This window comes from Marmota flaviventris, chromosome 8, assembly GCF_047511675.1.
Source record: "Marmota flaviventris isolate mMarFla1 chromosome 8, mMarFla1.hap1, whole genome shotgun sequence".
In the NCBI taxonomy this organism is placed as follows: domain Eukaryota; kingdom Metazoa; phylum Chordata; class Mammalia; order Rodentia; family Sciuridae; genus Marmota; species Marmota flaviventris.
The window spans coordinates 96059985-96180677 of NC_092505.1; the positions used below are offsets into that span (position 1 = coordinate 96059985).

General features: G+C 38.4%; 2 protein-coding genes and 2 pseudogenes across 4 annotated transcripts; 1 reads left to right on the forward strand and 3 right to left on the reverse strand.

Annotated features, from left to right (window-relative positions):
- Positions 1 to 8084: 8084 nt before the first annotated feature.
- LOC114098095 (large ribosomal subunit protein uL11-like) lies at positions 8085 to 8570 on the reverse strand (annotated as a pseudogene).
- A 22146-nt stretch (positions 8571 to 30716) lies between these two features.
- Positions 30717 to 45394, reverse strand: Cldn11 (claudin 11). The gene is made up of 3 exons (XM_027942235.2): positions 45000 to 45394; positions 41410 to 41574; positions 30717 to 31090 (listed from the first exon to the last, which is right to left on the reverse strand). The coding sequence occupies exons 1-3, from the start codon at positions 45223 to 45225 to the stop codon at positions 30858 to 30860; spliced, it is 624 nt and encodes a 207-aa protein (XP_027798036.1). The 5' UTR covers positions 45226 to 45394; the 3' UTR covers positions 30717 to 30857.
- A 16924-nt stretch (positions 45395 to 62318) lies between these two features.
- Positions 62319 to 87004, reverse strand: Skil (SKI like proto-oncogene). Of its 3 annotated transcripts, none has more exons than XM_071615479.1 (7): positions 86840 to 87004; positions 83480 to 85244; positions 73180 to 73274; positions 71338 to 71570; positions 68156 to 68376; positions 67490 to 67645; positions 62319 to 66625 (listed from the first exon to the last, which is right to left on the reverse strand). In XM_071615479.1, the coding sequence occupies exons 2-7, from the start codon at positions 84575 to 84577 to the stop codon at positions 66467 to 66469; spliced, it is 1962 nt and encodes a 653-aa protein (XP_071471580.1). In that variant the 5' UTR covers positions 84578 to 85244; positions 86840 to 87004; the 3' UTR covers positions 62319 to 66466. The 3 variants fall into 3 exon arrangements, with proteins under 3 accessions (XP_071471580.1, XP_071471578.1, XP_071471579.1); XM_071615477.1 differs by having other exon boundaries at positions 67421 to 67645; XM_071615478.1 differs by lacking the exon at positions 86840 to 87004 and adding an exon at positions 85350 to 85797 and having other exon boundaries at positions 67421 to 67645.
- A 17081-nt stretch (positions 87005 to 104085) lies between these two features.
- On the forward strand, positions 104086 to 104433 carry LOC114098057 (neuronal regeneration-related protein pseudogene; annotated as a pseudogene).
- Positions 104434 to 120693: the final 16260 nt, after the last annotated feature.

The following is a 120693-nucleotide window of genomic DNA, read 5'->3' on the forward strand; positions in this document are numbered from 1 at the left end:
TCCAAAGATTTTAGATTCACTGTAAAGCATCATGCAGACCCAATAATATAGTAAGAAGCACCATCAAAGCTCGACTTACAGGCCCAGAGAAAATGAAATAGCCTTCTCTTGAAGTGAAGGCCAGAAACGCATTGGCAGAAATGAACTGTCTGTCATACCTTCCCTAAGCTCCTGCTGACATGAAAGGGGGCAAAGGTGGAACATGATTTCATAGCATTAATATGCCTTGAAGAAGTAGCCCATTTGTTTTAGAATCAGATAAAAATCCTTGCAAAGATAAGTGACCCAGCCACTGAGATCACATTGCAAGTTCTATTTCATATTTCCAAAATTATAAATTATGTAGTTTTTTGAGACATACAACCACTTGATTAGTGAAGGCCACTCTGGAAACAAAGAAATGTGGAAGCACATCCACTTAGGTAATTGCATTCCATGAGATCACATTGCACTTCAGAAGCTTATTTCTCTGGGGTAACCCACTTTTATTTTTCCTATTATTTCCCAAAGCAGTTTCATCAAAGTCCAGCAAAATATCTACCAGAATAGATGTGAATTGGGGCCACAGAGGGTTTCTTAAAAGAATTATCTCAGAAATAGGATAGATGAGAGAATTTGCAACAAGGAAAACAACAACAACAACAAAGGCTGTAAATTCTACTCTAACCCTGCAAGGATTCCAATGGCAGAGTTGAGATGTATAATGTTAAAATCTTCATGAGAATTTTCTGAAAGGGGGGAAAAAATCTTTGCCCTCTGTCTCCTCAATTTATCATCTTGCCGAAAGTTTACCAAAACACATCAACTAACATTTAAGTCTTTTTTTTTTTTTAATATATAACCAGCAATTGAACCCAGGGGCAAGGGAGCTCAACCAATGAACTGCATGCCCAGCCCTTTTTATTTATTATCTTTTTATTTTTTAATTTTGAGACAGGGTCTCACTAAGTTGTTGAGGCTGGCTTCGAACTTGTAATCCCCCTGCCTCAACCTTCCAAGCTGTTGGGAGTACATGCATACACCACTGCACCCAGCAAATCTATTGAAATTTGAGGCTCATGACTTTTTGGCAATACTTTAGGGTTGTGGAAAGAAGGCCAAAGTCCAATTTTTTTCTTCAATCAACTAACAGTGATTGATAATATACCAAGTGCTAACCATGGGCATGACAATTACAACAGCTGCCCTTGGAAGATTACAATCCAGGGAGGAGCAGCTCTGGAGCCTGACAAATGTAGATGAAACAAACAAACATAAGTCTTCATGACTGGTGAACTGGGCTTTAACATAACCAAGATCAATTGAAACCAGGTTTTTTAAAAATATGCCTTTAGATAAATTGCATTTCATTTCCCTAGCCAAAGTATACCATTAAATTCAAACACAACAATCTGTTAGATCTTCTTTTTTTATTTCTCCATATTAATTGTTTAGAATGCCAGCTGTCTCTGTTCATTTTGTATTTTAATGTAGACTTGACAGTGCTGTTTTCTCCTCCCTAAGCTGAACCATAAAGAGAGGATCTGGTTTGTGACAATATATCCTTGGGGATTTACTGTAAACTAACTATCGGGTAGTCTTCATGAAAACAAAGTTTTAAATCAGTTTTACAGATCAAGGAATCTTCTCAGTTTAAATAGAATCTGTTAAGCTTGATATATATCTAGATAATCATCAAATACACTCAAGAGAAATATGAATGCAAAATAACCAATTTACCCATGTGAGGATGTGGGTAAATAATTTCCTTTTACTGGTGACATTTAGGTATTAAAGTAGCATTAGCCAGATGACAAGTATATGAAATTTCTGTAGCACAAGAAGAGAAAACACAAGCTTTAATTAACACGATTGGTCTTGGTTTTGTACAGATCCTAGGAGCCACTCACATTTCAGAAGCCATTTTTCCAAAACAGTATCTTTATGTATTTTAAGCCTTGCTCTCCTTTTTTTAAAAGGTGATAGGAAACCTTCTTGTAGCTACAAGCATCCTAATGGATGCAAGGATATTAGAAGGGTTCTCAGAATGACTACCTGGGAAGATCCCTAGGTTGATGGCAAAAAAATTTTGTATCCTGGTAACCTTGGCTCAAAAATAAAAATTAAAATGGTAGGGAAAGTTTTCAAGGCATGTAGACGTGTTTTTCTCATGTTTCCCAGCTTGGGAAATGGTCCAAGATTTCACAATGCAATTGTCATATACCATCAACCACTAGAATTAATATATCAGGGTTTTCTAATCAGATTTCTGAACACCATGTTTGTGGGACACATTAGAAGTAAGATCATATAATAATTAACTTAGAAACTCATTTCCCTTGAAAAAGGTTCATGGAAGATCTACATTTTATTGAATTTTTCTCTACAGCAAGAGTTCTTCCAGTGAAGTTTCAGTGTGTGGATTTGTGGTTTGGAGCTAGTTACTTGATTTTTAAAAGTTCTTTATTTGTTTATTGGTACTGTGTTGTTTCTAAAGGGTGTGAGGCTGCTATTAAAATACACAAAAGTGAGCAACTCAATAAATATAGAAACAGAAGGCTATGGCAAAGTATTGAAATAACAAGACTTGAATGTCACAGATCGTAGATACTCTTTAAACCTGGATTTCACTAAGTATGTGCCTGGTGTATAGTAGGTATTCAATAAATGTCTGATGGATGGATGGATGAGCAAACTGAAGGAAAACAAAATTTTATTCAGCAATTATTCATAGAGTCCCTATGACATGGCATATGTTGATACAATAATCAGTAAGATAGAAATCCAGACTTTAAGAAATAGGGGACTGGGATATACAAGTAAAGAACCACAGTGAATGTGACCAGATGAGATGAAGATGAGAATATGCTGTGGGGGTTCGAATATGGAAAAGAACTCCTTCCATTGGAAAGATCATAAAGAAGGCAGCCCTGTGTTGAGCCTGTGGAGTGAGCAGAATCTTGCCAGGTAGAAATGGGAGGAAGGCCTGCCAAGCAGGGGGTGAGTAAAACATAGACTGTGGCTGATGGCTGTCCTCTGACTAATAATTTGTACTGTGCCTCCTTCAAGGGAAAGCAAGGAGCTAGTCTGACTGGAGCTTACAATTTTTGCATGATTTAAACATGGAACAATACAAAATGATGCTGGGAAGGCAGATTAAAATACTAACACAGCAAGCTCACAATCTAAAGTTATTTACAGCTACTTTAAAGTTTACAATAATAAATTTCAACAACAAATCTAACAATTTTTATGTTTATCTAAACACTAAAACTTCAGCTCCTGGTTTTATTCAATTTGAAGCCACTTTGAAATAGAGAAGAAGCTGAATAATAGAATTAGGTGAAGAATCCAGTTCTACTTCTTAGTAAAAAATAACTAGTAAAATACCTATATGGTGGTCATGATGAACCTGTTTAAATAAATGGGGGGAAAGTGGGTGAATTTAATAATTCATCCTTCTCTAGAACCTATGGATCAGTCAGGATACAAACCCAGGAATTATTAGGAAACAAAACTCAAAGAAATGTCTTTACTCTCTACTGCTGAAAAGGTTGACAAACTTATCCTTTAAGTCATGCTTGTTGGAAGCCTGCTTTCAAGAGACTACCTCTTCTCTGCATCATAAATAGAAGCTACAGGAGATTGAGAATCCACAGACAGGGCTACAAGAAATTGCTGTCCCCTTTACCACCAGGTTTTACCAGGGACCTGAGATGTCAGTAGAAAATCCCCTGCAAGTCAATCACAGGTTGGCCTAATTTTGAATCTCAGATTACACTGTTTTGTTGTGTGAAGACAGATAGGAAACTATCTGAAGCCAGAGCTGGGATCTGCTCATGTGGAGTTCTGGTGGCAGTGAGTGGTCGGTCCACTCTTGGATTGAAACCTCAGATTAGTGAGCTTTCCAGAGATGGCTTTAATTTCCTATGGAACAGAGAGAGGAAGGAGAGCAAGGAAACTCACCCCAAAGCTGGCCATTCAGGCTGTGTCTCAGTGTTCCATTTTCATGCCCTTTGCAACAAGATTTGTTCAGATAAGTGTTTCCATTACAATTTTCGTGGACCCTCTGCTTCCCCATTCACACATACCCCTCTGATGCTGTAGATCCATTTGTCTACAGAGTTCCTTTGGAGACCCTAATAAAGACACCCCAGCAGGGAACCAGTGGTGGCCTGGCCATGAACAAGCCAATATCTGTAATTAAACAATCTGCAAGCACAGAAACAGCATCCCAGGCCATGAGCAAGAGCCGGAATGTTGTTCATGAGGTGTTTCCTTTGCATTTCTCCATTCAATAGTGATGGGTAGCAAAAAGCCCCTTTTGTGCAAATAATAATTAGTTCTGTGTCCTACTTTGATTTTCTCTAAGACTTTTGAGAGGAGGCTATTTAGATTTTTATTTTCCTCCTCAAGAGCAGCTTCCTTTCTGAAATGCTTTTCTCTCACGTGCTGGAGGAGCGTGTGCATCATTCTGAAATACCCAGGCAGTTGCCTTTTGCCAAAATTAATTCTCTAAGAAAAATAGAATGGTCTTTTTGTTTTTCTTTTTAGGATTTAAAGCCTGAAAGGGATCAGTGGAATTTTGAAAGCCCATCAAAAGTGAACATGTATTCTGTAGTATCAACTAAAATAGTGTTATAAGTCACTAACCAGTACACTACATGCATGGAATTCCACAACCCATACAGAACTTTCCCAGAATCAGCTTGGGCCTGACAGCAGGTAGCTCTGCTTTCTTAACTCTTTGAGACATGCAGTGCATGTCCGTGGCATATGAGGAAAGAAAATGGCTCTTTATTACTAATAGGAAACAAGGGCAGCCTGGATTTTCATGCTAGGGACTTCCTCTGTGCTTATTTATTTATTTATTTATTTCTATTATGCTTTCTTGACATTGACATGGGTGACATTGTCTAAAGGAAATTGTGGGTCATGTGAATTTTTCCCAACGTTACAGACTTTGAAGGATTGTGTTCATTCCAATATTGGGATGGGGAAACTGTTTGTTCCATGCACACCTATTGCTTGGTCTTGGCAGTTGCTGATACACTTGTCTCACTCACGGTCCCAAAGTTGAGAATTTACACTGGAAACCATGAACCCTCACTTTCCCAAGCAGAGACACTGTTAATGTTACGATGGCGCATAAATACCTCAACTGTCTGGGCTGAGAGAAGGGGCTGCAGGTTTATAAGAGAGCAGCTACAGTCCTCATTCCGTGTGGTTCCAACCATCTGACAACAGGACTTGACATTCTAGTCTCTCTCACTGTGGTAAAGAAATGTTACTGTTTAATTCATATCCAAAGTCATAAATACAGCTTGTAAATTCTACTAACTTGTTTCATTTTTTGTTTGGTCCTTGAGAAATTCAACTTGCATTTTGCAGATGGTGATTTCTGGTGTCGTTTTCTGCTACTTTTTTTTTCTGTATAGAATTGCTGTACTTGTTAAAGTTTGTTTGTTGTGTGGTTTTTAATTCCCATTGGTGCACTGTACAATGGGGTGTTGTAACGTACCATGAAGAAAGAAATAATATGCAGATGTATTATGGAGTGTATTTTATTTTTAAATGACTGTGATGTTGACAATATATTGATTTGTCAAAATTCTAAGGGAAAATTCTAAATTTACCAAAATGTGTATATTTTAATAAATGCATAAAGCTTTTTGGTGTGCCTTTAAATTTAAAAATGAGTTTATAAAGAAAGTTGGAAACAAAAGTGTCTTACTTTAAAAATATCCATAGTAATGGAAAGCTCTTACATAGGAGACAATGAGAGAAAGAAAGAGGGAAAAAAATCAAAGAAGCTTCCCGTATTATACTAACCTTAACAAGTATCTGAAGTCTGTTACTTTTTTTTACATCCTAAAATGGAGATGAATGAGTGAGTTTTGCCTTAAGTGTTTTAATTTTCCTTGTAGAAGAGACAGATAAATATCTCATTTTGAAACTTATTGCATTATTGTGGAAAATTCATTTTCAGAATAAAAATATTTTAAAAATGACAGCTGATCGACTAATAAAATTTAAACTTGAAGAAAGTCAGTACCATCCAACCTTTTTAAATTTACTTGACTTTTGAAAGAAGAGCAGAGAAGTTCCACATTAGTGAACTTGGGATAACCCAAAGTGAAGTTCAATCTCCCTCTAATAAAGATACAAGGTCTATATCTGGACCCTGCTCACTATACTGCCTCCTTGATTACGCCATCCCCAGTACCAGCTGCTACTCAAGCCATAGCAGCTCACTACCCTCAGCATGGTTAATACAGAACATTCCATCGCTGTTCCTATTCATTTTAAAGCCAAGTTTTTTAAAAAATATATTATCTGCCTTCAGCCCCAAACCCAATTACCATAGCATAATGGTGGCTTAATTTATTTTTCTTTTTGATTGTACAGGTTGACACCTGAAGAAAAGGTAGAGGATGTAACAGACTCACATAATTTCCACAAAACATGAAATGCAAAGAACCTACAACTTTTTCATTTCCTACAACTCATTGATCTCCCTTGCACAGTTCCACCTTCCTGGGTAGCAGAGGAAAAAAAACATATGTTAAATGTGTTAATTTACAGAATCACAGTTACCTTCCAGCTTAGTGTCTTTTAGATGGGTGAATCTCTTTGGGATAAATGCTCAATCTTTTGGATCTCCTCCTACCACTCTCTACCCAAAACCTTGCTTCTCTCTAAAATGGCATCTGGGAACAGAGCTTATATGATCTCCTAAGGAGGAGGAGATTGGGGTTGCAGATGAGAAATAGGATGCTCTGGACCTTAAATGGAGGCTGCTGCACAGTGTCTACCTGGACTCTTCCTGGACAGGTGATCACCGGTCCATCCAGTCATGTAGACTTCATGAGGATGTTTATTTTCAAAGTCCACTAGTCCAGCATTGAATTCAATCAATCGTGAAGTTCTTGCACATTGATGCCTCTTTGTTCAGACTCCAGACTTTGCTGGTCCACTTTAGGATCCATTGCAATATTGCCTTGAGACTTGAGGAAGGAACCAGGAGCAGCACTTCAGGCCATTTCCTCCATCAGTAAACACTATCATCTCTGGGCTCTGTCCATGCAGGCTTAGAGCCAGTGGTGTGCTGCAATCTGATCATGAGAATGATGGCTAATTTTTCATGACTTTTCAGTTGCTAAACACAACCATTATTAAAACTTAAAATTAAATATTCAAAAAAGGTAATAAATACTCAAAGCTAATTATTTTTATTACATTTTACTATTTATGTTCTTGAAGTTAATTACAACTGCTTTGTCTGGGGAAAGGGATGCTCCCTAATGATGAGCTGTTGCACATCTCTCCCCAGTTGCACTGTGGAGAGTTCACCTTGGTAACTTGAAATTGGCCATGGTGGGATTAGACCATGGAAACTGGCACACGATACAAAAGTGAGAATTTGAGTTTCTACAAAGAGCTGGCTGCAAATATTTACCAGCACACTACAGCTTATATCCCTTTCAACCAAGTACGCCACTAACTCATTCACAGTTTTTAAATTTCCTCACTCCTGCCACACCTCTACCCATAGAGGAGGGAAAAGTCTGAATCAGTATTTTTCCCTCCCCTTCCTACCTCGATTTCCCTTCCCCAGATCACCATCCAGCAGGACCAGGAGGGGCTAGATTTCCATTCTTCCTTTTGTCTGACAAGGACTCTACACCTCATTCTTCTTCTTAGGGACAATAAGTCTCATGACTCATGGAAGAGTTGTCCATATTTTATCATGAAAGAAACCATAGAGTATCCAAGAGGAGTCACTGGCCAACCTGGCACTACTATGTTATCAATATAAAAAATAATTATTTAATATTTCAAAATATAACTTCATTACATGGATCTTGCAATTCAAAGTTTACTGAAAACAAGTGTTAGAATGTGGAGAACTGGAACCCTTTTACATTGATGGGAATGTAAAATAGTACAGCTGCGATGGAAAACAATATAGTTCCTCAAAAAATTCAAAATATAATTACCATATGATCTAGCAATTCTTTTATTTTATATCAGATGATCCTTTATTAAAATATTCTCCCATGTATTTCTTAACTCTGTGGGAAAGAAATTCTCCCATGTACTTCTTAACTAGCTGGGCACTCCATTGCACCATTAATGATGTCATCTATGATGTCATGAGGATGGCGGCCATCAACACTACAACCCACAGACTGGGCAGTCCCCAGAATCTCCTTAATCATTCCAGAAAGTTCTCTAGCTAAAGATTGGTGACACATCTGTCAGGAAATGTTGACAATTTCATCGAAAGTGATATTGCCACTGTGTTTAATGTTTTCTGTTTCTTGGTGGCTCCTTGAGGGCTTTTATGATCGGGGCAGAAGCAGAAGGTATCACTTCAATCTGGGCCTGTCTGTTCTGAATAGTCAGTTTCACTGTAATCCTCAGACACTTCCAATCACTAGTTGCTTTGGCAATGTCATCACCAACCTTCTTGGGAGCCAGACCCAGGGGGCCAATCTTGGGGGCCAGAGAGACATGGCACCAACCTCACCAACAGTGCACCTCAGGTACGTGACTTTGATTTCATTGGGATCAAACTTGGGTGGCATGGTAGAGATGGCTGGTGTCAAATGAAGCCGGATTCAGGATGACCAAAGAGACTTGCACCTTGACCTCCTCCAAGCAAATTTTTACATGTATCCAAAAGAACTGAAAACAGGATCTCAAAGAGACATTTGTATACCCAGCTTGTAGCAGCATTATTCACATTAGCCAAAATATGGATGCTACTACACAAGTGGTAAAATTCATACAATTGAAAAGGAAAGAAATCCTGACACGGGCTATGACATGATGAACTTTGACGACATTGTGCTAACTGGATAAGCCAGTCCCAAAAAAAAGAAAAATACTGTATGGTTCCATTTACATAAGGTACTTTGACTAGTCAAAATCTAGACACAGAAACTAGAATGTGGTTGCCAGTGGGAATGAGGAGTTATTATTTAGGAGATACAGAGTTTCCATTTTGCAAGATGAAGAGTTCAGGAGATGATGGTGATGACAATCACAAAACAATGGAAATATACTTAGTGCCACTGAACTTTACCCTTAAAAATAGTTAACATGCATATTTTACATTATGTGTATTTCATCACAGTTGTTTCAAGTTGGGGAAGGTTAAAAGTTTATTCAGAGTATCAAAGCTGGTTTAGAGGCATCTTCTCCTGAGGTTATAACTCAAAACTCTTTTAAAAATTAAATATTCTAATAGAAATTTAAGGGGTCCTCATAATTCAAACATTATTACATTGACAGAGCTTCCACATTTGATTTCCAGCTGTCAATAGCCCACTGGCTGGCTATTATGCTCTGTTCACTTCCTCTCCTTTGTCCACACACACTGTGTCCCCTACCAGTGGGTAGGTTCATCCATTCTCAACTTCGTCTCAATCAAATCCAGGACATCAGAATGCTTCGCTGTGTGGCTCAGAGAAAGAAATCACATACCCCGATTTCTAAAACCTAGAAATTCCAATTCTCTAAGCTTTTATTACATGGATGATCAAGCCTGGTGTTTACCCATCGGTGCCATTTAGAGTGTTTTCAGGAAAGAACGAGCCTTCTGTTAGTCAATTAACTCGATGAGATAAGTACCATGGCAGGCTTTCTTTCATAGAAGGGAAATACAAATGATTTGTGACTCTAATTAACTTCAAACACAGAAACAGGAATGCAATTTGGAACCGAATCCAAAGAGGAAACAGTCCATCCAAATTCAGTTCTGGTGGCTGGGCGACCATGATTGAATTTCCTTCCGAGCAGAGACCCTCCTCATTGGGAGGGGTGGGGAAAAGGAAAGGGGCTTCCTGGCAATGGGGTTCCCTGTTCCATAAAGCTCCAAAGCGGCCTCTAGAAAAGACTGGGATTAAGTTTGTTCAAGGTTTGATACAACGTCCTTGACTTTCTCTCCCAGCTTTGTCTGTCTTGTACAAGAAGATGGAAACTGGGCTAAGCAAACTTGGTGGAAAGGGCAGAGAAGCAGAAGCAGATTTTTTGTTTGTTTGTTTGTTTCTATTTTTGTTTGTTTGGTACCAGGGATTGAACCCAGGGACACTTAACTCCTGAGACACATCTCCAGCCCTTTTTAATTTTTCTTTTGAAACAGGGTCTCGTTAAGTTTCTCAAGGACCTCGCTAAGTTGCTGAGACTGGCTTTGAACTTGCAATACTCCTACCTCAGCCTCCTGAGTCACTGGGATTACAGGTGTGCCCCATTGCACCCAGCTAGAAGCAGATTTGTTGTTGTTGTTATTAATTTTTTAGTTGTAGATGGACACAATACCTTTATTTTGTTTATTTTTATGGTGTACTAAGGATCAAACCCAGGGCCTCACACAAGCCAGGCAAGTGCTCTACCACTAAGCCACAACCCCAGCCCTAGAAGCAGATGTTTTGCCAAGGATCCTTCCATAGCAAGCTGGGAACTTTGAAGCCCAGCAGAGAAAAGCACCTCTGCCCTATCTGTTGCCTGATGCTTAGAATTCTCCCACTGGAAACAAAGTCTGGTGTTTCTCAATAAGAAGGGAATCTTTAAATACCTTCACTGCTAACTCCCCCCAGAAGAAGGAACACAGTGTCTTAACTTGTCCACCATGAAATATAAATGACTGATACCATAGGCTCCTTCATAGAAAGCAGATTTTCATAAATCATGAAAAAAAAAGATTATGAGGTCCCTGCATGCCTGGGAAGAGTTGGGGGGAACCCAAAGTGGGGAAAGGGCACAGAAGGGAGAGACCAGGGTACCAAAGACACACTTACAACCTTGCCCAGAGCTAAATGTAAATATGATAGGCTAGAAGACACCAAAAATCTACCCTGAAATGAAGCCTTGGGTACCACTGAGGGGAAAGATGTACACAGAGCCCTGACTGTGAGTGGCTTGCACTCAGCTCTCCATCATTGGCTTCATAAGCATGGGCAAGCCACCTCCCCTCTTTCTTTATGTGTAAACAAGAAGTTGACCCAGTAAACAAGAAGTTGACCCACGATTTCTAACTTCCCAGGTCACTGCCAAGAGGACAGTGAACACATCCCTTTAGCTTCCTGCCGTACCCCAGCAGCCAGTGCCTAGCCTGGGATACGAAAGGTATTCAATAAATATCTGTTGGGCTGGGGTTGTGGCTCAGTAGTAGAGCACTTGCCTAGCATGTGTGAGGCACTGGGTTCAATTCTCAGCACCACATTAAGTAAATAAATAAATTAAATAAAGATACTGTGTCCAACTACAACTGAAAATATTTTTTAAAAATATGATAGCACTGAGCAAGACACAAAGAAATGAATAAATAGAAATTAAATTTAAATATTTCTCCATCATCCAGAGGCCCTCGCTGTCATACTGCACTTTCGCCGACGTGGAGAATATTTTCCATCACTCTGTAAAATAACAGTTCACCTCTGACAGATTTTATATACTTTGAATCACTTTTAGAAATAGATCCCAAGAAAATAAATAATCAGAGATATGGCCAAGAGTTTATGCTAAATAATATATTTATTATTACAGGGGGGAAATAACCAAAAATATTGAAATCAACCTAATATCCCAAAATGGAAATTGTTTGAATTAATTACAACACAACAAAAGAACTCAATACAGTCACTCCTCAGGGGTGACTGATAGCCCCAGGGGATTGGTTTCAGGACACCTCCTGAGGATACCAAAATCCACAGATTCTCAAGTTCCCTATAAAATGGTATACTAATTGCATATAACCAACCTACACATCTTTCCATGTACCTTAAATCATCTTGAGATCATTTACAATACCTAATACAATGTAAATGGTATGTAAATAGTGTCACACTGTATTGTTTGGGATAAGGACAAAAAACAAATCCGTGCACTTTCAGTACAAATGCATTTTTCCTGAATATTTTCAATCTGTGGTTATTTAAATCCAAGATGCAGAACACCTCCAAAATCAAGAACCAACTGAACTATGCAGCCATCTAAAAACACGTGTTCAAAAAAATGTTTAACAGCATGGGAAATCTTCATTAGTCATGTTAAATTCTAAAAGCAGTATGCAAAAATTATATATAATGAGTCTTTTACTTTGAAAATATATGAATTTTATATAGCATAGAAAAATGCTTAGAAGAAATTTATATAAAATATCAATTACTGTTACCTCTGAGGGTTTTATTTTTTTATTTGTTCTTTTTAGATACATATGACAATAGAGTGTATTTTGACATATTATACATACATAGAGTATAACTTATTCTAATTAGGATCCCATTCTTGTGGTTGTACATGATGTGGAATTTCACTGGTAATGTATTCCTGTATGAACATAGGAAAATTATGTCTAATTCATTCTACTGTCTTTCCTATTCTCATTCCCTCTCCTTTCCCTCATTCCCCTTTGTCTGAGGAGTTTGATTTGGGATGGTTTTGCATTTTCCTCTTTTTACTTTTCACATTTTATAGATTTTCTTCAAAGCACATTTTTACTGTTATAATCAGAAATAAATGAATTCATCTTTATTTCCTGTGACATAAGAGTCTTTTCAGATATTTAACGTGTCCTAAGTGGCAAACCACAAGGGCATCTGGGCACCTCTCATCAAGCAATGAGGAAAACACCAGAAGCTGCACCTTCAAGGTCACCCCATATGCGGCCACTCTCTCTAAACTGGCGCGTATCAGATTAGGATTCTTCTACTCCTTCAGGAGTCCACACTTGAATAGATTTCTTTAGCATGGAAGCTTGGCTCACATGTATATGGGGGAGTGGGGTTCAGGATATAAGCATCATTTTACATAAATGTGTATAAATTCTCAATTGGGGAAAAAAAGTGTATTTGGGGTTTCTGAAAATATGGTCATCAGTGTGATAACACAGAATCCTCTAGCTCTAGGTCAGCCTTGGACATTTAGGGACTCAGTCTCTGAAGAATGTCATGGTAATACTGCCTCATTCATAATGTAGTACCACAGTGTAAACCCCAAACATAACACCGTCACGCATCACATAATGAGCCATGCATCTCTAGGTGATTCATCCCTGTGCAGACGTCACAGAGTACAGTCGCACAAACTGAGATGGCTATGATAGCACTGAGCAAGACACAGACCAGAGTCATATACACCATCTGTCACTAACTGAAACATCATTACAGGGCACATAATTGTGTATTTTTAAGAGCTAGTGTTAATGTGTTCTGGATGTCAAGGATAACCCCCAAAAAAAGTCACAAGTTAGAGGACAATTTTATGTATTTGTATATTTCATTTGTAAATATTCAGCTTAAATCTTCCACCAGGTAAAATATGCACAAATATACTTTTGTTTTGCAATGACTGCCACATAGAATATATTCAATAGTTATTCATTAAATTAGATTGAACAGAGTTTTCTCTAGAACTGCCAAAAATGTAGTTATTTTCAAAATTTACCTATCTCCAGTGGCTCCCTGTTGCCCTTCACAGTCTATATCCCGTCCAGGGTCCAGGATCTAACCCTCCTCCAGGCGTACCATATTTTGACTCTTCAATGGGTAAGTCACTCTGTGTCATGCACAACCTTCACTGGCTCTTCCATTCAGCAAACTCCCACTTCAAGTTGCTCTCAAATATATCTCCTCTCTTTGAATTTCTAGGATTTACTCTCTACCCGCCTCCTCCAATCATAGGTTCCCATCGCATTCTTTATTTATGTATATGGCAATTTACATGTTCAAAGTTATATTGTATTGTCTGTTTTCACTAAACACATTACACACACACACACACACACACACACACAAACAAACAAACAATTGTTTAGAAAGATCCTGACAACAGCATTATAAACATAATCATTGTAGCAAAAATCACAAAAGTTTGCCACCTAACAACAGTTTAAAAATAAAAGGAACACTACTAATCCGTGGTAGTATAACAACTCATGAAAAAGCAATTGCTTTTCTAAGGAAATTAATGCTAAAAAGAAGCCAGGTTGAAAAGAGATATATGGACATGCATGAGATCTTATTACTAAAAATGATTATTAAAATGGTCATGCTATATAGTTATAAATACAGAAAACATAGAATTTTTAAGCCTTTTTCAACAATCTTACTAATCAAGGGTCTCTGTGAGTGTTCAAACCATTTGTTAGAAATATAAAAATGCAACATGTTCTGATTAGTTTTCAAGAACTGAAAGGCATCAAGGAAAATAGAGAAATACTGCCAAATTTTAATGCAAGGCTTTGCAAAACTGGAGGAGGAAGTTGACACAAGAATGTAATGATTTAATGATGTATTTCTCCAATATAATTCTATCTATTAATAAGAGATCATTTATATCTCAAAGAAGCCATTACAGAGCTGGGGGTTGTAGCTCACTGATAGAGGGCATGCTTAGCAAGGTCTTAGGTTCAATCCCCAACACTGCAGCAAACCAGAAAAACAAAAACAAAAGAAGCCAATAAAACCAAGTAATAAAATTTTAAATGCTTTTAATTCCAAGTATTAAAGAATGAAGTAAGTTCAAACTCAGTGCTCTTGCTAAAATATTACAAGTATTAAATGAAGAAAAAGAATTAGCATCAATAATTCAGATGCTATGCTATCTTTTTCCCATTCTTTTAATATTTGATGTACATTTTATACCATATATAACATATCAGTACAGTTGAACATTTATAAATAATTAAATAACTATACATAGGTACATGTGTAGCCATAGAACATAGTTAATAAAAGGTCACAGAATGAAAATCTTCTTTTAAGGTTTTTATTTTATTTTATTTCCAGTGCTCAGGATTGAACCCAGGGCCTTGCACATGCTAGGCAAATGCTCTATCACTGAGCTACATCTCAGTCCTCTTATAAGGTCTACTAGTACGCATATAAAAAGTACCATGAGTCCTATACAGAGAGTGTGAAGGAAAACATAAAATCCCTCTAAAATTTTTGGCACCCTAGAACTTAAAATATAATTATGTCAAATTATAGATATATCCATATAAGAAAGCATAATAGAGAGGAATTATATAAAGTTTAGTGGTATTTTCTGGCAAATTCTGAAGATCTAATCCTTAAATAAATTCCCTTGACCAAACAAAGGCACATTCTGGTATCTTTCCTAAGAACACTCTAATTTGAATTCATGAATATGATGATATTCTATGTAGCCAGAAAATGTCCAGCCAGTTAGGGAAAAGAACAGAGAGGAAAATTGGAGGCATTTTTATCACTTATCATTATGTAGCAATTTAGTGCTTTGAAAATGAGATTGAAACATACTTGTTTTGCTTTTGTTTCCACTTAACAGATCAGAATATGGATGCCTTTTTTTTTTTTTTTTTTTTTTTTTTTGAGGATATTGTGAATGGAGTGGTTGTCCTCATTTCCATTTCAGAGGATTTGTCGCTGATATACAGGAATGCCTTTGATTTATGTGTGTTGATTTTATATCCTGCCACTTTGCTGAATTCATTTATTAGCTCTAATAGTTTCTTTGTAGACCCTTTTGGGTCTGCTAGGTATAGAATCATGTCATCTGCAAATAGTGATAATTTAAGTTCTTCTTTTCCTATTTTTATGCCTTTAATTTCTTTTGTCTGTCTAATTGCTCTGGCCAGTGTTTCGAGAACTATGTTGAACAGAAGTGGTGAGAGAGGGCATCCCTGTCTTGTTCCAGATTTTAGAGGGAATGCCTTCAATTTTTCTCCATTCAGAATGATGCTAGCCTGAGGCTTAGCATAGATTGTTTTTACAATATTGAGGTATGTTCCTGTTATCCCTAGTTTTTCTAGAGTTTATACAATGAAAACTACAGAACCCTAAAGAGAGAAATAGAAGATCTTAGAAGATGGAAAAATATACCCTGTTCATGGATAGGCAGAATTAACATCATCAAAATGGCGATATTACCAAAAGTTCTCTATAGGTTTAATGCAATGCCAATCAAAATCCCAACAGCATTTCTTGTAGAAATAGAGAAAGCAATCATGAAATTCATGTGGGAAAATAAAAGACCCAGAATAGCAAAAACAATGCTAAGCAGGAAGTGTGAATCAGGCGGTATAGCAATACCAGACTTCAAACTATACTACAGAGCAATAGTAACAAAAACAGCATGGTACTGGTACCAAAACAGGCGGGTGGACCAATGGTACAGAATAGAGGACACAGAAACCAATCCACAAAACTACAACTATCTTATATTTGATAAAGGGGCTAAAAGCATGCAATGGAGGAAGGATAGCATCTTCAACAAATGGTGCTGGGAAAACTGGAAATCCATATGCAACAAAATGAAACTGAATCCCTTTCTCTCACCATGCACAAAAGTTAATTCAAAATGGATCAAGGAGCTTGATATCAAATCAGAGACACGCCGTCTGATAGAAGAAAAAGTTGGCTATGATCTACATACTGTGGGGTCGGGCTCCAAATTCCTCAATAGGACACCCATAGCACAAAAGTTAATAACTAGAATCAACCAATGGGACTTACTCAAACTAAAAAGTTTTTTCTCAGCTAAAGAAACAATAAGAGAGGTAAATAGGGAGCCTACATCCTGGGAACAAATCTTTACTCCTCACACTTCAGATAGAGCCCTAATATCCAGAGTATACAAAGAACTCAAAAAATTAAACAATAAGAGAACAAACAACCCAATCAACAAATGGGCCAAGGACCTGAACAGACACTTCTCAGAGGAGAACATACAATCAATCAACAAGTACATGAAAAAATGCTCACCATCTCTAGCAGTCAGAGAAATGCAAATCAAAACCACCCTAAGATACCATCTCACTCCAGTAAGATTGGCAGCCATTATGAAGTCAAACAACAACAAGTGCTGGCGAGGATGTGGGGAAAAGGGTACACTTGTACATTGCTGGTGGGACTGCAAATTGGTGCAGCCAATTTGGAAAGCAGTATGGAGATTTCTTGGAAAGCTGGGAATGGAACCACCATTTGACCCAGCTATTCCCCTTCTCGGTCTATTCCCTAAAGACCTAAAAAGAACATGCTACAGGGACACTGGTACATCGATGTTCATAGCAGCACAATCCACAATAGCAAGACTGTGGAACCAACCTAGATGCCCTTCAATAGACGAATGGATAAAAAAAATGTGGCATTTATACACAATGGAGTATTACTCTGCATTAAAAAATGACAAAATCATAGAATTTGCAGGGAAATGGATGGCATTAGAGCAGATTATGCTAAGTGAAGCTAGCCAATCCCTAAAAAACAAATGCCAAATGTCTTCTTTGATGTAAGGAGAGTAACTAAGAACAGAGTAGGGACAAAGAGCATGAGAAGAAGATTAACATTAAACAGGGATGAGAGGTGGGAGGGAAAGGGAGAGAGAAGGGAAATTGCATGGAAATGGAAGGAGACCCTCAGGGTTATACAAAATTACATACAAGAGGAAGTGAGGGGAAAGGGAAAAATAATGCAAGGGGGAGAAATGAATGACAGTAGAGGGGGTAGAGAGAGAAGAGGGGAGGGGAGGGGAGGGGAGGGGTGATAGTAGAGGATAGGAAAGGCAGCAGAACACAACAGACACTATTATGGCAATATGTAAATCAATGGATGTGTAACTGATGTGATTCTGCAATCTGTATATGGGGTAAAAATGGGAGTTCATAACCCACTTGAATCAAAGTGTGAAATATGATATATCAAGAACTATGTAATGTTTTGAACAGCCAACAATAAAAAATTTTTTAAAAAAAAAAATATGGATGCCTTTAAAGCTAACTCACTGTTGCCATGCCCAGACCTCCCATAGCCTGCAAAAGAGTTCACCAATCTTCTTTCCCCAAACTTGGCATCCCAAAGGCTACTGTTCTCAGATGCTGAGTTCAATGTCATGACCTTATGAGATGAGGCAAGCCACCTTGACAGGCAATCAAATGACCAAGTGATAGAGCGAAGCAACCACCCTACAGGAGACAACTGGAGGACTGATGAAAGAAAAAGCTCATTTTGCCATGGGTGGTAAACATATGGAACTTGTTAACTCCAAGTTTGACAGTGCTAGCTGGAATATTCCAAGGGTCAAGGAGGGTTCAGATGCATTCATGGAGAATGATTCTCCGACAGGCTATGAAGTGAAAGTTGGGTTTGTTCTGGGAAAACTCCAGGCTTTGGACATGGCCCTCTAGGGGGCCCACCCTTCTCCCCACCAGGAGCACAGCAGCCACCCTGGCCTGACACAGCGTGAGATTCTTTTGTTCTTATCACGACATCAGAAACAAATTCCAAATCCTAAAACACAGAAGGAGTCTTTGATAGCCTCCCAGGTCTTGGCACGGCCCTTTCTCCTTGGGCTAGGAGAGAGGACGTGGCTAGAAAATCAGAACCCTGGCTCTCTTTCTTTTCCATCTTGAAGCCAGTTTTGTCTTGGGGCGGTGGTGGGGGGGGGGGGTCTGTCTTTTTTTCTTCTTTCTTCCTTTCTTCTTCCATTTTAACAAAGCCAAGACTCCATGTCCCTTCCAGGGGTCTTCCCGGATTGAAAGTAATTCAGAAGACCTCACAATCTAGTATGCTGTCTTATTTTAGAAATGTAAGCCCAAACTGATTAACTTCAAAAGGGCTCTGTGTAAAAATCATAACATTGTTTTCCTAAGGAGGCCTTATTGAACGATTGATGTGTTCAGGGTTTTCCAGCCCAGTGATTTCTTTGCTAAAAACAGAGTGTACTCTCTCGTTTTGGCATTTTTGTTTGCAAGTCAAATCCACAGTTTGAACCTTGTCCATCCCTTCACCTAACAATACTGAGAATCACCAACAGGTGGTCGGTGGGCACCTGAACCACGTCTCTCAGGCAATCGGAATCTCTTACATACAGATTATGAGCTCTGTCATTGACTAGGACCCCAAAGCCTATAACAAGAGATTACACTTCAGTAGCTGATTCCCCTGTTTCCTGTTGTGGAGAATGGAGACTATGAGCTCCTTTCTTCTTTCCAGAGACTCAGTATTTCCTTGCCCTTATGCTGTGGAGAAGTTGGGTTCCCCTAATTTTCAATGGGCTACAGATAAATAATTCCTTTCTAAGAATATCTGTTCTGAAGATGAGCAGACCCAAAATTTAATCCTAACCCTAAAACTGATATTTATAATTTGGACATATTTATATTAAAGCATCTAACATTATGTTTGAGTCTGTTCTTTCACTGAATGGCTTTCTACTACAATTCATTTCACTTTCATAGGGAATAAATTCCACTTGAAGGCAAGGGCAGTGGTTAGTACCTCAGGTTTTCTAGTCATACACCTAGGGTTCTCTTCCTCTCTATGGAACCTTAAACAATTTACTTAACCCCTCTGTGTCTCTACTGCCTCATCTGTAAAATGGGTACACTGATAAGCCCTAACTCATGGGACTCTCAAAAGAATTAAATGAATGAATACATGTAGAGTGTATTGTGTCATTATTTTAAATAAAATTATTTCTCTTTAATATCCTTTGAGAAAGATCCACATTTTTTTACATTCTTATTCTACTGTGCTATGGTTTGAATATGAAGTGTCCCTCAAAGCCTCGTGTGTTGAAGGCTTGGTCCCCAATACAGCAAAGTTCAGAGATAGGCTTTTGGAAAGTGATTGGATCGTGAGGGTTCTGACCTCATCAATGGTGTTGTAATTTGATGGCATTATTGGGAGGTGGTGGAAACTGTAGGAGATAGAAGTTACCTGAAGGAATGGGTCCTTGGGAGCATGCCCTCAGGAGCTATATCTTATCCCTGGCCCCATCCTCTCTCCCTCTCTCTGTTTCCCAGTTGCCATGATGAGCAGCTCTGGTCCAACACACCCTTTCTGCACGTTGCTCTGCCTCACCACAGGCCCATAGCAATGGAGCCAGCTAAGCATGGGCTGAAACCTCTAACTCTGAGCCAAAATAAATCTTTCCTCTTCTAAGTTGTTGTTGTTTTTTTTTTTTTTTCAGGTATTTTGTCACAGAGACACAAAGCTAACTAACACACCCTGTATTTTGTTAAACATAATTTAGTTTTATTTTATAAGCTCCAAATATGCCATAGCAGCATGAAGACTGATCCGAACATTAGAAGACCTGGGTTCAGATCTTGCCCTTGATACTGGCTCATGCATGAGCTCCCTGAGTCCCTGTTTCTTCATATGGCACAAAGAGAAAATATCTTTCTTAGAGAAGTGTTAGACGTATGACTTAGCATACAAGTTTCCCTCAAGATCCATTCTTTACTTCTTACAGACTTAATCAAATTTTAGCTGGGCTCCCAGCCAATTAAAAAAAAAAAAGAAAGAAAAGAAAAGGAAGTCTGTGACCAGCTTCACAGACACGTGACTTGCATAATCTCACAGGCCCCAGGACAGAAGGAGCCAGCACTTGGTTTAATGCTCTGCTGTTGACATCTTGACGTTACTAATAATCTGGCTACTGACCTTGTGTTCTGTAAGTGAATCCTGATGGGACAATGGCACATGCATGGGAGCAAAGATTCACAATGAGCACCCTATATTGTTGCCACCCTATATCATGGGGCATCACAGTGTCCCATGAGCACAGACTCCAGCTGGACCCATGATATATGGGAGGTCAGCAAGATTCAAAGCTAAGCGTGTGTCTAGGACTGAGCAGATGCACTGATGGTCCCCAGGGGCCACACTTACCATTGAAACCAGGATTTGCTTTAAATACAGAAAGAAGGAATGGAATTCTAAGAACAAAAATAAACAAGGAACCCTACTGTATCCTTTCTCACTTCTTCATTGTCTTATCACCACTTTACACTGAAAATGAAGATCTAGAAGGAAATGGAAAGATAGGACAACCCATCATTCCCTTTCATGCCAATTCTTCCTTACTCGCCAGGAAGATGAAAGTAGAGAGTGTTTGCAGAATATGTGCACTTAAAAAATAAAATGAAAGTTGGGCACAGTGGCACATGCCTGTTATCCCAGAAACTCCGGAGGCTGAGGCAGGAAGATCACAATTTTGAGGCCAGTTTCAGCAGTTTAGTGAGGCCCTAAGCGACTTAGTGAGACCCTGTCCCACAATAAAAACTAATAAGGGCTGAAGATATAGTTCAGTAGTAAAATTGCCTCTGATTCAATCTCCAGTACCAAAAGAAAAAAAGAGTAAAATAAAAAACAGTTGAGTTAGTTTTATGCAGTGTTGCCCCTGTTCTAGTAAGAGCATGTTATGAGTTACCAGATACAAATTGTGAAACTTCAATGTTTCTGCATAAAAGTGCAATGCTCCTATGTTAGCACCTAAAATTAACATTACACGATATAAAAATCAGATGGCAAAATTCATGATAGTAATTTGCATTTTTAATTTTTCTTTACTGAGAATATCATTAAATAGCAAAAACAACACACCGAGATAGAAAACACAGGAAAAGAAAATGTTTTTTTATTTTAGTATCTAACAACATCTTTTTTTTTAGAAAGAGTTCCATATTTTTATTTTGCACTGAAAACCTCAGCCTGCCCTGATACCAACCTCAGCTGGCTCTGATACCAACGCTATTTCTGAGCCTCTCTTGCAGCAAAGTGGTACCTACAGGAGAGTCCTGGGGCAGCATCAGGAATCTTCCTTCCCAGGAGAGAGGCATGAGGGACGCTCCTCTTTTCTTTGACCATTTCTTCCTGCAGTGTAGATGCTGCCATATGAGCCATGAGTTCAAGAGTCACCTCCTAGGGTTGGTGAAGTAGCAAGCTTGAAAGAGCATCACCACAGAACTTGGGAATCACCACCACACTAGGCCTGGACTGTGGATCACTGGACTTACACATTTTGTAACACAGATTTCATTGAATGGCTCACTTGATGGTGTGTTGCCTTAATTAGTCAGTAAATGACCATATGCGTGCTGTTACTGTTCGATGTTTGGTTGGTTTTTGTATTACTGTGAAAAGCAAGATTATTCTTCCTATTTTTCTTTGGGACGGTTCAGCCTCCTGACACCATCTGCAGTCCCCACCCTGGGGATCATTGCTTCTATTCACTCCTTCACTCTAATGGCTGTACCTGGCCAGGCATCTTGTCGTGTGCCTGTGCCAGCAGAGTTACCCATGTTTTTGTTGCACCTGTCCCAACAGAAGCTGAAATCTGACACCTGGAGAGTGAGTTTTTACATCATTCGGACAGGTAAAAGCTTGACACCCTCCCTAAGTTATAGCCCGAAGAAGAAACAGAATGTTCCTCTGCAAAAGGTCTTGGCAGGACGTGCCACAGAAGCCTAAAGAAGGTGCTCCACGGCTTTGCTCACAATCCGATCATTAGCTCTCCTGCTCTGCGCCCTTGGTTTTAAATTAAACCCAGAGGACTAAACCACTGAGCACATCCCCAGCCCTTTTTATTTTGAGACAAGTTCTCACTAATTTGCCTGTGACTGGCCTTATGATCCTCCTGCCTCAGCCTCCCTAGTTACTGGGATTATAGGCTTGCACCACCACTCCCAGCAAATCCTTAGACTTTAGGAAGTTTAGGGATTGGCTGACTTTCCACACCCATCAAGAAAAGTGCAAGGTTGAGGAAAATGTAAAGTGAAGATGTCTTCACCCATCAAATATCTTGAAGCCTCTTATCTTTAATCTGGGCCATCATATGCTTCTGTTGGTACTTTATTCTCCCTTTCAATCGGTGTGTAACTTTCCAACCCAGGTTAAAGACCACAATGATAAGAAACTCATAGTATTGTTATTCATGATGCAATTGACCACACTAAACTGTGAGTTATTTGAGGGCTGGGACTGTCTTTGGGCTTTCCTTTTCCAGCTAGTGGCTAATGTATGGCTGGCACCTAGCAAGTGCTCATTAAACACTTGTTGAATTAATGAACTAATTAACTAATTAATAATTAATAAACAATATAATCAGCAGATGCTCAGAAAACCCACTTTAAGAGGACCAAGTTTTAAGAGTTCATGAATTTTTAAATAAGTGAGATTTCAGATATTAATAAAATATCAGTAGGTTCTAAGGAGGCCTAGATCTGAAAACAGCGCCATGAATTATGTGGCTGGCATCGGGCCCTGAAGTCCTCCTTATTCAGAATTTGGTTCCATTCTGAGCAGAAGGGACAATGAGGGAGATATTTTAATTAATAAAGCTTTTTCCATTTCCTGAAAATACAAATAGCCTTAGGAAAGAGTATAAATTTTATAATAATTAATTCTCCAGGATACTGTTTCTATAAAGTATCCCTTATTTAATGATGATTGATTCTTTCTTGATGAGACAGACCATAATATGCTAGAGCAGCAGAGGGCCAATGTAATAAAAGTTCAATCTTGAATCAACCCTAGTGGATCTTGGTAAGCAGCATGGACATCAGTGTTATTTTGAACCCTTTTAGCATCCATGTCCTCTTTTTTGGGGTAAAAGCACTTTACTTCCTTTGGGAAAGTTTTCCTCTTTCCCATCCCTCCCACCCAGAAAAGAACTACAGAAAAGAACTATATCCGGAATGTTTCACCCCAGCCTGAGGAGCGGCCTGAGGAGTAGCAGTGAGCAGGAGGTGAACTGAGTTTCAGTGAGAATGAGCACTAGTGATGAAGGCCCTTTCTCTGCCCTGAGTGAATTCACACACAGCAGCCCAAATACAAAATCTCAGGTCCGAGAGTGAGCCCAGTGGTTCAGAAAGCCCTCCACCAGTGGACTTTTTGATTGAAAGTGACAGTGACTCTCCTCCCACTAGCTTTGACCAAAATATGTTGGCGCTGGCCCCAGGGTCACCAAGAACTAGAGATCTTGGTTCTCATTGCTGCTTCCTGTCCCTCCCTACACACAGGCTTCCTCCCCAGGTTGGCTGACACCATGGATACTGGAGCAGGTCTCCTCTTTAAACCACAGCAGGAGGAATTCCAGGACAGAATTTGATTTTCCTGACTTGAGTCACACATCTACCTTCTAGACCTCACGTGGCAATGGGGCAGGGGCAGGGTCCCAATCAGACCTAGTGGAAGAAAAGGTGCAATGTCCCAAAGGAAGGGGAGAAAACAGACAAGGGCCTGGTGGCACTGTGTCTTAGCTGGAATCTGCAGAATCACAAAGTTTTCATGTTGTCATTACAGAGTAGGAAACATGAGGAGTACTGGTTTGTGTAACCAAAGGGCACCTGTGAAACTGACCTCAGAAACAAAAATGGAACTCGGCCTCTGTGTTTTGTGTACCACCAAACTCTCTGTTCTTAGGTCTCTACTTCTCTCTGCACTTGGCTTCATTTTACAAGGCTCACTTTTTTCCACATTCCGGAAACAGGGGAGCTGAGAGCATCCAGGCTCATATCTACACAGTTTTACTACCAAGGAGAAAAGTGCTCAGACCCACAACTCCAATAAACAATGGAGCTATATGGATGAAATGCTGGTCTCCTGAGCCAATCCTGGGCCAATCTCAGGGAAGTAAAGTATCATGAATGGCCCAGCCTGAGGTAGGTGGTCACCCCTCAAGACCAGTAGTAAAGATCAAACTGGACAAGTCAGCTCTCACACTGATGGAACAGATCCTTCAAAGAATGAGGGGGTCCCCGCAAATCCCAAAACTTTATACAGTAATATAAATAGGTAACGGGAAAGGACTCTCTAGTCATATGGCCTTGGTCAAATCACTTTTGACCTCCATTCACTCACTGAAACTTTATGGTACATCAGAATCACCTGGTAAGACATTTAGAATGCAAATTCCCAGGCTTTCCCCCAGATACCCCTCTGTAGGTTCTTGGGTAGGACCTGGGGATCTCTGTTTTACTCAGTGAGTTGTACCCTTATGATTCCCATTCCATACTTTAGAAATACTGGATGTAATGGCCCGAGATCCTTGCTTAGACACTCCATGGCTGAGGCCATCTGAACTCTGTTTGGGGAAAGACCAAGGTGGGGGAGGAGGGGTTCTGTACAATCTGGAATATAAGGGAAGAGTGAACTGGGAGGACAGTGAGAAGGTTCTGCTTAGCTCCAGGAGGCCAGAGCAGACCCAAGAGAAACACCCGAGAGGCCTCAGCTACCCAAATGCCCTCATTCCCAACAGTCCTGGGCCTTCTCACTCCTCTAGATGTACATTTTCCTTGACATTTTGTCAAAACAATAAACAAAAACCAGGCAGCACAGGAATCCAGATAAATTTTCTAGCATAAGCATAAGATTCAACATCTAAAAAGGCCTGGGGAAAAGGCAAATGACTCCTTTTTGGGTTTTGTCTTAATAGATTATGTTTAGTACAATATGGTGGAAGTAATTTAGAAAAGAACAATGGTTTAGCTAAAGAAACTCCCAGAGCTTTCCACTGTAGCCTTGGGCTATCAGATCAGAGTGTCCCTCACAGATTCTCCTAGAGACACCCATGCTCCTTTCTCTGCGGACCAGAGCCCCACTGAAGCAGAACTGTAATGCCAGGTTGGCCTCCACCTTTCCTTGGCCCCTAGCCTCTCCCATCATGAATACCTTCGAATTTTTTGGTATCAGCCATTTATTACGAATATTCTCTTATATCATTTCACACCAACTGAAAAAAATTAAATATTTCAAATAATTTTAAAAGAACAGCATATTAAATTTATTTACTGTATCCTATTATAAGTATTAGGGGAAGCTGGGCACCCCCACCACTACACACAAAAAATAAGCTATTCTTAGGACACCACCTAGAATAGATGATCCAGCAACTCCTTCCCAGGAAATTCTCCTAAAGAGATCATCATTGGCATGCACGAAGATTTACCTGTAAAGATGGTCATGGCAAAATTATTCAGAAAAAAAATTAGAAAGGAACCCAAATAGGTAAGATTTCTTGGATATTCATTGAATAAATTATGGTGCAGCCAAACAACAGAAAATTATGCAGATATTATAAACCTTATACAGAAAAACAATGGGATGAGAAAATGTTTTCCATATACCATTTTTTAAAAGCAGGTTATAGAATTACATATAGAATATGTTGGAGTTTTTATATTAAAGTAAGATGATGACCAAGAACACATACAAAAGAAAGGACTCTAATGCAAAGGTAATAGGTGATATTTTTATTTTCTTATTTGTATTTTTCCACAGTGTTTGAATTCTTTATAAGAATAGACATTATACAATAGCTGTGTGATGTAGGCAAGCTAACTCGTGTCTTAATTTCATTATCTATAAAATAGGAACACAGTTTTAATAACCCCGAACTCATAAAAGAGTTGTTATGAAAATTAAATGTGTTTGCATTTGTAAAGTACTAGAGTTGTGCCTTCTAAGGAACAAGTTCTCAATAAATGTTAGCTGTTAGATTATTATTACTTTTACAATCAGGAAAAAAATGTGACTTTTAAAAACTAAATCTGGGGGCTGGGGTTGTGGCTCAGTGGTAGAGTGCTTGCCTCACATGTGTGAAGCACTGGGTTCAATTCTCAGCACTGCATATAAATAAATGAATAAAATAAAGGTCCGCCAACACTAAAAAATATTTGTTAAAAAAAAAAACTAAATCTGCCAGGAAATTTTCAAAAGCCAGATTGGTGGGACCAATAAGTACAGTACACAAGCTCAAAGGGCACTGGGACGACCTCAAACACCAAGCTGGTACCAAGGTATTTAATACTTAGGTGAGTTTTGCTGCCTGCTCTCCAAACCTTGAGCATCAGAGCTAACAGATAGAGAAGTCACCCTCCTCTGCCCAGGTCACCAGGTCCCTCAGACTCAGGCAAAGGAATCAGGGCACACATGGTTACAAGAGTCTGCAGCTGGTGTGTCTGCTTTCCCTCAGTTACCCTATATACTCCCACCTTCCCTTATGAGAAATTCCCAGGAAAAGGAAGAATGCAGTCCTTCACAATGAAGGCATTGAAGGTTGGTGTCGCTTCATGTATGGCTCCCCAAGAACAGAGCTTGGTGGACCAGCTGGAAAGTGGGAGTCAGCGGAGGAGAAGTACCCGATCTGTAAGGTTGGGTGGTTTCTATGGTATAAGTATCCCACCAAGACTGTTATCAAGCTACCTATGTGTCATCCACTGGCTCACAAAATTCCTAAAACTGTAATAGTCTGCTTTCATGAACCAGTACTCAATGACTAGTCAGTAACAGTTGGTCCCAGCATTCCACTGGATGCTTATATTTTAATGAGGAACAAAACCTTGAAGTCAAATGAAGGATTTTGCACCAGAGTTAACTGGCCAGCGGAGCATCAGAATTATTTTAAAAAGCAAAAAACCATTCCCAGGACCTTCCACAGAAGAGGCCCCCATTGATACGCAGATGCCTAAGGACAGTGTGTGTTTCAGCAGGAGGAAGCCCCCAGAGGCTAGTTATTCAAGGTGTGAGACTAGGATCAGGAACAGCACCGTCCTCAGAGGGCTTGCTAAGAAATGCAGAATCTCAGGCCCTCTCCACACCTGCTGAGTCAAAATCTGTATTTTTAACAAGATCCTCGAGTGATCAGTATGCACGTTCCAGTTTGAAAATCACAGCAGTATATAACTCAATATAAGAGAAACAGAGACATAACTATCTTAAATTAAAGAAAGCCTCCAACTGTGACCATCGGGTGCTCTTTGCTATTTGGAAAGTAACCTGGAAGTTAAGAATGAAGCAATCTTGCCTGACCCAATCCTCGAGGAATGGCTTAACATTTCCACATTTTTCCATTTCAACAATGGGGCATGGATCAGTGACAAGTTCCCCCATCTCCACTCCCTCCCCCGGCCACCACAGGGCCACAAAGCCCGAGCTCTGAGATTTCTGCGTGAGGTAGAGAAATATAGATTCCTCAAGAGCTGCTATTCAAGCCATCAGCAGCATGTGCCAATGTTCCACTCACAATCCTGGTTCAGTCTCCATTAAGCAGCACATCTGGCTGTCACACACTCTTTTGTGGGGCCATCTCAATGGTAGCACTGATGCTGCTTCTCCTGGGGGCCAGGCCCACAGTGGCCTCCCTGTCCTCCCAGCATGTGATGTCATGAGCATGAATGTCCTGCCAAACATTTAAGATGTTGCAGTTCACATTGTGTATATTGTATAGAGAAACACTGACGTGTAGATTAAAATTGTTTAAAAAAAGGACAAGATACAACCAAACCTTGTTCTATTGTTACACCAAACCACCAATTCAGCACAAATATGTATCTTGTATTCTTTAAGCATACAATCTTCCCTTTTTTGTTGTTGTCATTGTAACTAACATTCCTAGATTCGGAGATTCCCTGGAAACATTCTTTTCTTTAATTTGGTTTCTATCAAATTCTTGGAAAGCATGAATAGGACCGGCTCAGTTTCAATCCAAAGGTCCTCTGCATGTTGTCTCTTTAGAATAGGCTAAAGAGAGAGGGGCAGAAATCCCGGGATAACTCTCAAAATCATGTAACTTCTGATGAGTTAAGTGTAAGACACACATTGGAATCCAAAAACTTAATTTAAAAAGAATTAATTATATACTGAAATGGCAATATTTTTATATACTACATCAAGTAAAATAAATTAAAGTTAATTTTATTTGTTTATTTTTAGTTTTTCCATATTGTTTTATTGGTGCATTATAATTGTACATAATGGTAGAATTCATTGCTAGATATTCATACATGCACACAATATAACAATATAATTTGGACCAATATCTTTCCCCAGCATTTCTTCTTTTATTTTTAGCTTTCTTTTTTTAATGTGGCTACTAGAAGATTTTAAAATACATATATGACTCATTGGACAGTGCTATTCTAGAGGAAAATCTATCCTCCTTCCTCAAACTGATCTTAAATCCTAACACTATGGTTATGACCTACAAAATAGGATTCCTTAATTAGTCCAGACAATGTTAGCTAGGAGAAATGTGAGGTCTCTCCCCTCATGCTTCAGGGGAAAGTGGGACTGAGGCAACTCACCTCTCCTACAGCAAAGCAAGCAGCAGCCTCATATGGGAGAAACCAGCATGTCCCTAAGATAACTACTACATTTATGATGCTTCTAACTGGCAGTGAGAAGAGGGAGCAAGAGGACCTAACATCTTACATCTCCCTCCACATGCCTCTGCTCCATTCATGTTCACAATCCACTGTATCCTGACATGTTTTAATGAGGTAGGGAGGGTCCTCCAATATAGTCACGTGAGTCACATCCTATCAAAAACCGTCCTATAGCAAAGCAAATATTTTTGTCAACATGAATGTTATCTTTTCTCCACAGGTAATTTGAAATAGTTTCTCCCAGGTTACAATATCCTAATGTACATAAATTTCTGCAAATGTCTGACACAAGTGGATATTTCCAAAGAGGAAATGTTTGCCAGTTATTCTACTATCAACTAATGAGATTAGTATTTTATTTGGAAAATGTCTGCCAAAACAGATAATAATCTATTTTCTTAGAACAGGCCCATAATTTGACAGTTTCTGGAATAGAAAACAAAATAAAATCAACTCTATGTGTCTTTGTCCAAAATTTCCAAACATTTACTTATATGTGTTTCAACAAAATGCATCTAGGTATTATAATATTTTTGATCCAGTAAAATGGGTTTCTTTTTTTAATTCTCCCTTGTACTTAGTCAATTCTTTACTAAATGTTCAAAGCAAATAAAGGAATTTAATCACCTAATGCTTAGCACTGATTGCAGCCCATTTACCTATGATTTAAACAGGCCATAAAGTCACTCTACTACAAAAACCTAGAGAACATCAAGGTACATTTTTATGATCATACATTACCACCACAATATTGGTGAATAAAGTATAATTTTTAATTACTCAGGGCAATGCAGAATAACTTATTCCTGACTCACTGATCAGGTCCCCTATAAATTACCAGTAGATCATTATGAATGAGACTTTTTTAAATCAGTAGACGATACCTCTGGATATATCAGGAGATTGAAGGCCAATTTTGCAGACAGTTTGTTATTTTATTGCACAGATTTCACTTAAGGAACCAATTGCACCATCCGTGTTTGGAGAGTCTGGGGTCTCAGATGCTGATAACACCGTCAGCATTAACACCCGTAAAGCCAAATTCAACAGTACAGTTTACATTAAACATCGATTCATGATAGATAATAGAACAAAAACAAAGAAAGGGAAAAGGGCTTTTAAAAATGGGTTAATTTGAAGCATATGCAAATGTAGGATTAAAAACTATATCACACAAATCTGGAAATCAAAAATGTTTTGTGGAATGTCAGTAAAAGTTATACTCACTTGTACTGTTATTTATTGCATGATTAAAGTCTATTTGGTTCATTTCCTTCATACTGATGAACTGAGAATTTCAGGAAAACCATGGTTATAAAAATGATCCATCTTGAAAAAAGTATGTACAGATAAATGTAAACTCACAAACTAAAAAATATTCCCCACCCCTTGCCCTCAACTTATAAAAGGGAAAACTTTCCCTTGGAGAAAAAGTTCCACAATTCCCCTCCCTCCCCACCCCACGACCCCGATTCTATCTTTCTATCTCTTAGAAGTAAATGACCTTGGAATTGAAGAGGAGGGAGCAAACAAGAGAGGCATCTTTATGAGACTCCCATTGTCATCTGTAACAGTTTGAAAAGTGTCTTTTTTATTTCGCTCCCCTACCCGCACCCAACTCAGCCATGTTTGCAAGACATTTAAAATTTAGAGAGAAACAAAATTATTACTTTTTATTAAACAACAAAGGGATGCCCGAGAAAGCAGATAATAGTGGGCAACACCATGGACACTATGTGGGCATAATCTGAGCCAGAGATTTCTTTTAAGGCAACCAAAACGTGATGGGGGTGGAGGTGGGGGGGGGGGGGCGTGTTAAGACTACAAAACGCCAGGCAGGATGTTTTCTAGACCTTTGGCTTTGGTGCCTGGCAGAGAAGTGAACCTAGGGCCACGGGCCCAGCATCTACAGCACCTCCACGGGGCCGTGGCGGCTCTCTTATACATGTGCACTCTTGGCATGAGTCGGGGAGCTGGAGCCCGAAGAGTAGTAGAAACGGTTTTCACCAAATGCCTGGGCATCTCCAGCGCAGCAGACGATGACGCTGCCACCCACCAAGCACAGCACCGCACCAATCCAGCCCGCGTACAGGGAGTAGCCAAAGCTCACGATGGTGGTCTCACGGTGGGCGCACACAGGGAACCAGATGGTGGCGACGATGGCGCAGAGAGCTGCGGAGAAGGAAGAAAGCGGTGACTGGGCGCGTTCGCTCCACCTGCACACACCTCCCAACTGCTCCAGAAGAGCTCCCTACACACAGCTGCGCTCCCCCGGCAATCAGAACCTAAAGGCTTGCGCTATAGAATAAGTCGTGTCAAAGCAGCTTGCCCTGCTGGGTGCTTATTTTTTTTTTTTTCAACATGTGGCAGTGACAAAAGAACTCGCATGTAAAAACTGAAAAATAAATCATTTAGGACCAAAAATTTTTACTTGTACATCGTGACTCTCTATCTGAAATGCCAAGCCTATGACTACATTCACCTAATCATATAATGATTTTTCTCTTTACAGGTCTATTTCCTATGCCAGACTCTGAGTTTTTCGAAGGCAGAAGCTGTGCCTTATTTATGTCTGCAGACTCAATGTTTAGCTCAGCACGAGGCATAGAGCACAGCGCTCTGTATGTATGCTTGTTGAATGACTGAATGACCTGAGCTATTCAGAGACTGGGAAACAAGATGACGCCCAAAGACCTGGAGAAGCTATGCAATTTCTCTTGCTGTGGTGAATGTTGCTAGATATCAGTGGAGCATCAGCTAAGGGTCTGAATTTGTGCTATGCTAGTGACGATCACAAAATCTCAACACGAAAATGAACAGTCCTTGGAGTAAAATAGTTCACCTATTCAAAGATTTTATGATGATGATATTTTTCATGATGGGTCAAGATGGTACAACTTTGGGGCTGGGGATGTGGCTCAAGCGGTAGTGTGCTCGCCTGGCATGCATGGGGCCAAGGTTCGATCCTCAGCACCACATACAAACAAAGATGTTGTGTCCACTGAAAACTAAAGAATAAATTAAAAAAAAAAAAAAAAAAGATGGTACAACTTTACTTATGGTCTTGGATCAATCAGGCTAACCTTCAGATTAAGTTTAGATTTCACAGTTTAAAATGAGAAATAGCTTCTATCTCATTTTGTCCTTCCCCTTTCCTAATTGACCAAGAGTCTATAAAAAATAAAAACAAGGGCATATAAAGACATTTTTTTAAAATTTCTACTACCAAATAGTGTAGCCACAAGATACGTGGAGCCACTAAACATTTATCATGAGGCTAGTGAGACAGAAGAACTGAATCTTGATTTTTTTTAAGTATTTATTTTTTAGTTGTAGTTGGACACAATACCTTTATTTTATTTATTTATTTTTTATGTGATGTTGAGGATCGAACGCAGGGCCTTGCATGTGCAAGGCAAGCGCTATACCACTGAGCCACAATCCCAGCCCCTTGAACTTTTTTTAATTTTTATTTTTATTTTTTAGTTGTTGATAGACCTTCTTTTTTTGGTATGTGGTGCTGAGAATCGAACCCAGTGCTTCACACATGCTAGGCAAGTGCGCTACCACTGAGCCCCAGCCCCCTGAATCTTGAATTTTTAAAAAAGATTAAAATTACAGCTCAAAACAAAGTAACTCCATGACTTCCTTTAGTATCATCTGATTTCTCACAACTATAAACAGGATGGAAATTTTGTTTCAAACTTTAAGTTGGGATGGCACATTATGGTTGACAGACATAGGACTAACAGTAATAGTGAGGTTTCTGCTTCTTAGTCATAAAAGCCATCAATAAAATCAAGACAGGGTCTGAATTGCCAGTCTGGTGTGCCACTGGAGTACCCTTGTTACTTTCTCTGATTTCTACTCATACTGAGTGATCTTCCTAACTTACCCTTTATGTCCACAGAAAAGAAATATAATTTTTCTATAAATAAACTCTAAAGCATGCAGCACAATACATTTGCTCCAAACTTTAGGAAAGATTTAAGTTTTACCCACTTCAAAAGACCCAACGGTCTCTTTGCACTTCTATATCTTACAACAGTTTTTTGTTGACAACAGAATAAACCTGCCCCCACAAGCAGGGTACACATACACATAAACAGATGGGATTCTTATCCAAAAAATTACAGTAGAAGTCAGAGGCAAGAGTGGATTCGGGGGGTCTTTGAATTGTCCAGATTGGTTTTCTAACAGCCTGAGTTCACTCCATGTATAGTGAGACAGGACCACCATAGGAATGAGAGGCAAATGTGCTCATGGGCCTTGGCCCACAGCCTGACAGCAGAACCCAGGAAGCTTCAGGTGTACCACCCTCAACCCACACCAGTTTTGCTTCATTGAGGTCAGGTTGCTCTGTATGCATCCTCTTGAACAGCTGCAGTAAGTTATCTTTAACACAGGGGGAAATGCTTGAGTTCAGTACACCTAAAACAAATTAACATTTCTACTCCTAAAAGTGACCAATAAAACGAGCTCCCTCCTTTGTCTCAGGGAGCCAGCCTGAGGTCTTATCAGAACTGTGTCTCCCTTCCTAAACAGAGGCCCCAGTAAAAGCCTCGTCTACATGTTCTCTTGCTTGACTCAATTTACTTCCTATGTCATCAGGTTAAAAGATCCCAGTATCTGGCATTAACAGTGAGCTGTCCACACAATTTAGGGGATTTGTTTTGTTTTGTTTTTGTAGTTCTGGAGATTGAATCCAGGGTGCTCTACCTTTGAGTTACATCCACAGCCATCTTTGTTTTATTTTTATTTACTTATTGAGGTAGGGTCTTACTGTATTGCCAAGGCTGGCCTCAAACTTGCAATCCTCCTGCTTCAGCCTCCCAGGTAACTGAGATTATCTGCAGATGTAAGGAGTTTATGTAGATTATCTAAGAGGCTAAAATCTTATATGTTAATGGCTTTCTTTTTATTAAAGAGTAAGCATAATAACATCCACTTCTATAATATGAAATACCAAAAAAAGATGTATCTTCCTTCTGTGAAGAACATTCAGGAAGACTGGTGTTTGAGATTTCCCTTTCCAGCTCAAGGGTTTTGAAAACCTCAGATAGGGTAGAAAGTCCTTTTCTTTCTCTTCCTGCAGCCATGGATTCCAAATCAGGGTCTCTTGGAAAATTGCTTTCAGCCAGGCACAGTTGACTGATATCCTCCTCTAGAGCATTTCCGCCAAAGGGAACTACAGTAGATTCTCCCTGCAATACACAACCCTGCTATACACCCAGCCCCCCAGAGTGGCATCTGTTCCACTATAAGCAACCTAGCAAGGGCTTTCCAAACCTTATCTAGGCTTGTTTAGAGGAAAAAGGCAGAGAATTAAAAGCTGAATTATGTAAGAAGAAAATAAATAAAAGATTTGATTCCTAAACAACTGATTTGGTTGATTCAATCAATCTTTCCCATAAACAATTAACTGGTTTTAAAACAACTTATGGTTCAAATTAAATTTTACATTTTTCGGTTACTTTGTATTTACAAATACAACACACACACACACACACACACACGTATATGCACACACTCAAGAACGCACCCCCCACATCCCCAAACCAAACAACTTGGAGATTTAGTTTAGATTTTATAGAATAAGACAAGAAATTGTCTCTAAGTTCACTTGATTCTTTCCCACAATAAAACTAGGTTATCTTCAGCTAAGAAAAGAATCAGACTCCCTCTTCCAAAGGTAACCTTCAACTGGTTTTAAGTGTCAGATATTTTGTTAGATTATATTACAATATAACTCATTGGAAAAAAAAAAGAAAAGAAAAATGTCTGGATACTTATATGATGAACCTCAGAGGACTGTGTGAGGAGGTGGGTACACCCAGGGCTCTACTTTCCCTTTTATACACACCAAAACTGACTTCCACAGTCATCAAAGCTTCATGTGACTTTAACACACATAGAGCCACACGCCTGTGATTTAGCTCATTAAAGGTTTCCTTCTTTTATAATCCATACAAAACAAGGCAAATGAGCAACAGCAGGCTCTTTATTTCCTAGTAGATAAACGTACTCTGGGAGGAATTCCTGTGGCTCTCAAAGATGAACCACATCAAAACCATTAAGAAAAGACAGACTACCGCACAACATGAAAGGAAATGAGAGGCTCACTGGGAGCAGTGACCTTCGACTGAACTCAAATTGAAAAATGTTTCAAAACTAAAAGAGGAGAATTTACTCCATGTCAGCCATGGTCTGAGGGAGAAAAGGATATGACCAGTAAAGTTAAAAACGCAAATCGAAATCACTGCTTGACTAAAAATTGTGAAATATTAATAAAACTGTCACTAATTTTGGACTTTATTAAAAACACAGAAGCCTTACTAAAGTGACTTGTATTTGTAGATATACTCCCTCTGTCAAAAAAAAATGCGTGAAATGATTCTGTTATTAGGGAAAAAATAAAGAAAGCGTTTTTCTAAAAAGTCACATTTACCTTTAAGGTAAGGAAAAATAGAGAAATACAAAGGAAATTTTCATTCTTTGATCTTGTTTTGTGTCATCAAAGTTTTTTTTTATTAAGTCTCCAAAAACAATTTTAGCACTCAGATTTTTCAGTCTCTTTCTCCTATGTTAGCTTCAGAAGATGCAATCATTAATTGCAGAAGAGGTGAGGAATAATCTGCAATTTGGGAGTAGAAAATAAAAATTGTGAATATTCTTAGCTGTGTGGATACAGATCCTTTCACAAGAATACCTTACTCTTCAAAGAATAAAAGCTATTCTCTCTTTTGAAAATAAGTTTCAAGTAATGTCACACAATGTGTTTCTTAGTTGATAGGATACACCCTTTTTAAAAATTAACAATGATCTGACTTAACCAAGGAGAAAATATTTGGGAAGGCAATTTAGAGCAATGAAAGTTTTAGTGTACTTTCAAGGTCTTTAGAGATTAAATGGTACATGGTGATATTAGGGAGTTGAATAAATGTGAGACAACCTCACAAATAAATACAATTTTGATGTGTCAAAAGTTTTCATAGCAAAAAAAAAAGAAAAAGAAAGGTCATGAAGTTAAATAAAATTGATACAAATGTGTTAGATTTGGGAGGTAACAAATCAGAAAAGAGAAAGAGAAACTGGGAAAGATCATCAGACACTGATATTTCTGCCTTCCTCTAACGAACACCTTTTTTCAAGTTTTGTTACCATCAATACAAGGTATTAAATAGACTTTCAAAAGCTTCATTTCTACCACAGAGTAATATGTATATCAAAATTATTTGAATTATGCTGACTATATACTATATTAGTAATACTGGGGGAGAAATCCTCCTTGATATGAAGCTGAGTTTGGAGACAAAAGCATCTGGAGCCTGGAAAAAATGGAGAATTGGGAAGATGAAACAGATAGGACGTGAGCTGATCATTACTGAGAAGGCGTTTGGGTTCTGGATATTTGTTATACTATTCTTTCATGATAGCTTAAAAATTTCCACAAGTGTTTTTTTAAATCCTCCTCCATTTCACATTTTGCAATGCATTGAATGCTATCTTAGTATCAATACTATTATACAACCTAAGTAGCAATGATTAATTTTAACTTTTTTTAAACATTTATTTTTTAAGTTACAGGTGGACACAATATCTTTATTTATTTATTTATTTATTTATTTATTTATTTATTTATTTATGCATTGCCAAGGATCAAACCCAGCGCCTCATGCATATTAGGTGAGTGCTCTACCTCTGAGCCACAACCTCAGCCCTAATTTTAACTTTTCACAAAGGAATCAATTTAAGCCAACAGGTAACAAGATTTCTAATGAGCTGATGGAGTCAATATCTTATTTATTGTTCTCTTCTCATATGAAACGAGAAAACTTCTGAGTTTTTCTCTTCCTCGTTTATCATTCTCTAAAATGTTGACATGTAACATACTTCTCTTACATAAGTGACCTTTAGGAGGAGCTAATATTTATAATAATCATCAAATCAATGGAATATATGAGTCCACTATTTTCCTAGCTTGCTTTCAAGATTTTTTTCCTTCATTTTTATTCCATGCATCATTATTTTTTTTTCCTATAACTTTTCAAAGCCAGCTTATGGTTGATTTTTTTTTTTTTAAGTCCTGGGGATTGAATCCAGGTCCTCAAGCACGCCAGGCAAGCACGCCTCATTGAGCCACATCCCCAGATCCTTGTTATTATTTTTTTAATTTAGAATTTAGAGGCAGGAAGTATTCACAAAGCAGTTAGTGCCTCCAACTTTGCTGATGAGGTCATTTTAAGCCACAGTCATACTCAGTTGCAAATCTTATTTGGCAGAATATTTTTTCCATATTTTTTATTGGTGCATTATAATTATACATAATGGTGGGATTCGTTGTTACATATTCACACATGCACATGAGGAATTTTTCTAAGTATTTTCCCAATGTTCTGAATTTAAGGCATCACTCTTCATTCCACACTCAAGGATTCCTTTTTCCTACAGTACAGCTGATCCTGTGTGTATGACAAGCTCAGTTTGTCTCACATTTCCCCACACCCTTCATTTTACTACAATTTTACTGTTCACCTGAAGTTCCAAATTAAGTCGACTTTTTCTACTACCAACAGCGATCAGGTGTTTTAAAAGGAAGAAGAGCTGATCACCGGGGCACACACCTGTGAACACAGCTACTCTGGAGGCTGAGGCAGGAGGATCACAAGTTGAGGCCAGCCTGTGCTACCTAGTGAGACCCTGCCACAAAACAAAATTTTAAAAGGGCTGGGAAGTGGAGGGGAGGTATAGCTCAGTGGTAGAGCCCTTGCCTCCCAGGGGAGAAGCCCCCAGAAATTAAAATTTAAAAAGAAAGAAGACAAAAAGATTCTTCAAAAAGCACATTGCCTTTCCTTTTATTCCCTACCTCATTCCTTTAAGAAACATCCAAATAAAGTGCTTTCTTACTTTACTCTCTAACTTTTGCAGCAAGGTAAGAATTGGAGTGAAGCAGAACTGAGCCAGTGTTTTCAGTAGAGTAGCTTGTTTTGGCTTTCCATCATGGAATCAGCAAAAATCTTCAACTCTTGACCCCCATGCTCTGTTTTTTAACAGAGTAAATAAAGGAAACATTTCCATTGGACCAGGGCACAAGGTATGTTTCCAGAAACAGGTTATTATCTCTCCTTACTAGTTCCAAGAGTGGAGATGACCCTGCAGAAATTAGACATGATTGCAAGAATAGCCAGTTACCCTCTGGGTTAACTCTCTCTTTCCTCTAACCAACAACAACAAAAAGAATGACCATTTACTGAGCACTTACTATGTGGCAGATTTCCATGCTAGATATTTCCTTGTTCTTTCTAACCAGAAAAGTAAGCATTATTATTCCCATTTTATAGAAAGGCTCAGAGACATCAAGTACTTGCCCCAGTATAAACACTACAAAGCAATAGATTCCAAATTCAGTACAGTTGGGTCTAACTCCAGCTGACTAGATAAAACAATTCAGGGCTTAGACACCTCCTGCCTTGGCAGGGACTCTTGGAAAGCTACAAACAGATTAGATTGGCCTCAGATCCACCCCAGATCTGAGAAGCCTGCTGCTCCTTGAGCTACTCATCTGGCTTAAGAAGCCAGCAGCATCAGGCTTATATTCCTTCCCCACAGCAGGAGCTAAACCTCACAGCATTTCACAGCATTAAAGTGAGACTGCTCAGAAGATAGAGTTGTTACAACAGACATAAATTTTTTAAGTTTTCAAAAAAAAAAAAAAGTTACAGATTTCCAGGGTCAGGAAGAGCTGATTTTATTTGTATTCACAGTTTCCGTACCAAGGCCTGTGTGACACTGCGTGCAGTTCCCAGGCCCCCAGCTCCAGTGTTACCCCACCCCCTTTGGTCAGCAACCACACCTCAATGGTGCACCATCCGGTGACCCTAGAACCCAGCATGGGCCCAGCACTGGCTTGCCTGGGACAGTGACCAGAGACCAACCAGAGCTACACAAAGAGAGCCTTCACTCTCTTGCTCCTCCCACTCACTGCCAAGGGTGGAAAACAAGGCACTTTGGGCTGGGGTGAGAAGACCTAGAGGAGATCAGCAGGTGCCACACTTGAGACAATGAGCTTTACATTTCCAGAGCTGGCTCCTCCTGGTCAAAACAACATTTAACCCAAAGGCAAAGGGCAACCCGCTGAGAAACGAATCCCGACAGGAACATCCAAGAGGTGGACAATTCTGGAAATGCAAGCTGTAAAGGGTCCAAGAGTGAGTTCCTTCACCCCATCCAAGTGGTGAGCAGCTAGCTTCCTGTGGGGTCAGATCACCGGACCCCCTGTCTCCCTTATTATTTCATTCCACACAGGCCAAGGGGACTGAGGGGCCCATCCCCACCCCCCCGGCCCCACCTCACTTGCCTTTTCTATGATACTGTCTTCCTATACAAAACCACTTTAAAAACTGAAGAAAGCCAGGGCTGGGGATGTGGCTCAAGTGGTAGCGTGCTCACCTAGCATGCATGAGGCACTGGGTTCAATTCTCAGCACCATATAAAAATTAAAAAAAAAAAAAAAAGATATTGTGTCCACCTAAAACTAAAAAATAAATATACAAAAAAAAAAGTAATGAAAATCTAATTCAGCTAAGACATTTCAAATCACTGGTTGCTCCTCCTGGACCAAAAACAAACAAACAAAACCTGTGCCTGGTGCACATCTAGACAATTCAACTGGAGTTTTTAATTAATTAATTTTAATTAAGTATATACGACAGCAGAATGAATTTGATTCATTGCACAACAATTCAGCTGTTTTTAAACCCATCTATACTTTATCACTCTATTTTCCACAGAGTTTGTTTGTATTTATTGTAATCCACTGTGGACACTCTGTGACTCTCCTATGAAAGGCCAGAATTTCTAAACATGAACACCCGAGACAACACACCCATCCTTTGTCTCTGCCATCCTCAGAGCTCAAGCGAACCTTCTGGGGCTTCTAGGAGAATGTGAGGAAAGTAATAAACAGCAAGTGGCTGGGAAGAGGTCTTCTGAATTCCACCACCCAGTTCATCATACAGCTTTGGCCTCCCCTTTGGAAAGGTGCACAGAGATCTGACCACGAGAAGGGGCGCCTGCGCCTTACAGGGCAGGAGGCTGTGTGTGTGTTCCGTGGGACACTTTGTGGCTGGAATCAAAATCTCCAGGCCCAGATTCTTGTCTGGAAATTAGTAGCTTTTTTCACTCACACAGACATACCCCCCGCCCTTTGAATTCTCTATATTTTTACAATCAACCACAAACTCTGCCCTTTTGAAATCCTGGGAAATGATGCCCACCTCTCCTGTGCCCTCACCTCATTGGGGTCACTGTGAGTGAGAAGCCTCCTAGTGTAGAGTAAGCATCATAAGTGACATGGACATATACAGAACTCTGACGTCTTCCAACCCTTCAAGTGCATGATTGCATGACCAAATCTGCCACTTTGAGAATGGGAATCCCTTGTCCCAGGAAAGGGTGACTTTATACCTAACCCATATCCAGATCAGTTTCTGCTCACTGATATGTACACACTCCAACAAGAACTGCTGCTCTTAAAATCCACATCTTCTGTAAGGATTTAGATGTGCTAATAGAATCAGCATGGGTGGGGAAAAGGAAATGGAGATAAATGAAATCAGCAAAGAGAGCAGAGCTAGAAGCCTCCACCACTGCTTGTTAAATCAAGCCTTGGGTGTAGGTGTGATCAGCAAAGCTGAACAAGCACGTGACATTTCCTTGACCTAGCCTCTCCCTCCATCCAATCCAGTACCCAACCACCTTCTCTTCAACACTCAGGACTCATTGCTGGGTTCCTCTACTCTAGGAAACACCAAGGTTTCAGTGCCTTCTTACTGTGTGCACAACCTGAGTAGCTTTTTAGATGAGCACACACGCCACATACTCTCTGTACATTCAAAGCAGACACTGCCTCCCTTCCCCATGCCGCTAAGGCCCACATAGTGCCTGGTGCACATGCTAAATGAGCATTGATTACACTTAATGAACATCACTTTTTTTCTCTTTCGTCATATATTAACAGGTTCTCAATCTTGGCTGTACATAAGAGCTGTACAAATCAACCCAGGAGCTTTCAAAAACATCTTTCCCTGGCCTGATCCCCAGAAACTTCTGATTCTATTATCTGCTGTGGAATCTGAATATAAGGGTTCTAAAAGAAATTCCACTGTGTGGCCTGAATGGAGAGCCACCATGCAATTCTCTTCTGTCCTTCTGGTCTCTCCCTTTGTTTTGGCTACCCTCAAACCTTAAAATCTTCTTTTTCTTTTTCTTTTTACTTGTTTCCTCGTGCGGTGCCCTCCACCCCCAACATTACTGAGCCCTATGTTTAAACTTGTCATCAAATAGGAGGGGATCTCTTATGCCGTCAATTGCCTCGAGGATTCTCTTGGCTTCCTTTCACATTTATCTTGAACTTGAGGAAGCAGCAACCACAAGATTTGAATTTGAGATCCATCAGGTTCTCAGAGTTGGGCTGTGTATAGAAGGCTTACCCAGCAGAATGAGCATGACTCCTGCCAGCTGGGCCCGCCGGTACTTGGCCACACCAGGCTCATGGCCCATTCGGATGCAGGGGAGAACTGTCAGCAGCAGCAAAATGGCCGGCAGACCCAGAACTGAGGCGGCGATCATTAGGGCCCGGCAAGCCTGCACGTAGCCTAGGAACAAGAGAAAAGATAGGGTAGATTAGATCAAGGGTCCTCTTGGTTCCTGAGGCCCACCTGACATGAATTCCTTTCTTCTTCTCACCCCATTCCAAGATTTGAAATAGGCTAAATGTTTCCCAGGATAACTTCACACCTTCAACTTCAACTTTCACAGCAACTTGGCAACAAAAAACGGGGGTTAGAGAAATGGAATGGATGTTCCTGGTTTAGATCATTTGGTCAAGCTTCCAGGATGGAGGGTCCAGAGCCTATTTACATTATTATAACACCTTGTAAAACTCTGGTGGAAATTCAAATCTTCAAAGAAGTCTTCTGCAGTGGTCTGTGTGGGTTCCAGTCTTCTGTTGATCTGCTCTACCTAAGTCACTTTGGGAAAGTTACTTAACTGCTATGTTCTCACTATAGAATAAAAAAATCAAAAAAGTGCCTACATCTCTCTGATAGAATTCTACAGAAAAGTAATTAATTCATATGGTGCTTAAAACAATTCCTATTCTGAGTACTGAAAATAGTTAGCCATTATCATTTGTGTTACTACTTTTATCTGCATATACTGACTGATTTCATGCCTAAACATCTGCTTTTAATTCACTTTGGATATGAATCGTATGTGGCCCTGAACTAGAGTAGTTTAAGATTCAGGCTTCTTTTCTCCACAACCTCCTCAGAGGATGCTATCCTCGTGACTCCAGCCCTCTATAGATGTTCAGGCTCCATCCTGACCCACAGTGCTCTGAACATGCTTCCCCAATTGTCTGTCCATCGTTGTCTTAAAGTGATCTCTCCAGCCCTGGGGATTTCTGGAGGCCAGACACCTGCCTTGGCTTTCATGTGACCACAAATGATGACGTAAACAAAAAAATTACAAATGAAAGAATAAGTGGATTGAATAATAAGGAAGTAGAACAAAGCTATCTAAACTCTATACTGTCAAGTAAAATGCCAAGTAACAACTTTATTAAGAAACAGATTATAATATGTATAATTATTTATGTAGAATAAATATGGCAAGGTGCTGGGAGAAATTCACAAACTTAAATTTACTGTTTCATTCTTAAATTTATTTCTCATTAAAACACTCCTCCCCGCCCTACCCCCCCCCCCCCCCGCGCAAAAAAAGTGGCATTCATGTCCCTCCTTTTTATGCTCAAACTTAACTAATCCTCACACACCAGGCCCCCCACACCAAATCCAGCCAGCCCGCCTTGTGCACCAAGACCCAACTTTAGCACTGTCTCTTAGCAAGGTATATTTTGCCAGAGTTCAGATTCCAGAAGAGCTCTCTTACAGCCACTGCCCATGTCAGCTTCTTTGGAATTAAAAATAATTCATTAGGTATCTATTGACATGAAGACTCTCAAAGAAGAGGCAAAGAAGTCTAAGGCCCAGCCTCTTCCTGCCCTTTCAATCTGTAGGAGAGGCAGGAAAGACACAAAGGAGGTAGTCAACTAGCAACAGAGGTTCTGAAATTCATGGCACAGGCTGTCCACGTGCTACAGTGACAAGGCCATTTCCAGAAGTAAAACATGGAGGCTGAGGACATCCCCGCCCCCAACAAAAGTATAAGGGGGGCAGAGATCAGGAACGGTTAAGCCCTCCCCATAATATTTTCCACCCTGGAGAATGGCCCATGTTCTCTGAAAACAAACCACTTGGCACTGAATGCTCAGTAAATTTAACTCCACGGGAAGCAGAAGAATAAATTTATCGTTCGGTCACAGGTCCTTAAAAATTCCATGCCCAGATTTTAATAGCTACCCTTTATGGAACATCTATTACACAAAAGAAAGTTTACATTTCTTGTCTCATTTAATCCCTAAAGCAATCTTAAAAGATAGATAGTTGATTGTATTTTAACTTTTAAAAGACGACAAATGGGGATTCAAAGAGGTTAACAACTTTTCTCTAATCACCCAGATTGTGAGTGTTGGGATCAGAACCAGCATTAACTGACGCTGGATCCTGATCAGGGTTTGCTGGCCTCTTCAGTCTTTCTGAAAGGGTAATGAAAGGCAGACATAATGTGCACTGTGCACACCTATCATGTGCCAGAGGTGATAGCCAGGTTAGGAGAGGATGCAAAGACGGTAGGAGAGAACTTACAACAATAAAAACAAAACAAAACAGAAAAGTGACGTTATAAAGATAAGCCAAGTAGTAGGGCACCAAAGAAGAAGGGAGATTTATTCCAATTGCCAGGACTGCGAAATAGGGCCAACTTGGGGTACTAACGGGATGCAGAATTTCTGAACGTCAAAGACTTCTCGGAGAAGGCACAAAGTGAACCTCCTAGAAGGGTGGCTTCAGAGTCAGGTTTCTCTCAGTCTGAAAGAAGCCAGCGCAGAATTCACAAAGGCTCCAGGGGACAGTGGAAGAGCCAGGTGAAGAATGAGCCCGCAGGGCAGGGCAGATTTCTAGCAGAAAACTTGAGGGGGCGCGCGTGGCCTCGCTATTCATTCAACTTAGCTTGTAGTTATTTCGAAATTCAAATTTGCCCAAAATTTTCCCACAGGACTACAAAGGAAGATGGGGCTCCCAGTGGGAGTGGGAGAGGCGGAGGCTGGTCAATTCTTCCCCCTGCTCTCCACTCACAGCTGCAAGCCAGAAGTAATGACTTTTGGCGGCGCTCAGAGTTTCTTGCAATGTAGTCTGTACTCTTCCCATCCAACTGGAGGGTCATGGAGCAGGGGAGGGTGTCACCGCAGCGTCGCTGTCTGACTCCTCCATAGCAGAGGCAGAGATAGGGTAGAGTAGATAAAATAGACCCTGGGGACTGAGAGAATCAACCTGGGATTTGCTAAACTGGGCAGCCCAGAGACATCCTTAGTGAACTTCTTGGCGACAGGGCGGGTGGGCGAGTGGAGCTAGGAGCTCCCTAATCTCTCCAGTGCGCCTGACCCATCCCGGGAGGACTGAGAAACAGCCCGCACCTGTTTGAATCGCTCCAGTGCGTGCGTTTCACTCTTTCCTCCTGGCTTCTGCAAGAATCTTAACTGGCAGCCCCGAGCCAGTGGGAAGAGTCTGGGACCAGGACAGTAAAGTACTTCTGGTCAAGTGACCATGGGAGCAATGGAGGGGTGGGACGGTGGGAATCCACTTGGTCTGAGTCCCTACTCTGTGTCTGTATCTCAGTTCATTAAATTCTTAAAGCGGCTGGACCAGCGTTGCCACTGGCCAAATTATCATTATTATCCCAAATTCTAGATAAGAAAATTGAGACCGAAAGGGATTAAGTTTAGAACTGCCTAAATCTACATCAGGGTGGGAGTTGGGGATGTAAAAAAAAAAAAAAAAAAATGAGCCCAAAGGTCCTTGAGCCCCCAAATGTTTCTGTGAACTCTGTCTGCTGCCCGCTCTCTGGTCTACGCAGAGAATGTGAGCTTAGAAAGCAGCGCTTGCACAGTGGGGGTCCTTACCCGGCAAGATGAGGATGTCCACCAGGGGCTTGCAGTGGTACAGCCCCGTGGCCATGACGCAGTCAGCCCACAGCCCCTTGGAACCCAGTTCGTCCAGCTTGCGGCAGGTAGGGATGGTGTAGCCACAGGTCACCACCCAGTCATTGGTGGATGTGGTGACGATAATGCCGATCCAGCCCACGAAGCTCGTGACGAAGCCCACCACTTGCAGGCACGTGGCCACCATGGTGGCCACCTCGACGTCCACGCGCCTCGACCCTCACTGACTGCGCCCGGACTCCGGGCTGGACAGCGCCTGCCCTGGTAGGTACTCCCTGTGCTGAACTGGCCAGCCGCTTGCTGGCGATCGCCCGAGGCTGGACCCTCGAGGTGGAGTGGGCCGCTCGAGACTGCGAGCCCAGCACGGACGACGCGGCGGCGGCTGGCGCACAGCTGAGACAGCGACGGACGAACTGCTGGGACAGCAGCGCTGCTGGGTGGCGCGCCCCCGCCCCCCTCTTTAAACCCCGTGGCTTCGACCGACGAGCGCCAATCCGCGACCGCCCGGGGTCGAGCCCGCCAATCGCCGGGCGGGGTCCAAAGCAGGGTGTGGAAGGGAGCCGGGTAAAGGGAGGGGGGCCGTCTCCTCGCCCGAGTGACACTCGATCCGTGTTGGAAAGTAAAATAATTCCATCCTGGTCTGAGACGTGGAGAGCGGAAAGAGGGCTCTTTCTGTTCTGCTGCGAATTGTTTCTCTTCTTGCCACCCCTCTCTCATCTCTCTGGGTCTCCGTTTCGCTCCATCCCTCCTCACCTTCTACCCACTCAGCTGTGAGTACACCCAAGGTCCCAAGTACAGTTCTCCCATAGCCCAGGATCGCAACTGATAACTACCCAAAAGTTCAGAGGTGACAAATTCAGCATACTATGGGTATAGTGAGGGAGGGGGGAAATGTATACATATTATATGTATATTATATACATATAATTTTATACATATTATATATATACACATACATATATGTACATGCATTTTACATATTTTAGCTCATTTATTCTCACAAAACCTTTGTGGTTAAAAGTAATTGTCAATTACACATAGAAGAAAGCACAAGATGAAGGCTAAGTGGCCCCAAGTTCACCCAGCTGGCAAGGAGAAGACTCCAAGGTCCCATCTCACCTCCCTTACTAACCATTCCTGGGAGGAAATCCTGCCCGATCATCAGTTTCTCAGAATTGATTAATTTATTTATTATTTATTTATGTTCTCTCTCTCTCTCTCTCTCCCTCCCTCCCTCCCTCCCTCCCTCTTTTGGTACCTGGTATTGAACTCAGGGTCAGTAAACTACTGAAAATTTCTAAAGGGCTTAAGTGTCCCATTTCTGATGCATTAAAAGACAGGCTAACACTTCAGTTTACTGTGGAAAAGTTAATATCTGTACCCCACTGAGAAAACTGCCTAGACCAGACTGAGTGTACAAAGTGTAAGCCACAGAGTCCTAGTCATCACCAGCAAACAGCCACCTTCTCTCCTACATTCAAATAAGGACCCTTACCTGTGCATTTTATCATGCAGCAAAGTTCTCCTTGAACTATGTTTAGATTAAACAGTTTTAACTAACTCTCTCTCTCTCTCTCTCTCTCTCTCTCTCTCTCTCTCTCAAATGTTTGACTTATTTTATTGTATCTCTTGATCCATTCATTTGGACCACAGCCTCCTCATCAATTATGCAATTTAAAGGTGTGAAGTAGGGCTGGGGATGTGGCTCAAGCGGTATTGCGCTCGCCTGGCATGCGTGCGGCCCGGGTTCGATCCTCAGCACCACATACAAACAAAGATGTTGTGTCCACCGAGAACTAAAAAAAATAAAATAAACATTAAAAAATTATCTCTCTCTCTCTCTCTCTCTCTCTCTCTCTCTCTCTCTCTCTTAAAAAAAAATAAAATAAATAAAGGTGTGAAGTACAGTAGAATGAATCAGACATAACTTTCCTAGGTTCATATTTGAGTATACAACCAGTGAAACTCATCATGTACAACCACAAGAATGGGATCCTAATTAGAATGTTATACTCCATGTATGTATAATGTATCAAAATACACTTTACTGTCATGTATTTCTAAAAAGAACAATTTTTTTTTAAATGGCGGAGTGGCACTAAAAAATAAATAAATGGCTGTGAAGGATTTTGGCAAACACAAAAACGTCCTGCTCAAGTATTCGAGAATCTCAGATGCTTAGGATTTATTACGGATTATATTCTTTGGAATAATCATATTGTCTAAATAATGAAAAAATAACAGACATGGATCACAAATTACAGGTACTGAGCTTCCCATAGTCATTCCTAATGCTGGTATCATTGCAAGTCACCATATTTTCTAGGAAAGTCTGTCCTTAAGAGACAATTACATTTCTGTGGTGACCACAAAGAAATCAACTGCACAAACTGAAATGGCTCTATAATAGATGCCTAGTGCAAGGGCCAGAATGATCACCCAGAAAACAGGGACTACAAACATAGGCCAGGCTGCTGAGTTCAAATCCTGACTATACTACTTACTGGCTGTGAGACCAAATTACTTCACTTTGGGGGTTTGTTTTTGTTGTTTGGTTTTTGGTCTTCTTTACTCATTTGTAAAATGGGGGTCAAAATAGTGCCTACCTCATAATTTTCCTAATGATTATGTAAGTTTTTATCCAGACAGGGCTTATAATAATGTCTGCTACAAGATAAATCCTCAATAATCCTGGGCTATTCTAAATAGAACATGATGCTTCAGAACTCTTGAATTTGTACCTATGTATTCTCCCTACATTTATTTAAGTTTGATTTGTGGCAACTATTTTATAGATAGATATCTCCTTTTTGATAGTGAGCCATTGGGTTTGGGGAGTATTTCATCACCTGTCTATTAATCTGGATGCTTCCAGATATTTCCTTATAACATTCAAAAATATCTTTTGTACTAAGTACAAGATAAAATATAAAACCCAAGCAACATCAATTCATCACAAAAAGACTGATAAAATATGCACTCTTATGATTCTATTAACATTTGATATTCATGAAAATTCAACCAATCATATCTAGCAATGCCCAGGTAACTGACAGGTTACACGCAGCATAGATGTTTTTGTAAAGCCAGATTTCAGAACTCAGGCACTAAGTGGTAAAGAGAGTTGCAAATTGTTGAGATTGCTATCTTGGAGTGGAACTTCCTGGGTTCATATTTCTATCTTCACCCCTCAGTTTGTTCCTTAACCTATGTGACTCTCAGATTCTTCACTCTAGAGAATAGCAATGGGAGGATTAGGCAAGCTAACTTACACAAAGTATTTAGCACAGTGCCTAGTACCGATGGACATTCATTCATGTTAGCTACTATTTATATTATTTATTGGTAATACAAGTTTGATAGAGTCGAAAGCTAAATAATCAGGTTATTATTATTATTACTATTATTATTATTATCATCATCATCATCTAATGAGAGAGATTATCAGTGTCTAAACAATCCCAACATAGATATACAAAATGCCACCCATGGAAGGCCAGTTTATAATTAGTTGGAATAAATTAGCCATAAGTAAAGAGAGGGCATATCCATTCAAATGGAAGTCAGAACCACACTGAAGCACTGAAAACTAGGAGCCACGAGGCAGATAGAAGCTGTGAGAATCCATAGGATTTCCTGTCCACAGGAGATGGTCTTGTGGCCCACAGATTCAGTACGCAACCCCATGGCAAGGCTTGCTGAATCGTGGGGAAGTCCCTTGAATTGCCTTAGCTGAGGTCTTGCACCCTCATCCACATTCCTTAATTGGGACTTATTCCTGACGCTCTTCTTACGATGCTTCTAACTTCCCACGTAGCATGATTTAAACTGACATTCCTGGTCCAGGGTCCTTTAAGTTGTGAGAGTGAGTCTCTTGGGGCCTAAACACCCCAGACAAGAGTCAACAGTGGGACCCCAGACCATCCAGACAAAGGCCTTCTTAGTTAATTTTCTCTTGGAAAACTCCATCACGCCACCTCTTCACATTTCTACAATATACAAACAGTACTAGAAAGATGTGGATGACACTTAATTTCAGCCCAATATTCTTTCCATTATGAAAAATGTAAGAAGAGTCTTTCCTATGGCTCAAGCAGAAGAAACTTGATTTTATTCTTTTTCCCCAGATATTTGAAGGGCAGGATTAGAGGATCATGGCATGAATGCCCTAAAATACAGATGTGTACTGAACAAAAGAAATGACCAGGTTAAAAGTTCTATCATTTTCATCTAAAAATAGTCAACCAAACTAAAGTGCAATTCAATTAGAACATTAACTCATGTTCAAGCCAAATAGCTTTTGAAAGCAGCAAAAGCCACCCTGAAAGCAAAACTTGAGCCAAAGGAGTGTGCTCTCAGCGCCTACTAGTGGTTATCTTCTAGCATTGCATACCTGTAAAAAAAAAAGTTTTCTGTGTAAAGGGAGCTGTGATTTGTAGAAAAACATGATTAACCTCAACTTCACACATGCTAAATAGTGATAATTAGGCTTAACTATAATATGCATTTCTTTGTGACAGGTTTCTTTATATATTAAAAAATATGCATCTCTTTAGTAACCAAACATAAAAACACAGGATGTATATGAAATTACTTAGGTAAGATTATTCCTTTAAAAATCAGGTACTTTTAGCCAGGCACGGTATCACATGCCTGCAATCCCAGCATCTTGGAAGGCTGAGGAAGGAGAATCACAAATTAAAAACCAGCCTCAGGGGGCTGGGAGGTAGAGCGCTTGCCTCTATTGTGGCTCAGTGGTAGAGCGCTTGCCTCGCATATATGAGGCACTGGGTTCAATCCTCAGCACCACATAAAAATAAATACGCAAAATAAAGATATTGTGCCTATGTATAACTAAAAAATATTTTTTAAAAAACCAGCCTCAGCAAATTAGTGAGATCCCATCTCAAAGCTCAGTGGTTAAGCACCCCTTTTGATACCAGGTTCAATCCCTGGTATGTATGTACATACATACATACATACATACATACATACATACATACATACATGTCAGGAGTTTTTAATAGAATTTTTTTCGGTGTTTGGTACCAAACCTAGGGCCTTTTGCATGGTAGGCAAGTGCTCTACCATTGATCTATAACCCCAATCCCCAAAGGATTTCTTTTCAACAGATAGATTCCTCTGGTAGATTTTAAGTATTTGATAATGCAGAAATCCCACATAACATCATTTTAGAAATATCATAATATAAATTTATAGTGCAAACAAGTGCATCAAAGCAGGGTTTAAAAATGAAATGCCCTGTGAATTTTGGGATTTTTGTCTATTTTGTTCATCACTAAAACCTCAGAATGTTGTACAGTGCCTAACACTCAATACATATCAGTTGAATGGAGCTGAATAGAAGGGAAAGAGAGACAGAAATAGAGATAGAGACAGAACCAGACAGAGAGACAGAGAAACTGAATTTGCAAGCCTCCTAAGTTTCACTAGGATGGGAATCTGAAGATATGGTACAGAATAAACCAGGAAAGATGAAACCTGGAGTGGGCAAGACCCTTTGTGGTCTCTAAGAAAGTAGAACCTTCACCAATAGAAGAGATGTGTACTGCTCAGCTCTGAATAAAAAAAAAGTCTCCGGTTACCCAGAGATGCTGGCCTCAACCAATGTATCTCCATCCAAGAAGAGCTGCACCTTCACACACTACTTCCATCTAGAACTTCAAATTCAGCTACTAAGCTGGGTGTGATGGCATGTGCCTTTAGTTCCAGCTACTTGGAAGGCTGAAGCAGGCAGATCACTTTTATATATATATTTATATATATATATTTAGTTGTAGTTGGACAAATATCTTTATTTTATTTATTTTTTTATGTGGTGCTGAGGATCAAACCCAGGGCCTCGCATGTGCTAAGTCAGTGCTCTACCGCTGAGCCACAATCCCAGCCCCAGGAGGATCACTTAAACCCAGGACTTCAAGACTAGCCTGGATAGCAGAGCAATACCTCACCAAAAAAAAAGAAAGAAAGAAAGAAAAGAAAAAAAATCAGCTACAAGGGGGAAAAAAATGCCTTTTCAAAGTCCTATTTCTTGGCCTTTTCCACACAATTATAATACCATTCTTTCAGAAGGCATTTTATTCCTAATTAGTCCTCCTTCAACTTAAGCCAAAATAATGAAAAAATGAAATAACTGGTGTTTTAGGTTTGAGTACTCTCTTCTGTCTTCAAACAGCCAATCTATTTATTCACATCTCTTCCAGAAGTCTCAGAATACATTGGATGATATCATGTCAAACTCAACCTGTGACATAATGCTTTCTGAAGATCAAAGAGGATTGAAAGTTCTCATTTTAAGCCCAAACTAGAAATCGCATTTTCTTAAAATATAATAGTAATAAAGAATGTGTGTATCAAATGGAAAAATGAGAAAACAATCTAACTAAAGCCCCTATTAAATTCTCTAGCTTAGAAACACAAAGCAGGTGTTTCCATTTATCTACTTAGTACATTGAAATAAAAAGCAGTTTGTCAAATTTTAAGTCTTGTACTGAAAACATAGGTACTATAAAATAGTCAAAACAAGCAGGTATTTTCTTTTATTCTTTCAATACATAATAAAAATCATATAATATGTTATCAACACTATATATAATTTTCCATTAAAATGTTGAAAAGTCTATGTTGTAATCATGCCAACTGTTTCTTACATAAATAACAATTCTATTTCATTATCCTGCATGGGGACATTCTTGGGTACCATGACCCAAGGGGACATTAAAGCAGGTGACTATGAGCATTCAGATGGACCCCAGCTCCATCACTTACTAGTTATGTAATCTTGGGCAATTATTTAACCTTTTTTTGTTAGGTAACAAATATTATTATTAATATTAAGTGACTAATATTCTATTTCTTGTCAGCGAAATGGTATTGAAATAGTAACTATTTCCTAATAACTGTGTAAGTTAAATGTTGTTCATATAAAGTTCTTGTATCATTGCCTAAGACACAGTAAGAATTCAATAAATAATCTTTCCTATACCAAAACTAGTTAATCAGTTGGTCATAGCATGTTTGTAAACAAAATTTTAACCTGCATATAACAGCAATGAAATTCAAAACCCTTTATTATCAGGAAGCATCTGAATGAGAATTTGAAAAGAGAGAAATGACATTTCTTCTCCAACAACAAGATAAGGACTTCTTATCAGGCAAGATAATTCCAGCACACCGCCCCCCACACTCTTTTCCCTTGAAGATTAAAACTAGATAGGATTCCTTTCAATTCCACTGAAGATATTGTTGCAAAAACTATCTCAGCCACTAGAGGGCTCTCACAGACTCCCAATTACACTAGATAAAAGTGATTTATTAAAAATAACAAAGAATGAATATCACAAAATATCATCAGCAAAAAACAGTAGAATGAATCGGACATAACTTTCCTATGTTCATATATGAATTTATGACCAGTGTAACTCCATATTGTGTACAACCACAAGAATGGGAAGTTATACTCCATGTATGTCAAAATACATTCTACTGTCATGAATAACAAAAAAGAACAAAGAAAAAAATTTAAAAATACCAACAGCACCATTGACATGTTCCTTTTCAAGAGTAATATGGAAATAAATAGCAAAGGATTTTTAAAATATATTTGTTGTGAGCTAGTTCTAAAATTTTAAGAAAATTATTTTGAAAGTTTTCAATTTAGTTTTTCAATTTACATTTCAATTGTGTTCCTTGTCATGAAAAAAGTGTCCAGCATCTTTAGCAATTAGAGAAATGCAAATTAAAACTACACTGAAATTTCATCTTACTCCAGTTAGAATTGCAATTATCAAGAATACAAATAACAATAAATGTTGGCAAGGATGTGGGGGGGAAAGGTATACTCATACATTGCTGCAAATTGGTGCAACCCCTCTGGAAAGCAATATGGATATTCCTTAGAAAAGTTGGAATGGAACCACTTGACCCAGTTATCCGACTCCTCAGCATATACCCAAAGGACTTAAAATCAACCTACTATAGTGATGAGGCCACATTAATGTTCACAGCAGCTCAATTTACAATACCTAAGCAATGCAACCAAACTAGGTGCGCTTCAACAGATGAATAAAAAAAGAAAATGTGGTACATATACATAATGAAATATCACTCAGCCATAAAGAAAGATGAAATTATGGCATTTGCAAGTAAATGGATGGAATTGGAGACTATCATGATAAGTGAAATAAGCCAATCCCCAAAACCAAAGGCCAAACATTCTCTCTGATATGCAGATGCTAACACACAATGGGGATGGAAAGAATAGAAGTTCATTGGATTAGACAAAGGGGAATGAAGGGAAGGGAGCAGGGATGAAGGGGCATGAGAATAGGAGAGACAGTAGAATGAATAAAACATAACTTTTCTATGCTCATATATGAATACATAACCAGTGAAACTCCATATCATGTACAACCACAAGAATGGGAAGTTATACTCCATGTATGTATAATACATCAAAATGTATCCTTCTGTCATGTAGAACTAAAAAGAACAAATATAAACAATAAATAAATAAATATGATGTTATAAAATATTAATTTCAAGACACAAATTGCTAAATTTCTTCCCAAAAAAATCTGTATAGTTGGAGGCTGGTTTTTCTGAATATGTATAAACATATTTGAAAAAATATATACTGAAACATTAAAAAATTCCTTGGGGTAGTGAAAATAAGGGGGTTTTGCTTAGGTTTTTGTGTGTATGTTGTTGTTTATTCTATGCTGGGGATTAAACTCAGGACTTCATACATGCTAGGCAAGTGGTCAATCACTGAGCTACATACCCAGCCCTTTTTATTTTATTTTGAGATAGGATCTCATTAAGTAGAACTTGAAATCCTCCTGCCTCAGCCTTTTGAATAGCTGGGATTTTAGGTATATGCTACCACACTTGGCTGAGTGATTCTTTCAAGAGACAGGTCTTGCTATGTTGCCGAGGCTGGCCACAAAGTCCTAGGATCCTTCTACCTCAGCTTTCCAAAGAGCTGGGAATATAGCTGTGTACTGTCACACTTGGCTAGAATGGATTTTTTAAAAAATAATCCAACTAAATGTATGCTAACTCAAGAAACTCATTTTCAAATCTAAAAACACAAATAGGATAAAAGTCTGCCAGGCATGGTGGTACACACCTGTAATTCCAGCTACCCAGGAGGCTGAGGCAGAAGGATGGCCAATTTGAAGCCAGCCTTGGCAATTTAGTGATACCCTATCTTAAAACAATCAATCAAAAGGGCAGATGATGCAGTTCGATGGTAGGTGCTTGCCTGACATGTGCAAGGCCGTGGATCTGACTCCAATACCACAAATAAAAGATTGGGAGGAAGTGGGATGATGATGTAAAAGTCAAAGGATGGGAAAATATATTCTATGAAAATAGTAACCAAAAGAGAACTAAGGTGGCTATAGTAATATAAGACTCATTCAAAATCTATTACAAGAGACAAAGGATATTGTTTATTAATAAAAGGATCAATTCATCAAGAATATATAAGAATTGCTGGGCATGGTGGCACACACCTGTAATCCCAGCAGCTCACGAGGCTGAGGCAGGAGGATTGAGAGTTCAAAGCCAGGCACTAAGCAACCCAGTGAGACTCTGTCTCTAAATAAAACACAAAATAGGGCTGGAGATGTGGCTCAGTGGTCAAGCCCTTGAGTTCAATCCCCAATACCCCCAAAAAAACAATATATAAGAATCATAAACATGTGCATCAACCACAGAACCCCAAAACATATGAAGCAAACATTGACAGAATTGAAAAGAAAAATAGATGGCTCTATAATAGTTGGGGACTGTAACATCCCACTTTCAAGAATGGATATAGAAGCCAACAAAAGACCACGAAAGAAATAGAGGACTTAACACAATCAACCAATCAGACCCCACAGACATACAGAACATTCTACCCAACAACAGAATATACTTCTTCTCAAATACACACAGGAGTCTCCAAAATAGATCATTAAGCAAGTCTTGATAAATTTTAAAAGACTGAAATCCTACAAGTGTCTTTTCCAACCACAATAGAAACTAGAAATCAATATTAGAAGTGGAAAATCAACAATATAATCTTCAAACAACCAATGGATCAATAAAAACCTACAAAGGGGGCTGGGGTTGTAGCTCAGTGGTAGAGCACTTGCCTCGAACGTGTGAGACCCTACAAAGGAAATTAAAAAATACTTTGAACTAAATGAAATACTAAAACTTACAGGATGAAGCAAGAAAAGTGCTAACATAAAAATGTAGTCATGAAGCATATACTAAAAAAGAAGATAGATATCAATCCAATAACCAAATTGTGTACCTTCAGGAACTATAAAAAGAAGAAGAAAACAAACTCAAAACTAGGTAGAATGAAATAATCCAGATTAGTGCAGAGGTAAATAAAATACAAGCTAGAAAATAATGTGGTGGGGTGGGGGGAATCAATGAAACCAAAAGTTGGTTCTTTGGAAAAAGCAACAAAATTAACAATACTTTAGTTAGATCAACTAAGAAAAAAAGAGAAAGAAGACTCAAATTACTAAGATCAGAAATAAAAATAGGCATATTACTATCAATTTCACAAAAATAAAAAAGATTTTAAGAGAACGCTATGAACAATGTCACCAAATTAGATAACCTAGATGAAATGGGCAACTACCTAGAAACACACAATCTACCAAAACTGAATCATGAAAAGCTAGAATATCTGAATAAACCTAAAACTAGTAAGAAGATTAAATCAGTCATCAAAAATCTCCCAACAAAGGAAAGTCCATTGAAAACTGATGGCTCCACTCATGAATTCTACCAAGCATTTAAAGAACTAGTGACAATTCTTCCAATCAAATAGGAGAGAGCACTTTCTGATTCAATGGAAGCCAGCATTATCCTGACACCAAAACCAGGCAAAGACACAAGAAAAAAAACAAAACTACAGACCAATATTTTTATGAATATTGATGCAAAAATCCTACCATACCAAATTCAGCAGTATATTAAAAGGATTAGCTGGGTATGGTGGTGCACACCTGTAATCCCAGTGGCTCAGGAGGCTGAGGCAGGAGGATTGCAAATTCAAAGCAATCAGCAACTTAGTGAGGCCCTAAGTAACTTAGTAAGATCCTATCTCAAAATAAAAAACAAAAAAGAGCTGGGGATGTAGCTCAGTGCTTAAGTGCCCCTGAGTTCAATCCTTAATACAAAATAAAATTATACACCATAACCAATGGGATTTGTTTCCAAAATGCAAAGATATAGCTCAATGTATGAAAATCAAGCAACATCATATGCCATATTAATAAAGGGGGGAAACCTATGATTATCAATTGATACTGAAAAAGCACTTGACAAATTAATACTTGATCATCATAAAAACACCAACAAAATACAAAAGAAAGAACTTCCTCATGAGTATAAATATACTCATACATGATACATCATACTCAATAGTAAAAGGCTAAGTTTTTCTTAAGTTAGTTTTAACTTAGTTTTCCTCTAAGTTCAGGAATAAGACATAGCTACTCACTTTCAACACTTCAACATAGTAGTAGAAATTCTAGACAGAGCAACTAGACAAGAAAAAAGAAATTAAAAAATCCACATTTTAAAGAAAGAAGTAAAACTCTCTATTCACAGATGACATGATCTGATATGTAGAAAACCCAAAGATATCTCCTTCTCTCCCCACACAGCAGAATATCTAATAAATGAATTCAGCAAAGTTTCAGCAAACAAAATCAACATGCAAAAGTCAATTACATTTCTATATACTAAAAAAAAAATCCAAAATGGAGAGTAAGGAAACAATTCCCTTTACAATGCATCAAAAAGAACAAATTATTTAGTAACAAATTTAAGAAGAACAAAGATTTGTGTGTTAAAAACTACAAATATTGCTGAAAGAAATTTTAAGAAGACATAAATACTGGAAAGACATCCCAAGTTCATAGACTGGAAAATTTAGTATTGTTAAAATGAAAATACCATTCAAAGCAATCCACAAATTTAGCATGATCCCAATGAAAATCCCAATAGCACTTTTTACAGAAATAGAAAATCATCATAAAATTAATATGGGATCTCAAAAAACTCCAAATCATCAAAACAATCTTGAAAAAGAAGAACAAATTTGGGAGAATTATACTCCTTATTTCAAAACTTACTACAAAACTACAGGAATCAAAACAGGTTGGTAGGGGTAAAAGGACAGACATATAGATCAATGGAAAAGCAAGTCCAGAAATAAACTCTTGCATAAATAGCCAAATGATTTTCAAGAAGGGTTCCAAGACCATTCAATGGGAGGAAAGGAAATTTCAACAAATGGTGCTGGGAAAACTGAATATTCATGTGTCAAAAAAAATGAAATTGTATCCTTATCTTGCACCATATACAAAAATTAAATCAAAATGGATCAAAGACCTAAAACTATGAAATTCTTGGAACAAGGAGAAAAGCTTCACATTAATTTGGGAATAGTTTCTTGAATATGACTTCGAAAGCATAAGCAACAAAGGAAAAACCGTGGACTCTCTCAACATTTAAAATTCTGTGTATCAAAGCCAGGGTAGTGGTGCATGCCTGTTAAACCCAGCAATTTGGGAAGCTGAAGCAGGATTGCAAGTTCAAGGCCAGCGTCAGGATCTTAGCAAGGCCATGTCTCAAAATAAAACATAAAAAAGGCTGGGGATATAGTGGCAAAGAACCCCTGGGTTCCATCCCTAGAACCAAAAGATTAGAATAAAGTACTGTGCATCAAAGAACACTACAAAGAGTGAAAAACAGATCATAGAATGGCAGAAAGTGTTTGCAATTTATATTGATACAGGATTAATATCCAGAATAAGGGTATGGGGTATAGCTGAGTAGTAGTGCATGCCTAGCACTCATGAGCCTCTGGGTTCAATCCCTAGGAACCCCCCACCCCCAGAAAAAAATCAAGCATAAAGAACTCACTCACACAACTAAAAAAAATACAACCCATGTTTTAAAATGGGCAAAGGAACTTGAATAGATATCTCTCCAAAGAAGGTTTACAAATGACCAATAAACACATGAAAACATGTACAACATCACTAGTGACCACAAAAGTGGAAGTCAAATCACAATGAAAATAGCACTTTGCATAATTATTGATCAAATGGGAAAAACAACACATGCTAGCAAAGATGTGAAGAAACTGGACCCCTCCTGCATTCATAGGTATGTGAAATTATACAGTCCTGTGGAGCAGTTTGACAGTTCCCCAAAAAAGTTAAATGTAGAATTACCATTTGATTGTTTCTTTTTGCTGAGAAAAAGCTTTTTAATTTGAATTCATCCCTTTATTGATTCTTTTTTATTTCTTGCACTATAGGAGTCTTATTAAAGAAGTCAGGGCCTAATCCGACATGAGGAAGATTTGGGTTTACTTTTTCGTCTATTAGGTGCAGGGTATCTGATTTAATTCCTAGGTCCTTGATCCAGGGATTGAGCTTTGTGCATGGTGAGAGATAGGGGCTTAATTTCATTTTGCTGCATATAGCTTTCCAGTTTTCCCAACCCCATTTGTTGAAGAAGATATCTTTCCTCCAATATATATTTTGGTGCCTTTGCCTAATATGAGATAACTATATTTATATGGATTAGTCTCTGTGTCCTCTATTCTGTATCATTGGTCTACAAGTCTATTTTGGTGCCACTATCATGCCGTTTTTGTTACTATTGCTCTGTAGTATAGTTTAAGATCTGGTATAGTGATGTCACCTGCTTCACTCTTCTTGCTGAAGATTGCTTTAGCTATTCTGGGTCTCTTATTTTTCCAGATAAATCTCATGACTGCTTTTTCTATTTCTATGAGGAATGTCATTGGGATTTGGATTGAAATTGCATTAAATCTGTATAGAGCTTTGGATAGTATGGTCATTTTGACAATATTAATTCTGCCTATCCAAGAACAAAGGAGAATTTTCCATCTTCTGAGGTCTTCTTTCATTTCTTCCTTTAGTGTTCTGTAGTTTTCATTGTAGAGGTCTTTCACCTCTTTTGTTGATTCCCAAGTTTTTTGTTTTTGTTTTTGTTTTGAGGCTATTGTAAATGGGGTAGTTTTCCTGATGTATAGAAATGCCTTTGATTTATGGATGTTGTCACTGATGTATAGAAATGCCTTTGATTTATGGATGTTGATTTTATGTCCTGCTACTTGGCTAAATTCATTCATTAGTTCTTTTTTATTATTAGTTGTTCAAAACATTACATAGCTCTTGACATATCATATTTCATACATTTGATTCAAGTGGGTTATGAACTCCCATTTTTACCCCATATACAGATTGCAGAATCACATTGGTTACACATCCACGTTTTTACATACTGCCATACTAGTATCTGTTGTATTCTGTTGCCTTTCCTATCCTCTACTATCCCCTCTCCCTTCCCTTCCCCTCCCATCTTCTCTCTCTACCCCATCTACTGTAATTCATTTCTCTCCCTTGTTCATTCATTAGTTCTTGAAGTTTTCTGGTGGAATTTTTTGGATCCTCTAGGTATAGAATCATGTTGTCAGCAAATAGTGATAGTTTGAGTTCTTCTTTTCCTAGCTGTATCCCTTTAATTTCTTTTGTCTAATTGCTCTGGCTAGAGTTTCAAGGACTATGTTAAATAGAAGTGGTAAAACAGGGCACCCCTGTCTGGTTCCAGTTTCTAGAGGGAATGCTTTCAATTTTTCTCCATTTAGAATGATGTTGGCCTTGGGCTTAGCATACATAGCTTTTACAATGTTGAAACAATCAGTGAGTTGAATAGAGAGCCTACAGAATGGGAGCAAATCTTACCACACATACATCAGATAGAGCTCTAATCTGTAAGATATATAAAGAACGCAAAAATCTTAACACCAAAAAAACAAATCACCCAATCAATAAATGGGCCAAGGAACTGAACAGACACTTCTTGGAAGAGAATATACAATCAATCAACAAACATAAAAAAATATTCAACATCTCTAGCAATTAGAGAAACGCAAATCAAAATTACTCTTAAGATTTTATCTCACTCCAGTCAGAATGGCAGCTATCGAGAATACAAACAATAATAAACGTTGGAGAGAATGTGGGGAAAAGAGGCACACTCATGAATTGCTGGTGGGACTGCAAATTGGTGCAACCAATCTGGAAAGCAGTATAGAGATTTTGGAAAACTGGGAATGGAACCACCATTTGACCCAGCTATCCCACTGCTTGGTCTAGACAACGGACTTAAAAACAGGTTACTAAAGGGACACAGCCACATCTATGTTTATAGTAGCGCAATAGCTAAATTGTGGAACCAACTTAGATGCCCTTCAGTAGATGAATAGAAAAAGAAAATGTGGTGTATATATATATATGCAATGGAATATTATTCAGCATTAAAAGAAAATAAAATCATGGTATTTACAGGTAAATGAATGGAGTTGGAGAACATAATGCTAAGTGAAGTTAGCCAATCCCAAAAAAACAAATGCCAAATATTTTCTCTGATATGTAGATGATGATCCATAATGGGGATGGGTGGAGGAATATGGGAAGAATGAAGGAATTTTAGATAGGGTAAAGGGGAGAGAGGGGAAGGGAGCAGGTAGGGGATAGGAAAGATGGTAGAATGAGATAAACATCATTACCCTAAGTACATGTATGAAGACACAAATGGTGTGACTCTACTTTGTGTACAACCAAAGAAATGAAAAATTGTGCTCTATATGTGTACTATGAATTGAAATGCATTCTGCTGTCATGTATATAACAAATTAGAATAAATATTTTTTTTTAAAAAAGGATTACTATTGGATACAGTAATTCCACTCCTGGGTCTATACTCAAAAAACAGGAACTTAACTACTGTAGATGTTTGTATACCAATATTTATAGCAACATCATTCACACTGTTAAAAAGTGGGAACAATCCAGTGTCCATCAACAGATGAATAGATATGGAGTACAAACATACAATGGCGTATTAGTCATTAAATGAAATTCTAACACATGCAACAACATGATATAACTTGAAAACATCATGCTAAATGAAATAAGGTAGACACAAAGGACAAATATTTTTATTCCACTTGTGCCCAGAATAGGCAAATTCAGGAACAGAAAGTAGAATAAACATGTATCAGATGCTGAAGATTCAGTTACTGGTATAGAATTTGTTTGGAATGATGAAAATGTTTGATGATAGTTGCACAACATTGCAAATGTACTCAATGATACTGAATTGTACAGTAAAAAATCGTTAAAATGGTTTTGTTATATATATCACCAAAAAGAGTTAAAAATGTGGAAGGTTTTGTAGCTACATTTTAAGTGGCCCCAAATGGTCCCTGCCTCTAGCTCTATGTACCTTTGTATTACACTCTCCTATGGAATATATGCTGGACTCAGTGACCCACTTCTAACAGGATAAAGCAAAAAAAAAAAAAAGGAGGGGGAAGGACAGTATGTGCCAGTTCGGGTCATAAATTGTGGCACTGCTCTCTTTTGGATCACTCATTTGGGTAAGTCGAACACCCTGTCCTGAGAGTTGTATGGACACATCCACAGTCAGGAACTGAGTGCCTATCAACACTCAGTGCCACAGGAGAGCTCAGAAGCAGGTCCTTAAGCACAATCCAGTTTTCAAATGATTTTAGCCCCAGGTAACATCCGTATAAAGAGCTAGGCTCTATATTTTTGACTCTCAGATACTCTATGACACTTATTGCTTTAAGCTGCTAAATTTGAGGGTGATCTGTTAATGTAGCAATAATTTATACCTGGGGTGAGGAAAAAAGATGCTAAGGTGAAGAGTTCAAGTGTCATGAAATAGAATAATGACAAATTGCTGATTATTTCACCACCTAAAATATTATATAAAATTTCATTTTATTTTTAAAAAGGCTTTCAAGTTGGCTGGGGATATAGCTCAGTTGGTATAGTGCTTGCCTCACATGCACAAGGCCCTGGGTTCAGTCCCCAGCACCACCAAAAAAAATGGTTTTCAAGTTAATCAGTGTGTAATAACAGACTGTAAAGAAAAATAATATCGGGCTGGGGATGTGGCTCAAGGGTAGCGCGCTCGCCAGGCATGCGTGCAGCCCGGGTTAGATCCTCAGCACCACATACAAACAAAGATGTTGTGTCCGCAGAAAACTAAAAAAAATAAATATTAAAATTCTCTCTCTCTCCCTGTTTAAAAAAAAAAAGAAAAATAATATCAATTATAGAATACAAGGTAGCTTGTTTAACACAGGATACTGAGATGACTTGAATCAAATTTCGTTGGCATTAAAAGTTTTTATTTGGAATTTGATCCACAATCTATACAAGTTATTTACAAGACATGAAAATGGAAAACAGCACAAAATACAATTGAGGTATAAGCTAAGAGCACAGTATGTCATGTTTCAATAAATATAATTCAAAATTTGTAAACTAAGTGACCAGATAGATGAGTCATTTTTTTAGTAAAACCATATAAAATATTTATTTCACGTGAGGTAGAGGACAGTTTTGTGTGTCATGTAATGCAACCAACCACAGCAATTTTAATCTTAAAACTGTACATCATTGGCAAAATTATAAATTGAATTGTGGTCAATATATTTAACAATTTGTTTCAACAGTTGCAGAACAGTTAATTCATTTACTGCCTTCACAGGTTAAAAATTCAGAAATAATTTAAGACTACTATTTTGGCATAAAATTATCAAGATAAACAAATACTCCTAACAAGATAGTTAAAAGCAAGTATATTTTATTTTTCACAAATTCTAATTTCCCCAAAAAATGCCCTAGACTTAGCAATTAATTTAGTAGGATGCTTTTACTAGAACTACTTTAAGTATGCTGTGCTTTATTTTCAAGTGAGGTATCTCTATTGAAGAAAAAAAATCTTATAAATTCATCTTATATTAAACTACTTTGTTTTCTGGGCTTCATTTTAAAAAATTTTTTTTTTTTACATTTCTAATTGAAAACCAGTAGCACTACATAAGACATTTAATTCTATTCCTAAGCAGGCTTCAAACTGCATTATATTGTTTAGAAGCCAGTTAAGTGGAAAGATTTTACAAAAAAAGAAAAAGACTGTCCTTTTAAAGAAGATGCATTATAAAATACCCATATGCTTTTCTCCCAATAGTGGAAAGGCTTAAGTATTCTATACTAGAAAAAGAAAATTTTAAGCAGTTTATTCAATTTACCAACATATAATACAGCAGCTGTATGTCCCTTATTGCTGATAGCTTCAATAAAAACTATTAACAAGTAGTTCCAAGCACAGGAATAGATGTACAGTCTGAGCACAGTTTTTCATTATAGTAATTTTAATGTCCTGTCATGTGGATTAAATGCATAAAGGGCAAATAAAAAAGTGAGCATTCTTCCCTAAGTAATCAGAACATCTTATCATTAAGAAAATTTCAGAAGCTGAGCAAAATCTTCAGTATTAGCTTTGCCATTAATTCTAGGGAAATACTTTGAGCCTGTTTTATATTACTTGAGTTTCCTTGTCCTTTTACTTTCCTTCAAACAGAAGCCACAGATGTGCAAACAAATTGGTTGTTCTGTCATCTCTTCTAAAAGATATGGATAACCTGCAAATATCATAGTACTTGGTCTATTTCACCTACTTTACTTGTTTTATAATTCAATATGTACAAATGATTTTATCTAAACTGGTAATATATTAAATATGCTATAAAATTAGTTCAAGAAGAATAAAACATCCTAATTTTCATGGACACAGAAATTTAAGCAAAAGAATATGCTTTACAAAAATTAAAGCACAAATCAAACTTATGTTGGTTGGTCAAACTTTTCATAGTGTTAGAAGTTGCCATTTGTGAAATTAGGGTGGCTTAAGAGCTTCCTCATTGACAGCAGGAGGTTTTCCATTTAATACCTTTATAGATTTGGTACATTTTTTCATAAAGTTTAGATTATAGATACGCTATCACTACTCAAATTAAAAATCACTCATCACCCAGTAAGCTAAAATTGTCTTTTTTCCTTCTAAAGATGCTCTACCAAAATTCTTTATAGGCTGATCTTTTAATGCAGCTTTTTAAACATTTTTATTTCTCCTAAAAAGAATAATATTATGAAATCTGAGGAAAAATCTGCTTGCAAGTGAACTTGGCACACAAAAACTAACACCAAAACAAACTAAGCTAGCAATCAGCACACAAAAGCATGCAAAGCATAGAATAATAAGTTTTATATGGATAAGATACTTCAGCAGAGGTCACTTTTAAAAGTATTACAAAAACTTCTACATTGTTTTCAAGCTATATGGTGCAATTTAACTTAAAGTTACTTTTAACAATAACAGGTATATTTACAATTGACTAGAAAACTATTTTCAAGGAAGTTAGAAACATATGGCACATCAATGAATCTTCTGGAAAACAAAGACTATATGTCACATGGCAAGTTTTATTACATGAAGGACTATAAAAAATATTTCTTTACTCAATTTTAAATCAAGAATTTATAAATAATTTAATGGTGTTACCACTTAGAATTCTAAAGTAACCCATTTCAAAGATTAAGCAATTTATTTTAGAAGTTTTGGGTTGAAACTTAGGTTAAGCTTATAATTTATTAAGTAACATAAGCAGAAAGGTTTTGAGGAAATTAAAAAAATAAATGAAATTATAGGTGCTTGAGTATATCTACCAAAAAGCTGAGTTATGACAAAACTAATTCACAGCTAAAATAAAACTATATTATAAATGTTTGTGATTCTTCTTTCTCCATATCTAAATCAATGGCACTGGGAGGATATGTCATTTTTAACATATTTCTGCTTGTCATTTTCACATTGTTCCTCCTTGAGGAGATTTCAAGAATCAACCAATTAAGCTATAGGGTTAACACAGTAAAGCTCAAATGAAAATCACACATTATATAGAAAATAAACTACATTTTGTGAAGTACAAAAGTTCTTTTTGGATATATGAGTACCATTAAGCAAAATATGAAAATAACTAGTTAAATGATAACCTAGTAAATTTTTGAAATTCTATACCATTAGAGTATAAGCCTTCTGTGCTGAAAATAGTATGTAACTTTAACTCTAGCTGATTTATTTTTAAAATAAATTTAGATCTCTTCAGTAATTTCATATAGTACCTTATGAGAACATGAAAAACAAAAAACTCATGGAATACTAATCAATCTTCCTTCAGAAAACTTAATATTGAGAATTTTACTTAATAACTAACTACTGTGAGATTTGCTATTAAAAACATTTTTTAGACTTCTTGTGCAAAAAAAAAGTGCAGATGTTGCCCTTCCCCAAAATATGAAATTCCTTTGCCATCTAAAAATTATCCAGAAACCTTTCAGTAGCAGATAACTAAAGTGACCTATATTAACCTATCAGATACTAGCAGTTTACTGTAAATTCCTGATTTTGATATCAAAGAGCAATTGAAAATGGTCCATTCGTGCAAATTTGGTAAGATAACATTTAAACATACAAAAGTCCAAAATAACCTCAAGGTGTTTAATATTTTATAATTTAAAGAAAAACAAATCCATTATATAAATTTTAGTAAAGACCCATAACTACATATGAAAACTGTACAGGATTATGGATTGTATAGAAACCAATGTACATTAATGGAATCAGTTTTCTCAAGAACATTAATATTTTCACACCACTATTAACACCATTAAAAAGCTCAGAAATTATTTTTCTGAAGTCACTACAAAAAAATTCTAAATATAATCACATTTAAATTGAAAGACAAATTACAACGCTTCTTGTGTTTAGCAGCAAAGCATAACTAACAAAGCATGTTATCTTTGCCCATTGTGTACAAGGGTGGGCTATAACTTCATCAATGAAATTCCTCTTAGAAGACACCAAAAAGAAAACTGGTGGAAATTCAGTTCCACAATCTGAACAAAGTAAAAGCAAATTTTGCATATAATAATGAATGTACTATATCAATTCAGAAAGGAGTTTGTGTTGGTGAGAAAAATGGAGACTCAACTCCTCAAGTAGTTCTATATTACATATTTTAATTATAATACCACCATTTTATCTAAAGTTGAGTTTGAAATATGGATAAACAAAATTGATCACTATTTTCCATCACATAATGCAGCTTTTAAAAAGTATACAATTATTAATTTTGCATTAGAAATATAGGTAATTATCTACTAGTTGAAACCATATACTACTGTTAACAAGCTGAGTGAAAAAAAGTACAAAGAAACATACATTTCATTCATTTGGAAAATGTAAAAATTTATGTACTAATATATAATCTCTTCACTTTCTCTGATCTACAAATGGACAGAAAGCCTATTTATCTTCATGCAGATAAGATGTTCAGGATTCAATCACCAAAGCAAGCAACAAACAAAAAACCCTGTCAGTAATACACAAATTAATCTCTTTCATGGTTTCTATTCTTTAGCAGTCTTTGATGATTTCAAAATTTGCAGCTTTAGCTCTTTTATCATCATCTCTAACTTCTGTCTTGCCTCCCGTTCCTGTCTGAGTTCATCTTGGAGTTCTTGTCTATCAGCCTCAGCATGGTCCAATCTCTGTCTCAGCTCTGCCAACTGTGTGATTTAAAAGGCTTTGTCAGTTTTCATTAGTTTTATTTTTCAATTTAATCTTTCTATCATGGTAAAAAGCTATTTTCAAATTATTTTTTTAAAAATTAACTATTTCATACATGTCACAATCCCCTTGAATATCTAATACTTTTAATTTGACACAACATTGAGGAAAAAGCAAAGGATCAAAAGGAAAGAACACCTTCATAGTACTTGCAAAATGCCCTACACTTTACTATTTCTCCCTATCACAATGTGATTGTTCATCTTCCCTGAATTGTTAGCTACTATTAACAACAACAAAAAAAATTTATTTATTTTTTTGCCTCCAGTGCTTCTGAATATAGTAGAAAACAGTTAAAGCTTATTAATTTGTTGATTTGAAAGTCCAAATACTACATTAAGATGTTTGTTTATTAATTTTATGGTGCTTTGGATCAAACCCAGGGCCTCAGGCATGCTGAGTGGGTGCTCTATCACTGGGCTACATCCCAGTCCAAAATAATATAAAATTTTATATTCAGATTGAGAATAATGATTTAGGTAATCATAATTGAGATTAATGATTTAGGTAATTAAATTTACAGAAACACAATAAAAGTTTAAAGTAAGAAAGTAACAAAGGTCAAAAAACTATCTTGAGACAATAACAGCATGAAGTTGCACTTAGCAGAAGAACTATTTTGAAATCTAGCCTAGCAAAATGAACTTAACAAAAAGGAATTCCTTTAATACAGAAGAAATAGTTTCCACTTCCATGCTGAAAGAGCATCTTCATACAAACTGAATAACTCTTACCTGTGCTGCATATTCAGCCTCTTTGTCTTTCTCTAAATTTGAGTCACAGGTACATTTTTGCTTCATTACCTGCTCCAATTTTTTCTCCAAGTCTTTCTGTTCAACATAAAATTCTTCCATTCGTTGAGCATGTTCATTCTGCAAAGATTCAAGCTCTTTCTGCAAATTCTGTTGTTCTTCAGTGAGTTCCTTCATAGCTTTTGAACTACTCAACATTTCCACCTCCTATAACATAAACAATCACAATATAATTTTTACTTTATTTCTATCATTTAAAAATTTCAGTTCAGAAAATATTTAAGCTGGGCATGGTAGCACATGCCCCTAATTCCAGCTATTTAGGATGCTGAGGCAGGAGGATCACAAGTTTGAGGTCAGCCTCAGCAATTTAGTGAGACCCTGTCTCAAAATTAAAAATTGGAAGGGCTGAAGATATAGCTAGTGGCAAAGAGCCTTGAGTTCAATCCCTAGTACCACCAAAAAAAAAAAGAAAAGAAAAAAGAAAGAAAGAAAAACAAACCTAAATTCCAACTATCTTATTATCTATTTTCTTTAAAAAATTTAAAGTATGTTAAAATTGCTTATCGGTGTCAACTCTGAACGATCTTAAGTACATTTGCAATACCCCACCTTCACTTTCCTTATTAATAATATGCAAAAGTGTTTTCTTCACAATGTATCATTGTGAAAATAATAATTAGATAATAATTTTATTATCTTAGATAATAATTTTACCATCTGAAGTTGTTGCTTCTTTTGCAAAATTGAGTTCAGCTTCTCCTGTTGTTTTACATAAGTTCTCATTACTTCTTCCATGATTTTCCCCTTATCATCCTCACAAATAACATCTTTGACAAGAAATGAAGATGAAGCTTCATCATGCTTGCTTGAGTCTCTTGTGCAAGTAGCAGACTCTGATTTCTTTTTACTTGTAGAATTATGTGAGACCAATGGATCTTTGAGAGGACAAAAAAAAAATCAAATAAGGTATGAATATCACTGTTTTAAAAGTCACTAGAACAATCCATAAATCAAATTAAGAAAACAAGTTTATTTACAAATCAAAAGAACAAAACACTTAATAAATTTAAGAAAGAAAGATTTGTACAATGACTTATGAACCATCACCTAAAGAAATAAAAAATCTGAATACATGAGAAGATATCCCATGTTCGTGACTGAAGACCTTAATATTAAAATAGCAGTACTCCCTAAATTGACTAACTCATGCACCCCTATCAAAACATTCAGGTTGTGTTTTTGTTTTTGTTTTTGTTTTGTAGAAATTGTCAAGCATATTTTAAGATTCGCATGGAAATTCAAGGAATCCAAAATAGCCAAAATAACCCTAAAAATAATAATAAAGTTGGAGGACTCAACTCCCCATTTCAAAGCTCAAGTTACAAAAATGAAGATTGTTGGAAATACTAGCCTAAGAACAGACAAATTAGTAGGAAAAAAATTCTGAGTCCAGAAATAAACACATCCACACTTTTGTAGGCAATCATTTTTTGACTAAGGTGCCAAAGACAATGTTATCAAGCAAACATAGTCTTTTCAACAAATGTGAAACTGTATTCCCTTGCAAATGAATAGGACTGGACCTCATACCATATATAAAAATTAACATGGAGTGAAGACCTAATTGTAAGAGCTACGACTCTTAAATGTAAATCTTCCTAACCCTGGATTAGGCAATGGTTTTTTTAGATATGAAACCTAAAGCAAGTAATCAAAGAAAATAAATTGGACTTCACAAAAACTAAAAACTGCTATGCTTCAAGGGTCACTAACAAGAAAGCAAAAAGAAAACTCACAAAATAGCAAATTATATACGTGATAAGGATCTAGTATCCTAAATACATAAAGAACTCTTACAACTCAATAGTGAAGAGATAACCCAATCTAAAAATAAGCAAAGAATTTGAAAAGACTTTTCTCCAAAGAAAATACACAATGTCCAGAAAAATACAAAGCTACTCAACATCATTAGTAGTTGGTGAATTACAAATCAAAACCACAATGAAATACCACTTCACAACCTACAATGGCTTAATTGAAAGACAGACAAAAACAAGTACTGACAAAAAGATGTGCAGAAATTAACTCTCACAAGCTACTAACAGGAATATAAAATAATACAGGTGCTTGGAAAAGTTTGACTGTCCCTGAATATGTAAACATATTTGACCACATGATCCAGCAATTCTACTCCTACATATTTACTCAAAAGAACTGAAAACATGTCCACACTACAACTTGTACGCAGTTTGCACAATAGCATTATTCATAATAACTGAAAACTAGACAAAATGCAACTATCAATCAACTGAAAGGATAAATGAAATATGATATCTCCATAAAATGGAATATTAAGCCATAAAAAGAAAAGTACTGATACATGCAACACATTCTGAAAAAATAGTGAAAGAAGTCAAACACAAAGCCACATTGTATGATTATTTTAGTGTGAAATGTCTAGAATAGGCAAATCCATACGACAGAAACAAATTAGTGACTGCCAAAGACTATAGGATAAAAGAATTGTGTGTGATTGCTACAGGATTGTAGAATTTCCTTTTAGAGTGATGAAAATGTTCTGGAATTAAATAGTTGTGATGGCTGCAAAACTTTGTGATTTACTAAAAACCACTAAACTGAACACTTTAAAGGGGTAAACCTTAGTATGGAAATTATATCTCAACTAGTTTCTAAAAAATCACTAGAATTTAAGAAATAAAATAAATTAATTAATTAAATTTGCATTATAATGCAAAGAAAACCAAGTTTTGAAAATCTCAAAATGAGGGCTGGATATGTAACTCAGTAGTAAGCAAGCACAAAATGCATATTTCAATCCCTAGTACCATTTAAAAAAAAACCCCTCAAAGTATTAAAGTATAGAAATTTCTCAAGAATCTCAATTCTCTGTGAAAACAGTTAAATGAGGCCTCTCCAACTGTTCCAAAGCAGCTAAAATAACTGTCACACCGCCTAAGCACTAAGCAAAGCTGTGCTTCTACGTGGAATGTAACACAGGTAGTATTTGAGTAGACATGTCTCATTTAGTCCATAGTGTTTTTAAAAAAATATTTATTTTTTAGTTGTAGTTGGACACAATACCTTTATTTTAACGTGGTGCTGAAGATCGAACCCAGGGCCCCTCACACACCAGGGAAGCGCTCTACCACTGAGCCACGACCCCAGCCCTAGTCCACAGTATTTTAAAAGGCATGGTGGATTAAAAAGTGTTTTTTTTTTCTTTTAGATAACCAGTTAGCATTCTGCATTTATGCCATCTGGCTGGCTCCCATAACTTTCAATCCTTGCTTTATTCCATGACTTAAGTTTCTCTGGGCTCTATATCTAACCACTGTTACTTATGTATTATTTCTGAAAGTTCATTAAATGGTTTCTAAGTTCATAATAAGTTAAGGGGAAGGGGAAAGCCAGGCACGGTGGCATACACCTGTCATCCCAGCAGCTTGGGAGGCTGAGACAGGAGGATTGTGAGTCCAAAGCCAGCCTCAGCAGCTTAATGAGACACTAAGCAACTCAGTGAGACACTACTTCTAAATAAAATACAAAAAGGGGCTGGGAGCGTTGCTCAGTGGTTGAGTACCTCTGAGATCAATCCCCCATACCAAAAACAAACAAACAAACAAAAACCTACTAAAGAATCTGACAGCAAGAAAAGGCAGGAATGAAAAAAATGACAAAAATCACTTGCAATATGAAACTATATAGCCTATGAATATCTATCTCATTAGCTTCCGTAGCTATCCTCATCCTAAAAAAGTACAGAAATCACCCTGAGCTTTGAAAGGTGACATTTTTAAGGTAAAAGTTTCAATTATCTGTAAAAAGCATACATTTTTTAGATATCTGATTTTTAAATATAATTCCTGAATACTCACCTAATTGACTGTATAATTCTCTATTTGTTTTTAAATCCATTTTCTCCTGTTCCTCAAGTGAGACATCTGGGTAAGACACTGTTTTTTGGTGTTTATTATTAATGTGAGGCTTCTCTGGCTGTCTTGAAAAGGACTTACTTGCCTCTGTCTTTGTGACCTCTTTAGACTGGGATACAGCAGAAGTAAGTGAGACATTTGGAGCAACCACTTTATCACACATGTATAAGTAGTAGCTGAAAATAAAGAAAACCAAGATAAGACACATATTACATATTACATTTAGGTACAAGTCAAAATCAATTTCTTTTTTTACCAAAATATACACTATAACAACTCAGAAAACAGGTCACATAAAAAAGATTTCTTGGGGAAAAATCAGTATTTTAGGCATTAAAATCAAATTATAAGGAAGTTTTGTTATTCTGCAAGTAATTTCTTACACTAAAGAGATACTTACTGGGGGGGGGGGGGGGGGGAGTCTTTTCTCCTTCCCTTAAAACCACTGGAGAACTAAAAGCATGCCGCACTTCACAGAGCTGCAGAATAGTTCTGAGTAGCAAGTGAGGTTTACTCCAGAAAGAGAACAGACTATATGCTACTTCTTGGAGTTTGGATATGAGGTGTCCCCAGAAAAAGCTCCTGTGTTAATGCAGGAATGTTCAGATGTGAAATGCTTAGATTATGAGAGCCATAACCTAATAAGTGGGTGGTTCACTGAATGCATTAATAATTTCAAAGGATTAATTGGGTGGTAATTGTAGGCAAGTGAGACATGGCTAGAAGAAATGGGCTATTGGAGGCATACCCTTGGGGGATGTCCCCTGGCTCCCCACTCTCTGTCTTCTTTCTAGCTGCCATGACCTGAAAGCTTCCCTCCACTAGAGCTTCTACCATGCTGTTCTGTCTCACTGGGGCCCAGAGCAATGGAGTCCAAAGACCATAGACTGAACTGAACATCTGAAACTGTGCACTCAAAATAAAATTTTCCTCCTATAAACTGTTCTTATCAGGTATTTTTGTCACAGAGGTGAAAAAGCTGACTAATACACTACTTGCCCACCAACCATCCCAAACCCTTGCTCTTTGCTAGAGTGGGGCTGCTTTAGTCACCCATTCCATGACTGACATAATATCCATGTTAGTCCAGTGAAGAGCTCCCAGGGTCCTTCTTCTACAATTCAGAAAGAGAGAACAGGGACCATGTATTCTGCCCAGGTACTAGGAAATCTCCTTGTAGCAAACTCCACAGATCAATCTTAGTAGTACTTAAAAGACTAGTACTTCCTATTTATTTGATAAAACAGAATAAAAAATCTCAAAAATTAAGATTAAAAGAATAACTATTACTTTGGGTCATAGCTCACATAAAATTGCTCAGTCTATTATCTGCAAGGCTCATAGAACAAATTTGAGCTAGATATTTAACTATATTTTAACTATAATCTAAATAAACTTTAGTGAAAAGATATAACCATTTCACTAATAGTTTATCCCCTAAACCTCAGATGCTCTCTTATACCTCATTTTCATTGTATGGGACATCTACATTGTTCCTCTTTATCAATTTCATGAACGCTACATCTGAAAACTCAGTATTCTGCTAAAAAAAAAAATTCACAAATTTAATAGTACCCAAAAGACCTTCGTTGAATGCAATAGGTTTAACAGTGATTTTATACAAGTGTACCTTCTTAAAAACAATTTTGAATTTTTGAAGATAATCCATTAACAAGAAAGCCTAACATCATACAGTAAATTCCTAGTTCCCAGAATAGTAACTGGCAGATACCTATTTAATGAATAAATGGATGAATGAACAACAAATAAATAAATGCCACTCACCTGGGATGTAAAAAAGAGTGTGTCTGAGAAACATGGTCACCTTCCTGTTTTATAACAGGATACCATGATTGTAATTCCATTCCTGGTGTATCTGTCTGCAGAAAAATGTTGAAAGGAAAGTTTATTGAAGGGCAAATTTATTTATTTATTTATTTATTTGAGATTATATATATACATGTATACATAATATATGTATATATATATATACACACACATAAATTTATTTAAGTTTTATTCACAATCCAAATACACACACACACACACACATATATATATATATATATATATATATATATATATATATATATATATATATATATATATCTCACTCTCCCAAATGCTGGAGATCAAACCCAGGGCCTCACACAGGCTAAGTAAGTACTCTATCACTAAGCTACAGCCTCAGCCCTTCATGGTTAATTTTATATGTCAACTTGAAGAGGCCACAAGGTAAAGAGGAATTACATTCTTAACAATCACCTTCTAGTAAGACAGTCTCTCCTTAAATTACCATGCCTAATCACCTGAAACTCAAAAGGGTTTGCTACATGAACTACCGTACCATAGGAAGTTTCAATATGCCTGTTAACATGGATTACCAGAAATGACCTCATCAAATGTCATACATGTGGAATCTATTTTAAACAAGAGTACTATGTGAATGTACAGCCTTGAGAACTTTGATTCTTATTCTTGTTATTATAGTCAACTAGACTGTATCCCACTCCTATAGTGTCTATTAGACTTGTAACTATATAACATTCTACACAATAAGTACTTTGGCAAATTAAACCCAAAACCACTTTGTTTGTTAATAAGTATCAGTAAACCATATTTCTTTATAAATATGGCAAACTTTTTTTTTCACCTCAATGCTGAAGGATGAGCTATATGTGTAAATAAAGGAAGAGAAAAAAGGATAACTTGCAGAAGGTAACTGACAATTTAATGAACATCCACCTATTAAGAATTTTATACATCCTGCTTCATTCTAACCAATACAATTTGATGTAAGTTTCATTCACAATCCAAATCTAGTGTCTATTCTACAATGTCCCTAAACTTTAAATTCTACTTTAAGTAACTGCCAGCATATTTACTTATTTTTAAATATTCATCACTCTTAATTCCCTTTCTTTATTTTTTAATTCTCAAGTCAATCCACTAAGAGAGTCACAAACCATAGGTTCTAAGAAAATTTGCCTTTAAGATTATCTAGTGTATGTAGTCTCTAGCCAATGTCTGAATTACCTATTCAACCCTAAGTGGCTATCTGGTCTCTGATGGAACAACCCCCTGAGGTCAAAAACATTCTTAACTTGAATTTTCAATACCTAGCACCCTGTCTTTCATTCAAGTATTCACTTTCAAGAGTCTCTTTCATATTTGATATCCTATGTTCATGGAAAGAAGTCCAACAGTCTGCATTTTATCAGATACACAAATTAAATAATAAAATGATAGGGACATGTACACACTAACCATAATAAAATGCTGCAAGTTAATTTACCTAATATGCTGTGGTAAGCCACAAACACATTTATAACAAATTATCCTAACTGCATGTTTAAAAGAATTAAGAAAAGCACATATTATACAACAAAACATTCACAAACATGCCAGATTTTCTGTTCTAGTCTGCATTTGTATCAACATACAAATTAGGTTTTTAAAAATATATATAAAATTAAATGACACAGCAGTAATGCTACTGATCAGGAATAAAAATCAGATAACCAAGATATGAGCCATCTATTGACTTTCATCTCTTACATTTCAACTTGGGAATTTGAATTTAATTTAAACATTAAAATAAAACACATTATGTGATTTGGTAATGGAGAGATGATCACTTAGTAGCTTAAGTTAGAACCTTAACATTTCTAAATGCTTTTATTGCTCATCTTCCCCACCATTAACTACCCCAAAATGAATAGATGGCATTTCACTTCACACATGTAAGCAAAATTTCAGACATATTATTTCATTCCAAAGATTCTTTAAAGTCATAAAACTCCAAATAATAGCTAGGAAAGCAAAATTTAAACAACCATAAAATGTACAGTTATTTTTTTTTAATTTTGTCTTTAATATTTATTTATTTATTTATTTATTTTTAATTGATTTTTTTTAAATACATGACAGCGGAATGCATTTCAATTCTTATTACACATATAAAGCATAATGTTTCATATCTGTATATAAACTATGTTCACACCAATTCATATCTTCATACATGTACTTTGGAACTAACCTATGCCCTTCAGTAGATGAATGGATAAAAAAATGTGGCATATATACACAATGGAATATTACTCAGCAATAAAAGAGAATAAAATCATGGCATTTGCAGGTAAATGGGTGGAGTTGGAAAATATAATGCTAAATGAAGTTAGCCAATCCCAAAAAAACAAATGCTGCATGTTTTCTCTGATATAAGGTGACTGACTCATAGTGGGGTAGGGAGGGGAAGCATGGGAGGAATAGACAAACTCTAGATAGGGCAGAGGGGTGGGGAGGGGAGGAGAGGGGGCAGGGGGTTAGCAATGATGGTGGAATGTGAGGTACAGTTAATTTTTAATAAGTAAAAATTTTAGTAATTAAAAAACTTTAGAAAATGTGTTTTACAAAAGTTTCTCTAAATTTCTGCATCTTATTACGGTCTTTATACACATGACTCTGATAATTGGATTTTCTAGTTAAAAAAACATTGTATTTTGGTAATATAATGCACATTAGTCTCATAATAATAAATAATTTAGAGCACTTGACTTATTTACAAAAAAGTCACCACTTTTTAAATACATAAGCAATTCCACCCACTCAGCACCACTGTTCTCATACAAATATTCCAATCTGTACCAACAAAAATAAACCAAAACCTTTAGAAGTCCTAGACAAATGCTCAATAATAAACTTTGTTTTGGGATGGACACTCTAGTTTTTCATTATGGCATCCAGGTAAATAATATAATTTCAAAGTCCTAAAGACAAAATGCTTCAAAATACTGAAGGAATTTCCAAAGAATAAAGCTTTTTAAAAAAATATATGGAAATTACTTATTAAAATAATTTAAAAGGCACTAAAAATGATAAAAATTAATTTTTGTATCCCTAAGACAGTAAGTAGGTTCATAAATTTAACAGTCTATCATCCTAATGGAATGATTATGTAAGAAGTAAAATATAGTGCACATTACTTTATACTAGCCCAACATAAATCATTATCAAGCTTACCAAACACATGACTGGATACATACGTAGGAAATAATTCTTTGGGTACAAAGTGAATATATATGTCAGGTCTTTTTAATACACAAGCCATTCAAGTGTCCAATAAATGATTTTCAGAAGTATAAAAAAGACACCCTACTAGACAGCTGCCAACAACTCTTACTGAAGAAACCAAATCCCTCTGTACAGCATCAGGTTTCAATACTTCCAACATGTTGTGAATGAGTGTCTCAACAACTGAAACGGAATAGTGTTACAAGGTAACAAATAGCTACTTATGAGATTTTAAGGCTTAGTCTTGAGCCTCACTTCATTGTAATCATTAGAATTAATCAACCTAATGCAAAACTGGGACAATATGATCTAAGCATCTGCACTAACTTATCAAAAATGGATTTTCAGGAGTCACAGCAATGCCTGCTGTTCCCACAGACTGAAAGATCATACCACCTACCTCACAAAGCCGATTTGAGGTTTGAAGTGCTTAAAATTACTCACAGGAAAAGCAAAGGATCATGTTCTTAAAAATAAATGTGCAACTATTATCTTACATTCTTCACGTGAAACTATTAGTCTGTCAGTCCCCTCATAACTTAAAAGCAAAAAGCTGATAAAAATCCTGTTAATTCCCAGGACTTCAAATATATATATATACACACATATATTTTATAATATATATACACACACACACACACACACACACATATATATATATATTTCTCTCTCTCTCTCTCTCACACACACACACAGGAATTCTGTGGTGTTCAAAACATTTAATATGCAACTATGTAGAATCCTCAATGTCATAAATGTATTTTCACTGAAATGTCAAAACTTTTAATCTGAATAAGTACAAGACTACTTTTTTCTCATCTTAGTAGGTATGCTTTTTAAAAAATTATGACCCCAGATTATTTGGGCCTTCAAACAATGTTAACTGGCAACATCAAAATGGAAATTAATTAATCTTACTATATGTGATATTCTCTATTTTTCTATTTTATTCTATTTCATGTTTTTTTTAAATGCAGGTGACCCATTAAATTGATTTCATGACCCTCCTGACCCCTTTCAACTGGGTTCTCAACAGAATTAGAAATGCCCCAAGGCATTCTTTGTATGTATGTAGTGAATCAATTTCTCTCCAACCATGTAGAATGGTGCATGTATAATGGTACTAAGTACCATCCTCAAGAGAACCTGACCTCACTCAAATCACATATCCTGTAGGACTTACTACTCCCCTCATAGAACCCCAGACAAGAAAGGCTTGAAAAGCTACAGTTCGAAAAGAAACTCAGACCTAATATATATATATATATATATATATATATATATATATATATATATATATATATACATACATACATACATACATATACATACATATATATAAAAGTTGTTTGTTTTTATCACAAGTCTACAAAATGCTGAAGAGGGCTGGGATTGCGGTTCAATGGTAGAGTACTTGCCCAGCACAGGTGAGTCACTGGGTTCGATTCCCAGCACCACATAAAAAAAACTAAACATATGATATGTCAAGAGCTATGTAATGTTTTAAACAACCAATAAAAAAAAAATTTAAAAAAAGCTAAACAAAATAAAGGTATTGTGTCCATCTACAACTAAAAATATGTTTTTAAAAAATGCTAACAATTCTATTTTAAATGCTAAAAATGAATACAGATTCTGCATTTCTGAAAAGAGAGGCACTATTCTCAATGCCACTATTCTAAAGATATCCAATAAAATGTCAGGAAAAGAGAGGATCTACAAAACCTGCTATTAACAGGAAGAGCTCCAAAACTTAATTACTCTAAACTCAATACAAAGGCTCAGGAAGAAAATAGAAAAGATATTCTAAGTGAAATTCTTATCTAATCCAAATGGACTGTGGGTGTCTATCATTTAAAACCTCAAAGTGATCTCATGGAACAGGCACTATCTCCATGAGAACCAATCAATGTACCTTCTCAGGTTGTAAATCTAAAATAATAAAAATGTTTGAAAAATGTTTCTATTTCTTATAAAAATCCTATTTCACACTTTCATCCTGTATACTTTATTTTGGTAAGTAAATATCCAACTAGTGTACTGTGTACAAACAACTAAATGAGAGATACATTTGAACCCAGTATACGGTTATCTTATTTGTCTTAGAAAAATCTTCACATAATTCTAGGAAAGCTGAATATGATTGGGGGAAGAAGGAATCCCCAAATAAATATGCATACTTCAATATTCATTGAAATACCATCCTAAATTTTTTTTGTGTGTATGGAGTACTGGGGATTGAACCCATCATGGGGACTCTACCACTGAGGTACAGCCCCAGCCCTTTTTATTTTTTATTTTGAGACAGAATCTCACTAAATTGAACTTGCAATCCTCCTGCCTCAGCCTTCTGAGTCCCTGGAATTACACAGGTGCCTGGCCATCCTACATTTCTATAGTAAAGACTTTTAACTTCCAAATACTTTCAGATTCATTCTCTCATTTAATGAGTTACATTAATAGTCTATGTGTAAAATATATGTACTTAAAGGTTAAACCATTTTTTAAAAATCCCAATACTTTAAAATATAGTTAGTGTTGTTTAAGAAAAAAATTATTCAGTTAAAAAAATTAAGAATCCATTGAGAGCCTCTGACATGCCAGGATCTAAAGTAGTTTGTGGGGCAAGGCAGTTAATCTCTAAACTCATAAAGACAGTCATTAACTCCAAAAAGTTAGACAATATTCACAGTCATTCCTCATAGGAGCACAATTACTTCACCTGACTCTGACCTTATCTCCAATTGATCAAAATTTGTGCTAATCACAAAATGCAAACTATACCACTGAAGTAACAAATTACCATGAAATCTACCATAATAACTACTAGAACACATTTTGTCCCATCACAACTCTCTGTAGTTGTCCTGACCTCATTTAGATTCATACTAAGAAACACATTTCCTAAGTAATTGTACAACAGCTTGCAAGAAGGGAGAGATTTTTGTACTGTAATTTGAGATTTTTGTACTCAAAAAAACCTCTGCAGAAATGAAGAATTGAAATGAAAATGCAAAACTAAAGGCAGGAAAACAACTAATAAGCTTTCAGGAAAGTTTGTCTTGGCTTCTTCCCTCCACCCCCACTTTTTCTTTTTTTTTTTTTTTTTTTTTTTGTGTGTGTGTGTGTGTGCGCTAGAGATCAAACCCAGGACCCTGTATATGCTAAGCTTATGTTCTCACTGAACTATCCTCCCAATCAGGGGAAATTTTTTTAAGAATTCTATTTGCAACAAAGATAACCTATATTTTTTCCCTAACTATAAAGTAAAAAATATACTAATAGTAGTCCAGTCTGAGTACTATAAATCTAAGTTTAATACATTTATAAGGGTATATATCATCCTTCATTTAGTAAAGTGGAAATTGCTAGCCATATGCTATTAAATTATTAGCCATATGCTTCAATAGCCATATGCTATTGAAGCATCACCTATAATTTTTTTATTAATTGACTATAAATGGTCTAACAGGCTTGAAAATAATCTTAAAGAAATATCACCCTTCAAATTTTATTTACAAATGATCGATTTGCTTAGCAACCTTTATTCCATGACAAAAATTAATTTGATCTAATTCTGATTTGTTTGAATACCCACTGATAATGTGAAAAAGAATCAGGAATGATATTTTCCCACATATTTGTGCACTATAAGATACAATATCCATTTTTCTATAAAATCACAAAAAGCTCATTTCGAACAGTAAGATATGCAGAGCAACCTAGGCAGGTCTAAAATCAAGTATATTTTTTACAACCTGAATGAGAAAGAGTTCATAATATACCCTTAGTTTCCTCAAAAAGTAAATTCAGTTCCTTACTTAGAGCACTGACCTTATACAACTTATTTCTCCCAACTAAATATAGCTCCTATGCAAATTAAACAGTTATTAGCTATGCAAGTAAGTAGTTTGTTGGTCATTGCTAATATAATTTTCATCCTTAAAATAATTAAGTTGCTACTCTTCAATCAATCATCTATTTTCAGGTTTTTTTTAAATCCAAAAACAGTACTTTGACTATATAAACTATATAAGCATATCAAATTACACTAGTATTCACACTAAACATAAGGCCCTTTATGTAACAGGCTATTATATTTAGCATAGTTTAAAAAAAAAAAAAAAAAGGCCTGGTCTTACTTTATAAAATGAGCTCCCTCTGGTCAACTGTTTGGTCACCAACTCACTGACACACAGAAGATAATGAAAAAAAGGTTCCCTAATCAAGGACTATTTCCTTATCCCCTTTCCCAGTTAAATATCTTAGTCTATGTTGATATGTGTAAGCTAATACAGAATTTTAGAACCATTATACTAAGGTAAGTTGATAAGAAAAGTTAGTGTTCCTCAAAATTTTGTTTCTGCTACTACATTTGCTTCAAGAAGAAGGGAAAATTACCAGACTTCAAGACAGAAGATCCTGAATTCAACTCCTGATTCTACCATCTATCAGCTATATAGCCAGGAACATGTTACATCTGAGACTGATTTCTCATATGAGAGGAAGAAATATTCTAACTTGCTTTCCTCACAGACCTTCAAAATACTACCTCACAAAGTTTTGAATAGTAAATTTTTTTAAATGTGCAGTGGGGTAAGCATAACTTTATTAAAAAAAATCAAGTATATATTAAACATGAACCAAAAAGACTTAAGATCTGATTGTTGAAAATTTTCTTAAATTCCTTTAAATTCCTTTGATTCACATAAAATTGGAAGCAATATTAAAATATAAAAAGCAAACTGCTAGCCAGGTGTGGTGATGCACATCTGTAATCCCATCAACTCAGGAGGCTGAAGCAGGAGAATCACAAGTTCAACTTAGTGAGACCCTGTCTCAAAATAAAAAATAATTAGGATAGGGGTGTAGTTCAGTGATAGAATGCCCCTGGGTTTGCCCCAGTGCACAAAAAAAGAAAAAGAAAAAAAAATTGAAAGAAAATGTTGCAAAAAATGCAAAATATAACATGGCAAAGAGATGGGAGAAAAAAAACCTCACTCTCTCTCCCAAAATCAAAAGTGTATTCAAATTAATAAATTCTGGGACAATAATGGACTACTTCCCAGATAAAGGATGGATTCAATTTTAACCAAATCTCACCACATTCAGTTTCAGTTAATTTGCCCACTATCTTTTTCCCCCACTCAACCCTTTACCATGGTTCCGTTTTTTTACACAAACACAGATTAGGAATAGAGGCAAGGTGGTTTATCCAAAACATACTTATGTCAAGAATAACAAAGATTCAAAAAAGAATATCTGACAAATAATATGACTACCTACAGAAATATAAGCATAGAGTCTCTACTTATAGTTTGGGGGCAAAGATAACATAAGTATCAAAAAGGGTCATTTCACATTGTGAAAACAGATGACCTCTGAGCACAAACTTCAGTATTGCAGAAATACAGCTGTAAGCAAGTTTCAAACTTTTGAGTACTGGCTTGAAGTCAGGAGAGCTTTAAAACTAGTTAATAACTATACCTCAATCTAGTAGCCACTGGCAAGGAATTTAAAGTACTAACCTTTTGGGAAGCAACAAACTACTCTAAATGAGTCTAAAAGTCTACCATCTTCATTGAGTTTCAGAAGCAAAACATTGTCTTAAAACTATGCTAAGTAAATTTCCCTGAAAATCTTAAAGAGTACGATGATAAAGCTCAAGACATCTAATTTTAAATTCTAATTCAGCCCTAACTTTGCTATGAACAACTTTGGGTCAGCCATTTAATATGCTCATTCATTTCTTCTATAAAACAAGACACAGATAAGGACAAGCAATAAAAATTAATAGTGAAAAAATTTAAAGTTTTAAACAAAACATGCCAGCCTTTTGTTATAAGAATTAAATAAATCATATATATAAAAGTGCTCAGGAGCAATGCATGCTACATTTTAAACCATGAAGCGTTTGGTATTGTTACTATATATCAATTTAAAATCAAGTAGGAAGATACATACATAACAAGATCAAATAGTACTTAATAATTCAAATCATCTATTACCAGGCATTCAAATTCTTAATTAGAATGAAGATATTAACTTAGCCTATGAAATAATGCAGTGAAAAGAATAGTAAGTTTCAGATCTTTTTGCTAATAGCTTGTTATATTAATACTTTATTAATGTAAAATAAACTTCTTCATTCTAGTTGTGTCATAAATTTTAAAAATTATTCCTTACTTTAAAAAAAATATCTTGGGCTAGGCACAGTAGTGCATGTCTGTCCCAGCAACTCAGAAGGCTGAGGCAGGAGCATCCCAAGTTCAAGCCCAGCCTCAGAAACAGGAAGAACCCCAACAACTCAGTGAAATTCTATCTCAATATAAAAAATAAAAAGGACTGGGGAGGTAGCTCAGTGGTAAATCTCCCCAGGATTCAATTCCCTGTACCAAAAATAAATACCTTGGTTACTAGAATCACAAATACTTCAGATAAATGTTTTTTTTCTATTTGTTTCCAACATTGATCAAGCCTGAATATTCAACCATATAAACATCAGGTTTAAACATAAACATAGCCATGCCTTTGAAAAATGCTATTTTGGGCCCACATAAGAAATGTTTGGGCTAGTCATTATATCATTTGCAAATGGAGATAACACCATAATACCAAAGTGTAAATTATCTTGAGTCCTAAGAAAACAATATATTTAGTCATCAAGAAGCAGGATGTGTGAAAATGACAATAGGACCAAAACAAAGCCCAACTCTTCCACTCCCTGACTATACAATTTTGGGAACTGCGACTCATCTCAAACTCTGCCACTCATCTCAACCTCATTTTTTCTGTGAAATGGGAATAATCCTACAATCCACAAGGTTGTTTGGAAGGTTAAATAGGAAAACACTTTATAGCCTAAAAATTATAATACAGATGTAATATGACATTGATTTGTGTCATGTTGTTGCATAGGCAGTATTTTTCTTAACAATGTGTAAATTATACTCTAAATATAAAATTTTGATTTCAAAGTAAACTATTACCCTTGTTCAAAATTGCTACTTGCCTTGGATTGAGTTCTTTTTCCATTTCTCACACTAAACTTCTCCTTCATTTCTTCTAAAATTATCTTCAGTTTCTTTTCTTCAGGTGTCCCCAAGTATTTTTGGTTCACATGAAGGTAACAATGCCATTTGGCTGATTCAAAGCCCCAGTGGCAAGTTCTTTTGTCAGGTGATCTGTGAGAATGCATCACAAATGTCTGGGGTGCAAACATTCCACAGCACTCCAGACACTGAATACACGGAGCATCGGGCTGAACATAAAACTGAGGTGCAAAGAGACCCTGACATTTGCCCAAGCATTCATGTTCCACTTCAAAGGCACTGCCAGTTTCCTTTAACTGGGCCAATGAGTTTTTAGCAGGAAGTACACTACCATTTTGAGGAAAAGTTCGTGGCCGCAATAAAGCATTACACAGTCTTTGTGCATCAGTTAATGTGATCAGCCCACAGGATGGAGCATTGAAAGGAAGTATTCCCAGGACCTTTAAGATATGAAGCTGGTCTGAAGTACACCTTGAACAATATATATATAACTCATCACAAACTGTATTTATTTGCTGAAGTGAAAATTCTCGGAGAACAGAATTTAAGACTTGGGGCAAACAGAGTCTCTTTTCTCCTCCAACTTGAAAACAAGAAATAGATTCCCCTTCCAAAACAGTCTGGGTGAGCTCTGTGGAGCTATCGGAAGGGATGAGCAGTGGGCCAGGAAGAACCTGAGGAGATGGAAGAGGCAAAAATACAGTAGGTGACATGCTTTCTTGGGAATACCGAGCAGAAAATGCTGCTGGTCCACCCAAAGAGCTCTGACTACTTAAATGGAATTGTGCCAATGTATGTTTCAAACTGGGATTTAAATTTAAAGGTTCAGGCACAGAAGTACAGGTCCGCTTGACAGGCTCTCCATCAGTTTCCATAGGTGCTTCTCCATAGTCATCCAAGTGTTCCTTCTTTACCGTTGGCACCTTGTTTATCATTTTTCCATTTGCATGAAAGTCTGTCATCATTTTTTTCACTGGCGGGCTGCCATCATCTCCCATCCCATTCAGTTTTTTATTTGAGCCCTGAACTAAGGAGAAATTTGCCTGTAGGTTTTCCATTGCTATGCTATTGTGTTAAATAATTAAGTCTGAGATTTGCATTTTTATTTAGTTGCTTATTTGAAGAAGAATAACTGTATCAAATACTTTTAACCTATTCATAAAAAATTATAAATTTCCAAAAGGAAATCTTCTTACCCAATAGATTTTGCAACTTTGTTTTGGTTCTGCTTATCCTAGTATAATTTCACTGCAAATACTACAAAATGTCTCTTTTTGCTTCTAGTAATAAATATAATCTTAAGAGGTACACTTCTGAGGAGGCTTTCCTTGGATTCTTCATATATATGTAAAATAACATTACCAATTTCTCAATTCAAGAGGTCCAGCTTCAATGCAATGGTTTGGTTAATCTTTTTTTTTTTTTTTTTAAGCAAAGCATGTGTAAAGTTTATGCCATTGATGTTTCATAAAACCTAGACTCCAACCTGTCAAAATAATGCAAACAAATTTAATTTTTACTACCAAGATACCAAAAAAGGAGAGGGGGAGTATCCCCTCTAAAAATGGTTGGTTGGTCTGTGCTGACAAATTGAAGCCTTGTATAAATCTTCACACCAGTAAGGGCCTCTAGCTTCACTTGAACTTCTACAATCAAAAATGATACTTAACAAAAAAACTGCCCAATTGTCTTCAAGAATTACACTTCATTCTTCTTTAAATTAATCTGGAAGAGAAAGGGGATAGAGGAAGAGTTACATTTGAATTTGCTCCAGAGGCCAAAGGGTCAGTTTGAAACCAGTTTCTTAATCTTAAACTAAGTTCACTTTACCAAAGGTGACACTTGAGTGATTTCTTCAAATCTAACACCAAGTAACTAGAAGAAGCTTCATTTAAATAGGAAGGTGGGCAAAGGGAGCAAAAATATCCCTCAAAAAGAGTAACGCTACTCAAATTCAGAATATGAAAAACCTTAAACAGATGATCTCAACCGAAACTCAGTACCAGAGGCTTTCTCAGTTACACTACTATAACTAAAATATAACCCATTATTTCATCTAATTTTTTAAAAAACATAATTTCATTCATCTCCCCCCAAAAAAACATAGGAGTTAATGTAAGTAACTAAGTTACAATCTCAAGTGCATTGATTCATCTAATCAACGTATGCTATCTTTCTAAAATGACTGTAGGCAAAAATTAACTTTCCCTTTAAAAGATTAGTAATTTTGCTTAATGGAAGCCAAAAGCTGTAAGGCTCTATGCCTGGGAATCTCCATCCTTGAACAAGATTAATCCGGGACAAAAAACACAAGGCAGACAGACCTCACAAAGAATGCAAATGGAGGAAGAGAGAAAAAGAAAAGATTCTTCCACTTCCTCCTTTAAAGAATACCCAAAAGAAATCCAATAAATAGAAATTTTTGCTCTCCAAACTCCCAGCAGTTTACCTTAAAACAAACCCAAAGGATTAAGGACGAAAGTCACTAGCCATCCTACTGACTTTCGCCACCATAAGGACACCTCATCCAATGCAGGCCAAGGAAGAGGGCAGGAGACATGACCTAGAATGGGGGAGCCCCTAAAACCCTGAAGCACTCCGCCCACGCAAAGCCACCCACCCGTCTTTCACCCGAAATGGGGAAGACAAGGAGCTTAGAGTGCCGGGACCTCTGGGGGGTGTGAAAAGGGGTGGAGGGAAGTAGAGAGAGGAGTCCCCCAACCCCCACCCGCGAGCCTGGGATCACCCCAAGTGTCCTCCCCACATCGCCCACTACCGGGCCGCGGGGTGAACGATGGAAATCCCCCGCGCACCCTCTCCCCGGGAAGTTCTCCGGCATTACCCCAGCGCCCCTAGGGCTACACCTCCCCCCGCCGGCCCTGAGCCAGACCCAACTGGGGACCGCGCGCAGGTTGGCCGCCCAGCCCAGATCCCTTGCCGCTCGGACTGACCAGCCAGGTCGAGCCCCGGGCATCCCCGCGGTGCGCAGACGGGCGGGTGTGGGGGCGGTGACCGGCGTCCAGGTCTCCGGGGTCCAGGCGTCTCTGGTCAAGTGCAACACCCTCCCCTGCCTGCGCTCACCGCCCGGGATCTACCAGGCTTGATCCACCGTGGGACGTCCGCCCCGCGACCCCTCTGGCCACGACCCCGCCCGGACCTGCGCATCCGAACCCCGGACTCTGTGGTCTCCGCGCCCCGGGAAGCTCCACCAGCTTTGTTAACTCCCACCACCCCAGTCGCCGCCGTCGGGCTCCCTGGAGGTCGCGCACCCCTCGCCTCCCGCCGCCTCCGCCGCGTTCCCCCGCGAGCTGGGGCCGCACCTGTGCCCGCCGCCGCCGTCGCCGCTCGCCCGCTCCCTTCGGCTGTGCCGGCGCCGCTCCGAACCCCACACACATCGCTACACACAGCCCTCTGACGTCACCGTGCCCTCGGCCCGCCCACGTCACTGCGGAGACACACGGCTTCCCGCAGACGCCGCCGCCGTCTCCGGCCGCCCGGGGGAGAGCGAGGGCGGCGGGGAGGGGGAGGGGGAGGGAACCGAGCCAGCGGCGGCCCCGCGCGCGCGAGCCCGCCGGCGTCGCCGCCCCCTCGCGGCTCCGAGTCCCTTCGGGGACGCGCGCGCCGTCTGGCCTATTGTGGCTCCTCAGGGATCCCCCCCTCCCCGCTCTGTCCCCCCGCGCGCGCGCCCCACCCCTCAGGCGCGCGCCCGGCGCTCCTGGCCCAGCGCGCCGTCTGGGCGGCTGGCGCGCGGCGCTGTCTGCGGTGCACCCGGCGCAGACAGGATGTTCCCTCCCCGCCCCACCCCCACCGCCGCCCTCCCTCCTTCCTTCCTCGAGTCGCCCAGCCGGCTGTCTGGGGCCGCCACAGCCCCACCCCCGCCCCACCCGCGGCTCTGTGGTGACGGGCCAGACCCGGGGGCGCCCTGGCCGCTCGGCCGTCGCGCGACAGGGAGGGAGGGGGCAGGGCGGCCGCTGGGTGCACTGTGCGCGACCCCAGCAGCCGGCCGGGCGGAGGCAGAGCGCCGCTGCCCGAGGTCAGGCGCGGGCGACCCTCCCCCCGCGGACCGCAGCTGGGCCGCCCCGCCCCGGAGGTAGCCGGGCGGCAGCCGCCCTGCAGCGCGCCCGGTGTTGGCCTCGCTCCCCCGGGCCCGCCTCGCGGGGCCTCCCACCCGGCTGCCCTCGCCCCCGCGGGGCCTCCTGCCCGAGGGCCGCCCTGCCAGCTGCCGGCGCTCCGCCCCGCCCCGGCGGCCTCCACCCAGACGCCTTCCCCCGGCTGACCTCCATCCGCCATCGGGCCAGGCGGGCGGGGTGGCCAAAGTTCCGGCAAAACCGAGGGGAAACACTTCTGTCCCCCGCTTCTCAGCCTCCCACCCCACCAGGCTGCCTCCTCGGTTCCTACAGGGAGCTATAAATTACATGTTTTTGCAGTGTTTGCCGAAGGGGTTTGGACTCGGGGTTTTTGTTTTTGAGAGAGAAGACGAGGTGGGGAAAGATAACGACTAACAGCTCTCGGCCCGCGACCCTCAGGGCCGTGTGGGGTGGGGGTGGCCAGTTAGCAGACTGAACTCTGCCGAGCTGCTCCGTCACATTTCGAAACACCGAGAAATCCCCTTTTCTCCACCCCACCGCAAGATCAGGAACTGAAATAGTCCACCGAGTAGCAGTAGGCTGACTTCAGGAGGGACTCGAGCTTTGACCTTTCTTTTTTTTTTTTTTTTTTCTCCGCTCATTTTCGTTCGATTTCTTGTTTCGGGGCTGCTCCTATGGTGGGGGTCCACATTTGGAGTCTGCGACTGGTACTCGTAGTTTTATTCCCCTCTTTTCCTCTCCACAGGCCCACCAAAGACTCACAAGCCTCTTATCCTCAGCCAACCTCGCCCCCACCCCCATCTAGGTTCCCTTCCCTACGCCCCCATAGGTCGTGCCCCCTCTCCCACCCCCCACTTTCCCCTCCTTGACTGCCTCCTTTTCTGAACATGAATAATTCCACAGCACTTCCCATCTGTTATTGCCATAGAGACAGAAGCTCGGCAAAGATAATGATGTTCTGTGCAGAGCCAGTGGGGGGAGAACAGCATCTGCGAGTCTGGGGGAATAGATTTTCCAACCGCGAGAATATTCAGAAGGCCCGGCTGCAGAGCTGAGGTGGAAGGCTGGGACAGTCCTGAGACTTGGCACCCGGTCAGCTTTCAGCACCTGGCTTCTGTGTCTAGCAAGAAGAAAGAATTTTTAGAAACCAAGATAACTGATAAATGAAAAAGTGATTCTGGAGCTGTAAATAATGATAAATGTTTGATAGTCATTTTATCAGCCATAAAAGTGATTACTTGCTTTTTAGTAAAGACCTGAGAACCAAAACATTGAACAGTTAAGTAGACTTTTCAGAAATCAACTACATTATTATTCTCCACTGTTCTTGTGATTTGCTTTCCACAGGAATCTAATCTTGAGGGAAGGATCTTTTGTGCCTCTGATTTTATGTGTAATGGTTTGAGAAAGAGTGACAGGAAACTGTGGCTAGAACCAGTCAAACTAAGGGCATCTTTTCCCCACTGTTCATCAAGGTACCAAATGTACAAAATTAAAATTCACTTTGCCCTTGAATTCCCAAAGTCTTAGCCTCAGAGATACAGATTTGAACGCATGTGAAACCAAGCACACTACATTACATAGATCTTACGCTGATAGGGAGGTTCTAAGACATATTTTTTGCAGGCTTACTGAGGATTTTCAGAGTATCAATAAAATTTATTGTATGATATAAAATTTAAAACACTAGAAGCAAATAAGGATGGTTCTTAAACCCAGAAACAGAATTGAACAGGTACAAAAGTACAGGCTTCAGAAACAAATAGGTGCTGTGAAGTAATGAATGCTGTAGTTCTACATACTAAAGGTCTTCATCAATAGTGAAAATTCAGTGTTAGTATTGGTCAGTAAATAGGTATTAAATGGATTTCATGTGGCCTCCTAGCTCACCTTCTTGGCTGCCAACAGGAAGAGCTGATCAAGACCACCATGAATGTACCTGAATGCATTTAAGAGCTCCAAAGGGTTTGCACAAGGATTTACCCATTGTTTCATCCTCTTCCACGAAATATATGTAGTATTAAGTACTATATATATATAAGGATCCAAAGTAACTGCTACTAGGCAGTCTAGAATTTCTTCTTTAGTGGTAATGGCTGTCTGGTAATAATAGAAATTTAGAGGTTACAAATTTGAAGGCCACTTCTGCTCTGTGACCCAATTATAGTTTGGGGCAAATGCTTTCCTTTTGTCTCCATTTACTGATCCATTTATAATTATCTATTAATATTAATTACAAGGAATATGAAATTGAGAAAGCATAGGGAAAAGTGAAAATGCAACATACTTTTTTTCCTTAAAGGAGGGGGAAGAAACCATGTTAATTGAGCAATACAAAACTGGTTTTTGTTTTACACCTCTGCTCTTTTCAAAGAGGAGAAACTAGTGATAGCCTAGGGGTCCTTTTGAGTGGTCTTCATTCTGCCCTGATTGACAGCAATAACAGAATTTGAAAATAATTTTTTTGAGTTTTTTGGTTATGGTTTTTTGGCAACAAATCAAATGCTGGGAGATCTGTCAGCTTTAAAAAAGAACGTCAGCCTTTTCCTTTTCCATCTCGTTTTTTTTTTTTTTTTTCCCTGCAGCTTTTCATTTATTTCTGCTTGTTAGGATGATAATGATAACTGTCTTTAACTTCTTCACAGCACTTTAATCTTTTTCCCCCTATGCTTTTGCCCTTCACTCTCCCATACTGCATTAGTGCTTCAGCCCTTGCTGGTGCAAAGTTCCTTCTCATTGACTAGGTTTTCTCCCTGGACTGCTCTTTCCTCTTATCTGCCTATTCATTGATGGTTCAACAAAGTCCCAATTCCCATTTTCATGCCTTAAAAAAGATGAACACCAGATGTTTAAAAACTTAACTTCCTCTCCCTGTATAGTGAGTGTCACACTACACTTCCCCCCATCCTCAGGTTTTAACTTAGACTTAATTAAATTGTAAAAGAAGGAAGAAAACAAAAAGGAATAGCCACAAAGGGTAAAATAGGAAAGGCTATGTTAAAAATGTTCAAATTTTCAATGTTTAAATTTTAAATAGGGGCTGGAGTTGTGGCTCAGTGGTAGAGCAATCGCCTCTCACGTGTGAGACCCTGAGTTCGATCCTCAGCACTACATAAAAATAAACTATTAAAATAAAGATATTGTGTCCATGTATAACTAAAAAATATTCTTAAAAATTTTAAATAAATCTGAAATTAATATAACAATCATAGTAAGTGTATTTCTTTGTCAATTCTAGGAATTTCATTAGTCTTTAGGAAGTTTGGCCAATTTTGATTTATTGTAAATCAGACTTTTGGACTTTTTTTCTGAAAAAGAAAGTGAGAGGAGTCTTGATTAACCCCATGATGTTGTCAAACTATTATTTGCAACCTGCAAGTTGAGAGATGTTATCTCAATATTAGTTGAGAGATGTTATCTCTCAATATTAGTAGTACTGGACTCTAAAAAGCTCAGTGTTTCACATATTCCTATATGTACTAGAAACTCACTCCTTTAATGAAAGGGAAGTTGAGGCAGAGTTTAGGTCACCTGCCAAACCACACTGATCATCAATAGAAGAATAGTAGAACCAAGTGCACTTAACCAACATCAATGGAGTTTCCATTCTTCATGTCCTCTCTCTGCTTGGGGTGCATACAAGTAAGCAATAAGTTCTGATTCAAATTACTCAAAAAGAACAAAGATCGAAACTCATAGGTTGGGTACATATATCACAATCCACAATAATATTTACCCTTACTATGCACAATGTTTTATTCTATTCTGTTTCTTTGTATTTCAATCCACTAGGAACACTTTGCAATCAGAAGTTTAAGGACTAATGAATTGCTGAGTGTGGTGATGCACATATGTAAAGCCAGATACTTGGAAAGCTGAGTCAGGAGAATGGATAGTTCAAGGACAGCCCAGACAACTTAGCAAGACGTTGTCTCAAAATTAAAAATTAAGTTAAATTTAAAAGGTAAGGGTTGGCAGGGTATGGACCCTAACAGTAGAGCACTTGCCTAGCATGTGCAAGGACTGGATTCAATCCCCAATACTGAAAAGAAAGGAAGGAAGAAAGGAAAGAAGGGGGAGGGGAAAGAAAGAGAAAGAAACAATGACTTAAAGAAAAGCCCGTGTTAATATTCATATAGTGTTTAATTTTGCTAGGCTCTTTTCTAAGCCCTCTACATACAATAACTCATTTACTACTATTGACCTTATGAAGTAGAGGCTGTTATTACCCCCATTTTACAGATGAGGAAACTGGCATAGAGTTGTACCCAAGATCACACAACTTGATAAATTCTTACCCTTGGAATATGAAAAAGATTTATACTTGATTTTCAAATCTGATTTCTAAGCAGGTTCAATTTTGATGTTTAAAAAAAAAGGATATGAAAGTTTATATTATATGAGAAAAGATTTTATTTCACTTACTGCATTATGACATATGTTTGAAATTCCCAGAAGACATTTTATTTCCATTAATATCCAGGTTAAACTAAAAATGTGTTATTTGGAAGGAATAAGTATTATTATTATTATTATTATTTCTAAATCTCACAATAATACTTCAAGGTAAAAAATATTATCCCCACTTAATAAGAAAACTGATTTCAGGGTTTTTCTTAAATCTTTGCTATAGTATTTTGTCTACATAAGATTAGTCACCTAGCAGAGTCCTATAGCAGTGGAACAAAAAAAAGAAAGTTTGGTTAAAAGAGGAGTAGAAATAGAGTATACACATGATATAGCTCAAAGAAAGAGAACTCAGGTGAAGGACCAAATGGGAATACAGGTCCCCAAATAATAGAGGCAGAATTGTAGTGGCCTCCACAAGGTTGTCCAACCAATCCCCAATTCTTTTCCTGGCTCCTGCCCCAGCTCTGAACCACTTGGCAACAAATAGTAGGTCTTCATGCTGCTGTGTTGACCTTGTGCCCTGTCACAGCCAACTGGACCAGGCGTAGACACCTGAGCCAATCTAGGCCAATAAGCACCTTCTCAGAGGTGTTTGGAATGAACACTGAAGGAGTCTAGGTTCAGCATGGGTGGTGTATTGAATGGAGTAAATATAATCTCAAGACTTTTTGGCAGTTGTACTAGCTGTATTGTGGAGTGGAAAAGCAGAGGGAGCCGGCCTGCAAAGGGAAACCAAAATGAGGCTGAGCCTAGAGAGGAATAGATGGGAGTGTTGATAAGACTCAAACCTTCAGTTCCAGTTTATTCCAGAAGCTGAGTTGAATTCCTGTCCTTGAATGCTACTACTACAACCTTGAACTGAATTCCCTTCTTGGCTTGAACTAGTCAGAGTGAGTTTCTGCTATTTGCAACCTAGAGTCCTGAGCAGTTGAAGGGCGACTGGCTCTGAGGAAGAAGTGTAAGAATAGGGGAGTATAGCAAAGCCTGCACACTTCAATTTTATATATCACTGGATTTAAGTATAAATACCAAATTTTGCTAGCAGTAGATTCCTCAAATAAAAACCAAAGCAATCAAACAAAACATGATACGCTTTTGCTTTTAGCATAGAATATGAAATATTTAAGGATTCTCACATCTTTTAAATGTAGGAGTCTCTCCACATCATGTACAACCACAAAAATGGGAAGTTATACTCCATGTATGTATGATATGTCAAAATACATTCTACTGCCAGGTATAACTAAAAATAACAAACACAAAATTTTAAAAAATAAATAAATGTAGGAGTCTCTAAACTAATGCTATCCAGTAGATCCTTCTGCAATAACTGGATATGTTCAGTATCTGTACAGTCCAGTGTAGCCACTAGCTACATGTGACTGTTGAGTCCTTAAATGTGGCTACTGAAACTAAGAAACTGATTACTTTATTCTAATTAATTTAACTTTAGCCACATGTGGCTAGTGGCTACTCTATTGGACAGCACAACTCTCTAATTGTTGAAAATAAGGTTTCTTCTGTGATAAGAATCACACAGTAGGGCTGGAGATGTAGCTCAGCGGTAGAGCACTTGCCTGGTAAGAGTGAGGCATGTTCTGGGTTTAACTCCCAGCACTGGAAAAAGTTGACGAAGACGCAAACAGTAAAGTTGGTTTGCAATGTCAAAACAAGAATCAAAAGAAAACTGGAAGTGAATGTTGCAGGAACACCAGGGGACATCTATGAAGAACTTGACCCAGTAAATACAAACTAAGGGCCTACTTCCCACTTTATGCAATAACTTGGAAAAACAGGTATTAAGATGGTCCTATGGTTTGAATATGATTTGTCTGTTTCCTCTGAAACTCATGCTGAGTGTTAAGAGGGTAAAAACTGAATCCAGCTATCCAACTGTGGTATTTGGATAGAGAACCTTTGGGAGGGGATTAGGATTAGATAAAATCATCAGGGTTGGAACCCTCATGTTTGAAGATTTCTTACGAGAAGAGAGAGAGATCTGAGAACACTGCCTCTTGATGTATGATGCCTGGCACTGCCTCAGGACTCTGCCTGCAGAAAGGCTATCAACCAGATGTGGCCCTTTGCCCTTCAACCAGAATTGTGAGCCAAGATAAACCTCTTTTCTTTATAACTTACCCAGTTCGTGGTGTTTTGTTTTTAGCAACAGAAAATTGAGCTAAAATAGATGGTGCTCTGAGAATCATCTGTAAAACAAACAAAAAGAAAGAAATTAATAAAATAGGAAAGGGAGGGAAGGTGAAGCAAAGTAACTTTTAAGAGAGAAAATGGTTTTCTGTTCACAGTGAAATGTAACTGATTGTACTAACAAATCCGGAAAACAAATGTGTCCCTCAGAAGGCATAATTGGTCAGCATGGTTAGCAAGGTTATCTCAATTGTGAAAATTAATGAATCAGCCCCAAGATATTCAGAAAGCAAATTATGTCTTTAACCTCCCTTGTTCTTATTTCTTACGTGGAACAACCTTCTGATTATAATGGGGCTTGCATGTGGGAGATTCTGTGCCAATGCAAATGTTCTAGTTCCTTTTCTAACTGTACTCAAATAGATGGCAGGCTGGTTGTGTGCTTCCAGTGCTATGAGTTTGGTTAATGTGAAACGGCTCACAGACCAGATCCAATCTTGTTTGTTGACAAAATCAGGTGTCTGAACCTTCAGGGCAAAGATCCAGGTTCTAATTAACCCAGATAACACTGCCCTGGTCAGGCTCATGGCAGATTGCCAAATGACCTCCCCACCAATTCCCTGACCTGTCCCAGGGACATATCTTCAAAACATTAGTTCCTAAAGTGGAAGCAAGAGAAACTAAAGATTCTTAAGGAATTCTGGCACAGCCCAGTAAGAACATGGGAACAAGAGGGGTTATGAATGTAAGTCTATGTGAAATAAGTTATTTTTAAAGGGTGATAGTAAGCCTGGTGAGGTAGTGCACACCTGTAATCTCAGGATTTTGAGACAGGAGGGTAGCAAGTTAAGGCCAGGCTGGGCAACTTAGTGGGACCTTGTCTCAAAATAAAAAGGACTGTGGATGCAGTTTACTTTTAAAGTGCCCCTGGGTTTGAACCCCAGTACCACAAAATAAATATATAAATAATTTTAAAATGGAGTCTCACTATGTTGCTCAGGCTGGCCATGAACTCCTGGGCTCAAAGGATCCTTCTACTTCACCCTCCTGAGTAGCAAGAACTATAAATTCATGCCACCACACCAGCTAACAACCAATGTTTTTAAGTAGGGAAATTTCATCTTGATTTCCTCCCATTCAAAAGTACCCATCAAGTCCCCAAAACAATTTTTCTCAGAGTGGGACTTACTAAGGTCCTACACGAGAATCATCTGAGAATCTTATTAAATGTTTGGATTCTTGGACACCAGAACATCCAAATTAGAATCTCAAGATGCAGGAAACGGCAATTTTGTTTGTTTGTTTTTCCTGTACTGGGGATTGAACTCAGGGGCATTTTACCATTGAGCTACATCACCGGCCCTTTTTATTTTAAGACAGGGTCTCCCTAAGTAGCCCAGGTTGGCCTGGAATTTGCAATCCTCCTGCCTCAGCCTCCTAAGTAGTTGGGATTACAGATGTGGCCCACACCTCCTAGAAGGAATCTGCACTTCAGATTAAGCTACCAGGTGCTTCTCTGTACTCACCAATGAAGTATAAAGAGACAGTAGAGGAAGGACCTACCTGAAGTATGACTAAGGACTGCCTGCCGCAACAAGGTTACTCAAATGGCCACTGGGGCAGACAGGATAGAAGCACAAATGCAGAATTATCTGAGAGAAGGGTCAGGCCCAACTTTCCCAGATCTGCCTGCTCTTCTGCTACCCCAACAGCAATTTTTCAATATTTTTGCAAAATTAACTAAAAAATAGGACATAGATTTCTTCTCCCTCTCTCAGATTCTAGCCTCCCTCACAGCAGCCAATGTGCCCTAATCTTTTCTTGGGGTAAAAAACATTCTGGAGATATGAATACTTCCCAAAATAACATTAAAATTCTTTCATAAAAAATCCCACAGGAAAACAAGGAACAGAAAAAGGTTATAAGGTTCAAACATGTTTGTGAGTTGATTATAAAAATTAAATTTTATACAGCTCAGTGATAAAATACTTGCCTAACATGCATGGGGGGCCTGGGTTTAATGTCCAGCACTGAAAAGAAAGGAAGGAAGGAAGGAAGGAAGGGAGGGAGGGAGGGAGGAAGGAAAAGAAAAAAGGTGAAACTTTTGTTATTTAATAGTATATTAATGATATTCAGTAAGTGAAATGTGAACAGATCAAGAAAAATGTAGTGGTAAATACATGGCAAGATAAGTATCAAAATGAAGATTTATTATACCTTTTCATTCAATAGGTACTCTTCCAAAAATTTATCCTAACAAAGTTAATGGACAAAAGCAAAAAGATGTGTAACAAAGATGCACATCCTGTTGTTTGTCAGAGAAAAATTAGAAACTTTCTAACATGGAACACATCCATCTGTGATGTATGCAACTCTTCCAGCCTCTTCTAACAGAACCTCCCCTATCGTGGTCCCTTGCTGCAGCCTCAGGGCATCCCTTGAGCAAAGAGTGATGATCACTTAAAGGATCAGGAGCAGAGACCAGAACCACAGACTGGCCAATGACCTAGACATAATCTAACCCAAAAGCCTGGCCCAGAGGGTAGATAATGATTTATTAGACCAATTAGACTTTTCCTTCTAAAACTTAACAACAAAAAAAAAAAGACAGTCAATTGGAATTGATGTACATATTTTCCTTTATAAATAAATTACATATGAAAACCTCAGGCAATAAAATGACTGTTTTCAAATATGCTTAATATAAATTTAAAAGTTACTGAGAAAAATATTAATAATGCTGTCATTTTATTAATGTCTTGATCATTAGTTAAATTTCATACAGAAGGTGCCCAACATATTCTTTCAATTGACAACATGGGAAATACCTGTTAATAGAAGAGTCTTACATTCACAAAAATACCAGTCTTGAATTCTTAAGCTCACTAGAACTGGTATCTGTGGGAAATAAATATTGGTTCTGTTACCCAAATCAGACACTGAATTTCTAATAAATAGGTTTCTTTATATAGGTAATATGGATCTTAAAAAAAAAAAAAAAAAAAAACATGGTGGGGCTGGGGTCATGGCTCAGCGGTAGAGCGCTTGCCTAGTGTGTGTGAGGCCCTGGGTTCAATCCTCAGCACCACATAAAAACTAAATAAATAAAATAAAGATTTAAAAGAAAAAAAAAACAAACCATATGGGCTCATTAAGGTTAGGATAAATTGAAATCTTTTTGCATGTTAATTTAGTTTATTACAGGTATGTTTTAGGTTTCTTCATTTATATTACAGTGGTTTACTTTGAACAATGTTATGAAATTATTTATTAATTAATTTGTGTAATTGGAGTCATTTATTAATGACTTTACTATGACTTTCTAATGGTGACCCGAGACTGCATGATCAACTTTTTTTTGTTCTTTTTAGATATACATGACAGTAGAGTGTATTTTGACGTATTATACACACATGGAGTGTAACTTATTTTAATTAGGTAGAATAAATATGAAATTAATACTTGAAGTTCCATCAGCCACATTATTGATTTTAAATAAATAGCTTGTCAAATAAAGGCTTATGTAGTATTTTTCTTAAGTGCTTTAGTCACCATCTCCTGGATGGACAAGGACCAGGCATTCAGTATTCAATATTCAAATATCTTACACATTCAAAAATAGTTAAGACAAATACTGCACTACACTAATTTTAGGAAAGTGGAGAACAACTTGCTAATAAATGTTAAAAATGATTTAGTTGTAAACAATCATTGACATGGAGGTGGGAGCCTAAACCATCTATGAAAGTGCTCACAGTGAGCCAAAACAAATAAAAAATAAGAGTCCCAGTCTCCCGCAGGCCTCTCTGACCCCGAGGGCAGGACCACACCTGCTTGGATGTTCAGTTGAGATTTCTACCTAAACTGAAAGATACTCTCATGCTGCCTCTCCAGCTTTGGCTCCTTGCTTCCAGAAAATGATTCTGACCATAACCTTTGCTCCACTGATTGTTCAGATATCAGAATTGTGCAACTGCTGTTAATCAACTGTGTTAAACGTCTGCACTTCAGGTTGCAGGCTCTCTGCTTTTTAGACATATGAAAGCATGATTGTGAAAAATGGTATTCATCAAAGGTAGCCTGATGGACTGTAAGGCTATCCACTTTTCTGAGCATGTTACAGCTTTCCTTGTGGGTTTTTCCCCCTTGAATCAAATCAGGCCATCAGAAATGTTCATACTCAAAACATAAAGAGTTCCCTTCCTGAGGAGGACTTTTGGCATTATATTCTCCATCTCTCTGTACAAGGGATTTTCTGAGAAAGAACCACCTATAATTTGTTGGTTGAGGATGACTCAGTGTTCCTTTTATGAGAACCCTTGGGATAAGTTTCTCTTGAAGATCAACTGTTTTGCTTCTGTCTTTCAAATAATCAAATGGTTGTTATTATTCATGTATTGCCCCAGCCTCTTAGAATGTCAGAATCCCAACTGTAGACTACCTCCCAGATACACTGACGTGCTGACACTACCGCTGGTTTGATTTTATTTCCCACCTTAAATTTCTCATTACTCTCATTTCATATAGGAGACAGAAAGGAAGGACAGAAGGAGGGAAAAGCCCAGAGTAAGAGAGAAAAAAAAACAACTAGTAGTTCTAGTTAATATATGATTCATTTGTTCCTCTTAAATACAAATATAATAAGGGCAACACCCACCTTATAAATATAAAGATGACTTTCAGGAGGGGTCTCTCAAGATCTTCCAGAGAAGTCTTGTACCAAGAAAGTCTCAGAACTGAGAGAGAGAGGAAAAAAACTAAAACCTTACTATTATTTCCATTTATTCTGTCCATAATTTTTTTTTTTTTTTTTTTTTTTTGGTACTGGGGATTGAATTCATGGCACTTTACCACTGAGCTACATCCCCCAGCCCTTTTTATTTTTTATTTTGAAATGGTCTCACTAACTTTCTGAGGTTAGCTTCAAACTTTTGATCCTCCTGCTTCAGCCTCCCAGGTTGTTGGGATTACAGTAGTCAGCCACCACACTCAGCCTGTCCATAAAATTTAATCAGATCATCTTGACAAAGGAACAGAAATCCATTCCATTTACTTCAAATCACTGGGGGATAGAGGGGATGTTTATAAAGGGACCTATAACTGGAACTAGAAAGTCCTTAGGATCCTAGGCAGCCCAGCATCACCTTCTTTTCTTTATACCTTTGACTTTCATATGGACTCCTTCAACTTGAGTTGTTCCCATGTTCCTGCATTTAATTGTCCCTGAGACTTTCATTGGCTCAGAATGTCTTTCTATGCCAGACCACACTAGTCAGACCATGCCAGGATTGACAGCCAGTTGGTCACCTCTTGCCTAACCTACTGGAACAAGAGGTCATGAGCATTAAAAACATGACTGCCCAGGGCTACAGATGTGGGTCAGTGGTAGAGTCCTTCCTTACCTAGCATGTGGGAGGCCCTGGGTTCAAACTCTAGCACTATGAGGGAAAAAACAAAAACAAGAACTACCACATCATGTGTTACAGTGTCTTCAATGTTTATTTTATGTAATTCTTAGATCTTCTACAATGTATGATCTTGCAGGGCAGAGACTACATTTTCATCTTCTACGTATCTGTGCACCCCCACCCCTGTCCTCAGGGCTTGATGTGGTTCCTTTGTATGGTACTATCAGTATTTGATCTTGACAAAGCTAAAGTTGATACAGTGTACTTTTCCACTATCCTACCAAATAAAAATAATCCTATTCAATGAGTAAGACATGGAAACACAGAAAAAAAAATCTATTTTTTAATAATTATTTTCTCCCACATTCTGTTGTTTCTCTGGTGTTTTAGGAAGAATCTCAGAATTATTTTAAAATCGAATAAAATCAACCAATCACAGGGATGAAAGAAGAGGCAGGGTTTCAGCCTCTTTCCCAGGCCCTTAATCCCTTTCAGTGACCGGAAAAGTCTCCTGACACAGAGAAGTCTAGACATGCTGCCCTTTGCCTGTGTTTAAGGAATGCCCTTTGGAGTTTTTGGTCCATGTGGCCGCAGGCTGTCCTGACTGGGGCACTTGTGACTCTCCACCAGTACGGACTTCCTGTGCTGGCTGACACCCTTAGTGTACAGATTCTTATCATTAAATCAACAGAGTTAGTCTCTGCAAGGGACTGCGGTCTTCCTGGTAGAGCGTTTCCTACCCGTTCTTACTTGGTCAGTCTGATAAGCGTAATATTTCTCATTCCACCCTGGCTAGACACTAGAGTTTTTGATCAAAGGGACAAACGTGCTCAAAAGTCGTGCTTCCAAGAAAAGTATGGGTCTAGCTCAAGAACAAAGTTTGTTCTAAGGCAGGGGTCATGAGTTGGACCAGAGATATGGCCTAGAGCTGTGCCATAATCATTGCTTGCATCCACTGTTTCTTTAAGGATGGTTAAATATCATTTCGTCCTTCTGCATTATTCACTGGAAATGTTCTTTAAAGGAAACTTTCCCTTATCATCTGTTGGGTATCTTGAGAGCTGGTTTGGAGGTTCAGGCAGGTGAGCACAGCTTCTCATTTACCCTTGACGGAAGAACAGTCCTCCCCTATCTGGAAGGTTGTCCTTTTGGACAGAGTGCACAGCTTCAGGAGGGACATGTGGAGCAGTGAAGGAGGAAGGGGACACACCCACCTAGCCAGCCAGATCAGCCCTAGAGCAGTGGGGTGACAGAGGTCATACATACTAGCTCACTCTCATACTCTGTTTGTTATATTCAGGCATCTTTTTCCTTTTTTCTTTCCTTTTTTTTTTTTTTTTGGTGGGGGGGCAGGATGTTTTATTATTTCTTTTTATTTGCCATTTTTCACAGCGGTGAATATCCTCCAATGATGGCCAAGATGTTTTTTTGTTTGTTTGTTTGTTTGTTTTGGGGGGGAGGGAGGGTTCCTTGTGACTGCATAGATTTTTTTTAGCATATTTTATGTGTCTCAGTTCATTATAGTTTAAAATATCCTGGTTCTTAAAGATGAATGACTTATAATCACATAAGCAGACACTTTCCTATAAGATTAAGAGCTACTTTCCAGAACTTACAAAAATGAGTAACTTAAATTTGATGTTTGTAGACTGAAATTTAATGTTTAAATTTAAATTTAAATTTAAAGACTATGAGGGCTGGACAAGGTGGTGTACATCTGTAATCCCGGTGGTTTGGGAGGCTGAGGCAGGAGGACATCGAGTTCAGAACCAGCCACAGCAACTTAATGAGGCCCTAAGTAACTCAGCAAGACCCTGTCTCTAAATAAAATATTTTAAAAGGTCTGGGGATGTGGCACAGTGGTTAAGTGCCCCCAAGTTCAATCCCCAGTTAAAAAAAAAAAAAAGACTATGAGGACTACTGTAGTTTCCTCTATGAAGTCCCACCATCATGCAGATAGTTGGAATTATCTCAGGCTAGCAATTTTCACATTCCCAGTACTTGCTAAGTCTCCCTTTAAATAATAATGATTTAAAAAGTAGCACCTGCACATTGCTGAATCCTCATCAAAAAGGAGTAAATGAATAAAATAACCATAAACCCCCACAGAAAGGAAGGAAGGAAAGAGATAAGGACAAATGGAAATGCAAGACTGATAGAGGAGGGGAACCCCAGAATGACAACCATATATATATGTCCAGATTAGTATAGGAGGATACAAAATGACCGAAAAATGATAGATTTCCTAATGTTTGGACATATTGAGAGGGAAATATTGTTTAATGAGAAAGTTTGAAGATGAATGAGTGATAGCTAGGCAAATAGAAAACAAAGCAATGTTATTAAAAGGTACTACTAACTCTAAAAACTAAAATAAAACATTATTCAAGAAAGGACAATCATAGTAACATTACCTAGCTCTGCTGTGCATATTACATAATCATACTAATGCAAAGACTCTATTGATAATGAACAACTGTGATATAACCATATTGACTGGAAGGAGGGAAGGTAATAGGTGTGTGTGTGTGTGTGTGTGTGTGTGTGTGTGTGTGTGTGAAAGAGAGAGAGGGAGAGAGTTGAATTTTCATCTTCCATAGTAAGGATTTTTTGGATAAATTGTCAAAGCACAAAAACTTCAGAAAAGGCCACTCAAATACATTATTTAGAAATATGGCCAGGCGTGGTGGCGCATGCCTGTAATCCTAGCAGCTCGGGAGGCTGAGGCAGGAGGATCGCGAGTTAAAATTTAACCTCAGCAACAGCATCAGCAAGGCTCTAAGCAACTCAGTAAGACCCTGTCTCTAAATAAAAATACAAAATAAGGCTGGCAATGTGGCTCAGTGGTCAAGTGCCCCTGAGTTCAATCCCCAGTAAGCCCCCCCCCACCCCCCAAAAAAAAGAAATATAGAGGCAAAGTTAGAAGCAATAACTAAAAACATTGAAGGTAGTCATTTCAGGGAGGTGGGAATCTGCAGTGTGGAGATGAAGCAGGCTGCTTTTTATTTTTATTTGACATTTTTAATTATGTAACTATATACATTTTTTAATTAAGACATTTTTTAATTAAAAACTTGTCACATTTTTGTGTGCTTCTAATTCAAATAATTCTGCTGCCAGGAAATTAATCTCTATCATGGTCTGGGGTTTTCACCCTCTCTAAAGTCATGCAAGAGTCCCAGTTGGTCTCATTTAGTCTAGAATATGCAGGGCAGACCTTCTAGTCTCCAGGGCACGTAGCCTCGACACATTGCTCAAGTCCATGGTCTCTTCAAGCTTGGCAACAGGAGTGTCCCAACAAGTCTCATCAGAAAGATGGTGTATATTTAGCTAGGTATGATGACATATGCCTGTAATCTCAGCTGCTTGGGGGCTCAGGCAGAAGGATCTTGAGTTCAAGACCAGCCTGGGCAACATAGCTGGCCACAGAAGGAAGGCAGGAAATAGGAAAGGAAGGCAGAAAGGCTGATCTTGTCACCTCTGGGAGCCCCTATGTGGAATGGGACTCCCATTCTCCTGCTCAGAATGGAAAAATGGTTGTCCTCATTCTTAACAAAATGCTGTAGCTGAGGGCAGCTGAAATCAGCCTTTTCTTCTTACTTGTTACATTTGTAATATTTCACTTTGGTTGCATATGGCTAATCTGTGTACTGTTACAATTTTTGTTGTAATTTTGTTTCTCTTCAATTATAATCATTGAGTTCCTCTCAGTGTACTTCCTCAGGAGTGTGACAAGAGCCACTTCTAAGGTAACAATCTTCAAAGAGGCATGTGCACATCCCAGGGGTACGCATGATCACTGGGTGTGGGAGGAAGGGATTAGGGCTTCTAGTCATGTTTTCTGTCATTCTTTCTTGCTTTTCATTTTGTAGGTTTTCTAATGTATATGAAGTATATAAACAAAAAATTTACATATTTGAGTGTGCCTTTTCAACCTTTTTAAAGATAAGTAAGGAAAGCAAAACATTGTACACATAAAATGCACAAATCATAAATATACAACTAAATGAATAATCACAAAGTACACATTTCACTGTCACAATCATAAGGTTTTTTTTAAAAAAGTTAGCAGGGCTGGGTGGTGCATGCTTATAATCCCAGTGACTCGGGAAGCTGAGGTAGGAAGATCGCAAGTTCAAGACCAGCCTCAGCAATTTAGCAAGGCCCTAAGCAATTTAGAGAGAATCTGTCTCAAAATTTAAAAAAATAAAAATAAATGAAAAGGGTTGTGGCTTGGTAGTTAAGCACCCCTGGGTAAAGTGACTACCACCTTGACTTGAGAGGGCATATTAGGCTCTTTTTCTCTGTCTCCAGACCAGCAGAACGTGTGAGGACTTCCCACAGGCGCAAATAGATGGGAACTCTAATTCATGTTTAAGATGTTTTGGTAACAGCAATGAGAAAGCAGACTAAAACAGTATTCCTCCAAGACACTAACTCCCACAGTAGCAGCTGGCTGTGAGGGCTCTCCAAAGTTGTGAAGGTGCTTCTGCTGTGACACCATCCACCAACATGTGTTGTAGTCAGGGGGCCCTCACTGGAATTGGCACTATACTGTTTGGACTTCCAGCCTCCAACATTGTTCACTACCCAGAACTCTTCGTTTGGGTCAGTCAAGAACCGTTTGCAGGCAAGGAAATGGAGAGAAGCCTTCCTAAGAGAAGGTTTCACGTCCCAAAGGAAGTGAATGACAAGAAGATCAATGAGACCAACAGTGTCCCCCTGACTCCACTGGGCAGCAATGAACCCCACTCCCCAAGTATCAGTTACCTCCACTTGTTTGAATGGCAACACCTCCATCTGTGTTTCATACCGTGTGTGGGTACTGATGAGGTCATGGTATCACATATAGGATTTTAAATTTTCTGTGTAAATCATCAAGTATACGAAGAAACCATGGGACTCTGAGCCTTGCTTTAGAGAATTTACAATGCACAGCTTTTAATCATTCTGACTGGAGTGAAAATGCTCAGAATTTCACACTGTGAATCCACATTTACTATCCCTACAGGTGGCTCTTCAGGCCTGGTTCACTACAAGCATCTTCCAACTCACACTCCACTGCGCTCACACAACTCCCCCCCCCTTTCCACTCACACATTTCCCCACTGCTTCTTACAGAGATTGAGAGTCCCCCCTTTTTTCTTCATATAGATGTAACAATTCCAGTAGCTTATGCTCATCAATTGTCTATAGATCTCTATATTTTATCCATGTTCTTTTCGATGTATAAAAGTAGTTTTAAATTCATTGCTTCCTTATGGTAAGTGATGGAGATGCTCCACAGGACCCAAGGCACTGATGAATAGAGTTCTTTGGACTTTCAACATGCTGTTTGGCGAGGGAGCGCTGATGGAGTTATTTTTCATTTCCATGTTCTAAGAAGGTGTTGGTACCGTTTCCCTGAATGTTGTTCTCTAGACTGGATTGACTTGTTTTTCTTGTGTCTTCAGTGTGGCTTTCTTCCTCAGTGTTGCGGCTTGAATGAAATGCTACTGAGAGTGTGAGACTCTCTCTGCTGACATGCAGTCACGGTAGAAGGAGCAATCACAAAATTGTAATTGACTCACCAAATCTCTTCCTATCTGTAGCCTTGTCTTGCTGTCCATAATTGTCCACTGACCCTCAGGATTCTGCTTCAAGACACAGTGGTTGTGAGAAATCATTAGAGGGAAAATTTCTGATACCAGTTGGTGTGTGACACTAAATCCTCGTCCTATAGTCACCCTGTGCCCACCCTCCAGCAGCAGCCACTTGGTGTTCATCCCTACCCACTGCAGGCACCAGCTCTGACCACTGATGTGGCCTTTAGTGATCAAAGAAGCAGGCTATCCCATAGCCCACGTGGCCCTTAGTGTCTCACAGCAACGAGCAAAATCCTGACCCCTGTCCTAGATACCTCTTGGTTTCCTTGCCAGCGTCATACCTAAGCCTCAAACTGTTTTTTTAACTGATTAAATATATTATCTGAGACATTTGAGTGGATGTTCTAGGGCAATGCTATTCAACAAAAACAATGTGAGTGAGTCACAACGAAAGCTTCATATACAACCTGAAGTGTTCTAAAGCCAAATATACTAAAAGAGAGACAAAATCAATTTTAATAATATAGTTTATTTAACTCAATATATCCAAAATATTCTAATTTCCACATATAGTTAATGTGAAATCATTTGTAAAATATTTTATTTTTTTTAAACTAAGACTTCAAAATTGAATTCGTCATCTACAATGCCAACCCACCTCAGTTTGGACTAGCACACTGAAGTGTTCAATAGCACATGTTGCTTGTGGACACTGTTCTGGGCAACATAGCGCCTGACATGAGAGCGCATCATTGGCAAGTCCTAAGTCTGGCACTGCTTCTAACAATGGCAGCCTTCCTGGGACTGAGACCGAATATCCCTGCCTCATCCCTGCAGCACACTCAGGCAAATTAGACAAAAAGAAATACAATGCATCAAGCATATACCTTTACATATGCACTTTTACATCCATCTCATTTAACTTTCAAGCACCCCTTTTGAGGGAGAAATTATTAGACCCTATCAAAGATGAAGAAATGGAGGCTCAGGTGATAAACAATTTTAAATTCTTCATTCAGAGCCCTGAACTGCAGATTCTTCTGCAGTGAAGTTCCATCGCCTCCTCTAAAAGCTACTGAACTCATTTCACTCAAGGTTGTGTAATGCTGTTAACCTGTTGAGAACACTTTCATAGAAAAAGCCAGCAAAGCTGGCTGTGGTGGTGCACACCTGTAATCCTAGCTACTTGGGAGGCTGAGGCAGGAGGATCACGAGTTTGAGGTCAGCCTCAGCAATTTATCGAGAGAAAGCCTGACTCAAAGTAAAAAGGGATGGGGATGTAGGTCAATGATAAAGAGCTCAAAGCCCTGGATTCAATCCCCAGTACAGAAAAAGAAAAAGAATTGAAGGAAGGAATTAAAGAAGAAAAGAAAAAGGAAAAGAAGAAAAAGACAGCAAAGTCTATGCAGTCAGACCCTGGGCAGTGACAGTGCCCTCCTCCACCTGAGAGAACAAAAATGCACGTTCTACAGTCCTTCCTATTTCCCTCTCACATTCTACAACTGTGCACTGTCTGGCTTCTCAGCATGGCACTTTCCTACCTGGGGCTTCGATATGCGAAGTCAATCTGTAGTAGATTAATTAAACTCTGTATTGATTTTGTATTCTCTAGGGGTACTTCTAAAAGGGCTAGAGTCTTGAAGCCCCTTCTCTGTGTTCGTAGAACATTTCCCCTTTGCAAATGTGATACTTGGAATTATCACCATCCTCTCACCTCCCCCTACCCAGACATCAGCCCCTCCCCTACATGGCATAAAACCTAACTTCTTACTTTTCCCCAAAGACACCATGGCAAGAAAAGAGGGAGGGAGGGAGTCCTGCTGGTTTTCAGGTCATGATGATTTAACACTTCATCATTTATGCATCATCCTGGCTGTCTTGCTTGTGGATTTTCATTTTTACATCCTGCTAAATACCTTGCAGGGGTGTTGCTCCTCTTAATTAGTTACTGTTTGTAAGGCACAGTTACAGATGAAAGTGCTGTCAGTGCTAAATGTGAACACTAGGGGATCCTCAAGCTGTCCTTTGTCTGTCCGCATTGGTACAATACAAATCATTCCTGAGAGAGTTGCCTTTGGAAAAAGGCTTGGGAACTCTCCCCTAGGCTGCACATTACTGAAGTATACATATTTGGGGGCCGAGAATGGCAATAAAATCATGTATTAACATGATTTTCTGACTCTGATGTAACAGTGTTTTCTTCGCTCATGCAGAGAAAAAAACATTACCCATGAATTGTACTGCTCTTGGAGTAGATCCTTAGCCTTTCTGACATGTAGCAAGTAATACATGGTTGGAATTTTGTTTTGTTTTGTTTGTTCTTCAGTGAGTTGGTGACTGAAACAATTTAGCTGCATTTCCAATGTGTCTGAGTATGTAAAAAGATTCATTTAAAATTACAGCATGTTAAATTAAGTGTTGAATAACGTTTCACTAAGAAAAATCTTAAATACAGGTTTCATTTCCTTTTATTAACATCTTCACTAAGGTTAAGCTTATCAAATTTCTAAATGAGTTTTAAAAATCAGTTTAAGCATCCTCATGAATGTATCTTATTTCAATAGCTCCTCTTTATAAACACACACAAAAAGTTTTCTTGCAGAAGATTGACTCTGCATTCTTTCCCACTTCCTGTTTTCTAATCCTCAATTTTTAAGCTAGGATAATATTTTAAAATAAGAAAACTACTTGTGAGGCACTGGGTTCAATTCTCAGCACCACGTATAAATAAATTAAAAAGTAAAGATCTATCAACAACTAAAAAATATTTTTTTAAAAATAAGAAAACTACTTGAAATATAGCAGGGAAAGTTGTAGGTTCTTATTTTACTTAACAATGAGTGTTATGAAAAATGTGATTTTTTTTCAGTGTCTTTTTTAAATAAACAAAATATAGTTAAATTTTCCACCGAAAGTCACATGATTTTTCCTCTCAAATCCACAAAATGGCTGTTACCTGCATATAATTTACAGTAATGTTAGCAAATGTTATTTTAGCTGATTTAAATTTCATTCTAAGCCCATAGCAAATTATTCTTCATCTTTTAATTGCTTTTCAATGTAAGAAAATCCTCAGTTTATTTTAATAATCAAAATTCCTAAATGCTCCAGCAGGATCCTCAGTCAATGTAAATTTACATAATTTATCTTCCACTCATTTTTCTATAATTAGTGCAGCTGTCACCAGGGAGCCACATTCTTGTGGGCAGGTAGCTATGGGTACAGGAGGCAGGCTTCAGTCAAACTTCCTTTTAAACCATCTATCAGTTTTGCCTCTCATTTTAAATGAGTTGGGTTCTGTAAAGAAGAATTTGTTTCTTACTTAGCAAATTCCTCCTTTCAAATTTGAACCATCATTCTGTAACTTACAATTCGTTCTCTAAGTTCACTTGGTCAGAAGACACAAATAAATCTCTAAAGAATTTTTTGATCAGGCCAACTTTTGCTTTATATATTCCATATTTTTTATCAAGACAGATTCTCATTTCCAAATGTAGTTTAACATGTTATTAAAAATATGAATAAATTCAGTGGCAAGGGCTGGAGGTGTCACTCACTAGTAGAACACTCTCCTAGCATGAATGAGGCCCTGGGTTCCATCCCCAGGACTGATAAAATAAAATTTATAAAGAAATTTGAGGGGCTGGGGTTATTGCTTAGTGGCAGAGTGCTTGCCTGGCACATGTGAGGCACTGGGTTCAATCCTCAGTACCACATAAAAATAAATAAATTAAATAAAGGTATTGTGTCCATCTATAACTAAAAGATATTTAAAAAAAAAAAAGAATATTGATAAAGCAAGCTTCAGAATAGTAAATATCCCACTTTCTCTTTTCTACTACATATAGTCTTTAAATTGTCTTTCTTTTTTTTTTTTAATTTTTTATTGTTGGTTATTCAAAACATTACATAGTTCTTGATATATCATATTTCACCCTTTGATTCAAGTGGGTTATGAGCTCCCATTTTTACCCCATATACAGATTGCAGAATCACATCAGTTACCCATCCATTGATTCACATATTGCCATTCTAGTGTCTGTTGTGTTCTGCTGCCTTTCCTATCCTCTACTATCCGCCCTCCCCTCCCCTCCCCTCCCCTCCCCTCCCCTCTTCTCTCTCTGCCCCTTCTACTGTCATTCATTTGTCCCCCTTGTATTATTTTTCCCTTTCCTCTCACTTCCTCTTGTATGTACTTTTGTATAACCCTGAGGGTCTCCTTCCATTTCCATGCAATTTCCCTTCTTTCTCCCTTTCCCTCCCACCTCTCAGCCCTGTTTAATGTTAATCTTCTTCTCATGCTCTTCGACCCTACTCTGTTCTTAGTTACTCTCCTTATATCAAAGAAGACATTTGGCATTTGTTTTTTAGGGATGTCTTTCTTCTTTTAAGTATGTGATATAGTTTTTGAAAGTAGAGGGGAAAAAATGTTTTTTCTACTGTCTCACACAGTCAATATAGTCAATACTCAACACAAAATACCTCACCCCTGGCCACTGAAATGTGTGATGATTTCTCCTCACCAACCACCAATCAATATTCCATCAAACACCAACTGAGTGTCCTACAATTTAACTCAATTCTGACACTACCTGGGATAGTGTCAGGTCCTACAGGTTTAGGGCCCAGACCCATCAAACTGCTCCATTTAAGATGCCAGTTGCAAAATCTAGGTTGTGACCTATGATTCTGACTGACTAGCTATCAATGGGGGTTTCCCAAACCTCCTTGAGTTTGATTGATTTGCTAGGATGGCCTACTCAGGAAACACTCAAGTTTCCCCATGAATTATAAAGGACATTACAAAGGATACAAATAATTGTCAGAGGGAAGAACTGCAGAGGGCAACTCTTGTGAGATAAGGGGAAGGCTGGGAAACTCCAGGCCCTCTTTGGGTGTGCCACCCTCCAGACATCTCCAGTAACCTGGAAGCTCTCTGAACCCTGCCCTTTGGGGTTTTTATGGAGGCTTCATTTCAAGCATTATTGATGACATCATGGGCCACCAGGTAATCGACTCAACTTTCACCCCTACTTCCTTCCTTCAAGGTTGAAGGGTGGAGCTGAAAGTTACAACCCTCCGATCAAGTTGTCTTCATCTGTTTTATGCTGCTGTAACAGAACACCACAGACTGAATAATTTATGATGAACAGAAATTTATTTCTCCCCATCTGGTAGGCTAGTAAGTTCAAGTCAGGTGTTGGCCTCTGGCAAGGACCTTCTTGCTGCATCATCCATGGTGGAAGTGCATGGAAAGGTCAAAAAGAGAGGTCAAGAGACTGCTGAACTTGTCTTGCTATAAGGAAGCCACTGCCAGAATAAATGAAATCACGTCCTTGATAATGGCATGAGTCTACTCTCTTCGCCCTTAGGGTCTAATGGCTTCTCATCAGACCCCATCTCTCAACGCTGTTGTGTTGGAGATTGAGTTTCCCGCACATGCCTTTTGGGGGACATATGTCTTGGTCTTTCTGGCAACCAGTCCTCATCCCAAAGCTATCTGTGGGCTCCAATCTTCAGTGATCTCATTAGCATACATTATGGTTTGGGTCTGCAAGGTCCCTTAAAGTCCAGGAAGGTTATCAGAGGGTTCAACTTAACTGGTGAGATGGAGACTGAGTGTCTTCAATTGAAAAGGGAACAGCCTTAAGAAAGGCACACCAAGGGTGGAGGTCTACCATGCACAAGGCCTTGGGTTTGATCCCTAGCACTGAAGAAAAAAATGATTAATTTAATTAAAGAAATCGAAACCAGCAGTCATCCAGGAGAGAGGTCAGATGGAGGTAAGAGATATGAAAGAGGAAAAAGAAGTACTAAAGCCAAGCAAGGCTATAAGGGCAGCAAACTGGACATGGGGTGCCATGACAAGGTTACTCCCCTGAGCACTGTTGTCCACACTAGGAAGAACTGAAGCCATGGGAGCTGTGTGAGTTCATGGACCACATATGAGTACACAGGACACATGTGAGTTCATACGTTCCATAAGACCTGTGAGCCAACAGTCAAGAAGACCAGTGGGCAGCTTAGTAAGGGAGCTGGAACTTGGTTGGTGGATCCTGGGTATCATATGTCCCCCAAAAGGCATGTGTGAGCCTGGAGGCAGGGCCATGCTGAATGGGGCAGGGTACAGGAGAGCAAAGGAGGGAGCTGGAAGCTCACCTGAGCCAGCGACTAAAGAGGGAAGTCAAAGTGGGGCATAGTGACCCTTGGGTCACTGCAGATCTTTTGCTCTGATCCCACTCAGTCTGAGAGAAACTGCCCCAGCATGAGGCCCCTGGCAGGACCACATCTGTTTGCCTCCTGATCCTGAGCACATAGCTAGCTGACATTCCTCAGCCTCTCTTGCTTAGGAAAGGCCTGGGGGTCAAGCATGTGCAAGGCCTTGGGTTCTATCCCAGATCACGAAATAAATAAAACAAAAGCTCTAGCCAAAGTGTGAGCCCAAATGAGGCAAGTTACCTCTAGACCTGGACTCTAACCCTGCCCACCCCACTAGGATGCCTCCCCACCCCTCCACTTCCCAGAAACCATGTGTTAAAGATGGGGGAGCCATCGCCAATTGTCAGAGCGAAGCAAAGCCCCATTCTCCCAGTTCTAGGATCAAAGCCTGTGTCCTGGACTGTTAGGAGAGGCAGAAATAAACTCCCATCACCTGACAGGTATGTGTTAGAGAAGTGTAGCCTTCCTTCATGGTTTAGATCTAAAATGTCCCTGAAAAACTTGTGTGTTGAAAGCTTTGTCACAGTGGCAGCATGGCTCAGTGGTGGGGACTTGGGAAGGGAGTGAGTTCATGAAGGCTCTAAACTCATCAATGGACTATTCCATTGATGAATTCATAAAATAACGGACTACTGAGTGGAAATGTCAGGAGGTGGGGCCTACTTGGAGGGAGTAGGTCACTGGGGTATGCCTTGCAAGGGTATATCTTATGCCTGCACCTTTCTTTTTTCCCTCTCTTTTCTCTTTCTTTCTTTCTTTTTCTTTTCTTTTTTTTTAGAGTGGAAAGTTGAAGCTTTATTAAAGGACAGTAGAAAAGGCTTCTCCCCAGAGGAAGAAGGGGACCCAAGAGGTGGAATCTCTCCCCCTCTTTTCATTTCCCAACTGCTATGAGGTAAGCACCTTCTTTCTACCACATCCTCCCAGCCATGATGCTTTGCCTCATCACAGATCCAGGAACAATAGAGCCAAATGACCATGGACTAAAACTCTGAAATGATGAGCCCAAATGAACTTCTCCTCCTTTTAAATGATGTGTCTCAGGTCTGTGGCTGTGGCTCAGCAGTAGTGCACTTGCCCATGTGTGACATATTGGGTTCGATTCTCAGCACCACATATAAATAAATTAATAAATAAAGGTCTATCAACAATTTAAAAAATATTAAAAAAAATGTGTCTCAGCTATTTTGTCACAGCAATGGAAAGCTGACAAAACCACTCTCCAAAGTCCCACTCAGAGTGACCAGAGATTTTTCAAGTCTCCGAGAGGGTTATCATAGAGAAAAATTTCCCAAGTCATCACCTTTATGTGTCTTAGATATATAACCACTTGTGGATACACATAAAGAATGTTTCCATGGTAATGCTTGGTCCACTAGTTTGCTTGTTTGTCCTTTGTTTGGAACACAGCAGATCTTTTTCCATGTAGAGGGTGTTAGAAATGACAGCGATGTCCTCACTCCTATACCTTATTAACCTACAATACCAAAAGCAGAAGTTTAGTAGTCTACTATCATTTATCAAATCTCTTCCTGCTATTAGGAGTGAAGGAAACAGGAAATTGGGAAGGAAAAATAATCAGACATTGCTTCCATCAAGTCAAAATTAATAAACGGGGACTTTGTAAAGTTATTCCAGGTTTAAAAAGAGATAGACACTCTTGTAAGGCCCAAAGACCCAAAGGCCCAATAAGCATACTAGTAGGAGACACGAATTTTAATTGTAAACCCAGAGATAGCTAATATGGGATATTATTCCTCACAACACAAGATGTCTGCTGTTTATTTATTTACTAACATTAGTAGTATCATTTGCTATGCTGAGAGTCAAACCATGACCTTGCATGTGGCAGGCAACTCCATCACTGAGCTACACACTCAACCTATTTTATTTAAAAAAAAAAATTTTTTTTTTTGAGAGAGAGACCAAATTGAAAGAAAATTCACAAACAAAACAAAAGCTAGATAATTCCATTTCTTTCTACCCACCTGTAATCTCCACTCTTTCCCCTCTACTATTCTGGTAGCAGGGCTAGAGATAGGGAAAAAATAGTGATGGTGGGCAATGAGAAGGGACGGAAGTGGGACGTTCTCTGTGATCTTAGAGAGTTACAGCATGAGAACACCCAAAGGCCTGCAGAAGGGACCCTGCAATTCAATAAGCTCCTAGGAACAAAGATTCTAAACCCGGGTGCCACATTTCCCAATTCTCCCCCAGTCTCCCAAAATGATCCTGACTTTGTATCTCAAGGAATGTGAAGTGCAGAATCAGTTGAATATTTTTCTGGGCTCTGTGCACATTAGCCAAAAGAGCTTCAGAACTAGACCCCTCCACACCCTTTGCCACAGCAGGCACCTGAGGTGTGGCTAGTGAGCTCACTGCAGAGACAAAAGGCACAGCTTCTGAGAATCACTGTGTTGGATAAAATACTGTTTTCTGGGTCACCATTTCTTCTTCCCTGAGTAGAACTGAAGTCCTCCTCTGAGGGCCAAAGAGAAAGAGCAAAATGTCCTGTTTCCCTTTAGAAATCGTCTTGAGAAGTCATCCTGCCAGGAGCTCCAGGAAGAAGAGGGGGATTGCGGTTCAGATTCCCAGAACTACATTCCCCTGGTTTGTCACCCACATTAAACTTGAGTTTAAGTGGCTTTTGAGTATTTCTAAGAAGCACATCCACCTTTGAAGGATGAAATGTGCTGCCATTGAGGATTCTCAGTAATATTACCTGTTTAAAGTATTCAAGGCCATCAATGTATTGAAATGCTCCTCTTCTAAATTCTTATTACAAAGCAAAACAGAAAACTAATAATGGACTAAATTAGTCTATGCTTTCCAGTTTCTACAGTATTTCAGGAGTCACCTTTCTCTTGATGCTGTTTATTACCAGCGTTAAGTGGGACCTTTGCTAAAGCTTCCATTTACATCAGTGCTGGGGAATCCCACAAAACCCCAGAATGAATCACCTTCCTGGCTGCAGCAGTTTCTCTAGCCTAGGTCAGCATTTAGTGTGTGGCTGAAAGCTTTTCCCTACTTCAGTTTTTTCCAAACCTTATCAAAGCATCAAAATCATCTGGGTGGTCTATTAAAACTGCTGGTTCCTTAGCCCCAACCCAGCTGAAAAAAGGAAAAATTTCCTATCAACCTTTACTCAGGCAGAACAGGGAGACAATAGGAGCCCTCCTTCCAAAGTACAGTACTAATGTTTACCCATTCACTAATTTATTTATGCATTTATAAATATTTTGGGAAGCCGGGCATGGTGGCACACGCCTATAATCCCATCCACTGGGGAGGCTGAGGGGGAGAATCATAAGTTTGACAACAGCCTGGGGAACTTAGCAAGACCGTATTTAAAAATAAAAAAGGCTGGAAATGTAGCTTAGTGTAGAGCACCCCCTGGGTTCAAAACCCAGTTCTGGAAAAAAATATCTGGAGGTTCTAAGTGTTAAGCATGATCATATGATTCTAGGAACTTGACTGGAGGAATAACGAAATGATATGGCTCCTGACCTTGTGGCAAAGGTGACAGAGGACAAACAAGCAAATACATCGTTCCACATTGTGAAAGATGTTGTGAAGGTGCAGTGATATAGAGGAGGGACCCACTAGGTAAGGTGGTTTTGTGTAGGCTTTTCTGGGGGAGGTGACCACACACCTGAGGCTATACAGTGCCCCCTGAGAAAGGAGGGGAGAATTACAGGTACAGGGGCTGCATGTGTTAGGGTTCTTAGGCAGGAATGAGTGCGGCATGAAAAAGACTGTGAAGAAGGGAAGGGAATAGGTGTTTGGATGTTGGATGCCTAGCTCGTGTAGACACTGAAGTTGTCAAGATGGAAGAGCTTAGGGTACAGCAGTTAATAAATGAGGTGCTGAAATATTCCGGTGAGATGGAACAAACAGGAGTGTGGTGTATGACAGAGGCAGAGCCACAAAGCAGGAACCCCACAGAAGTGGGGCTTTTACACAAAGGTGGAGGAGTCAGGGTAGGTGAGCAGCAGGAAGGAACAAGAAGGCTGCAACCTAGGGAGCATCAGGAGAAGGAGCAGCTTCTTCTCCAGGGCAGTGCTCTCAGGGGACAGTCAGAGGGGAAGGAAAGCCCAACCAACAAGCTGAGAACATTGATTCAGGAAGTAGGGCCCCAGGGAGGTTAGACGGTCACCACGGACAACCAGCATAAGGGTACAATCCCTCCAAGGTGTCTAAGGGAACTAATGCCAACAATCACCTAGTGGATCTGAGGTATGTATGTGTATTTCAGGGGGCACTCCCTGGCTTCCCAGAAATTAGTAGACTTCTCTAGCCCAGGAGGGCATAGTTGGATGTGGAGGTCAGCAATGGGACTATTTTGTTGTGTGGTTTTGTACCATCTGTTGGACATGGGAACAGTTTCTGATGGGCTAGCACAAAGTTCTGAGTGCTTGAGAGAAAGGGGCCCTGAGCTGTCTAAGAAGGTGTATTTCATATATATCTGACAAAGGAGGCTCAAAGCACTGAAAGATACAGCAGGGTTGAAGCGGCTGGGAAGGTTGAGCCAATGTAGACAATTATGGAGAAAGACCTTAAAAAGACTCACAGAGATGGCCATCAAGTAGTAAGCAAGATGGAGTTAAAAAACAGGTACCAGGGGGTGGGGAAGGAGGGCGATAGGGAAAGGGGAGCGGTCATGAACTGAAATCAAATTCCATGAATGTAGGAATTTGTTGGAATGAATCCAACTACTATGTATAACTATAAAGCTCCAGTTAAAAAAACAGAAAACAGTGCACCAGTTTTGTGTATATACTTTCTCAGAGGGAGACTGAAATTTTAGAGCAGATTTTATATGCTGTCTTGGGGAGTAATAGGCCCCCTGGAGCCATATTAGACTTTGAGTAATTTACCTAACTTCCTTACATCTTCCCCCTGCTCCTCCATCTGTTGAATGGGCATAATAGTAAATGTTAATGCAGCTTATGGCTCTTGAAATTTAACTTGAGACTAGCCTGAGATACTAGGCCCCAGTCCTACCTTCTAATACTTCAATAGTTCTGGCATGAAAAACATTGTCAGGATCATTGGGATTAAATGAAATATGTATAAAATATTTAGCTCGTGCTGGCCCGGCTACCTATGACAACCCATAAATAATAATCCTATTTGGGTGGATCTGACATGGGAAGCAATTTCCTTTGGGAAACTTAAATGCCTTTAGCATTTCTAAAAATCAAACAGAAGTTAAAAACATCAGGACTCACTACAGCTATTACTATTTTAAAATCCAAAAGAGAAAAATTCTTATACTTCCAAGAATACTTTGTAAGTGAACAGATTTCATGTTTACTAGTTACTCTTACTACAAAGTGACAATGCATGGATTATAAAGTGGTGTCAACAACACAACAAACCTAAAAAACTTGATGAAAAACTTGTGAAGGAGAAGGTGTGAGGTTGTTTAATGCAATTTATGGCATGTTGTACAGTCAGTTATTTTGGGCAGTGAAGTAAATAACTACCTGGGATTAAGGAATGGTGGAAGTTTCAGCAGGATTATAAGGAAAGATGTCTTTTCTTGGCAAACAGATGATTTTCACTATTTACTTCCAGGACAACAATGTTCAATGTTTATGAAATAGTAACACAGTTAAAACTCTTCCAAAATCATGTTTTTAATGAATAATATGAGAGTCTGCAAAGTCATGAGTTAAATCTGAAAATGACACTAATTTAGTGCTATGCAACATATGGAATGTTCACAATTAAATGTGGATAACTTTTTATTTGTTTTAATCAAATTTCTCCATGTTTAAATGGTCAAAATCAACTCTACATTCAACTAAATGTATTCTTCAAAGATGGAACATGACATGGTTATACTCTGGCTTCCTATATCCCCAGTGTCTGGCACATAGTAGGCTCTCATTTGTGTTGAGCAATATGAAAGTTATAATTTTCAAAATGGCTAGAGGGCAAAGCAATTCTATTAAAAGACTTGCTGGACTCCCAGATAACAGTGATTTCCTTCTGAAGAGCAATTCGAATGGCACATTGACTTGTAGTAGTTCTGTAAAATAAAAATATACATCATCAGCACTGATAAAATCCAGGAACTTCTTGGTATCTGTATCTACAGTGAATATCTGGCTCCTCCAGTGGGCTAAGATGCTGGTAACTATGACCTTCATTACAGTAAGAGTGGCCCCTGGTGGTGGTGAAGCAGAGAATCACCCTTATGAGAGAACCAGGCCTACTGCTGTCTGCCCCCACCTACTGCTCACTCACCCAGACAACACTACTGGGGAAAGAACATTTTTATTTTAATCATAGGAAATGTTTCCTACATAAAGGAATGATACACACAGAGGATCTTTTTTTTAATTTAAGCCAACTTTTCTGGAATACATTTATTACTTTTTATATACATTAAAAAATTCCTTGGGCTGGGGTTAAGGCTCAGTGGTGGAGTGCTTACCCAGTACATTCCAGGCACTGGGTTCAATCCTCAGCACCACATAAAAATAAATAAATAAAATAAAGGTATTATGAAAAAAAAAATTCCTTAAGATGGCACTTTTACAGATCCTACAGAATTATCAGTGTTAGACACATTGAAAAGCCCCCTATAAACACGTTTGAAAAAAAGTAAGAACAATTTAGGTTTTATTGTGTGCATGTATGAATACATTATAACAAATCCCACCGTCATGTATAATTATAATGTGCCAATAAAAAAAGAAAAAAATAATTTAGAAAAATATCAAGTCTTTGGCACACTGATTCAGATCTATCAGTAAATTAACAGCTTTAAACTGAGTAAAGTTGAGTCAAACTGTTTACAAATGCACATCCTTTAGTGATCCATAAATTTTTAAATAAAAATTTAGGAACTGGAAAAAATTCACTTAAAAAATTTTCTGTAAGCCAGGTGAAGTAGTACCATCTACTTCTAGGAGTCTGAGGCAGGAAGACACCTTGAACCCAGAAGTTCAAGACCAGCCTGGACAAAACAGCAAGACCCTTTTTAAGAAAGATAGAAAAAAAAAAATTCTGTAGGGCATAAAATAAGTTAGATTTCTGTAGCACTTAACTTCCTAATTACGTAATTTTACTCCTAAAAATATTATGAATAATATAAAAAAGTCACCAAACCACCCACATTGTAGATAGTTTATAGCATTTAAATTTTAAATCAGGCCGAGACACTATCTCTAGAAAATACTCAGTACTTCTCTTTTATGGAAAAAAAACAAAGCATCTAATATATCAAAGGTTTTGCTAGAGCCTTTCAACAAGCTTTCTTATAGTTAGAATTTGCTTCTGACCAGCTAACTCTTGCTGTAAATCTGAGCTAACAAACTCTGAAGTCTAGTAAATCCACCTGGCATAGGTTTTGGGCTTTCAAATATTCTGTAAAAGATCATACTAAATGGCTACTTAATTCTTCGATATTTATTATTTGTTTCTCCAACAAAAATATTAAAAATAGCAATCGGAGTAAAAATACAATGCTAACACCAGTAAAGCACAAATTGCTACATAAAAATGAATTGCACTGCAATACTTCACATCCTGAGCCAGATTCACCTTAATAATTTCAGCCATGGATTATAAATAATCTAACCAGAAGCACCAGTTTGTACTCCCATTCTTATGTAAAACCCAATTCATATTTTTCAGCACATAACCCAAAACAATCTTATAGTGTGGGTGTATATGGGGGGGCGGGGGGAGAACACACGCACTAAGATTTATTCTTAGGGTGTTTTTATGAACTCAGAAAGCTTCATGGAATCTACCATAAGCCTGAAAAATGTCTAGCATGGATCAATGAGAAAAGAATGTTATGTAAAACTCATTCAAGTTTCATTGGTAAAGCTCATAACCTGTTATGAGCACTTAACATATATTCTACTGCATTTATTTGGCTTTTATTATTGGACTAGTTGTGGAAATGAATGTTTCTCAGTATGTCTGATTTTCTATCTCGAATGTCAATGGCAGAGGTTCAGTTTTTTTATTAGTGTTATTTAGCACAGTGGTAACAAGTTACAGTATATTCTGAAACAATAAACTCTGGATACAAACTACTCAGACTATCTGGTTCTTAACCAATCCGTAAGTACCACAGCAGAGGAGAGTAAATCTACAAAAGATCATCAGAAGGTCAAATGACTCAGTGCTGGGTGTTGTCCAGAAACCAAGCTGTTCAATATCCAGGACTGTAGACTGGTTTTACCTTTCAGGGAGAAACAGGTTGCCCCAGTGACTAAAGGCTTCAATCCAAAATTTGCGTGAAACTTCAAGTTCCTCTTTGGGCTGTTTTGGGGTTTTACTAACTCACAGAAAACAATTAAATTTATGATGTGATATAGGGAATAGTATAGACAATACCTCATTAATACTGCCTCTAACTCCATTTTAAGCAAGAGTTGAAATTAGAGTAAAATAATAGAGAAGACAGGAGTGTTTTTTGTTGTTGTTGTTGTTTTGGTGCTGGGGATTGAACCCAGGGCCTCATGCATGCAAGGAAAGCACTCTACCAACTGAGCTATACCCCCAGCCCAACAGGAGTGGTTTTAATGTACAGGCTCCTGCTTTTTGACAATAAAAAAGAAAAGGCACTTAAGACATCATTCTCCTTATGAAGGGAAGACACCACTAGGTTAAAAGATTAAATATGGCACACCATACTTACACTTGTTTATATGTGGACAGAACTATTACTGAGAAAGTTCCAGACGTCTAGAACAGAGTAGATCACTGTAGAACATAATATGGGAAACATCTGTTTAAATCGGCTTCAGTTTTTTTTCATCCTAGACTATGATGTAACATTTTCCCCCATTTTTACTGGCACATGATAGTTGTATATAACAGTGGCATTTGTTGTTACATATTTGTACATGCACATAACAATATAATTTGCTTCAGTTTTAAAGCCAGTTAAGCCAGGTACAGTGGTGCATGCCTATAATCCCAGTAATCTGAAAGACTGAGGCAAGAGGACTGCAAATTCAAGGCCAGACTCAGCAACTTAATGTGACCCTGTCTCAAAGTAAAAAATAAGAACTTTTAAAAAGACTGGGATGTAGTTCTGTGGTAAGGAGCCCCTGGATTCAATCCTCAGTAAAATCAATCAATCAAGCCAATTAAAATGTTCTATTCAGCTGGTTTCTTTTCTTTTTAAATAATTGTTTATTTATTCATTTATTTATTTTTATGCAGTACTAATGATCAAAACCAGTGCCCCTGCGGCTGGGGTTGTGGCTCAGAGGTAAAGTGCTCGCCTAGGCGCTGGGTTCAATCCTCAGCACCACATAAAAATAAATAAATAAAATAAAGATAT

What these genes read in the sequence shown, in the direction of transcription:
- Cldn11 (XM_027942235.2), bottom strand. Translation starts at nt 45,225, where the DNA reads ATGGTGGCCACGTGCCTGCAAGTGGTGGGCTTCGTCACGAGCTTCGTG. An exon ending in GGACATCCTCATCTTGCCGG is followed by an intron (nt 41,575 to 44,999) that starts GTAAGGACCCCC and finishes TCTTGTTCCTAG; the next exon opens with GCTACGTGCAGGCTTGCCGG. An exon ending in AGTCATGCTCATTCTGCTGG is followed by an intron (nt 31,091 to 41,409) that starts GTAAGCCTTCTA and finishes CCTTCTCCGCAG; the next exon opens with CTCTCTGCGCCATCGTCGCC.
- Skil (XM_071615477.1), bottom strand. Translation starts at nt 84,577, where the DNA reads ATGGAAAACCTACAGGCAAATTTCTCCTTAGTTCAGGGCTCAAATAAA. An exon ending in AGAATTATACAGTCAATTAG is followed by an intron (nt 68,377 to 71,337) that starts GTGAGTATTCAG and finishes GTCCTCTCAAAG; the next exon opens with ATCCATTGGTCTCACATAAT. An exon ending in AGGCTGAATATGCAGCACAG is followed by an intron (nt 66,626 to 67,420) that starts GTAAGAGTTATT and finishes TAAATCACACAG; the next exon opens with TTGGCAGAGCTGAGACAGAG.